We start from the raw sequence: 144,179 nt of genomic DNA on the forward strand, positions 1-144,179 counted from the left end.
CTCCTAGCATTGTGGTTGAAGATACTTGATACAATTTCAATTTTCTTATATTTACTGAGGTTGGATTTGTGGCCCAAGCTGTGGTCTATCTGGAGAATATTCCATGTGCATTTGAGAAGAAGGTCCATTGTTCTGCATTTGGAAGGAATGTCCTGAAGATATCAGTGAGATCCATCTCATCTAATATATCATTTAAAACTTGTGTTTCCTTACTAATTTTCTGTTTTGATGATCTGTCCATTGATGTGAGTGGGGTGTTAAAGTCTACTATTGTTCTGTTACTGTCAATTTCTCCTTTTATGTCTGTTAGTGTTTGTCTTATGTATTGAGGTGCTCCTATGTTGGGTGCATAGATATTTATAATTGTTATATCTTCTTCTTGGATTGATCCCTTGATCATTATGTAGTGTCCTTCCTTATCTCTTGTAATCTTTATTTTATGCTCTATTTTGTCTGACATGAGGTTAGCTACTCCAGCTTTCTTTTGCTTCCCATTTACATGAAATATATTTTTCCACCCCCTCACTTTCAGTCTATGTGTCTTGAGGTCTGAACTGGATTTCTTATAGACAGCATATATATATGGGTCTTGCTTTTGTATCCATTCAGCCAGTCTGTGTCTTTTGGTTGGAGCATTTAATCCATTTACATTTAAATATATGTTCCTATTGTCATTTTCTTAATTGTTTGGGGGTTGATTTTGTAGATCCTTTCTTCTCTTGTATTTCTTAACTATATATGTTCCTTTAACATTTGTTGTAAAGCTGGTTTGGTGGTACTGAATTCTTTTAACTTTTGCTTATCTGAAAAGCTTTTTATTTCTCCACCAATTTTGAATGAGATCCTTGCTGGGTACAATAATATTGGTTGTAGATTCTTCCCTTTCAGTACTGAATATATCCTGCCATTGTCTTCTGGCCTGCAGTTTCTGCTGAAAGATCAGCTGTTAAGCACATGGGGTTTGTCTTGTGTGTTACTTGTTGCTTCTCCCTTGCTACTTTTAATATTCTTTCTTTGTGTTTAGTTTTTGTTAGTTTGATTAGTATGTGTACTGTTGTGTTTCTCCTTGATTTTATCCTATATGGGACTCTTTGTGCCTCTTGGACTTGGACTTGATCGACTATTTCCTTTTCCATGTTGGGGAAATTTTCAACTATAATCTCTTCAAATCCCTTTCTTTTTCTCTTCTTTTTCTGGGACCCCTATAATTCAAATGGTGCGTTTGATATGGTCCCAGAGGTCTCTGAGACACTATACTCAGTTCTTTTAATTCTTTTTACTTTATTCTGCTCTTCAGAAGTTATTTCCACCATTTTATCTTCCAGCTCACTGATTCATTATTCTGCTTCAGATATTCTGCTATTGATTCTTTCTAGAGTATTTTTAATTTCAGTAATTGTGTTTTTGTATGTTTACTCTTTAATTCTTCTAGGTCTTTGTTAATTGAGTCTTGCATTTTCTCCATTTTGTTTTCGAGGGTTTTGATCATCTTTACTATCATTATTCTGAATTCTTTTTCAGGGAGTTTGCCTATTACCTCTTCATTTCTTTGGACTTCTGTGTTTCTAGTTTATTCCTTTATTTGTGTAGTATTTCTCTGTCTTTCCATTATTTTTTTTTAACTTATTGTGTTTGAGGTCTCCTTTTCCCAGGCTTCAAGGCTGAATTCTTTCTTCCTTTTGGTTTCTGCCCTCCTAAGGTTGGTCCAGTGGTTTGGGTAAGCTTTGTATAGGGTGAGATTTGTGCTGAGTTTCTGTTTGCTTGTTTTTCCTCTGATGGGCAGGGCTGAGTGAGGTGGTAATCCTGTCTGCTGATGATTGAGTTTGTATATTTGTTTTATTTGTTGTTTAGATGAGGCATCCTGCACAGGTGCTACTGGTGGTTGGGTGATGCTGAGTCTTATCTTCAAGTGGTTCCCTTTGTGTGAGTTCTGATGATTTGATACTCCCTAGGGTTAGTTTTCTGGTAGTCTAGGGTCTGGAGTCAGTGTCCCCCCTCCAAAGGCTCAGGGCTTGATCTCTGGTCAGGAATGAAGATAACACTTATTGTTATGGCATTAAGTGAGATTAAAACAAATATTCAAAAATGAAAAACCAAAGATGAACTCCAGAAAAATGGCATTTACAAAATCAGACAAATAATAATTAAAATAATGGAATATATACATATACATATACATCCATGAGCAAAATCAAAACAGTCCAACAAAAATAAAGTACCTGGAGAACAAAGGAAATTAAAAATTGTATTTACCAGTTAAGAACAAAACTAACTAAAGCACAAAATGGAAAGCAAAACTAAAGCAAGGTGCCAATAGGGGAATAAAAAAATGAAAACAAAGCTAACAAATGCTGAGAGGAAAGGAAAGAAAGAAAAGGAAGAAAGAATTGTTATGCAGAGTTAAATAGAGGTAGATGAAGAAGATTTGTACACACTAAAGATTAACTACAAGGGGAAAAGAACAGTAGGAAAGGCAAACAAAGGAACAAATGTAGAAAACAATATAATAGGTTTTAAAAATTTCCTTTCCCTCGCTGGGAGTCACAGTCCACCTCACCTCCCTATGATGCCCTCAAACACTGCTGATCTCTGGACCTGTTGTGGGGGCAGCTCAGGTTCTAATCCGGTCCTACTCTGTGTTCTTGCCTCCAGTGTCTACAGCTATCAGCACTGGTGTCTTTTCTTTTGTGGGCGCTCTCAATGACCTTTTATATATTCCATAGACACAGTCTGCCTAGTTGATCATGTGGGTTTAATCTGCAGGTTGTGCGGCTGGTGGGAAGGTTTGGGTCTTCTTTATTATTCACACTGCCCCCGGGTTTCAATTGTGGTTTTATTTCCACCTCTGGATGTGGATTGTCCACTGGGGTTTGCTCTTGAGGCTTCCCTGGAGGGCTTGGGTTTGCCCCTGTGAGGGCCAATTTGCAGCTGGCACAGCTACTTGGGTTGCAGGGGTTCTGGCAACACCAGGTACTCAGGGGAGTTGGCAGCTAGGGCAGCAGGAAATGTAATGCTATAGAAGGGTGTGACAATCAATATTGGCCAATACGCTTCAGTATTCTTTCCTGGAGAACCCCTCTCCCTGACAGAGAAGCCTGGAAGGCCACAGTCTACGGGGTCGAAAAAGTTGGACACTACCAAAGCAACCCTGTGCACATAGATGCAAGACACTTTTTGCCTATGGCAGCTCTACCCCAGTGAGAGTTGAGTGTGAAGGTGGCACAGCTGCTTGGCTTGTGGGGACTCTAGTGGCACCAAGTGTGCTGCGACATGGACTGCCTTTATCACAAGAGTTATGGCCCTATTAGAGTCTTTTTTCAAGCCTCTTGTAGCTGGCAATCAGAAGGCCTCTTTGGCCAGTCTTTCTCCATAGCTCCACCCATTAAGGCACATAGAGGGGCCACCTTGCCTGGGGTCCTTCTCTGTTGCTCAGTGCATCAGGCATTTGATGGGCCAGCCTCTCTATTGTGCAGCTGCCAGTACTGGCTTGTCAGGGGAGAGAGGCTATGGTGATGGCTCCACCCACTACATGTGACTCAGAAGTATCATCTTGCTTCCATGGCTGCCTGGCTTTCCTCATCCATAGGCATTTCCCACCACAATCTCCTCCATTCAGTTCAGTTCAATCGCTCAGTCATGTCCGACTCTTTGCGATCCCATGAATCTCAGCACAACAGGCCTCCCTGTCCATCACCAACTCCCGGAGTTCACTCAGACTCACGTCCATCCAGTCAGTGATGCCATCCAGCCATCTATCCTGGGTCATCCCCTTCTCCTCCTGCCCCCAATCCCTCCCAACATTAGAGTCTTTTCCACTGAGTCAACTCTTCACATGAAGTGGCCAAAGTACTGGAGTTTCAGCTTCAGCATCATTCCCTCCAAAGAAATCCCAGGGCTGATCTCCTTCAGAATGGACTGGTTGGATCTCCTCCCTTACATCCCCTCAATCCATCTCTCTGCAGTCAACAGCAGCCCTTACCCTGGGATTGCTCCACAATCCCTAAACTCCAGCTCCCAGCCGCTGTAACTTCCAGGGGATCTATGACCCTGTCCAGGGTTTGTATGGCTGTGGCAAGGACTGTCTGATTCTCATTCCATTTAGGCTGCTACAGATCAGCTGTTTCACTCTCAGCCTTAAATTTTTCTCCTCTGACTCAGATATTTGCCCCAATGTGGTGATTGGACCCCTGCTTCAGTTCCCCCACCTGCTCAGGGCAGGTTCAGCCCTACTAACACTCCTGTTTTTCCTCCTAGTTCCTTCATCCTACTGAGTTTTGCGTAGGTCTATATATTCTTTTCCACTGGTCATGTACTCCTGCCTGCTCTCAGCTGGTGTTCTGCATGCACTTCTGTGTCTGAAGGTGTATTCCTAATGTATCCGTGGAGAGAGATGTACTCCACGTCCACCAACTCCTCCACCATCTTGTTCTCCCTAGTGAAAGATGAATTAAATCAGAATCTGTAGAGATGAGACCTATATATGAGGTTGGTGGGGTGGTTTGCTTATTTGTTTGTTTGTTTTTTCAAGCTCTCCAGAGGACTCCAATATTCAGCCAAAATTAAGACCAATGCTCAAGCAATGTTTCAGGACCTTGAACAATTAGATACAGAATAGGCAGAAGTAAGAAAAAAATAATAATAAATTGAGACATTGTTCGCTTTTTACTAAAGACATGATCACTTTTTACTAGAGATAGAAAAGTAGAAAAAAAAACAGGAGGGAAAAAAGTACAAAGCATCAAGAGAAAATTCCATTCTTATTTAAAATAGTGTTCTCAAACCAAAATGACATACAGGGTTCAGATAGAAAATGCTAAGAAAAGAAACAGACAAGGTTTGTTATGTAATGGTGATTTAAGTTTACTCTTTTGACAAAGACCCTTTTTGCATATAGAGTACCCTCCAGTCACACATACACACAAACACACACACACGTTCTTTGATTCTTCTAGAAAAGCCATGATCTTCTAGGTTTGGATTTTACTTTTCTACTTTTTTTGTTACGTTTTGTTTCTTTATATGGAATCATAAATTGTCAGAGGAGGGGTTTTGGAATTTTATGTTTATCCTTCCTTTTTAAAAATTTTTTAAAATTAATGTATTTATTTTAATTGGAGGTTAATTACTTTATAATATTGTGGTGGTTTTTTGCCATACACTTACATGAATCAATCATGGGTGCACATGTGTCCCCCATTCTGAACCCCCCTCCCACCTCCCTCCCTATTCCCTCCCTCTGGGTTGTCCCAGTGCTCTGGCTTTGAGTGCCCTGTTTCATGCATTGAACTTGGACTGGTCATCTACTTCACATATGGTAATATATATGTTTCAGTACTGTTCTCTCAAATCATCCCACCCTTGCCTTCTCCTACAGAGTCCAAGTCTGTTCTTTATATCATCTCTTTTGCTGTCTCGCATATAGGGTCATCATTACCATCTTTCTAAATTCCATATATATGTGTTAATATACTGTATTGGTGTTTTTCTTTCTGACTTACTTCACTCTGTACTTTTAATGGGAAAATATTCTTATGACTTAATTGCATTTTCCTTTTTATTTGACTATAAGAAAAACAAGATGATGATAAATGGAAACATGGGGTGGAGGGGAACAGCATGAAGGTTAAACAGAACACTTCTGTAGGATGATTTTGGCATAGATTACATCAACTGGCAACTATATGAAATTAACAAAATAATTCAAAACATGCAAAAATTTCTGTCTCACTTCAAAACTAAGCTCAAATTAATTATCAGGCTTAAATGTGCTCTATGATTTATGAGGTATTTAAGGGGGGAGAGATCTTTTCACTGTTTATCATCAGCTTTCCTACTTCCCAGTCAAATTACATTAGCAAATTTCTGTTTTGCAAATCATCTGTTGGCCTGATCCCTATAGTTCACACAATGCAAAAAACTGTAGCAATTACATGGACAATTCATGATGAACAGGACATTGGCATAGCATTTGGGATATTCCATTATCATTTTCATTACAATGTAGGCAAATTATTTATTGGGAACCTAGATAAAGCAGTTCACATTTATCAGGCAAAACCACAGAGGCTCTATGCAAATAGCTCTATCTTTTCTGCCACTTGAGTTATTTCAGTCAGTTCATCATTGAAAGCACCTTTCATCAAGCAAAGGAGTCTGACTGTGAAGGACTAAACCAAGCAAAAGCTCTTTTTATCCAATCAATCATGGGAAAATAGATAGTAACCACATTATCTAATTTATTTATAACGGATTTGTCATTGAAAATCAAAAAAAAAAAAAGGAGAGAAATTTGCTTTCTCCATGAACAAAGTAAATCATTTTTATGTTATTTATATTTTTTAGTTTTTCTGAATGTTGATCTTTATTTTTTTTTAATTTTTATTTTTACTTTATTTTACTTTACAATACTGTATTGGTTTTGCCATACATTGACATGAATCCACCACGGGTGTACATGCGTTCCCATGTTATTTATTTAAAAGGAGGATCCTACTCATTATCTCTAGTGTCTCAAATAACTTTAGCTCTGATTTTTTAAGCGGACCATAGAGATATGAAGTTCTCAAAGTTGTATATGGATGTATGTTGTTCTAAATTAAATACTAGATGATATTATTTTCTATAAATTTAAGATATTTCTGAGAAGAATAAAATGGGTCAATGTTGAAAAAAAATAAAAGGAGGATCCTTCAAGCATCGAGTTGGATCCAATCACTCTGGATTCTCTGATTTTAACTAGCATTCATCCTTGTAGATTGAGAAGCCAGTTTTTCATTCTGTCCCATTGCACTCCTGTGAGCTCTGCGTACAACTATTTCAACAAGTGGGAAGCCCTGGACCATGCTTTCTGTGACTTTGGAGAGGAGAAGCATTAAGGCATAATGTCAGAAATATTTACAGTTGCCAACAATTCCACCTCTGAGCTAAAGTTATAAATACTTGACTAAATTCCAAAGGAATATTTATGAGATGTTTTTCTCTAGAGAAAGAATTGCAATCTCCAAAACCGCCTGTTGTAAAAAAATATGCATAACCAGTTTGAAAACTGTATATTTCTTTCTGGGTTCACAGAACTTTAGAATCTATGATACAAGAGGACTAGGGCTCGTCTCTCCAACCCTAAGTGCTGCCTGGGTGCCATAGGTAAAACTCGGAGGCTTGGGCTGCTCTGAGTGGTAGTGTAGACTGCCCTGGCTGCAGGCCTCTCTGATTAATCCTGATTCTTACAAAGTGGCTACAACCTGCCCATAAATTAAGAATTGGGATAGCATCATTATTCATATTGGAAGGCTACGCAAATCTATTTCCAAAGATTTCTGAGACTGATTAACCACGTGGGCACCCAGAGACCACCAAATGTCACTGCATGCAATTCATTCTATATCCTGAATATTCTATGCTTGCCTTCCCTGAGTATAATAAAAACCAATACAGAGGAAAATTCTAGTGATAAAAAAGACATGTGGTAGATGGCTAATTTAGAATTGACAGAAAGTTTCCCCCAAGTGGGAAATGTTGCCTTTTCCAGTTATCATGTGTGTGTCTGTTTTATTTAGGTGAAATTCATATAACATAAAACTAACCTTTAAAAAAAATTTTGTCTTTTAATTGGTGGAAAATTGCTTTACAATTTTGTGTTGGTTTCTGCAGTACAACAACATGAATCAGTTATAATTATATATATATATTATATATTATATATATTATATATATATATTCCTTCCCTCCTGAGCCTCCTTCCCCTCCTACCCCTCTAGATCATCACAGAGCACCAGGCTGGAGTCCTTGTATTTTTTAGCAGCTTCCCACTGGGTATCTATTTTACACATGGTAATATATATGTCAAGGCTACTTTCTCAATTCGTCCCACCCTCACATTCCCCCTCTGTGTCCACAAGTCCTTTCTTTACTAGGTTCATTTGTACCATTTTTCTATATTCCATATATATACATTAATATATGCTTGTTTTTCTCTTTCTGACTCACTTCACTCTGTATAAGAGCTCTAGATTCATCTACTTCACTACAACTGACTCAAATTTGTTCGTTTTTAAATGGCTGAATAGTACTCTGTTGTATAAACGTATCACAACTTCTTTACCCATTCATCTGCCAATGGATATCTAGGTTGCTTCCATGCCCTGGCTATTGTAAATATTGCTGCAGTGGGCATTGGGGTACATTTGTCTTTTAGAAGTGTGGTTTCCTTAGAGTATATGCTCAGTAACGGGATTGCTGGGTCATATGGTAGATGTCAGGAGGCCTGGAGTGCTGCGGTTCATGGGAGCGACTGAACTGAACTGATGGTAGATGTATTCCTAGTTTTTAAAGGAATTTCCATATTGTTTTCTATAATGGCTGTATCAGTTTACATTCCCCCCAATGGTGCAGGAGGGTTCCCTTTTCTCCATATCATCTCCAGCGTTTGTTGTTTGTAGATTTTTGGTGATGGCCATTCTGACAGGTGTGAGGTGATACTTCATTATAGTTCCAATTTGCATTTCTCTAATAGTGAGTGATGTTGAGCATCTTTCCATGTGTTTATTGCCCATCTGTAGGTCTTCTTTGGAGAAATGTCTGTTTAGGTCTTCTGCCTATTATTTTTTATTGGATTGTTTGTTTTTCTGATATTGAGCTGCTTATATATTTTAGAGATTAACCTTTAGTCAGTTTCTTCAATTGCAATTATTTTCTCCCATTCTGAGGGTTGTCTTTTCATTTTGTTTATAGTTTCCTTTGTTATGCAAAAGCTGTTAAGTTTTATTAGGTCCCACTTGTTTATTTTTTATTTCCATTAATCTGGGGGGTAGATCAGAGACAGTACAATTTATGTCTTGCTACAATTTATGTCGAAGAGTTTACTGCCTATATCTTCCTCTAAGGGCTTTACAGTTTCTGGTCTTACATTTAAGTCTTTAATCCATTTTGAGTTTATTTTAGTGTATGGTGTTAGGAAGTATTCTAATTTCATTCTTTTGCATGTGGCTGTCCAGTTTTCTCAGCACCATTTGTTGAAAAGGCTCTCTTTTCTCTATTATATATTCTTGCCTGCCTTATCAAAGATAAGGTATCCATAAGTGTATGGGTTTATTTGGGCTTTCATTGGTCTATATTTCTGTTATTGTACCAATACTATACTGCCTTGATGACTGTAGCTTTGTAGTATATTTTGAAGTCAGGGAGGTTGATTCTTTCAGCTCTGTTTTTCTTTTTCATGATTGCTTTGGCCATTTGGGATCTTTTCTGTTTCCATATGGAAGGGGGTGGGGTGGGGGTTCAGGATTGGGAACATGTGTACACCCATGGAGAATTCATGTTGATGTATGGCAAAACCAATACAATATTGTAAAGTAATTAGCCTCCAATTAAAATAAATAAATTTAAACTTTTTTAAAAATTTACAAAATTTTTTGTTCTAGTTCTGTGTGAAATACACTTGGTAATTTGATAGGGATTGCATTGAATCTGTAGATTGCTTTGGGTAGTATAATCATTTTGACAATATCAACTCTTCTAGTCCAAGAACATGGTATATCTCTCCAGACAAAGATATCACACACAAAAAGAGAAAATTACAGGTCAATATCACTATGAACATGGGTGCAAAAATACTCAACAAAATTCTAGCAAACAGAATCCAACAAACATTAAAAGAATCATACACCATGATCAAGTGGGTTTATCCCAAGGATACAAGGATTCTTCAATATATGCAAATCATGCATGCATTTTAGAACATGTTTTTAATACCACTGGATTTAACTTCTTCATTCCTCCCCAAGGAAGAAGTATACCATAGAGTGGACTCCTCCATACTAAAAACTGTGCCTGGGATAGTATACTGCAAAATTAGAACATGTACAAAGTTTGCTTTAGGAAACCTCCAGACCTTCTTACCAGAATTCTTCTCCTGCCTTATTTTGCTCTGATGTCCATTGAATTTCTGTATGTCCCCATAGCCAAGCCTGCCCTTACCAAGAGGACACCAAAATCCTAAAACTCCCTCATTTCTGAGCAACCTAGTGCTTAATGTCCGGTGCTTTACTGACTGCTTTTCTTCAAGATTTTTTAAATTTTTATTTATTGATTTTTTTTTTTACTGTGCTCGGTTTTCATTGCCATGCAAACTTTTGTCTAGTTGCAGTGAGAGGGGGCTACTCTTTAGCAGTGGTGCATGGACTTCCCATTGCAGTGGCTTCTCATGTTGAGGGGCACAGAATGTAGGGAACACCAGCTTCAGTAGTTGTAGCATGTGGACTCAGTAGTTTTACCTCCCAGAGCACAGGTTTAGTTGCTCCAGCATGAGGGATCTTCCTGGCTCAGGGATCAAACTCTGTCTTCTGCTTTGGCAGGGGGATTCTTTACCACTGAGCTACCAGGATTGCTTTTAATTACACAATGAACAACTCAAAACTATTAAGCTAAAGGTTAATGATGAGAGAAGACTCAAACCTCTTACAGGCTGAAGGGTAGAACGAACTTGGGACCTCAGGGTTCTTTCTGTGCTCCTGAAACCACCACTGTGGTCTGTTAGCTTGTGAAGTTGATCCTGAGAATGTGTTTACTTTAGGCTTAAGAGATTACAAGTGTTACTCTAGGGTGAAAATTTCACTCCAGATTCACCCATTCTCAAACGGAAGATGCCTGTGGATGTTTCCGCCTCCAGGGATACTGTCTCTAGCATCCAGGCATCCGTACTTCTTGAAAGCAACCGGGTAAATTTCAGCCACAGTCAAGGTTGACTCTCTCTCTGTGGAGATTCTAATCAGGTGACCAATGAGGGTCAATCTGTCTCTCAAGTTCTATGATATTCAGTGAAACTTCTCTTTCTCCACAATCATGAGAGAAAATTACATCCTACTGTCTGTTCTGTTAGCCTTTTCTAAGGCCCCCAAATTTTTAGGCATTGATTTTTAGTACCAAGCATGACATCCAGGCCTTAAATCAGATTTCATTTTTCTCCTAATGCTCACCATTGATGAATGAGAGGTTGAGGCCTGCGTGACTCTGTTCCATTGCTGAAATGAATTGAAAGGCTCAAAAAAGCATCCTCAGGCAAGCCATCAATAATGTAAAAACATGGTCCCCGCGGATTGCAAAAGTGATGTCTATTTCGATGGGAACATCCTGTGTGGCCTTTTTGTATGAGGAGGTGACTGCTTAATTAAGAAAGAGCACTGTCTCTGGCAGGACAAAGCAACTCTCCAAACTCAATCGTCGTCTTAACTAGAGCACGTCTGCCACCTAGTGTTCAGAGCTAGCATAACATTCTATCAGTCTTCAGGGAGAAGTGGCTGCTTTATTTCAGGCGTACTTCAGTTTTACGCTCTTTAGTTAAGGTCATTTCTAGAATGCTGGGGGTAACCGTGGGAGGTATTATTTCTGAGTAACACCTAAACACTAAACCTAAAAATACAAACACTTGCACTCATCACTCACTCACTCACTAAGGACTGTAGTATTTTGGTGCTGAAATTTATATTTCATAAAATACAATTCAATCAAAATGTTCTGTCCCTAGGAAATGCCTGGGGCCCACAGCTCAGCAGACTGAACAGCCCTCTTTCCCTGGATGATAGTTATAAAGACACTAAATAGAATAAACATGAACTTACAGGGAGATATTGAGGAACAGCTATTAGATGTAGAGGTAAAGGATCTTGTCAAGCAAAGACATAGATGTATCTTATGTGGTTTAGTGCCCTTTACCCAGACAGAGTAAGAGCTGTCCTACAGCTAATGTAAGTGGGGATGGATCACCAGGTAATGGATTCAGAGAGAGAAATCTATGGGGATAACTAACTCTTTTTTCCTTATGGTGCCACCTCTACAGTGCAGTCTATTCTCTTTGCACTCTTCCAGGTTCAAGATGAAAAAGGACTAACAGCTATCAGGAGAATTTATCCCGATACCACTGAAATTAGCTGGTACCACAACCAGGCCCTGTGCTTCCCTACATTATTACTCCAGTGAGACAGAATCAACTGTCAATGCCCTGTGCCAGTCACCCTGGAAGAATTAAAGGTCTTCCCTACGTACAGGGAGTTTCCATGTCCCAATTTTCCTTGGTGCCAAAAGCCAAAGGAAAGTTTGGATAAAAGTGTTTAAGGATGCCAGGACTGAATCCAGGCAATGGGCAGCCAGTTCTAGAATTTGGGCTCTTGAACACTGCACTACACTGCCTTCCTGCAGCACAATGTTATACATTCTCCCTGACAGCTTATTCTCAGCTCAGTAAAAACAAAAGAGAGATATCTCAATCTGATGTCATTTAAACTTAAATCAGGCACTGAACAACTCCACTTTTCCATAAAAACAAAGAAAAGAAAAAACTGTTATCAGTTCAGTTCAGTGGCTCTAATTCTTACCCTAATTCTGACAGCTGTTGCTGAAAGCATGGTTCAGTGCCATGATGAAGAAGGAAACCACAAAACCATTCCTGGGCCACCAACTCTGACAGCAGCAAGCCCAGGATGGCTGTCCTGGCTTTGACAATGGTGTACATCTCACAGCCTCAGTCCTTCTTTTGGTTGCACAAAATGACCATTGCATAATATTTAAAGTTCCTTTCTACTGGATTGGACAATATCAGTATAATGCACTCACATTATTTATAAACATTTGCAAATATTTACAGTTTGCCAAGCAATTTAAGACAAAAAATGTAAAGATAATCTAAATCTGTGAGCATTTTCCATGGTGTTAATTTCTTATATTGGAATTGTTTTACTCATATATGTTGGACTATTTCCTCACAGCAGAAAAAAAATGTATATCTGGCTTCTGAAATAGCTTTAGGAAGACAGAGCTCCCAGGGTTTAAGTCAATAGTTTAAGATATGGTGAATCATCAAAACTTCCTGCCCAGATTTTCAGAAATACAGGTTCCCAGTCTCCATCCTGAAGCATCTGAATCTAATTCTTCTGAGGGCCCAATATTTATCAATATAATTTTTTAAAACTCCCAGTGATTCTGATGGTTTGAGACCCTCTGCTCCAGACCACAGGAGGAGCCCTTCTCTTTCTTTCTCTTTGTTCCTACATTGGGTCATTTAATGGGAACTTTCAGAATTAATTTTACCCTAAATGTTAAGGGGAAAGTTTCTGCCAACCCTTGGTTCCTCTTTCCCTCACTTGCTTCCAACACAGAAGAGGAATGACCTGTCTTAGTTGGCAAAGTTGAAGGAAGGTCACTGCATGTGCATGGCCTGTCCTCTGGTTGCTGCTGGCTCCCAAGTAGACCAAAGCAGGAGCATCTTCTCCAATCTGCCTCTGCTTCCAGGCTCTAAGAAGCCCTACAAAGCCCCTTCTTCAAGGCTTCTCCCTCAGCCCTCTGACTCTTGGCTATTTAAACTTGAAGGGCTATGACCCTCCAATTGCCTTAATATGTATCACATCAAAGTTATTGACATTCTTAAGTTATCAGTCAAGATGACATCCTAAGCAAGACGTTATTTAATCGGATATTTGGAAATCATCCAAGTTCACATGAGACTGAGGGAAAGGAAACTCATTAACTGGCAAAGAAAATGCATTTTCACCTATAGGAATATTGATTTGGTTATATGAATGAAAGATAACTGATTTATCTTACCGGCAGAAATATATCATTTGGACCTTTGGGTGTAGATTGTACTGTAGTGTCAAACATTTGATAGGTAAATTCTTCCAACAAGTTCCAAATTTATTCAGCTCACAATAAAAATTTATTCCTGTGTGATTTTCCCACGGTAGCACACAAAAATATATATTGCTGGATGCCTTTATAAGACAGCAGGAAACATGATTACCTCTTTGATATTCTTTTAATCAAAAAATGGACTGGAAAGCATACTTCCTTATGAAAATTTCAAAAAAAAAAAGAGGAACTCTTTTAAATAACTTTTACTTTTTGTTACATCGTTCTTTCTAGAGAAAAAGACAATAGTTGAGTGATGGTGACAAGAAAACACATATTGAAACTTTATGCTTTTTCTGCAAGACTCATGTGAAAAACAATAAAAGGAAAGAATAAAATTCTCATTTTAAAACACAAGAAATACGATTACAACTATCATAGCAGTGTAATATGTGAAAGAAACTCCTTGGCATATTAAATAAAAGGAATACTGTCGGCCCACCATATTATAGGTTCCACATCCATGGATCCAACCAACCTGTGATAGTTTCCAAAACTATTTGGAAAACTTTTTTTTTTTTCTAGAAAGTGCTAAAAGGCAAGTGAATTTGCCAAACACCAACAACTATTTACATGGCTTTCACATTGTATTTACAACTATTTACATAGCATTTATTATATTAGTTATTATATATAATCTGGAGAGGATTTGACCTAAATCAAATCTCTTATGATTATATATAGTGGAAGTGACAAATAGATTCAAGGAATTAGATCTTTTTTTTTCTGTGTTTTATTTAATTTTATTTTATATAATTTTTTTTATTTTAATTGGAGGCTAATTACATTACAATATTGTATTGGTTTTGCCATACATCGACGTGAATCCACCACGGGTATACTCATGTTCCCATCCTGAACCCCCTCCCACATCCCGCCCCATACTGTCCCTCAAGGTCATCCCAGTGCACCAGCCCCGAGGATCCTGTATCATGCATCAAACCTGGACTGGCGATCCATTTCACATATTCAATTTCATTTCAATGCCATTCTCACAAATCATCCCACTCCCGCCCTCTCCCAGAGTCCAAAAGACTGTTCTATACATCTGTGTCTCTTTTGGTGTCTTGCATACAGAGTTATCATTACCATCATTCTAAATTCCATATATATGCATTACTATAATGTATTGGTGTTTTCTTTCTGGCTTACTTCACTCTGTATAATAGGCTCCAGTTTCATCCACTTCATTAGAACTGATTCGAATGTATTCTTTTTAATGACTGAGTAACATGGAACAACAGACTGGTTCCAAATAGGAAAAGGAGTACGTCAAGGCTGTATATTGTCACCCTGCTTATTTAACTTATATGCAGAGTGCATCATGAGAAACGCTGGACTGGAAGAAACACAAGGTGGAATCAAGATTGCCGGGAGAAATATCAATAACCTCAGATATGCAGATGATACCACTATTATGGCAGAAAGTGAAGAGGAACTAAAAAGCCTCTTGATGAAAGTGAAAGACGAAAGCGAAAAAGTTGGCTTAAAGCTCAACATTCAGAAAATGAAGATCATGGCATCCGATCCCATCACTTCATGGAAAATACATGGAGAAACAGTGTACACAGTGTCAGACTTTATTTTGGGGTGCTCCAAAATCACTGCAGGTGGTGATTTTAGCCAAGAAATTAAAAGACACTTACTCCTTGGAAGGAAAGCTATGACCAACATAGATAGCATATTCAAAAGCGGAGACATTACTTTGCCAACAAAGGTCTGTCTAGTCAAGGCTATGGTTTTTCCAGTAGTCATGTATGGATGTGAGAGTTGGACTGTGAAGAAGGCTAAGCGCCAAAGAAGTGATGCCTTTGAACTGTGGTGTTGGAGAAGACTCTTGAGAGTCCCTTGGACTGCAGGGAGATCCAACCAGTCCATTCTGAAGGAGATCAGCCCTGGGATTTCTTTGGAAGGAATGATGCTAAAGCTGAATCTCTAGTACTTTGGCCACTTCATGTGAAGATTTGACTCATTGGAAAAGACTTTGATGCTGGGAGGGATTGGGGGCAGGAGGAGTAGGGGACAACAGAGGATGAGATGGCTGATGGCATCAATGACTCGATGGACGTGAGTCTGAGTGAACTCCGGGAGTTGGTGATACACAGGGAGGCCTGGCGTGCTGCGATTCATGGGGTCGCAAAGAGTCGGACACGACTGAGCGACTGAACTGAACTGAACTGAACACTCCATTGTGTATATGTACCACAGCTTTCTTATCCATTCATCTGCTGATGGACATCTGGGCTGCTTCCATGTCCTGGCTATTGTAAACAGTGCTGCAATGAACATTGGGGTACACATGGCTCTTTCAATTTTGATTTCCTTGGTGTATATGCCCAGCAGTGGGATTACTGGGTCGTATGGCAGTTCTATTTCCAGATTTGTAAAGAATCTCCACACCATTCTCCATAGTGGCTGTACTAGTTTGCATTCCCACCAACAGTGTAAGAGGGTTCCCTTTCCTCCACACCCTCTCCAGCATTTATTGCTTGTAGACTTTTGGATCGCAGCCATTCTGACTGGCGTGAACTGGTACTTCATGGTGGTTTTGATTTGCATTTCTCTGATAATAGGTGATGTTGAGTATCTTTTCATGTGTTTGTTATCCATCTGTATGTCTTCTTTGGAGAAATGTCTGTTTAGTTCTTTGGCCCAGTTTTTGTTTGAGTCTTTTATTTTTCTGCAATTGAGCTGCAGGAGTTGCTTGTATATTATTGAGGTTAATTCTTTGTCAGTTGCTCCATTTGCTATTATTTTCTCCCATTCTGAAGTTTGTCCTTTCACCTTGCTTATAGTTTCCTTTGTTGTGCAGAAGATTTTAAGTTTAATTAGATCCCATTTGTTTATTTTTGCTTTTATTTACAATATTCTGAGAGGTGGGTCATAGAGGATCCTGCTCTGATTTATGTCAGAGTGTTTTGCCTATGTTCTCCTCTAGGAGTTTTATAGTTTCTGGTCTTACATTTAGATCTTTAATCCATTTTGAGTTTATTTATGTGTACGGTGTTAGAAAGTGTTCTAGTTTCATTCTTTTACAAATGATTGACCAGTTTTCCCAGCGCCACTTGTTAAAGAGATTGTCTTTTCTCCATTGTATATTCTTGCCTCCTCTGTCAAAGATAAGTTGTCCATAGGGGTGTGGATTTATCTCTGGGCTTCTATTTTGTTCCATTCATCTATATTTCTGTCTTTGTACCAGTACCATACTGCCTTGATGACTGTGGCTTTGTAGTAGAGCCTGAAGTCAGGCAGGTTGATTCCTGGAGTTCCATTCTTCTTTCTCAAGATTGCTTTGGCTATTTAAGTTTTTTTGTATTTCCATACAAATTGTGAAATTATTTGTTCTAGCTCTATGAAAAATAGTGTTGGTAGCTTGATAGGGATTGCACTGAATCTATAGATTGCTTTGGGTAGTATACTCATTTTCACTATATTGATTCTTCTGCTCCATGAACACAGTATATTTCTCATCTATTAGTGTCCTCTTTGATTTCTTTCACCAGTGTTTTATAGTTTTCTATATACAGGTCTTTTGTTTCTTTGCTGCTACTTCTAAGTCACTTCAGTCATGTCCGACTCTGTGCGACCCCATAGAGGGCAGCCCACCAGGCTCCCCTGTCCCTGGGATTCTCCAGGCAAGAACACTGGAGTGGGTTGCCATTTCCTTCTCCAATGCATGAAAGTGAAAAGTAAAAGTGAAGTTGCTCAGTCATGTCTGACCCTCAGCGACCCCATGTACTGCAGCCTACCAGACTCCTCCATCCATGGGATTTTCTAGGCAAGAGCACTGAAGTGGGGGTGCCATTGCCTTCTCTTTGTTTCTTTAGGTAGATATAGACCTAAGTATTTTATTCTTTTCGTTGCAATGGTGAATGGAATTGTTTCCTCAATTTCTCTTTCTGTTTTCTCAGTGTATAGGAATGCAAGGGATTTCTCTGTGTTGATATTATATCCTGCAACTTTACTATATTCATTGATTAGCTCTAGGTAATTTCTTAGTGGAGTCTTTAGGGTTTTCCATGTAGAGGATCATGTCATCTGCAAACAGTGAGAGTTTTACTTTTTCTTTTCCAATCTGGATTCCTTTTATTTCTTCTTCTGCTCTTATTGCTGTGGCCAAAACTTCAAAACTATGTTGAACAGTAGTGGCGAGAGTGGACACCCTTGTCTTGTTCCTGACTTTAGGGGAAATGTTTTCAATTTTTCACCATTGAGGATAATGTTTGCTGTGGGTTTGTCATATATAGCATTTATTATGTTGAAGTATGTTCCTTCTATTCGTGCTTTCTGGAGGGTTTTTATCATAAATGGATGTTGAACTTTGTCAAAGGCTTTCTCTGCATCTATTGAGATAATCATACAGCTTTTATTTTTCAATTTGTTAATGTGGTATATTACATTGATTGATTTGTGGATATTGAAGAATCGTTGCATCCCTGGGATAAAGCCCATTTGGTCATGATGTATGATCTTTTTAATATGTTGATGGATTCTGATTGATTGCTAGAATTTTGTTAAGAATTTTTGCGTCCATGTTCATCAGTGATGTTGGCCTATAGGGTTTTGTTGTTGTTGTTGTTGTTTGTTTGTTTGTTTGTGGCATCTTTGTCAGGTTTTGGTATTAGGCTGATGGTGGCCTCATAGAATGAGTTTGGAAGCTTACCTTCCTCTGCAATTTTCTGGAAGAGTTTGAGTAGGACAGGTGTTAGCTCTTCTCTAAATTTTTGGTAGAATTCAGCTGTGAAGCCATCTAGACCTGGGCTTTTGTTTGCTGGAAGATTTCTGATTACAATTTCAATTTCTGTGCTTGTGATGGGTCTGTTAAGATTTTCTATTTCTCCCTGGTTCAGTTTTGGAAAGTTGTACTTTTCTAAGAATTTGTCCATTTCTTTCAAGTTTTCCATTTTATTGGCATATAATTGCTGATAGTAGTCTCTTGTGATCCTTTGTATTTCTGTGTTTTCTGTTGTGATTTCTCCATTTTTGTTTCTAATTTTATTGATTTGATTTTTCTCCCTTTGTTTCTTGATGAGTCTGGCTAATGGTTGGTCAATTTTATTTATCCTCTCAAAGTACAAGCTTTTAGCTTTGTTGATTTTTGCTATGGTCTCTTTTGTTTCTGTTGCATTTATTTTGCCCTAATTTTTAAGATTTCTTTCCTTCTACTAATCCTGGGGTTCTTAAGGGATTAGATCTGATAGACAGAGTGCCTGAGGAACTATGGACAGAGGTTTGTGACACTGTACAGGAGACAGTGATCAAGATCCTCCCCAAGAAAAAGGCAAAATTGTTGTTTGAGGTAGCCTTAAAAATAGCTGAGAAAAGAAAAGAAAAGCTAAAGGCAAAGAAGGAAAGGAAAAATACACCTATCTGAATGCAGAGTTTCAAAGAATAGCAAGGAGACATGAGAAAGCATTCCTCAGTGATCAATGCAAAAAAATAGAGGAAAACAACAGAATGGGAAAGACTAGAGATCTCTTCAAGAAAATTAGAGATACCAAGGGAATATTTCATGCAAAGATGGACACAATAAAGGACAGAAATGTTATGGACCTAACAGAAGCAGAAGATATTAAGAAAGGATGGCAAGAATACACAGAAGAACTATACAAAAAAGACCTTAATGACCCAGATAATCATGATGGTGTGATCACTCACCTAGAGCCAGATATCCCGGAGTCTGAAGTTAAGTGGGCCTTAGGAAACATCACTATGAATAAAGCTATTGAAGAAGATGTAATTTCAGCTGAGCTATTTCAAATACTAAAAGATTATGCTGTGAAAATGCTGCTCTCAATATGTCAGCAAATTTGGAAAACTCAGCCGTGGCCACAGGAATGGAAAATGTCAGTTTTCATTCCAATCTCAAAGAAAGGCAATGCCAAAATGTTCAAACTACCATACAATTGCACTCATCTCACATGCTAACAAAGTAATGCTCAAAATTCTCCAAACCAGGCTCCAACAGTACGTGAACTGTGAAATTCCAGATGTTCAAGCTCGATTTAGAAAAGGGAGAGGAACCAGAGATCAAATTGCCAACATCCACTGGATCATCAAAAAGCAAGAGAGTTCCAGAAAAACATCTACTTCTTTACTGACTATGCCAAAGCTTTTGACTGTGTGGATCACAATAAACTGTGGAAAATTCTGAAAGAGATGGGAGTACCAGACCACCTTACCTGCCTCTTGAGAAATCTGTATGCAGGTCAAGAAGCAACAGTTAGAACTTTACATGGAACAACAGACAGGTTCCCAATTGGGAAAGGAATATGTCAAGGCTGTATATCGTCACCCAGCTTATTTAACCTATATGCAGAGTACATCATGCAAAATGCCAGGATGGATGAAGCACAGCTGGAATCAAGATTGCTGGGAGACATATCAATAACCTCAGATATGCAGATTGCACTACCCTTAGGGCAGAAATCAAACAGGAACTAAAGAGCCTCTTGATGAAAGTGAAAGAGGAGAGTGAAAATTTTGGGTTAAAACTCAACATTCAGAAAACTAATATCATGGCATTGGTCGCATCACTTCATGGCAAATAGAAGGGAAAACAATGGAAACAATGAGAGACTTTATTTTCTTGGGCTCCAAAATAACTGAAGATTGTGACTGCAGCCATGAAATTAAAGACACTTGCTACTTGGAAGAAAAGTTATGACCAACCTACACAGCATATTAAAAAGCAGAGACATTACTTTGCTGACGAAGGTCTAAAGCTATGGTTTTTCCAGTAGCCAAAGTTAAGCACCAAAAAATTGGTGCTTTTGAGCTGTGGTGTTGGAGAAGACTCTTGAGAGTCCCTTGGACTGCGAGGAGATCCAACTAGTCTATCCTAAAATAAATCAGTCCCGAATATTCATTGGAAGGGCTGATGTTGAAGCTGAAACTCCAATACTTTGGCCACCTGATGCAAAGAACTGACTCATTGGAAAAGACCCAGATCCTGGGAAAGACTGAAGGCAGGAGGAGAAGGGGATGACAGAGGATGAGATGGTTGGATGGCATCACCAATTCAATGAACAGGAGCTTGAACAAGCTCTGGGAGTTGATGATGGACAGGGATGCCTGACATCCTGCAGTCCATGGAGTCACAAATAGTCGGACATGATTGAGTGACTGAACTGAACTGGAGAGGATTTTAAAGTATATGGGAGGATATGTACAGGTTATATGCAAATACTACACCATTTTATATAAAGGACTTTAACATCCACAGATTTTTGGTATCCAAGAAAGTCACGGAACCAGTGTCCCACAGATACTGAAGGACACCTATATATCAACATCCTCATCTATTGAAAGCTGATGTTCAATAAGATAATTGATATACTATCATATCACAGCAGTATTAAAGGGACTGTGCTATTCAAATTCTTGTCTGGGAAATTCCATGGACAGAGCAGTCTGGTGGGCCACAGTCCATGGGGTCCAAAAGAGTCAGACACAACTCTCAACTAAACAGCAGTAGCAGCTGCTGCTATTCAAATTTTATTTTATTTCAGGGGTTCCAATTTAAGCTGGTGACATAGGAAGATCCTGAAGTCATCTCCCCCCAGTAGCACACTCATGTATAGCTATATACAGAATAATTTCCTCAGGGGGAAAAAAAAAAAACAAAACCTTTATAAATAGCTGGTAAGCCTGGATGAAAGGGGAGCTTGAAGGAGAATGGATACATGTATATATATGGCTGAGTCCTTTTGTTGTTCACCTGAAACTACCAAACCATTGTTAATCGTCTGTACCCCAATATAAAATGATTTTGGTGTTAAAAAATTAGAAATAAAAAATAATAATAAATTTAAAATATATATATAGCTGGCATATAAGAAAAAAAAATACATCAAAAGGATAGAAGAGGCTGGGACACAATCTCATCATAAACCATACCTCCTGTGGGGTGAACCATAATCAGAAGAAAAATAGAAACCTGGAACTTCTCCCTGAGGAAGGAAAGGTTTTATCCCACATTGGGCACCCCAACTTTTAAGGCCTGCACCTGCGAGACAATCCCCCCAAAAAATCTGGCTGTGAAAACCAATGGAGCTTGCATCCACAAGACCCACAGAGCTATGGAGAACTGAGAAACAGGTCTTCCTAGGTCCCCACACAACTTACTCACCTCAGGGCTCAGCACAAAAGCAGCCCTTTGCAAAGCACTCAGACTTCCTGTAAAAGAGGCTCATTTGCTAGTTTTCAAGCATTGGACTAAGGGGCAGAGGCCTGCTGGATACTCGGGGGACTAAGATTGGTACATGCCACCTTCCTGCTATCCCTCTGCTGATCTCCAGGGTGACAGTATCTCCTGGAGAGGAGCTTCTACACACAACTGGTGCCCTGGCTTTTGTGGCTACAGACCAAGGGACACCCTTTGATTGCTTGATTCTGGAGGCCAAGGGGGTTTGCACTGTATTTTAATATTTTCATATCTTAAAGGTGAACATTGGAGGCTATGTACCTAGTCCACCTCTTTTGTTTTATAAATGAAGTAGCCAAGGTCTGGGGAAGATAAGTCACTTGTCCAGGGTTACAAAAGTAATGCTAGAGGGAGGGTTTTCAAGCCAGTGTTCTATGTCAAATATGACTAGCTCATCCAGTTGCTTTGGGGAAAACATCAGACCAACATTTATTGAACAGTTACTATGAACCACAAGAAAACCCCGTGTGCCAGTTATCAATGTATTGCCTCTCAGCTTTACCTTAAATGCACCCCTATTGCACATGCTCTGCAATAAGTGGATTTTCTTAACGCATTTCATTTACAGTGAGTGCAGTTTTAAAACATTTTCAGTAGAGGGTGCTAAGGGAACATTTCTAAAGGAAAGATACCTGCTCTTCGCTGTGGCTGCAGAGTCAGTCCTTGGTGTTGGTGTGAGGGCAAAATGTAGTACTTGACCCCAGCCAGCTGCCAGAATGTATGGTCTTTTGACGATCTTGCAGCCTCAGCCTGACCTAGTAATCACCTTCTCAGAGCTCTCTGAATAGCGATGGCAACCCTCAATTGTGCCCTCACTCTTTCTGTACAGCCACATGCCTGTACCCGACATGTTCCTGGAGAGTTGTTTCCTGCTTGCCCAGAATATGCAGACCATGCAAATCAAAATTTTTTATCATCCAGTGGGCTGTAACTACAAATTTTCCAACAAAATCTGAACCCCAGCCTTAAGGGTGAGCCCTTCTTCCAGGTGTGTCTTTCCTGTGTACTCTCCCTCAGTCTAGGAACACTATAAAGTCTTCTTTTATCTTACAGTTACCCTTTCCTCAACATTTAATAGATCTTTATAGGATACATCCCTGTTTAAATTATTTTGTGGTTTCTCTCATCAGATTGGATACAGACTGATATATTTTGCCAGATGCTTTCAAAACGCCAGTCCTCTCCCATGACATCCTTGCATGCATGTGTGCTCAGCTGTGTCTGACTCTTTGTGACCCCATGGATTGTAGCTCTTCTATCCATGGAATTTCCCAGGCAAGAACACTGGAGTGGGTTGCCATTTGGTACTCCAGGGGATCTTCCCAACCCAGGGATCGAACCCATATCTCCTGCAGTGCAGATGGATTCTTTATCATTGAGCCACCATGATGCCCTTAATAATTATAATGAGTGTCATAGTCATCCTAACAAAAAATAGCACTTTTATTGCTTACCATCATACCTCTACACAGCAGACACTCTAGAAATTGAATCATTTAATCTCCTTGATAATTTTATGGGGTAGACGTGCTGGAGGAGGTCACTGAAAGGATGTACTGCACATTGGCCCTTGAGCTGGACCCAGACAGTGGGAGGCTCCCCATCCACTTCCTCATCCTTAGAATGAACTTGCGCTTACTGTCCCCATACTAGCAGCCAATTCAAGGATGTAGCCTTAAAAGAGGAAGGAGTTGTTGATACCCTCTGGATGGTATATGCGACTGAACCCCTGAAGACCTCTGTATAAACTTTTAAGATTCTGTTGTGCAGGTACAGAGATCTACTCATCTCGTGGTCACACAAAACAAACCTCACATGTAAATTTTCTTGCTTACTAAATAGGCCATATACCAGTGGTCAGCCTCTTTCTTCAGTTTCTCCCTACCCTCCATGTATGGGGGCCAGTTTTAACATTCACCCAGGGAACTCTAAGGTTTCAAACCAAAAAGGTATTATTATAATTCTCACTTTCAGACAGATGTGAGGCAGAGAGAGGTTCAGTAACTGGTGCAGGATCACACAGCCAGGAGATAATGGAATCCACAGTGGTTGTGTCTGTTAGCAGCTCACATCACATCTTCCTTTATCTCCCAACTACCTGCTTCCAGACCCCTCCCCTCACTATGCTCCTGGTATTGTTTCCTGCAATCCTCATCAAAACCAGAAGCAGTTTGGCCCATCCTTTCCTTTATAAAAGGCACCTCAGCAGAGCTGTCTTTTACATGCTGCAATTGCAGAAAATTTCCAGCCACTTCTTGAACAGGCAACAGACAGAGATACAGAATGTGACAGTGTTCCAGTCCACATTCACCTCTGGAAAATGATGTCATTAAGTGGTAGAGAAGAAGCAGGTAAAATAGAAGTCTCCTACCCAAAGGCTTAGACAACCTATTTAAAAACAACAGTCCCTATCTGTAGACAACAACACATGCATCCATCAAGACAACTGACTCATTGCCCCTCTTCCCATCTCTGGAGTAGGTTCAAAAGAACAGATAGAGAAAATACAATACTCTCAGAGAGTCTTGGACTTTTTGTTACCCTGGGATGTTCTGGTCACTAATTATCATCATAGATGCTCAAGATAACCATGACATATTCCTCTTCTCTGTTGAAGCTCCTGGGAGACTTTCTTTCAAATAGACAGAAAGCTAAAAGTCCTGGGTCATATATGCCCTAGATACACTCTCCAGCAGCTCATTTTCCAAAGAGAATTGAAACTGTTACCCTTTGGAGGCACAAAACAAACATAGCCACACTCTTGAATATACAAACCAACATACTGAGTCCTAGGTCACATATGCCTAAAACACACTCTATGGCAGTTCATTTTCAAGAGTATTCAACCTGTAAGTTACCCTTTGAGGGCACATTCTAGAACAAAAAAGCATATCCATTCAAAATAAATTAGTCGTGTCAGGAAAGTACACATTGGCTGGAAAAAGATAAACTGTAAACCTGATGGGTGGCCCCGGTGGCTCCACCTACACCTGCCCCCTTACTGTCCCTCTCATCACTGCCCATCCTTTTGGTGATCTGGCAAAGAGTTTGCTCAGTAGGAGTGAGCTGGCTCAACTGAAGCTCTACAAGGTAAGTAGCTCTGACCAGCTTCTAGCATGTGAACCCCCTAAACTAATGACTTCTGGGCACTGAACACTCTCTTTTTTCAGCAAAGCCACTTCTTGCCACTATAAAACTCTCATTGTACGTGATCAAACAAGTGTTTTCTGCTCCCCCTCAGTATTTTCTTAGTCCTTCCAGGCTGCTATAACAAAACAGATTATAAACAACAGAAACATGTATCTCACAGCTTTGGAGGCTGTTTGTCTGAAACCAACATGCCAGTACAGTAGGGCTCTGGTGAGGGACCACTTCCAGGTTGCAGACATAACTTCTCACTGTATCCTCACGTGGTGAAAGAGACATACTAGCCTTCTGGAGCCTCTTTAAGGGCTCTAATCCCATTCACTTGGGCTTGACACTTAGGACCTAATTGCCTCCCAAAGCCCCCACCTACTAATAGCATTGCCTTGACACTGGGTTTTCAACTTGCAAACTTTGGAGAGACACACATATTCAGACCACAGCATTCGTTTTCCAAGAAGTACAGTGGCAGAATTCTTCTCAGGAGCTGCTTTCCAAGGTACATCCTGCTAAGCCTAAACTACACATGATGGGCTGACCTTCTTTAAATCTCCAAATAAGGAAAGGAGTACATCAAGGCTGTATATTGTCACCCTGCTTATTTAACTTATATGCAGAGTACATCATGAGAAACGCTGGACTGAAAGAAACACAAGCTGGAATCAAGATTGCCAGGAGAAATATCAATAACCTCAGATATGTAAATGACACCACCCTTATGGCAGAAAGTGAAGAGGAACTAAAAAGCCTCTTGATGAAAGTGAAAGTGGAGAGTGAAAAAGTTGGCTTAAAGCTCAACATTCAGAAAACGAAGATCATGGCATCCGGTCCCATCACTTCATGGGAAATAGATGGGGAAACAGTGGAAACAGTGTCAGCCTTTATTTTGGGGGGCTCCAAAATCACTGCAGGTGGTGATTGCAGCCATGAAATTAAAAGACACTACTCCTTGGAAGGAAAGTTATGACCAACCTAGATAGCATGTTGAAAAGCAGAGAGATTACTTTGTCGTCTAAGGTCCATCTAGTCAAGGCTATGGTTTTTCCAGTAGTCATGTATGGATGTGAGAGTTGGACTGTGAAGAAAGCTGAGTGCCGAAGAATTGATGCTTTTGAACTGTGGTGTTAGAGAAGACTCTTGAGAGTCCCTTGGACTGCAGGGAGATCCAACCAGTCCATCCTAAAGGAGATCAGTCCTGGATGTCCTTTGGAAGGACTGATGCTAAAGCTGAAACTCCAGTACTTTGGCCACCTCATGCGAAGAGGTGATTCATTGGAAAAGACTCTGATGCTGGGAGGGATTGGGGGTAGGAGAAGAAGGGGATGACAGAGGATGAGATGGCTGGATGGCATCACCGACTCGATAGACATGAATTTAGGTGAACTTTGAGAGTTGGTGATGGACAGGGAGGCCTGGCGTGCTGCGACTCATGGGGCCGCAAAGAGTCAGACACGACTGAGTGACTGAACTGAACTGAACTGAATTAGAGGCCAGGGATATTTAGCTTCAAGGATGGCTAGAACAAAGCGCTCAAATGATGTTACAATCTTTTGGTGTCTGTGTGTGTGTGTGTGTGTGTGTGTGTGTGTGTGTGTGTGCGTGTGTGTTAACTCCACGCCAATATTATTCCTGTGTTGGCCTCTCTTTCAGACAAGCACTCAGATTCAAGTCCTCATAGATAATCAACCGTGGTGGAAAAAGACCTTCTCCTTCCTATTAGTTCCAATAAAAGTCCCAGATTGTACCTCATTAGTCTGGGATGGATCCCGTGACTATCTGTGAACCAATCACTGAGGCCCACTAGATGGAATGCTATGATTGGTGAGGCAAGGGTCATATGCCCTTCCTTGAAACTGGGGGACTAGTCTCAGCCTCATCTAATCACATGTATAAAAATAGGAAAATTGAGATAGTATATCCTGAAGAATGGAAAGTGTATGTTTGATATGCAAAAACATTGTAGAGTCTGTTAGCTAAGATTATATTAGAATGTGAGTGCCAAAATAGCTAAAAATCATAGTGATTTAAACAAAAATGGAAGTTTATTTCTCTCTCATATTCAAGAAGCCAAATGGTAGTCATATCAGAACTGTTTAAGCACTTGTAGTATAAGACATAAAACTTAATTATCTTGTTATTGTTCTCTATAGGATTTCTAGTCTAAAGGTCACCTCATTGTCCAAGATAAATGCTGTAGCTCCAGCTATTACATCTTTATCTCCCCAACAAATATAAGAAAGTATAAGAGAAGACAGATTTCCCTCCCCCCTCAACTTTATACATTACCTCCAGATACATTCCATTGACTGGAACATAATCATTTGGCCATATCTAGCTACAAAAGTCAGAGAAGGCAATGGCAACCCACTCCAGTACTCTTGCCTGGGAAATCCCATGAATGGAGGAGCCTGGTAGGCTGCAGTCCAAGGGATCACTAAGAGTCAGACATGACTGAGCGACTTCACTTTCACTTTTTACTTTCACGCATTGGAGAAGGAAATGGCAACCCACTCCAGTGTTCTTCCCTAGAGAATTCCAAGGACGGGGGAGTCTGGTGGGCTGCCATCTATAGGGTCGCACAGAGTCGGACATGACTGAAGTGACTTAGCAGCAGCAGCAGCTATAAAAGAGGCTGGGAAATCTGTTCTTTTTTTCTGAGGAACCAAACACTGAACCAAAAATTGGAGTTTAAAAATTGGGGAGAGAACAATGAATACTGGGGGAAAACTATAAGTTTTTAATACAATGAGCTAAATAATTATAGTGCAATACAAGCTAGTAAGTGATAATAAAACAAAATAAAGGGATGACACGTTTGGCTTTATATTTCTGGAACTCTAAGCAGCTATAATTCAAACTGGTCTCCTGGTAACACTGTCAAATTAGGGAATCATTGATCCAGAAGAATACTAAATCATGATAAAAGTCAAACTGTGTCAGCCAGAGACTTTAGGTACATCACTTATATAGCTGTAGACATTCACTGGTGACATTTTTTTGAAAGTAATAATGAAATAATTTTTCAGACATTGGGAGTTTATCATTTCAGATCTTCAAATAATGTCACAAACAGTCACAAGTAGTTTACATGACAACGTTGAGGATAATAGTAAGTAAATGTTTTCCCTGTTCTATTATTAAGAAACCAGAAGCAAAGCCAAACCAACAGAGTATTTCAGAACTGTATAAAGTCTGCAGAATAAAATGAAGAGCTTCATTTCAAAGATTTTTGCTAACATGGATTCAACATACACTTCCACACTCCCCTCCCAGAGATACACGACCCTGCCAGTACTAAGCATAACCATTCATTCAGCACAGTCCCCACATTTTCAGCTAAATCTTTTTGTAATGTTGTCATTCTGGGTAAAACTCTCTGAAAATATCCATTCTTGTTGAAATTTCACACTTCTTTTTACAGTTTTGAAACCACTAAAGAAGAGTGGATGAGCAGAGTAGGAGAGAAAGAAATAATAACTAAAATAAAATTTCCCTCTCAAGAATACCCTCCAAATGCCAAAATCATTGAAAAGATCTAATCAAGCCAAGAAATAAACACAATCAACTTCTATAATTGTTTGCAAACACCAGAAGAAGCATAAGATGATCATCAAAATAATTGCAAAAAGCATTATTCTAAAAAGAACAACCATAATTCTAAAACTATGTTATATATTTACAGCATAGTCCTCTCGGAAAGTAATATTAGAAACAGACAAGAATAAGTGATGATATCAAAGATATGAACAATTAATACTGTACTGGATTTATCAAATATATTAAATGTTGGAATACACACACACAGAGCCATTAAGAATATATATTTTTTGGATGCACATACAACATTTATAAAAGTAAACAATTTTAGGCCTTTGAAATAATCTTAATAAATCCCAAAACATCAATATACAACTCAGATTACTTCAACTATAGTGCAATAAAATTTTAAATTAATGCTAAAAATATATAGTTATTAAGAGCTTTCAAATGCTTGAAAATTAAATAACATAAGACCAGGTAACTCATGGAGTGAAACAAACAAACAAACAAACAGAGAAAATAAGGATCTGCTTAGAACTGAACATGAACAAAACACCACTCATGTAAAAAATTGCTTGACATAGCTAAGCCAACACTTAGAAGGAAATTGATTGTTCTACAAGCACTCATTAAGAATTAAGGTTAAAAATAGAAATCTTTATTACTTCTTCTTACCTCTTTGGATGTGCTTTGTTACCCTCCTCAATTCTCTGAGTTAGATGCTGTGCTTAAATGACTAATAAGTATATGAAAATATGCTCAGCCTCATTAATATTCAGAGATAAGCAAATGAAAACAATGAGATACAAGGCTGGTTTGTTACACACATCTGCATAGTCCACATTTGCATTCCACACATCAGGAAAAAGAAGGAAATAGAGAGGAATGGGAAATCCCTTCCTTTAAAAAGTACATGGCCTAAAAAATACACACATGACCACAGCTCAAAACCAACAGACCAGAACTTGGTCATATGACTATACATGACACCTCAGAGCTTTCTTAAGGTCTGGGATATGTATATTTTATAGTATGGCTTTCATATACCAAGATGATAACTGGCGTTTTACATTACTGTTGAAGGAGCAGAGAATGGATACTGAGCAGAGAGCTGGCATGCTCTGTCACAGTCGACTTATTCTATGAAGGTTCCAGCTCCCTTCTGATGTTCTCATTTAGTTGTAAAAATGTCTTTGCTGCTCAGATTTGGGTTTCAAGAACATGCCAAAATTAGCTTTGGAAAGAAAAAATATTTAATTTATAAGCATGTACCTTTTATGGAGTTTTCAAATTAACGCTATCTGTGGTCTTATAAAGTGGAACTGATTAGGAAGTTCAGACCCTGAGGACTGATGGCAGTCAACTATGTATACTTAAAATCAGACTATTTTGCATTTCTGTTCATGATATTCCATGATTTGCTAATGTTTTTATCTTTTCAGTTCTTCACCCTAAGAAAAATGTATAAACCTCCTTGCATGCTATAACAAGAATTTTAACACCTCTTTTATATCTCTATTAAATGAATGGGTATTTGACAAATATATTGTTTAACTGAATACAGAGCAGAATATTTTCTTTGGAATAACTGACTCCTCTCAATTAATATGAAAAGCCATAATTTCCTCTCAGACCCTTTCCACACTTATTTCCCAGGAAACAAGATAGCCCAGGCTTATCAGTTTATAAAAGTCTGATTTCTTTATACAGAAACATTCTAGTCTTCAACCTTCAAGGCAAAATCTTAAGATTCTGTCACACACAGAAAGAATCAAGAGACCTATTGTCACGTATGACTGACTCATGATAGAAGCAAGCAGGAAAATGAGAATAAATGGGTAGAAAAGCAAAAACCAAGAGGTGGAGGGTTGTGATACAAAGCAAGGTGCTAGCACTAGAGTTCAAGGTCATTGCACTTACATTAAGGGCCAGCAGATCTTTGATCAAGGGTCCAAGATCCTCACCCCATTGACTGAACAGGGATGAAATATCACTTTTTATTCTGCCTCTTCTCTGCTGTCCCCCATAGCACTCAAAGAAATGTAGATACACAAGCAAAATCCATCTAACATTTGCATTTGTTCCCCAAAAGTGCATAAGAGAGAGAATAATGTAGGAAGTGACACTATCTCTTTCCTGGGGTGCCACTGACTGCCTATCAGAGTCAGTGCTGGTACCAGGTATGTGTCTGTGCAGAGGCATTACCCTTCGCTGGTCCCCAAGCCTACTTCTGAAGTCTTGGGAGAGGTTTAGCAGGGAAGGGTAGGTACAAGATAGGCAAAAATGGAAAATGATTAAGAGGAGCTATAAACACCAAAGTTGATAAAAGATGGTGTCTGAGCTGAACTGTGTCCATAACATATTTTTACCTCAGTTTCCCCATTTGTGAAATTACAATAATAATTTTTTTACCCCTTAAGAGTTTTTGTAATCACTAAAATGAGTCAACATATATAAGAGCTTAGAATAGCTAGCCCATAATAACAGCTCTGCAAGTCTTACCTGTGACTGTATGCTACGTTAAACTACCTTTAGAAAGCAGTCCACATAGGCTCCAGCCAACAACTGTTCCACTGAAAGCAGGACCTTTTCTGGTGCTCAAGCTCCATCTTGATGCGTTTCACATCTCTGTCTCACTGCCTCTCTCAGCAGAGCCAGTCTGAACATCTTCCGTGCTGAGCTGGTGCATGTAGCTAAGGAAACAAAGACAATGACAAAGCTGTATATGCTGCTACCCGGTTCATAATATGTTACCTGTAACATGGAAAAGAACTACATAGTGAAACTGAAACGCTGAGACCCAGATTACAGTTTTCCCTTTGTATATAACTGCCATTTCTTGAGGGCCTTCAGTGTGACCGGCACTGTGTACTTCCCACTTTCCATGTTGCCATGAACTGAATGTTTTCATCCACCCCCCCAAAAAAATCCATGTCTAGGCCTTAAAACCCAGTGTGATGTTGTTTGGAGGTTGGGCCTTTGGGAAGTAATTAGGGTTAGATGAGGTCATAAGGTTAGAGTCCCAGCGATAGGATTTGTATCCTTATAAGAACCACCACCAAAGGACTCTCTCTCTCTCATTCTCTCTTTCTACCATATCAGGACACAGCAAGTGTGTCAACCATGCTGACACCAAGATTTCACATTTCTAGCCTCCAGAGTTGTGAGGAAAGAAATTATTTTTATTTAAGCCACTTGATTTATGGTATTTTGTTAAGGCAGCTTGAGCTGACTAAGAAAGAGGCATTATTCTTTGTTCTCATCAGGGTGCACAAAACCCAGTCTCTGCCCTCAGAGGACTTACAGCTTAGTGATTAAATACTAATCTCAAAGCAATTACTTAGTATGACAAGAAAATACAACAATGATAGTTCAAGGAAGAAATATGTAAACTACCCCCTATATATATGCCCATAGCTTTCTGCCAAAAGCAAGGTATTTATTTCTGTCTTCATGATAGCAAGAAGTGAAATTTGAAAATACGAAGCACCATTTGTTTTCCCATTCATCATCCTGGCAAATTCTCCAGAGCTATGCTTCTCTCATTCTCTTCCTCACACTTTCCCCGCTCCTGTGTGTGTGTGTGTGTGTGTGTGTACACATTTCCCGTCACTTAGAAATCACCAATATCCTAAGGTTTCACAACAATCTTGCCCTCCTGAGTGACGGTGGTTTCAGAACCAAGGACAGCACCTGAGCCCTCCCATTCCCATACTTTTAATTTTGTATTTACACCTGTGAAAGTGGTGTGACAAGATTTATTCTACAGTCACAGGTTAAGCCATCCCTCATACACCACTCTAAGAAAATAATACTAATAGTAAAACAATAGCAATGATATCTAACATTCATTGTGTTCTTACTATATGGTATACATGCATTATTATCTCCAGCATTTAAATTGAGAGATATTCAGCAAATGGAGGTCAAGTGACTTGCCCAAGATCACACAAATAGAGTTAAGGCAGAATTGGAACCTACATTAGGTAATTATATTATTATTCAATTTGACATTTTTAATTATATAACTGAAATTATTGTTTCTCTGAAACATATTTCTAGAATAAGGTATTGTTGTTTAGGAAGGTTATGTGCATTCCACCAGACAAATATTACACTGTTGATCACAATTTAATTAAATTTGGGTCACTGAGCTCCAATGAACTCAGGTAACATGTGGGGTCTCCAGCAAAAAAGTCAAGCTGTGAGGCTGAGTCAGGGGCTCCTTGTGTTAGCTACTGCCTTCAGTCCTAGCCTGTGAGTGATGTATTTACTGCCACCAATAGGGAAGAATCCAGAACGGGGAAGTAATGGAAAATTACTGTCTTTCACAGACTTTGCTGGATATTTTTGCAACATTTTAAAATTTTGATATTCACCTTTAAAAATAAAAGTGTTCAACTATGAATACACACTCGAGACAGAAATAAGACCAAGAGGAAGAATTTATTCATTTCGTAGTACCCAATCACTCTTTTATTTTTTGTGTATTCCTCCAGTCCTGTATTTATAAAATTAGTTTCATCAAGTAGGGGAACAACCAGTCCCCATCCCTGCTTCAGTTGTGAAGCACTTATCAGCTAAACATATTGAGACTTCAAGTAAACTTTCATTTGAAGAATGCCAATAATTTTTAATTAAGCATTTAAAATTTATCTAGTAATGGTTTTAGATAATTTTGTAGATACTTTCAAGTTGAATTTCGTTCATAAACTGTAAATATTTGGAGCTGATTTAGTGACCCCACGGAAGAAAACAAGGAAACATGAATCTCAGGATTTCAGGAATTCAGATATCAACTTGCTGTCTACTCAAAAACCACTAGGTGGTACTAGGTAATTTTTCTTTTCCCTTAAAGTGAGACGTGTGTGTGTGTGTGTGCGCGCGCGCGCGCGCCCGTGTCTCCTCTCTCGGTCCTGTTAAGAACGGTGAAAAAAGTGCAGTATGCTTAAAGGAAATCTGGGGGTTAATGAAAAAGTTCCCAAATTGGACTGTGGTGATGGCTCACAAATTTAAATCATAAATTTTTGCTAAACCAGCTTGAATTGTACTTCAATAAAATAGTTCAAAGAGGAAAAAAGCTAAAATAAACATTTCCATACATGGCACATCTTGAAATTTACGTATACTTTGTCTATATATTCATAAAAAACTCTCTGGTTAGCTACAAGTTAAAAATTTTAATTCATGTATATAATCTGAATCAATGTAATTAAGCATATATTTAAACTCTTTTCCTGTGTTTAGGCAGTACTCTCATATAGAAATAATCCAGTATTTAGTTTTGGCCTTTTCAACATCCTCTTTACCATGCAGAGTACCTCCATGTTGTTCATAGTGGACCTTGAAGGCATTACACTGGCTGGAAAAACAAAAAACAAACAAACAAAAAAACAGAGAAAACAAACATCACCTGATCCTACTTATGTTACTGTGCTAAGTCACTTCAGTCATGATCCTTCAGTAGGATCTTTGGAACCTACTTATATGTGGATTAAAAAAAAAAAAAAAAAGAACTCATAGACACAAAGAACAGATTGGTGATTACCAGAGGTGGAGGGTGAGGGGTACAAAATGGGTTGTTGTTCAGTCACTAAGTCGTCTCTGACTCTTTCGACCCCATGAACTGCAGAATACCAGGCTTCCCTGTCCTTCACTGTCTCCTGGAGTTTGCTCAAACTCATGTCCATTGAGTCAGTGATGCCATCCAACCATCTCAGCCTCTGTCACTTCCTTCTCCTTTTGCCTTCAATCATTCCCAGCATCAGGTGGCCAAAGGATAGGACCTTCAGCTTTTGCATCAGTCCTTCTAATCATATTCAGGGTTGATTTCCTTTAGGATTGACAGATTTGATCTTGCTGTCCAAGGGACTCTCAAGAGTCTTCTCCAGCACCACAATTTGAAAGAATCAATTTTTCAGCACTCAGCCTTCTTTATGATCCAACTCTCATACCCGTACATGACTACTAGAAACACCATATCTTTGACCAGATGGACCTTCGTTGGCAAAGTGATCTGCTTTTTTACTAACACTGTCTAGGTTTGTCAGCTCTCCTTCCAAGGAGCAAGCATCTTTTAATTTCATGGCTGCAGTCACCAGCCACAGTGATTTTGGAGCCCAAGAAAACTGTTACTGTTTCCACATTTTCCCCATCATTTGCCATGAAGTGATGGAACTGGATGCCATGATCTTCGTTTCTTGAATGTTGAGTTTTAAGTCAGCTTTTATATGGGGAGAAATACTTTTATATGGGGAGAAGTTATATATTACAGAAATACTTTCTGTATTTCAGAAAGTACCAACTTCCAGCCATAAAGTCAGTCATTCATGGGGATATATTGTACACAGCATGGTGACTATAATATTAATATATCCATTGGATATTTGATGCATTTCATAATTAAAACTTGCTGAGCAGCACCACAGCAGGAGCAGTGGCTAGGAGGCACTGGAACGACTTTGAGACAGCCCACATCCAGCGGCAAAGGAGAAGCCCCAGCAAGATGGTAGGAGGGGCAAAATCAGTCTAGAATCAAACCCCATACCACCAGAGACACTCAGAGGGCTCAAACAAACTTAGTGCACACCAGGACCCAGAGACCCCACAAAGACTGAGTCAGAACTGTGTTTGAGTATCTCCTGAGGAGTGGACTGCTGCAGAGGCAGGGGCTCTGGGTGCAGTAGACCTGGGTATGGCATAAACCCTCTGCGAGGAGGTCGCCATTAATCTACCATAGGGCCATGAGAACTTACACAGGACTGGAAAACAGATTCTTAGAGGGCACAAATAAAACCTGTGTACACCAGGACCCAGGAGAAAGGAGCAGTCACACCACAAGAGACTGACACAGACTTGCCTGTGAGTGTCCAGTAGTCTCTGGCAGAGGCATAGGTCAGCTGAGGCCTGCTGCAAGGTACAGGACACTGAGAGCAATGGTGCCTGCATGGGACCTTCACCTCCACCATAGTTTGGCCTAAGGTCAAATAATAGGGAGGGAACAAAGCCCCACCCATCAACAGAAAATTGGATTAAAGATTTGCTGAGCATAGCCCCACCCATCAGAACAACACCCAGTTTCCCCCTCAATCAGTCTCTCCCATCAGGAAGCTTCCATAAGCCTCTTATCCTTCTCCATCAGAGGGCAGACACACTGAAAACCATGCATGGAAAACTAACCAGTCTGATCACATGGACCACAGCCTTGTCTAACTCAATGAAACTATGAGCCATGCTGTGTAGGGCCACCCAATATGGACGGTCATGGTATAGAGTTCTGACAAAACGTGGTCCACTGGAGAAAGGAATGGCAAGCCATTTCAGTACTCTTGCCTTGAGAACCCCATGAACAGTGTGAAAAGGCAAAAAGATAAGTCACAGAAAGATGAATTCCCCAGGTCAGTTCAGTTCAGTTCAGTCGCTCAGTCGTGTCCGACTCTTTGTGACCCCATGAATCACAGCACGCCAGGCCTCCCTGTTCATCACCATCTCCCGTAATTCACTCAGACTCACATCCATTAAGTCCGTGATGCCATCCAGCCATCTCATCCTCAGTCGTCACCTTCTCCTCCTGCCCCCAATCCCTCCCAGCATCAGAGTTTTTTCCAATGAGTCAACTCCTCTCATGAGGTGGGCAAAGTACTGGAGTTTTAGCTTTAGCATCGTTCCTTCCAAAGAAATCCCAGGGTTGATCTCCTTCAGAATGGACTGGTTAGAACTCCTTGCAGTCCAAGGGACTCTCAAGAGTCTTCTCCAACAGCACAGTTCAAAAGCATCAATTCTTCGGCGCTCAGTCTTCTTCACAGTCCAACTCTCACATCCATACATGACCACAGGAAAAACCATAGCCTTGACTAGACGGACCTTAGTCAGCAAAGTAATGTCTCTGCTTTTGAATATGCTATCTAGGTTGCTCATAACTTTTCTTCCAAGGAGTAAGCGTCTTTTAATTTCATGGCTGCAGTCACCATCTGCAGTGATTCTGGAGCCCAAAAAAATAAAGTCTGACATCGTATCCACTGTTTCCCCATCTATTTCCCATGAAGTGATGGGACCGGATGCCATGATCTTCATTTTCTGAATGTTGAGCTTAAGGCCAACTTTTTCGCTCTCCTCTTTCACTTTCATCAAGAGGCTTTTTAGCTTTTCACTTTCTGCCATAAGCGTGGTGTCATCTGCATATCTGAGGTTATTGATATTTCTCCCGGCAATCTTGATTCCAGCTTGTGTTTCTTCCAGTCCAGCGTTTCTCATGATGTACTGTGCATAGAAGTTAAATAAGCAGGGTGACAATATACAGCCTTGATGTACTCCTTTTCCTATTGGGAACCAGTTTGTTGTTCCATGTCCAGTTCTAACTGTTGCTTCCTGACCTGCATACAGATTTCTCAAGAGGCAGGTCAGGTGGTCTGGTATAGATACCAAGGGAACATTTCATGCAAAGATGGGCTCGATAAAGGACAGAAATGGTATGGACCTAACAGAAGTAGAAGATATTAAGAAGAGGTAGCAAGAATACACGGAAGAACTGTACAAAAAAGATCTTCACGACCCAGATAGTCATGATGATGTGATCACTAATCTCCAACCAGACATCTTGGAATGTGAAGTCAAGTGAGCCTTAGAAAGCATCACTACGAACAAAGCTAGTGGAGGTGATGGAATTCCAATTGAGCTGTTTCAAATTCTGAACGATGATGCTGTGAAAGTGCTGCACTCAATGTGCCAGCAAATTTGGAAAACTCAGCAGTGGCCACAGGACTGGAAAAGGTCAGTTTTCATTTCAATTCCAAAGAAAGGCAATGCCAAAGAATGCTCAAACTACCGCACAAATGCACTCATCTCACATGCTAGTAAAGTAATGCTCAAAATTCTCCAAGCCAGGCGGCGCCTGATATGCTACTGGAGATCAGTGGAGAAATAACTCCAGAAAGAATGAAGAGATGGAAACAAAGCAAAAATAGCACCCAGTTGTGGATGTGACTGGTGATGGATGTAAAGTTCGATGCTATAAATGCAATATTGCATAGGAACCTGAAATGCTAGGTCCATGAATCAAGGCAAATTGGAAGTGGTCAAACAAGAGATGACAAGAGTGAACATCGACATTTCAGGAATTAGCAAACTAAAATGGACTGGAATGGGTGAATTTAACTCAAATGACCATTATATCTATCCTGTGGGCAAAAATCCCATAGAAGAAATGGAGTAGGTATCATAGTCAACAAGAGAGTCCAAAATGCAGTACTTGGATGCAATCTCAAAAATGACAGATTTCTGTACGTTTCCAAGGCAAACCATTCAATATCACAGTAATCCAAGTCTATGCCCCTACCAGTAATGCTGAAGAAGCTGAAGTTGAACAGTTCTTTGAAGACCTACAAGACCTTCTAGAACTAAAACCCAAAAAAGATGTCCTTTTCATTAAGGGGACTGGAATGCAAAAGTAGGAAGTCAAGAAACATCTGGAGTTACAGTCAAATTTGGCCTTGGAGTACAGAATAAAGCAGGGCAAAGGCTAATAGAGTTTTGCCAGAGAATGAACTGGTCATAGCAAACACCCCCTTCCAACAACACAAGAGAAGACTCTACACATGGACATCACCAGATGGTCAATACAGAAATCAGACTGATTCTATTCTTTGCAGCCAAAGATGGAGAAGCTTTATACAGTCAGCAAAAACAAGACTGGGAGCTGACCATGGCTCAGATCATGAACTCCTTATTGCCAAATTCAGACGTAAATTGAAGAAAGTAGGGAAAACCACTAGACCATTCAGGTATGACTTAAATCCATTACAATTATACAGTGGAAGTGATAGATTCAAGGGATTAGATCTGATAGACAAGAGTGCCTGAAGAATTATGGATGGAGGTTCGTGATATTGTACAGGAGGTGGTGATCAAGACCATCCCCAAGAAAAAGAAAGGCAAAAAGGTTGTCTGTGGAGGCCTTACAAATAGCTGTGAAAAAAAGACAAGCAAAAGGAAAAGGAGAAAAGGAAAGATATACCCATCTGAATGCAGAGTTACAAAGAATAGCAAGGAGAGATAAGAAAGCCTTCTTCAGTTATCAATGCAAATAAATAAGAGGAAAACAATAGAATAGGAAAGACTAGAGATCTCTTCAAGGAAATTAGAGATTCCATGGGAACATTTCATGCAAAGATGGGCACAATAAAGGACAGAAATGGTATGGACCTAACAGAAGCAGAAGATATTAAGAAAGGATGGCAAGAATAACTGCACAAAAAAGATCTTCATGATCCAGATAACCACAATGGGGTGATCACTCACCGAGAGCCAGAGATCCTGGAATGCAAAGCCAAGTGGGCCTTAGGAAGCGTCACTACGAATAAAGCTAGTGGAGATGATGGAATCCAGTTGAGCTATTTCAAATCCTGAAAGATGATGCTGTGATAGTGCTGCACTCAATATGTCAGCAAATTTGGAAAACTCACCAGTGGCCACAAGACTGGAAAATGTCAGTTTTCATTCCAATCTCAAAGAAAAGGCAATGCCAAAGAATGCTCAAACTACCATACAATTGCGCTCATCTCACAAGCTAGTAAAGTAACGCTCAAAATTCTCCAAGCCAGGCTTCAACAGTATGTGAACTGTGAACTTCCAGATGTTCAAGCTGAATTTAGAAAAGGCAAAGGAACGAGATCAAATTGCCAAGATCCACTGGATCATCGAAAAACCAAAAGAGTTCCAGAAAAACATCTACTTCTGCTTTACTGACTATGCCAAAGACTTTGACTGTGTGAATTGCAACAAACTGTGGAAAATTCTTAAAAGAGATGGGAATACCAGACCACCTGACCTGCCTCTTGAGAAATCTGTATGCAGGTCAAGAAGTAACAGAACCAGACATGGAACAACACACTGGTTCCAAATAGGGAAAGGAGTATGTCAAGGCTGTATATTGTCACCCTGCTTATTTAACCAATATGCAGAGTACATCATGAAAAACACTAGGCTCAATGAAGCACGAGGTGGAATCAAGATTGCCAGGAAAAATATCAATAACCTCAGATATGCAGATAATACCACCCTTATGGCAGAAAACGAAGAAAGAGCCTCTTGATGAAAGTGAAAGAGAAGAGTGAAGAAGTTGGCTTGTAACTCAACATTCAGAAAATTAAGATCATGGCATCCAGTCCCGTCACTTCATGGCAAATAGATGGGGTAACAGTGGAAACAGTGACAGACTTTATTTTGGGGGCTTCAAAATCACTGCAGATTGTGACTGCAGCCATGAAATTAAAAAATGCTTGTTCTTTGGAAGAAAAGTTATGACCAACTTAGACAGCATATTAAAAATCACAGATATTACTTTGCCAAAAAAAAGTCCATCTTGTCAAAGCTATGTTTTTTCCAGTAGTCATGTATGGATGTGAGAGCTGGACTATAAAGAAAGCTGAGTGCTGAATTGCTGCTTTGAACTGTGGTGTTGGAGAAGACTCTTGAGAGTCCCTTGGACTGCAAGAAGATCAAACCAGTCCATCCTAAAGGAAATCAGGCCTGAATATTCATTGGAAGGACTGATACTGAAACTCCAATACTTTGGCCACCTGATGTGAAGAACTGACTCATTGGAAAAGACCCTGATGCTGGCAAAGATTGAAGGCAGGAGAAGGGGACGAGAGAGGATGAAATGGTTGGATGGCATCACTGACTCAACGGACATGAGTAAATTCTGGGAGTTGGTGACAGACAGGGAGGCCTGACGTGCTGTAGTTCAAGGGGGTTGCAAAGAGTCAGAGACAACTGAACGACTGAACTGAACTGAACTGAACCTGATCTAATACTTCTTCCTGATAAAAAACCATGGACCATTAATGACATGATATGACTTGATTTTCTGGGGCCCCATGTGAGCTCGTCTGAGATTAGAGCATGCTGTTGATTGCCCTATGGCCTCCTGGCATGTCTTTCTGTAGAGTCCTCCCTCACTGACTCAGGATTTAGCAATCATCTCTTGGACCCGAAACTACTATTAAGAGAAAATGCCTGGACTTGCCTGACTGGACTAGCTCACCACCCATCCTCACTAGGCCCCACTCAGCCAACCTGCCAGCTGACTATAGGTGCCCAAGTCCAGCCAAGATTAGCAGAACCACTCAATTAACTTGCAGATCCATACAAATAATAAAAGATGGTTAGTGTTTATGCCACTTACATTTTGAGGTGTTTGCAGCAATAATTGCTGATAAGGTAGCCGGGCTACTGCAGCTTAGACTGTCTTCTCTGCCTCTGGCATAACCTAGATGGGTTCAGTTCAGTTCAGTTCAGTTCAGTCGCTCAGTCAGCCTCTGTCTGACTCTTTGTGTCTGACTCTTTGCAACCCCTTGGACTGCAGCACACCACGCTTCTCTGTCCATCACCAACTCCCAAAGCTTGCTCAAACTACAATGGGTTAGAGTCAACCATACTAGAGTGAAAAACAGAAGTTAAGATGGATGAGAACTTAAAGTTGTATTACAGCTTCTAAACAAATTTACAACAACCAAAATACTCTTTGAACTGGATCCAAGCTCTATAATCTGTAAGTTAAGCCTATATATTTAACTTAAATTCATATTCTTCAAAATGTGTGAGGTGATACTCTTTCATTCTCCCATAGACTAACATGTCCACATGGTTCTTCCACCATTCATCACTTTTTTCTGCCCACCCCAAGGCAGTTTGTCAAATTATATTAACTTAAACAACAATTTTAACTAACTTCTCTTAGAAACACACAGATCTGACTATTTCAGAGTATCTAAGCCAATGATACCATGTCATTTATGCCTAAAACACTTCTAGAATGTTGTTAGATGGCAAGTACAACATAATTATCAAGCATATATAGGATGTTTTCTTCATTTGGCAAATTAGTCAACATTCACACGCAAATAACAGAAAATGAATGTCTATGATTTGATTACAGAATTCTTAAGATCTGTTGCAAAAGGAAGGTTTAATGGCCTGACAGAATGGCCATTACCCTTGTTGATTCTATTTTCTCACACTGTAAACCATTTTCTTTCCCAGAACTCTCCTAGCTTTCAAACGGCTCTATTTCTTGGATAAAGTTCCACTATACACTCTACCTTACACAAAAACATTTTGAAAACCTTGCTATTCAGTGTGGTCCATGAATCAGGAATATCACAAACCCCATCCAAACATGCTGAATCAGAATCTGCATTTTAAAAAAAATCTCCAAGTAATTACTTTTTACTCTTAATTATACTACTATTATTTTCATTTATTATTTCATTTCAGGCTCTATTTAGTTCTTATACTTAGTCATAACTTGGAGACCATGGCAGTGGATTTCCCTATTGTTTTCAGTGGTTAGGCAGGCAGTCTTTTTTTTTTTCCTTCTTCCTTAAAGAGCCTGTCTTAAAAAGGCTGTAGGTTCCAATTGTGTGTGTCCACTTACATACGGTTTGCAGGCCCTCTATATCTATGGATTTGAAACCCATGAATATGGACTGCTGACTGTACTAGCCAATTTATATGAGGGGCTTGACCTGTGGATTTGGTATCTGTGGGGGCTTCTGAAACCAATCCCAAAGACACTGAAGGAGTGTACTTCACACAGCACTGCCTCTCCCTACAGTGCACAGCAGCAGGCATGAGTAATACCACACAACCTTTGAGAGCTTTGACTCACAATTGCTGTGAAGTGTTCACCCTCTTACATGCCATCAGAACTGATTCCCCTTCTCCATCTTTGCTGGATATTGATAAATATGCATCATAGCCCCAATAACATTTTCCCCACATTTACATGTTTTTCTTCTATCAGACAGTGTATATCTTGAGGCCAAGTACTAGATCCCTTATTCAGCTTTTTAGAATCTCCAAGGCCAAATACAGTGCATGATACAGGGTAGATAGATGTCAGATTGTGCTCTCTTTAATTAATGAATGAAAGACTAAGTGACTCATGAAGTTTCAAATACATGCAAAAATATCTTACCTATATCTGAAGTTTTAAATTATAGTATATATTTTCACAGTTAAGTCAGTATTTTTCTCTTATAGTCTATTCCTCCTACTAGGCTGATTCCAAAGATAGAAAAAAATATTAATACAAAATAGTCTACATACTTTTTCATTTCCAATGTATATGCTTCTAGTAATATTTTGTCTTAACCATCTTTGACTCCCCAATGATTCCTATAGTTTTTGGTATATAACATGTACTCAAATATCTGTTGAATAAGTAAGTTATTTTCAAATTACCAGGAGTCTGTGAGCATATCACAATTACTGAAAAAAGCTCCAATGCAAAACATTTTAATAAATGGTCAAATATACAGTTATTAGAATTACCTAAATATCACTTATATAAAAACTGGTATATCACATTAGATGACACTATAAAAACACAAATCACACATTGACAACAACCCCTGCAGTCCAAGAATACCCCCCTCATCAATAGTACAAATTACACTTTTTAAAAAAGACATTGTTTAGACATTTAAACCAAAGTAACTTTGACTAGACTAAATACATTCATTCATCAAGTACAATAAATTTAGCATAGTCACTAACAACACAATTTTAGGTGCAATTTCACATGCTTTCATAAATCTTCCAGTTCAGTTCCCACAGTAAAGTGTCTTTGTGCACGCCATTTTCATTTATATATAGGTGTATCATACATCATATTTAAGACTATTTTACTTCATAATTAAATGTGTTAATGTATATTGTAAGTGAATACCAGGCCAAAATTTAACCCCAGTGATGACAAATTTCAACAATTAAAAAAAAAACAATTCTTTACAGTATATTCTAATTTGTTTAATTGCATGGGTACTATTCCCTCTTACTAAATACTATCAAAATAAGTAATAAGAATTTAAATATTAAATCCAAAAACATGGAGATTCCAACCTTCCTAAAATATTAATAAGCATTTTAGTAATATGACCATTTAAGTAAAAAAGTAATTTCATATTCATTGCCAAATTAAAATACCTACGATTTGAAGACAGAGGTCTAAAATACTTGCAGTAAATTGAAAAGTACAATTTTTTAAACGTGCAGTAATTTGCTTGTGAATTTGTAATGGAATGTTTTTCACAGTAATACTATGTTAAAATACTACTCTAAATGATCAGTCTAAGTACACGTACCTTTACCAGCAAGAAAAATTAAGGCCTTTTAATGCTATCAATAATTACAGCTGAACTCAAATGTCAAACAGAGGGTACAATGCGGCAAACTATTATTTTTAACCTCTAACATATTGTTAGTTGCTTCATCTCAACTCAATTACTTATCTTCCCATGAAGTTGAATGTTAGTTAACTATTACCTTTAAATAAGCATTTCTCCATATCTCTATTTTCATTTAGCCCTGAACCCAGTCAATCTAGACAGAATGTTGGAAATATTAGGGCTTTGTCTGATTGGATCACAACTTTATATTCAGGGGTTAAAAATGTTTGTCCCATTTATATTTCTGAATGAACCAAGATGCCTGGCCTCCATAGACAACATTACATATTTTCCCAAAGCACTGGCAGATAATTGCTACTTCTTCACTTGACCAAAGTGACTTTTTTTTTAAATTTAAGTGTAGGCTATGAAGATATTACAGGATGTAAGGAAGGATAACCAAGGCTACAAATATATCAAATCAAGGTTAAAGGCACTGGATAAGGAAGATTATTACAAAGCACTGTAAACAATTTTTAAAGCAAATCAAATTTTACAGTATCAAATGCCAAACTACTAAGAGCAGATGGTACTAAAATGATGACAATGCTTTAAAATAGTGGACAAAATTTCTGTAATTTCACAAATAAAATTCTTTCATTGTTCTACCATTTTTTTCATCCTACATGCTCTTTAATGTTCCAAATCCTAGAAACAAAAGTGTTTTCAGTTGCATGAAATGAGAAAACTGCAACTGAAATACCTCTGAAAATTAATTTTATCTTAAGTTACATTATAAATTTGATATATAATACATATATATATGGTACAGAGATATGAAGATCATCTTGGAAATCATAAAACAGTAAATTATACTCAAAATTTTAAAAAAATCTTATTCAGTTGAACACAATCTAAAGCCCCACAATAGCAAATTGTAGTGTAAAGAGGCACAGAAAGTACAATTTCCAGACACATTAAACAAATAATGAATACAGAGTTGAAAATACCACATGCTCCAGTTTAGAGTCATTTAATACACACATTTTCACAACTGTTTCTTGAAAAACTATTTAGATAAAATATTTAGCATTTATCATCAATTTTAAATTTATCTGAATCTATGCAACTTTTATCCATATTAAAATACTGATTACTGTAAATACTTTATTATAAAACTATTATACAATTTAATTTTTTATTAGAGAAATGTATTATTCACTATCCATAATTAAAGTCTTTTCCATGATTGCATTTCATAAGAAATACACAAAAATCATTATTTATGATTTCTAGGGAGAAGAAACTATGGTAATCCTATTAACCCAAACTATATCCTTATTATTATTTCTTAAACATTTAAATGTTTAAATATGCTTGGTGACTAGTGATCTTTCATCCCCACAGTGGTAAATTTCAGCATAATGTTATGACTGGACTAGACAATAAAATAGTCACATGTAGATAAACAAAAACCAATACTTGTTCTCTTACATGTAAGCTTACTCATACAATAACACCAAATGAATAACAGTGATTAAAAAAAAATGTAAACAGAATAAAAGGTGAATCCCTTCCCTGAAGAACAAAAGATAAAAGTATTTCTCATTTTATAAAAACAAAACATTATCTATCAAAAAGGTAAGACACTGATTTTATAAATCTATCATTTCTAAATATGGATAAAGAAAATCTGGAACAACAGATTCACATTTTACTGAACTAAAATGCACAAAAAATATGATAATACTTAAATTTATTAATTCATTGTAATAGGTTGATACTATCCCATACTAAAAAGTATCTTGTTAAGATTCAAAATAGTGTTTAATTATCTGAGCTTAAGATTTACTGAATCACTATCCAAGTAACAACAACAACAAAAGTCCACATTGTAGGACGAAAAAAGCAAAACAAAATTTCTATTCACTATGACTTGAATTTCATCCCCACAAAAAAAGCTACAGCAATACCCATTTAGGCAATAGGCAAACATATGAAGTCCTTATGGAAAATACCTACACTGACCCTAAATAAAAAATGTAAAATAATCAAATTTTGCTATAATAAATCCATGTAAATTTTAAAGGTATACAAGCTTAATAAATTTACTAAGCATAGAATTAATTTCATACTTCTCTTTGTGCTCAGATGATTACAAAAGTACATTCAGAGAGAGGGTTGGGAAGGTGAGATAAAACTGTGATACTTTCCTTCACACTAAAAAAGGGTATTTTAATTCTGAGGGGGAAAGAAAGGGAAGAGTCTAACAGTCCACAACTCTAAAACAACTTCCAAGAATATGACAAGACTGTTAATTACTTAAGACATTTTGCTGGTAAATCAAAGTTCAATGAAAACAAACATTTAACATTTTTGCAAATTTAATTTCAAAATTTTAAATGTTTCTGAAAATAACTAGTTTTTTTTTTTTTAAGGTGGTGAATGTGAAACAGAGATAATACTTACAGATCTACTTTTTCCAAGAAAATCAGCACTGCCCCTTTCATGAAATTAAATTATAATCTCTCTCTTGAATATGATATAAAACTGTTTTGAGTAAGAATGAAACAGAAGCATGAATTTAGATATGCACCAAGCTCTGTATGATGTACTAATTTACACACGGTATTTTTGACAACTGAATGTTGTCCTTCACTGCTTATTAGAATTTTGAAAAATGCTTTTTAGCAACATACAGTCATACCACTGCTTAACTAAAAGGGCACATATAAATACATGAATTATAAAAGAAAAACCTCAAAATGAGTTATTTAAAGGGGAAACAAAAAGAGCTTCAATCATCCATCTTTTTGAAGCTACAGAGTAAAAGGCAAGGTACTTTATGGTTTATAAATACTTGTCACAATGTAGTAAATACATATTCCAATTTTCTCATAAATTAAACATTAAAAAAAAAATATTTTGTTCCTGGCAAATATCTTCTCTTTTCCCTAACCCTGGCAAGACTAATAAGTGCCCTTAATTTTAAGACTTTTGTTGTTGTTGTTTTTATCCATTTCAATGATCTTTTTCATGAAGTATGTATATAAGTGAAAATGAAAGGAAAAAATCTGCTTTTGAAATGCAATAATTCTAAATCATTTTACTAAGAAGCACCTTTTGATACGCTGGTTTGAACTTTTAATACAAAACCTAAAGAATAACTTTTTTCTGTAGAATTCTCTCCAGTTTTAATAACTTCATACATAGCAATACTAAGGATATCAGCCTATGCTTTCTACATTTTTTAAAGTGTTTTAATAATGTAATGAGTTATAGATATGGCTCACCATGGCCAGGTAGACAGAGGTTTCATGATAAATGGCTACAGAAAACAAACTAGACTCATTATGATTGAATAATAGTTTGCATTTTGCTTGAGCCAACAGACATTTAAGCCACGTACCACCACATTCCCTGCATAACATTCCTAAGTTTCTTTACTCTTTATAGTTTTTTAATGAACAAATAATTAGTTTTCCTGAGTAAGATTATAAAAAAGTTAACTCTTCTACCAAAAGTATAAAGACAAAATGTAGACTCACAATACAAATTTTTTACACAGCATTACAAGTGCAGAGTTATTAACTGCTGCTCTTTGTTATGATTGCCCCACCCCTTTAAAAGACTGCAGCAAAAGATTCAATTGTCTAATATGCTCTGCAGTACAGTAATTAAATGCTTCAGCCCATAAACATATCCCTCATCTACTGTGTTGCTAGGGAACACATGAGCAAAGTCTATCATTCTCACTTCTACTTCTGCAGTCTCTTGACAACCAGTGGGAAGATGGTAGAAAACTTTTTCCAGTTGGGAAAGTACATTTCCGTTTAAACGCTCCTGTGACATGCTTTTCCACCCATTGTCTTGCTCTATATTTTCAACTTTCAATGAAGTCTGACTGTGATGCTTTTTTGAATACATTTTTCTGTGACAAGCATACATTTTGGACAAGCTTTTACCCACTGAAGCTTCTATTTTTCCATTCGCTGTATAATTTAACACATGAAAGTTATTATTGTACTCCAGTACATCTGTGTCTGAGAGCTGACCTTTGGACAAAAACTTTTCTGCCAAAGTCCTGTCATTCAATTTTGTAGTAGTTGGCTGAGATGAACCTTCATAAACAAACAGTAATGAACTTGCATAAAAGTTAAGCTGCTTCTGGCTTTCAAACCAGTGGAGAATTTTCTCAATCTTCTGAATACTGGCAGCAATAGCATCTCTTCTTAAGCAGAATCCATTATGAAAAAAATGGGAGACTCCTATAAGAAGGAAAATACTAGGATTATAATGAAATTATGTAATAACCATCACTTGGGAAGTAATTTCATCTTAGATACAATTATTAAACTTTCTCCCATCAGCCCCTGCAATTAAGCAAACAGATAAGAATTCCAGTTAAACACAGAATCTTGGAGCTCAACTTAATTTCTGGTGAAGATGTTCTTCTTAGAAAACATACAAATGACACTTAAGTAAAGCAAAATACATTATTTAGACAAGAAATTTACTACAGGTAGACTACTAGTTTAGTGCTGTCTATATATATTCTCTTAAGGAACAGGATTCCAAGATTTGCTTCATTTGCTATTATGAAGAATTTTATAGTAAGACTATATGTTTGTTAGAATCATGAACTAATCTAGAACCCAGAGTCAAAGCATAATCATTTTCAATTACGTCAACAGCCCATTACCAAAATACCAAATCATAACTGTACTTAATTTTTTATGCTCTCAACAATACTAATTAAACCAGCCTTTTCACAAAAGGTGAGCTCACTTTGGAGACTAGTAGTAGTCCAAGTTAAGTATGTTATTCAATATTGAGACTTAATGTTTTAACCTATCATATTAGGCCTCTTAAAATTACTTATGCATATTTTATCATATTTGGGAATCCATGGAATTTGATTTTTGCTGTTCCCCTACTTTGGTATAAAAACTGCTAAAAATATATATTCATATTGGCCTGAGAAATATTTTAATATAGAGCCAATCTGAATGTTATCTTGCTATTGGTTAAGTTTACGAAGGCAAATATCAACTGTTAAGAGCACATCGTAGATGAGTATTTTGTAAGCATAAACATTTTTTCAACTATTTATACTACTCAACTTCTTCCTCATCCTGGGTACAGTTAATAATAAACTTTAACAGAACATTATATATGGAAGTCTTTTATCATTGCTTTTATAATATCTTGGCCATACACATTTTAGAAGTATATATGTTACGACAGTATTGAGAATTGAATCACTACACCAAAGAAGAATTAAAACTGAAATCACTTTAGAATTATTCTGATTAATTCTATAGTAATAAAAAGCACTGAAGTATGGTTTTTCAATCCTTACCATCCTTTAGAGTTTCTTTTGTTAAGCTTCTTCCATAGTGCTGGTTTTTTGTCTCATAGCTATCAGAATGAACATGATAAACCTGTCAGAAAAAAATACTGAATATTAAAAATGAATACTCCTTAACCCTGGGGGTTTTATCCCAGCAATGAAAGGATGGCTAAAGATGAGAAGATCTACTCATATAATTCATTCTAATGGATTTAAGATGAAAAAAGAGAGTCATTGTGTCATATCAATGATGCTGAAAAGGCATTTAGCATATTTATATCCACTACTGATGAAAACTCTCTAAAAAGATAGTTACGTATTTCCAATATGAAAAAATTATCCATTTCAATCCATCAAAAGTTAGTCTCAAGTTTAAAAATGAAATAAGGAAGTATCTGTCTTAAAATAGAAGAAACTTCCACAAAAACTACTCTACTACAATACCTTTTATCATTATTACTACCTAATATTGTTCCAGAGCTTCTAGCAAATCCAAATAGATTACAAAGAAATAAGAGGCATAATTTGAAAAGGAGGAAAAAAATATTACCCTTTGTACATAATGGTTATATAATTGGAAAAATCAATTTAAAAAGTTAACACAAACAATAAAAACCTGAAATGGTGATAGTACAAATTAGTAAATAGAAAATAACCTTTCATATATACAAACAACTGACTAGAAAATGTAAGACTCCATTTATAAATCAAGTTAAGAAATAAAACAAAGGAATAAACAGAAGGCATGAACCTTATGTGCAAAGTACTTATAAGATACAATGTAAAAGAGGTTATATGGAAAAGTGAAAGTGTTAATCGGTCATTTATGTCTCACTCTTTGAGACCCCCATGGACTGTGGCCTACCAGGCTCCTTTGTCCATGGGATTTCCCAGGCAAGGATACTGGAGTGGGCTGGACAGGGAGGCCTGGTGTGCCGCAGTCCATAGGGTCTCAAAGAGTCGGACACAACTAAGCCAACTGAATTAAAACTAAACATAGTAGATTGATTACTAAGATCAAGAAAATAAACACATGCACCACTTCATACAGTTAACTAATTTTTAGTGTGTATATAAGATCTACTCTCAGCCAATTTCAAGAATATTGTATTATTAACTGGTGACACTGCTGGTAAAGAACCCACCTGCAAATGCAAGAGACATAAGAGACACAGCTACAATCCCTGGGTCAGAAAGATCCCCTGGAGGAGGAGATGGCAACCTACTCCAATATTTTTGCCTGGAGAATCCCATGGACAGAGGAGCCTGGCAGGCTACAGTCCACAGGGTCGCAAAGAGTTGGACAAAACTGAAGCGACTTAGCACACTTGTAGCCACTATGCTATACATTAACTTATAAGAATTTATCTTATAACTGAAAGTTTGTATCTTCTGATCTCATTTCTCCCTTCCCCAAGTCCCTAGAAAGCCCAATTCCATTTTCTGTTTTTATGAAATCAGCTTTGTCTTTTGAGTTTCTGTTTTTGACTACATATGTAAGTGCCACCACACAGTATCTGTCTTTCTTTGGTTTATTGCATTATTGCATGGTTTCATCCACGTTGTTACAAATGGCAGGACTTCCTTCTTTATAATGCATGAATAATATTACACTGTGTAAAGAACCACACCTTCTATGTCCATAAATCTGTAGATGAACACTTAGGTTGCTCCCAGATAGGTTGTTTCCACATCTTGGCTATTGTGTATAATGCTGCAATGAACACAGGAGTAGAGATATCTCTTCAGGATAATAATTCTAATAAAACATATTATAGAATCAAAAACACATGAGAAGCCTATATGTGATAATGGTATTTTAAACCAGTAGAAAAAGATGAATGATTATTAAATGGTGTTAGTATCATTCATTCAGTGGGGATCTGGAAAAAAATAAGTTGTATTTATAACTTATACTAAAATATTAATATTAATCCAAATACATCAAAGATCAAACTGAACAAAATAAAATGCCTTCCCACCTAAAGATGGCAGAATCCTTAAATAACTGGTAACCAGGGAAGGCATTTCCAACTAAAACTCAATCTACCACATACAATATGCTTTTTAAAATGTTGATAGTGTTTTTGCCATTCAAATATCAAAAGACAAACAAAAAAAAAAAGGTATTTGAAATGTATCTGATGAACAAAGAGCATGTTTACTCATGGGAAAATGAACAATGGAATCTGAAGAGTTCACTAAAATCAGGTCTCAAACATACCAGGAAAACTGACTATCCCAAAACTGTGGCAAACAAAAGTATCTCAAGTTCAGTTCAGTTCAGTCTCAAGTTCAGTTCAGTTCAGTCGCTCAGTCGTGTCCGACTCTTTGAGACCCCATGGATCCCAGCACGCCAGAACTCCCTTTCTATCACCAACTCCCGGAGTTCACTCAGATTCACGTTCATCGAGGCAGTGATGCCATCCAGCCATCTCATTCTCTGTCGTCCCCTTCTCCTCCTGCCCCTAATCTCCCTCAGCATCAAAGTCTTTTCCAATCAGTCAACTCTTCACATGGGGTGGCCAAAGTATTGGAGTTTCAGCTTTAGAATCATTCCTTCCAAAGAAATCCCACGGCTGATCATCTTCAGGATAGACTGGTTGGATCTCCTTGCAGTCCAAGGGACTCTCAAGAGTCTTCTCCAACACCACAGTTCAAAAGCAGCAATTCTTCAGCACTCAGCTTTCTTCACAGTCCAACTCTCATATGCATACATGACTACTGGAAAAACCATAGCCTTGACTAGTCAGACCTTAGTCGGGAAAGTAATGTCTCTGCTTTTCAATATGCTATCTAGGTTGCTCATAACTTTTCTTCCAAGGAGTAAGTGTCTTTTAATTTCATGGCTGCAGTCACCACCTGCAGTGATTCTGGAGCCCCAAAAACTAAAGTCTGACACTGTTTCCACTGTTTCCCCATCTATTTCCCATGAAGTGATGGGACCGGATGCCATGATCTTCGTTTTCTGAATGTTGAGCTTTAGGCCAACTTTTTCACTCTCCACTTTCACTTTCATCAAGAGGCTTTTTAGCTCCTCTTCACTTTCTGCCATAAGGGTGGTGTCATCTGCATATCTGAGGTTATTGATATTTCTCCCGGCAATCTTGATTCCAGCTTCTGTTTCTTCCAGCCTAGCGTTTCTCATGATGCACTCTGCATATAAGTTAAATAAGCAGGGTGACAATATACAGTCTTAACGTACTCCTTTTCCTACTTGGAACCAGTCTGTTGTTCCATGTCCAGTTCTAACTGTTGCTTCCTGCCCTGGATACAGGTTTCTCAAGAGGCAGGTCAGGTGGGCTGGTATTCCCATCTCTTTCAGAATTTTCCACAGTTTATTGTGATCCACACAGTCAAAGGTTTTGGCATAGTCAATAAAGCAGAAGTACATGTTTTTCTGGAACTCTCTTGCTTTTTCCATGATCCACCGGATGTTGGCAATTTGATCTCTGGTTCCTCTGCCTTTTCTAAAACCAGCTTCAACATCAGGAAGTTCACGGTTCAAGTATTGCTGAAGCCTGGCTTGGAGAATTTTGAGCATTACTTTACTAACATGTGAGATGAGTGCAATTGTGTGGTAGCTTGAGCATTCTTTGGCATTGCCTTTGTTTGTGATTGGAATAAAAACTGACCTTTTCCAGTCTTGTGGCCACTGCTGAGTTTTCCAAATTTGCTGGCACATTGAGTGCAGCACTTTCACAGCATCATCTTTCAGGACTTAAAATAGCTCACTGGAATTCCATCATCTCCACTAGCTTTGTTCGTAGTGATGCTTCCTAAGGCCCACTTGACTTCACATTCCAGGATGTCTGGCTCTAGATGAGTGATCACACCATCGTCATTATCTGGGTCATGAAGATCTTTTTTGTACAGTTCTTCTGTGTATTCTTAACACCTCTTCTTAATATCTTCTGCTTCTGTTAGGTCCATACCATTTCTGTCCTTTATCGAGCCCATCTTTGCATGAAATGTTCCCTTGGTATCTCTAATTTTCTTGAAGAGATCACTAATCTTTCCCATTCTGTTCTTTTCCTCTATTTCTTTGCACTGATCGCTGAAGAAGGCTTTCTCACCTCTTCTTGCTATTCTTTGGAACTCTGCATTCAGATGCTTATATCTTTCCTTTTCTCCTTTGCTTTTTGCTTCTCTTCTTTTCACAGCTATTTGTAAGCCCTCCCCAGACAGCCATTTTGCTTTTTTGCATTTCTTTTCCATGGGGATGGTTTTGATCTCTGTCTCCTGTACAGTGTCACACCTCATTCCATAGTTCATCAGGCACTCTATCTATCAGATCTAGGCCCTTAAATCTATTTCTCACTTCCACTGTATAATCATAAGGTATTTGATTTAGGTCATACCTGAATGTTCTAGTGGTTTTCCCTACTTTCTTCAATTTAAGTCTCAATTTGGCAGACACACTGAAACCATACTCACAGAAAACTAGTCAGTCCAATCACACTAGGACCACAGCCTTGTCTAACTCAAAAGAAACTAAGCCATGCCCGTGGGGCAATCCAGGGTGGGCGGGTCATGGTGGAGAGGTCTGACAGAATGTGGTCCACTGGAGAAGGGAATGGCAAACCACTTCAGTATTCTTGCCATAAGAACCCCATGAACAGTATGAAAGGTAAAATGATAGGATACTGAAAGAGGAAATCCCCAGGTCATTAGGTGTCCAATATGCTAAGGAGATCAGTGGAGAAATAACTCCAGAAAGAATGAAGGGATGGAGCCAGAGCAAAAACAATACCCAGCTGTGGATGTAACTGGTGATAGAAGCAAGGTCCGATGCTCTAAAGAGCAATATTGCATAGGAACCTGGAATGTCAGGTCCATGAATCAAGGCAAATTGGAAGTGGTCAAACAAGAGATGGCAAGTGTGAATGTCGACATTCTAGGAATCAGCGAACTAAAATGGACTGGAATGGGTGAATTTAACTCAGATGACCATTATATTTACTACTGCGGGCAGGAATCCCTCAGAAGAAATGGAGTAGCCATCACAGTCAACAAAAGAGTCCAAAATGCAGTACTTGGATGCAATCTCAAAAACGACAGAATGATCTCTGTTAGTCTCCAAGGCAAACCATTCAATATCATGGTATTCCAAGTCTATGCCCCAACCAATAATGCTGAAGAAGCTGAAGTTGAATGGTTCTTTGAAGACCTACAAGACCTTTTAGAACTAACTCCTTTAAAAGATGTCCTTTTCATTATAGGGGACTGGAATGCAAAAGTAGGAAGTCAAGAAACACCTGGAGTAACAGGCAAATTTGGCCTTGGAATGTGGAATGAAGTAGGGCAAAGTAATAGAGTTTTGCCAAGAAAATGCACTGGTCATAGCAAACATCCTTTTCCAACAACACGAGAGAAGACTCTACACATGGACATCACCAGATGGTCAAAACCGAAATCAGATTGATTATATTCTCTGCAGCCAAAGATGGAGAAGCTCTATACGGTCAACGAAAACAAGACCAGGAACTGACTGTGGCTCAGATCATGAACTCCTTATTACGAATTTCAGATTTAAATTGAAGAAAGTAGGGAAAACCGCTAGACCATTCAGGTATGACCTAAATCAAATCCCTTATGATTACACAGTGGAAGTGAGAAATAATTTTAAGGGCCTAGATCTGATAGACAGAGTGCCTGATGAACTACGGAATGAGGTTTGTGACATTGTACAGGAGACAGGGATCAAAACAATCCCCATGGAAAAGTATCTCCAGACACTGCCAAATGACTCCCTGGGAAATTAAACTGCCCCTGGTTCAAACCATCTACTTCTGCTTTATTCACTATGCCAAAGCTTTTGACTGTGTGAATCATAACAAACTGTGGAAAATTCTTAAAGAGATGGGAATACCAGACTACCTGACCTGCCTCCTGAGAAATCTGTATGCAGGTTAAGAAGCAACAGTCAGAATGCTGCAATAGTCCCATGCTACAGTTCATGGGACTGCAAAGAGTTGGACACGACTGAGCGACTGAACTGACCTGGTTCAAAAGCACTGCTTTGTATCAAGCAGATTGCCAGTATCTACCACAATTATAAATGCATACAAGCTCAATTCCCCTCTAGGCACTTATTCCATAAATACACTAGCACACTGGTGAAATGAGGAAGGTCTCTAGTCATTCATTTCAAATGTTATTCGTAATAGCAAAAGACTGGAAACAAGTCAAAAGATCCATTACAGACAGCTGGTAATGCCACTATGGAAAAATCTCCATGATATGTTAAACAGAAAAAAAGCAAGATACAGAACAGTGTTCAAAGTAGATGGTTTTGCAATATAGGAACAAATATCTCTGGAAGGATACATTGGTGAGGAAAAAAAAAAAATCACTATTAATATAATATCCTGTGTGGGGAGGCTGACTTCTTGCAGTATATGTTTCTATACTTTTTGGCATCTGAACCATACAGTGATGTATTTCATTAATTTTTAATTAAATATTTTTAAGAAGCATTAAGAATACATTGCTTTAGAAAATGGTATTTTATAACTTTCAGTATGATATGGCTAATTACTCTCTATCTCAAATGCTTCACTTTATTCAAAAAAATCCAAATAGTACAGTGTTCTTTTTACATACACTTAGCAGCCTATTTAAAGAAAAACAATTTATCTTGAACAAAGTGTTACTATGAACAGAAGAAAAACACTTTATATATATACCAAAATTACATTTGACTATAAGAAAAATTATTTTCATAAGGACAGTTAATTATATCCAGAAAGTGATTTTTTAAAAAGTACTCATGTTCTCTATGCCCAGAAATACATGTAAAAGAGGATTTTCAAAGGGACAGAGGTATTGGCTAATACTATACGGCAATAAGATGGCAATATATAAATTTATCAAATCAACATGCTGTACAGCTCAAACATACACAATGTCATGTGTCACTTATCTTGAAATAAAAAGATGAAATTGAGAAAATAAATAATGTGATAAAATTAAATACAAAAATAAACGAGAAGAATTTTCAAATACCCAGTCATATAATGGCAACCCACTCCAGTGTTTTTGCCTGGAGAATCCCGGGGACGGGGGAGCCTGGTGGGCTTGTCTATGGGGTCGCACAGAGTCAGACATGACTGAAGCGACTTAGCAGCAGCAGCAGTCATGTAAACTACCAACTGCTTAGCTCCTGCTAAGTAGCTTCAGTCGTGTCCGACTCTTCACAACCCCATGGACTGCAGCCTATCAGGCTCCTCCACCCATGGGATTTTCCAGGCAAGAGTACTGGAGTGGGTTTCCATTGCCTTCTCCAAAACTACCAACTAGGAAATGTCTATAGAATCCAAAAAAAAGGATTCTCAAAACTTCACCATTCTACTATCCAGGGATGTATTTTCTGAGCTAAATTAAATTTCACATATGAAAAATCTAGATTTCACCTACAGATTAAAGCTAACTAGTTTCAATGAGACGCCTTTATTTATATTCTCTACTTACTTAATTTTATTTATTCATTTATTTTTTATTGAAGTATAGTTGATTTACAATGCTGTATTCATTTCAGGCATGTCTGTTTACTTCTATTTTACTAGTTAAAGCTAGAATGTAAAGAGATCTGAGAAAGTCTCCAATCTCAACCCACTACCCAGTCTTGATCAGTTACAAAGACGATTGTAAATCAAGAGTTAATAGGGCCACTTTGAAAATATCTAAACAGGTAACAAAAAAGATACTTAATTTTTTTTAAAGGAAAGGTAACCTGGAAGACATGAGGAGGGGGAGAAAATGACAAGTATAAATCAACTAAAATCTTGAATTACATGTTTTAAAGAAATTTCAGGTGAATTTCTACAAATTGTATTTCAATTATTTGCAGTTAATATTTTAAGTGTTAGTCTTTCAGTCATGTCTGACTCTTTGCGACCCCAAGGACTGTAGCCCAACAGGTTTCTCTGTCCACAGAATTCTCCAGGTAAGAATTCTGGAGTGGTTAGCCATTCTCTTCTTCAGGGGATATTCCCCACCCAGAAATTGAACCCAAATCTCCTGCATTGCAGGCAGATTCTTTACTGCCTGAGCCAACAGGGAAGTCCAATAAATATAATAATCCCCACAGTTATACAGCACATGTTTAAAAAGTCAATATAAAACTGGAAAATTAAACAACCATTCATTCACTTAATAGTTGACCACTAAGAATGCTACTTGAACAAGGCAGAAAGTCCCAAAGCAAGCTGCTGATATATTTACTTGTCTCAAGTCTGATACTTTAAGCTAAAATACACTCCACCTGCCTATATATATGCTCCTTACATAAACTTACAGTCACCTTTCATCAACTAGTTCAAAAAATGCTCTGCTTCTTGGTTTTCTACCTATTTTCCCTGTTGCCAATTCAAAATACTCTCTTTTCCAAAGTCACTTTATACTCCTCCTCTCTTGACTGATTTGCTCTTATAGCTCCTATTTTGTTTCTTTTTTGTTACAAATTATCTTAAATCTTTTGTTATTAAATCAAAGTGAGTCTTATCATCTATACCATCTTGGGATCAAGGAAATAACACTATAATTGTTGACAGTCATTTAAAAACAAGGAATTCCTGGGACTTCCCTGGCAGTCCAGTGCTTAACATTCTGTGCTGCCAATGCAGAGGGCATGGGTTTGATTCCTGGTCAAGGAACTAAGATCCCACATGCTCACAGTGCAACCAAAAGATTTAATTAATTAATGTCAGGAATTTATATAAGGAAATTATGTATTTATATGCAATAAATTCCTTAATGTAATAAGTTCCTATAAATATATTTATATGAATAAACTCCTTATATTTATATAAAAAATAATTATATAAATTCAGTTCTGTTCAGTCATTCAGTCATGTCTGACTGTTTCCGACCCCATGGACTACAGCACACCAGGACTCCCTGTTCATCACCAACTCCCGGAGTTCACCCAAACTCATGTCCATCGAGTTGGTGATGCAATCCAGCCATCTCATCCTCTGTCGTCCCCTTTCCCTCCTACCCACAATCCCTCCAAGCATCAAGGTCTTTTCCAGTGAGTCAGTTCTTCACATCATGTGGCCAAAGTATTGGAGCTTCAGCATCAGACCTTCCTTCCAATAAACATGCAGAACTGATTTTTCCTTTAAGATGGACTGGTTTGATTTCCTTGCAGTCCAAGAGACTCTCAAGAGTCTTCTCCAACACCACTGTTCAAAGGCATCAATTTTTCAGCACTCAGTTTTCTTTATAGTCCAACTCTCACATCCATACACAACTACTGGAAAAACCACAGCTTTGACTATACAGACCTTTGCTGGAATATATTTAATTAATTATAAGGAAACCGTAAATTGGCATTTTCTTTTGCCCACCAAACCTCTTCCTACTTACTGGTTAAACATAATAGAAAAACAATTTAAAACTGATATATTTGGTAAACTTCAGTATATTCAGTGAGGGTTGGTTTTGGATTTTGTTTTGTTTTGTTTTTTAATTTAAATTGGGCATGATTGTCTTGGAGGAAAATTTTTTAAATTTGGAACACTTATTCTAAAATTATCCAACTCTATCTTTAGTAGTAATCTATAAACCCACTGTGATTGAACAGTTTAATAAATTTACCAAACACTAAGGAAATAACTATCTGAAAAAAAAAATCCTAATAGAACTCCTATTAAAACTCAAGTTATATATCCCAATTTTAATATTCTAGAATTATATAATTTAGTCTATATTTATATTCTCATTCTTATTCATTATTTCACACTGCAATCATATCCTTTCTCAGATAAGCAAACTATATGTAATTATAAACTGCTAACTACTATACAAAGGAAAGCCATGAGAATAAAATTAGGAAAACTCAAATTAATCTACAGATCAACATAATTTCTACCAAAATCCCAGGTGAACACTTGCTTGCAGAAACTGACAGACTGATCCTAAAATTCACGAGGAAGTCGAAGGGACCCTAGGTAGTCCAAACAATCTTGGAAAAGAACAAAGTTGGAAGTCTAACAATTCCCAGTTTCAAAAGTTATTCCAAAGCTACATTAATCAAAACAGTGTGGTTATTGGGAATACCCTGGTGGTCCAGTGGTTAGCACTCAGTGCTTTCACTGACATGGGCCAGAGTTCAATCCCTGATCAGGGAACTAAGATCTAGCAAGCCATGTGGTACAGCCCCCCTGCTCCAAAAACAAGACAGTGTGATTCTGAGAAAATACCTGCTACAAATCAATGTATCTGGTAAAGGGTTAATATTCAAAACATATAAAGAAGTCAGACAATTTGATAGGAAAACTAACAAGTGCTGTTGAGAATATGAAGGAAAGGCAAACCTTGAGTACTACTAGTAGGAATGTAAACTGGTACATCCACTATAAAAAACAGTATGAAAGTTCCTCAAAAACTTAAAAAAAGAACTACCATTATACACCCAAGAAAAAGAAAACACAATGAACAAGTCTATCAGAGCCATTTTTCCAACAGCATTTGCCTCAGTTCATGTCTCTGTGTCCCATCTGGTAATTCTTGCAATATTTCAAACTTTTTCATTATTACTGTATTGTTATGTTAGCTGTGATCAGTGATCTTTGAGGTTAGGCAATGGTTTCTTAGCCATGAAGCCAAGAGTACAAACAACAAAAGGCAAAATTAAATTAGACTTCAAAAAAAATATTTGTACTCCAAAGGTATTATCAAAAAAGTAAAAAAACAACCCACAGAAAAAAATAACCCAAATTAAAAGTGGGTAAAGGACCAGAATAGACATTTCTCCAAAGATGAGATGCACATGGATAAATAAGCACATGAAAAGAGGCTCAATTCCATGAGCCATTAGGGAAATGTAAATAAAAACCAGAATGAGATACCACTTCACACCCACTAGAATAAGTTATAAAAAAAGAAGAGAGGCAGAATAACAAGGTTTGGGCTTTGGGTAACAATGCAGAGAAACTGAAACTCCTATACATCATTGGTAGAAATATAAAATGGTGTAAGAACTTTGGAAAACACTTTGGCAGTTTCTTTAAAATTTAAATTTAATCATGGCATTCACTAATCTCAAATTCAGGAACTACATACCTTAAAAAACATATGTACGTAACAACTTGTACCATGAATGTTCATAACAGCATTATTAATAACAGCCCCAAAGTGAAAACAACCCAAAGTTGATCAATGGATAAACAAAATGTGGTATATCCATACAAAAACAAAAAAGAATAAAATACAGATTTGTGCTAACTACATGGACGAACTCTGAAAACATTATGAAAGAAGCCAGTCACAAAAGACTACCTATTGTATTACATGATTCCCTTTATATGAAATGTCCAGAAGAGGCAAAGCTATACAGTCAGAAAGCAGATTAGAGCTGTCTATGGCTACTGAGTTGGAAGGAAATAAGTGACTGCTGATATGTATAGCTTTTCTTTTTAGGTGATGAAAAAAATGTTCTACTGTTGAACACTTTGATGGCTGCTCAACTTTATAAGTATACTAAACCAATGAACTGCTACTTTAAATGAGTGAATTGAATGGTGGGTAAATCATATCTCAATAAAAACGTTATTAAAAAATACAAACAGAGGAACCTCTATTTGTCCGGGGAAATAACACACAGAGAGCAAAATCAGGCAGTGCCTTATTTATTTCTACTGTGTGTCTACACACACACACACACACACACACACACACACACATATATAAAGGCAATGGAAACCAACTGAAGAATTTTTAAGCTGGGGAATGTCAAAATTAGATATACATTTTAAAACGTTTGGAGAACAGACCAGAAGAGAACAAAACTGAAATTGAGAGGTAAGATACTTGTCTAGAGAGGAGTAATTTTGAAAATGGGACTCAGGTGCTTGAAAATTAAGATCAACAAAATTGATGGATGGCTTTGAGAGATGATGGTACTAAAAGGTTTCTCCTTCATAAAACTGGATGTATGATAATGTCATTCACTGACACGAAGAATAAGAGATTTGCTGTTAATGCTTTGGTTGTTATTTTGCAAAAGGGATGTAAGTCAGTTTTTTACAGTTAGTCCTAGATGTCTTTAAGTTATCCAAGTAAAATGTTGAATAGGCTGTTAGCTATATAGATTAGGAGATCACAGAAAAACCAGAGGCTAGATATGTATGTTCAGGAGTTATCAGTGTAAGTGAAACTGAATCAATGAGAATAAAGGACACTACTTGAGAAGAAACAGAAGGCAGTAAATGGAACTAAATGGAATACCTCAATATTTAAAGAACAAAGAAATGAGCTGGCAAAAAAAAAAGACTGCAAAGTGCTCTTAGGGAAAAAACAGGAGAGACTGCAGTGTTATGGATACAAAAGGAATGTTTCAAGGAGGACATGGTCATATTGAAGACTGCTTTTAAAAGTGAAGTAAGATGAATAATGAAAAATGCCATTTGAATTTAGTGACACAGAGATGTCATTAGGGACCTTCATGAGGCACCAGTCTGGTGGCAGGATGAAGCTAAAGCCAGATTAAAATGGGTTAAAGAATACAGCACGGCAAGTAAGGAAACAGTAACAAATATAACAAGCTTGGGTACAAAAAGAAAGCAATTTAAATGCACTGCTGCAGAACAGAGCAGAATAAAAGTGGGTTTTGATTTTTTTTTTCAATTGAGAGTGATTTGAACATTATTTGAAACAAAAAGGAAAAACAACTAAAAAGCGACCAAAGTTGAAGATAAAAAATAAAATAAAACAACAAGACAGAATCAACAATATTAGGTTGAGAAGAGGCAGAAGAGAAAGACAATCCAGAGGGCAAAGGGAAGGGCTGCCTCTGACAGCAGGATGGAAAATTCTTCAATGTAGAGAGGAATAATGAGGAAATGAAAGCATATGCAGGTTAGATGTGTATGTCTCTTAGCTGGAAATTAAAGGAAACCCTGTATAATGGTTTATTTTTTCTGAAGCAGAAGCCAAAATTATCTCCTAAGACGAGGAAAGTGGAAGGGTGAATGATTTGAAAACAGTGAAGGTTTAAATAGGCATCACTTGTTTATAGAATTTCATTCCACATTACCTAACTGTGGCATACTGTTTGCAAAGAGGGCCTCAACATCCTTATGCACACTGCCATTCATATTGTGACTTCTCTTTTTCCACAACCAGAAGTAGAGTCTTCTCCTTCCTATGAATATGGATTGCCCTGTGACATACTTTGACCCATATAATTTCATAAAAGTGACAGAAGGTGACTTCTTAACCTAGATTTCAACAGACCTCGTAGCTTTCATTCTTGCCTTCCTAAAATGTACATAGTACATGTAGAAGCTCCAGTCAGCCTTCTGGAAGGAAGCTGATGGGAAAAAGCCCAGCCAACAGTTAATATCAACTTGTAAGACAAATAGGAAAAGGAGTACATCAAGGCTGTATATTGTCACCCTGCTTATTTAACTTATATGCAGAGTATATCATGAGAAATGCTGGACTGGAAGAAGCACAAGCTGGAATCAAGATTGCTGGGAGAAATATTAATAACCTCAGATATGCAGATGACACCACCCTTATGGCAGAAAGTGAAGAGGAACTAAAAAGCCTCTTGATGATAGTGAAAGAGGGGAGTGAAAAGGTTGGCTTAAAGCTCAACATTCAGAAAACTAAGATCATGGCTTCTGGTCCCATCACTTCATGGGAAATAGATGGGGAAACAGTGGAAACAGTGTCAGACCTTATTTTGGGGGGCTCCAAAATCACTGCAGATGGTGACTGCAGCCATGAAATTAAAAGACGCTTACTCCTTGGAAGGAAAGTTATGACCAACCTAGATAACATATTGAAAAGCAGAGATATTACTTTGCCAACAAAGGTCCGTCTAGTCGAGGCTATGGTTTTTCCAGTAATCATGTATGGATGTGAGAGTTGGACTGTGAAGAAAGCTGAGCACCGAAGAATTGATGCTTTTCAACTGTGGTGTTGGAGAAGACTCTTGAGAGTTCCTTGGACTGCAAGGAGATCCAACCAATCCATTCTAAAGATCAGCCCTGGGTGTTCTCTGGAAGGAATGATGCTAAAGCTGAAACTCCAGTACTCTGGCCGCCTCATGCGAAGAGTTGACTCAGTGGAAAAAGACTCTCATGCTGGGAGGGATTGAGGGCAGGAGGAGAAGGGGACGACAGAGGGTGAGATGGCTGGATGGCATCACCAACTCGATGGACGTGAGTCTGAGTGAACTCCGCGAGTTGGTGATGGACAGGGAGGCCTGGCATGCTGCAGTTCATGGGGTCGCAAAGAGTCAGACACGGCTGAGCGACTGAACTGAACTGAACTGAAAGACATAAGAGTGAGGTCACTTGGATCAACTAGACCCAGAGGAGCCATCAGATGAGTATAGTCACAAGAGGGACTCTGGATGAGATCAGAACTGACCACCTGAGCCCATTGTAAATTGCCAGTCCAGGGAAAAATAAGCAAAGAAAACAATGGCTTTAAATCACATTCTTAAACCAGTAACCTAATTTATTTCCCTTTTTTGTTTTAAATATACAGAAAAAATTACTGGCACTTTTCTCATGGGAAAAAAAAATCACAAATAATATCACATTCATTTATCATATTATTTCTTTTGCACTAAACTTAAAACTTCTTTAAAATAAAATTACTAGAGTCAGAGCTTTGAGGTTCAGCCACTCATTCACTTATTAACCATGTACTGCATCCCAGAATAAATCCAGACACTGCCCATATACCAGTGAACAAGAGATAAAAATCTCTGCCTGCACTGAGGAGTTATGGATAACCTAATTCTAAAATATATGTGACATCTATAACCTTCAAGAAAACATGTAATGAGAAATGTATGTATTACACTAAAAATCACTCTTACCCTCATGCCAAGCACCAAGAACCCAATGTCTTCCATTAATGGGTACTTGCTGACCTGTTGCTGAATCTTCTCAGATGAAGCAAAAGGATCATAGCTTTTCCGCCCTATCTTTACATCCATTATACAGGGCTTATTAAATTTATGGGTCACATCTTCCAGTTTTAGGTATAAATCTGTTATTAAAGAAAAACCCTAATTAGTAATAGGAAAACATATTAGTACTTAAGAGAAAACAAAAATGAGAAAATCTTAAAACTGAGAAAAAAGTTAAAACTAATCCAGAGTCAACAATTATTATTACTTCACCTGGAGGGAAAAAAAAAAGACTGACTAATAAATTTTATAACAGGTACAAATATCACAGAGAAACTCTTGCAAGAGGTGGAATAAATATTCAACCATAAATAAAAGGTCTGAATTAGATATAAGGCTTCCAAGAGCATTAAAAAGGGAATGAGATAATTTTTAAAAATTGTCCTTGAATACATTCTCTTTTTGAACATGATTTACATCCTATGTACCTCAGCAGGCATCTTATTATTCTAACAATTTTTTAAATTCTTCATTTAAGAATAGTAAAAGGAATAAATCCTTTCCACAGAGGATACAACAGGTATAGGCTGAGAAAGGTAAATTAATCCAAATGATGTTGATGCCAAATATACATTCTAGACTTACTAGTCCTAAAGGAAAAAGAAACACCCTGCTTTTTAGAACACAAAAAGTCCTCAAAAGTTCATTTGTAAATAACTTTGGCATCCTGTTTACACCTTCCCTCAGAAAACTATTATAATGGGAGATTCAAGTAAAAAAACTACAAACATCTCAGTTACCATACACTGTAGCCGACCTTATAGTTTTAGGTTGAAAATACAGGTCTGGGTGTACTGAGGGAAACAAGTAAGGAAAGAAAGTCTTTCCCCCTTCCTAGGTGAATAAATCTTCCCAAACAAAATTCTGAATGAGATCACAAATTTCAGTCATGTCATAAGAAGCACTTATTGTAAAAACCTTTCCTTACAAACAGAAAATATTTTACTTTTTAATCAAAGTAACAAGGTTTGATTTTTTGAAATAAATGAATTTATGTTTTAAAATCTTTTCCCTTAGTCAAAGGAAAATGGAGAGAGGGAGGATTGTGTAGAACCAGGTGAAGTTAAGAGACAAAAAATGAACTGTAGCCTAAGAGACTAGCACTCACAGAAACTAAAAGAAGTATGCCACATTTAAAAGAAAGGTTCTAACAAAGGGACATTTTCAACAACATAAAAGGTCTGGACACAGACATGAACCTGTTGATGGTGAGACATAATGAAACAAGTAGGAATATCCTACTCAAGAAACTGGAACCCACCCCATTTCTGTACTTTAAAAAGGTAACCACAGGAAAGTATGATAAGATGGGGAAGGAGGAAGCACAGCAGTCCCCTTCACACTCTTCCCATTTTCAGCTACCTTGAGGAAAGAGAAACAAAGGGATCCATCGTCTCCCTAGAGTTGTATAAAAATTTCAGTAACAAGGCTTATGTTTCAAATATCAGAAGAGACTAATTAGATCCCAATACAGTAAATCATTAGCATTCACAAGTTTATCATCATTAATTTCCATAACTCAAGAAACCTTGAAGGCCTTAGTGAGGTAAGGCTATACATGGGAAGATACATAGTGTGCAAATCTAGCTAAACATCACAGCATCTACAGTTCAGTGTAGGGCTATTATTTTCTACCTGCCAATTTGGTAGTGATTAAAAACAAAAACTGTTTTTTGAACAAACAACAGAAACAAGAGAAGCTAAAGACTTTTTTCAAATCCCTATTTCATCCTCTCTTGGGAAAGGGAAAAATACAAATACAAACTCTCCTTACAGTAGGAATATAATAAATGTCTGCTTGAGTGACTCAATGTTTGCCCTTCTCATTTTCTTTCTGCCCAAAGGGACTTTGGGTTTGGCCTTCTTCATCCTGTAATAAGTTGAGCCATTCCTTCAGTAAACAAGTATCATCAATTTTATCTGACATTTATTTTGACTAGGCAAGGGTTTTCCTGGTGGCTCAGATGATAAACAATCTGCCTGCAATGGAGGAGACCAGGGTTCAGTCTCTGGGTGGGGAAGACCGCCAGGAGAAGGAAACAGCAACCCACTCCAACATTCTTGCCTGGAGAATTCAATGGACAGAGGAATCTGGCAGGCTACAGTCCACGGGGTCGCGAAGAGCTGGACATGACTGAGTGGCTAATACTTGACTAGGCAAATGTGTTTTTATCTTACTTTCAGATTCTTGATATGCTTTATTTGATTTGAATTACCAAATCATATAAAACATATATATATATACACACACATACATATAAATGGCTACATTATTGATTATTAGCCTTAAGTTCATAATCCTTAAATGAAGGCCTACTGAGAGTTGGTTTACTGTATTCTTTTGGTTCTCTAAGTAAAAAGTTGAAATTTTGAGATTCTTATTTCTCTTTCCCTCTAAGTTACTAAAAAAAAAAAAATCAACATCAAAACCTGCTTTAGAGATGCATAGTTAAAAAAAAAAAGGTTATATATCTAGCAGTTTGCCACAGTTCCTTCTGAATAAAATAGGGAAATGAGACATGATGTGGGAACTGAGATTTAAATTGATTTTTTTTTTCAGATTATCATCACTAGAAATAAATTTGAATACTGATTCTCTCTGAAAAAAATGCAAAAGAGCTTAATTCAAAGTAAGTCAATCTCAAGACAGTAACTTAAATGATCAAAGGCATTTTAACTACAGGAGAGCCTCATTTATAAGGCAATGCTACAGATAACAAAGGACACTCAGCCAAAGCCCCTCTGGGTATAGAATGGTACAATAGTTCTCAATTTTTAGGTATATAGAAAATATGTCCCAAAAATCGGATGGACTAAGAATAAGATAGTGTTCTATCTGGAATAGTTTAGGTTCATTTTGACCAAAGTCAAGGAAATAAATTAAACTATATTGATATGATGTTTGGAAAATAATTATGACTGCTATGAGGTAACTTGTAAGGAAAGTAAAAGTTAAAAAACATTTAATATTTTTAAATATTAAAAAATAAAGAAAAGTTGATTTTTTCATATATACATATGAATTAATGCATGTATAAATCATATAGATGATCAAAAATAACAATATTTACTTTTTTTAATTCTTAAAAGCTCTATTTAGTACAACAGATTCTGATGAAGCCAGTCAGTCCGTCAGAGGTCTAAAGACTGACATTTGTGAACTTCAAATCTAAGAGATAATCCATTAAGCTTAGTCTTAATATTTATGTAATAAATAACAGGACATCTACTTTTCATAAATATATGGATCTCATTATAAGAAGTCACACTGACTAGAAGTATAGTTTTCTATGGTTGTAAGAGAGAAATCTGTTACCTATTAATTTATGGAAAATGTATATAGAATTTCTATAGTTCTTTAAATTTTTGAGGTAAAAATCATAAAAAATATCTACCAGGTAGTCCAAAATATACCATTTCATGCTTTTATAAGCAGTCTATTAAGTTAAGACTTATCAGTGGCTGTACCAACAATAAGGTTAATATGCTCAAAATATTTATATATTTCATGCTACTGACGATAGTATGTTTAAGATTACACAAGGTTACTATGAATGAAAAAGCTTTTCTATTTTAAATATATTTTCTATTCAAATATATACAATTAAATATAATTATCATATATAAATTAAATACTTACATTGTTTTCTAATACATTACACATAAAAAAATTCTGCTGCTGGAATACAGTCCTGATACTAAGAAAAAAAAAAAGGCAGAAAATTCCCCAGTAACAAAGGAGAAAAAATAAAAACATTTGAAATATTATGGAAAACTGAAAGATCTGCAAATAACTATAAACAGTAAAGACGAGATAACTATTCCTTTAAAGGAAAGACAAAGGTGAGGACATTTAGAGAGCTGAAGATTTATTCAGATCCTCTTAATGAATATAGATGATATAGATCATTACAACATAGGTTCCAAGTTTCATCACATTCGTTCCCACCCTATCTAGGCATTGGCTACCATCTTCATTTCTGAACCTCCAAAAATGTAAAAAAGGCCGGGTGGTGAAACCCTGCCCATTTATGAAGCCAAATGGAAAAACAGGACGCCTTTCTTCTGCCTTTTACATCAATCATCAGCTATTTCTGAGAGCAACAGAAGCTTGAACTATAAGGAATTATAAATAGAAGAGCCCTTGAGTCTCCAAATGTAGAGTGAAGGGGGAGAAAGGGAACAGCTTATTTTAATCCATGCTTCTTAAAACCTGACTAGCAGTGAGATCCATAAATCTATCAATCAATGAGACTACAGATTACATTTGAGAACTCTCAATTTGCTCAAACCTACTTGAAGATATACTTTTCTATTCCTCCAAATAAATTTTGATGGTACATGTAATTAGGTATCTACGTGCTTATACACAAGTAAAATGAGATTTAACATATATAACTAGCTTCAAATCTTCAAATATAATTGTAACAAATGCTTTACCTTAAAAAAAAACACTAGTCATATTCTAAGGTTTGCTAATGTGATCTTTGTATAACTCTATGACTGTAATTTAAAAACTACTATACTATACACTTTATTTTTTTTACTTTTTTTTTTATACTATACACTTTAAATGGGTGAGATTTATGGTACATAAATTAAAGGTCAATAAAACTGCCATAAAAAATGTAAAAGGTAAAAAACTGTTGGTCAGGACATCCTTACGCTTCCTTTAAGTGACAATAACTTGCTGTGCAAACAGGCAAAACTTTCTATATTTCTATGTTTTACAACTTTGGATTCTAAGAATTATACAAAGTTGTATAACACTTTACCTTGAGATTTCCCTGGTGGAGCAGTGGATAGGAAATCTTCCTGCCAAGGCAGGGGACACGGGTTTGATCCCTGATCTGGGAAGATTCCACATGCTTTCTGAGCAAGTAAGCACGCATGCAGCAACTACTGAAGCCCCAAGCTTTTGCTCCAAAACAAGAGAAGCCACTGCAATGAAAAGCTCATTTACCGCAACTAAAAGTGGCCCCTGCTCACCACAATTACAGAGAAAGCCCACATGCAGTAATCGAAGACCTAGCACAGCCATAAATAAATAAATAAAGATGCTCAAGTAGAAAGACGGGAAAAAGAGTTGAGAAATAAATTATATCAATTTAATACTATGTAAAGTATAGTAATGCAAATCACAGTGTTCTATTAAAATTTAAGAAAATATTTATTTTCATGATCCTGTAGACTAAAGATGTCAAAAAGTTTCCCATCTTATACTTGTTTCATTTACAATCAAAATGATAAAATCAGAAAGATCAAAGCTTAACAATCTCTGTGGTGCAGTTCTACTTCCAGAGCTAAAAACTAGAAAGGAAGGGGGTTCCCTGACTGTCCCGTGGTTAGGATTCAGTGCTTTCACTGCTGTGGCCCAAGTTCAATTCCTGATCAAAGGAACTCCCAGGAAGTTGCAGTGTGGCCAAAAAGAAAAAATATGTTTTTAATTTTAAAAAATAAAATATTTTTCGAAAGATTACAAAGGAATAGGAAATTTCCTAAGCCAATTGTTGGTATTACAGGACCACATCTATTTACATGTATACTTCTTTTTATATTTTCTCCTCTTTTTTCTCATTTTCGTCACCTCATCTTTTCAAGTTAGTAGTACCAACATCTCCATTTATACTCAAATAAGAGTTTCAGAGTTTACAAACCATTTTCACATAAATTACATGCATTTTCACAACTCCACGTGATATTATTTTCAATGTATAGAAGAAAAAGTGGAGCTCCAAAAGGTTAATGAGTTAGAGTAGTTTACAAAATTTAGAAATATCCAACGAAGAAGCCAAGCCTTCTGATTTTAAAGTTACTGATCTTTCTACATTAGCATAGATATCCCTCAGGATTATTTGGTATTGAAAACCAAAAAGGTGTTGATTGCTAGCAAGTCTTTGATTTTTAAATTATTTTAAATTATATAATTCTAGACTATAAAATGTTTCAATTAAAACATTTCTTCTCTTACCCAGATTCTTCTTGTATACTCTCTTTTCAAAATAATGATGCTGTTGGCTCAATTATTTGACCCACTTTTTTTTTTTTTTTTTTTTTTGGTTGTGCCTTGTGACATGCAGCATCTTAGTTCCCTGACCAGGGCTTGAACCTGTGCCCCTTACAGTGGAAGCGTGGAGTCCTAACCACTGACTACCAGAGAATTCTCTCTACCCCTTCTAAATAATTTTTTAAACTTAACATTTAACTAGATACAGATTAGATAAGGAAAAAGGAGGGAAGGGAAGAGGGAAGAAAGGCAAGGAAAGAAAAAAGGAGGGAGAAAAGAAAAAGGGAAAGGGAAGAAGAGGAAAGTGAGAAGAGAAGGGGGAGGAGAGAAGGAGGCAAAGAAAGGAAAAGCAGAGCAGAGCAAAGCTCAAGTCCCTTGCCTCCTCAAATGAAGCACAGAAGAATCCTACAAATCCTGGGGAACCATTGATTTACTATTATCTGAGGATACTCACAAGAGATACTATGATTCCTTAATAATGAAACCTAGCACAAGTAATGACAAAGAACTGAAGGAAAGAACAAGCTCAAACTTGAGTTCCCATCTCCTGTTCTCAAAATGTGGTTCAAGCTCTGTATCCACTAGGAAAAGAACAACAACAAACACACCTTCATTTAATAAGCGTATCATGAACTCCAACACAGATAGGCATTATCAAAATGTCTGGGAGTTGAGCCTATTAATTTGCATTTTAGCAAGACTATGGGTTTTTCTTAAACTCAGTCAAGTCTGAAATTCTTCCCTCATTTATGAATCTTCTTCAATGGTTAGCAGTCATGTTACCAGTTTAACTGACTTTTGTCTGTTCTGTCAAAGGCCTTAATGTGGCAAATACTGCTTCAAGTATTAACTAATATTAAGAGAGAAATTCTGTGCCCTTACATAAAAAATTTTGTCCTCTATAAGAAAATTACCAGTATTTTTTAAAGCATGCAAGTAGGGAATGAAGGAACAAAACAGAAGATATGAAGGAAGTTATATAAAGAAAATTCTTGATTTTTATTTTTTCAAAATGGGAAAAGAAATTGCTCAAAATGTTTGGAAAAAAGAACATCTGATAATTAAGAGTATTAAGTACTAGTGTGTGTATATATATATATACACACATATATATATGTTCATTCAATTGTTTAAGAAATTGGTCATTAATTTGTATATGCTATTTAAGAAACTGGTTATGAAAAGCAAAATATTAATTAGTTTTCTTAATGAATAAGAGAAAGAGTAGTAAGAAAAACACATATATTCTGTTTTTATAATACGAGGCTTAATCTTACTTAAATCTTTTAAAAAGCAATTCTCATGAATTAAGACTAAAAGATGGATTTTAAAGAAAAGATTACCATTTGGTGCAGTAGGAGGTGACCAGATGCCATAATATTTTGGCAAATATTTTTGTAGCTCTAAAAGAATATCATCAGTACAATCAGCAGCAAAAACCTGAAACAAAGAGAAATGGAACATTTCCAAGTTAGTTCCTTGTAATGCTTTCTAACTGCTCCACACATTTCTCAAATAACATAATACAATGAATCATAATTTATCTAGTATGAGTTTTAACTGGAATTTAATAAGTTTAAGTCTGGAATAAGCTAAAAGAAAAAAAAAAGAAAAAAAGAAATCTCTATGTGTCTCCAATGAGAAACTCTGTATTATTTAGAGCATATTCTTGGTTATCTAATTCTAGCCTTTCACTGTCCTTGAACTATTTTACAACCAAGTAAGTTGTAGATAACTCTTAGCAAATGCGAAAGAATTCTTGTCCATAGACAAAGAATAAATTCTGGCCAGAGGAGGATCTGCGCCTCCCTGGAGTCTCAGTGTTAGTAAAGAATCCATCTGTAATGCAGGAGACTTGCAGGACACATGGGTTCAATTTCTGGGTCAGGGAGATCCTATGGAGAAGGAAACGGCAACCCACTCCAATACTTATGCCTGGGAAATTTCGTAGACATAGGAGCCTGGCGGGTTGCAGCCCATGGGGTCACAAAGAGTGAGACACAACTGACCACTTAACAGCAACAGAGGAGGATTACTGACTTCCCTCCAACCTCCCTGGAAAGGGAGAGTTTACAGTGTTCTTATGTACACTCATTTCACCTTCCCTTTATGCCATATAAATTTGTGATTCTTTGACTTTTCTTTTGAACTAGTTTTAATGTCTGCTTAGTTCTTTCTGATACTAAGTAGGGCCCTGTGAGGCTCCTGAGCACAAAGCCTTTCCGTATCCCCTATTTCTTTGATTTTAAGAAAGAGGCTTCATTCAGCCTCCATGACCTTCCCTGAGTTCCAATGGGCAGATGCAAGCAGTTACTAAATAGGAAAGAGAGGTGAAGTGACACCAGGGAGAAACAGTCAAGAGCAGCCTTGCGGGGAGTTCCTGTTTCCCCATCAAGGGATACACACAACATGATCTTTGAGCTGTTTTGACCCCAGACAAGTTTGAACCTGAAAGCCGATGACACTGACTCCTACTTACCTCACCACTAACCCATCAGAAGAATTCAAGCCAGTCACTGCTTTGATCCTTATCTCCTACCCCCACCTCATGTCTGTTAAGACCTTTCCCTATTGCCCAGAGATGGGGGCACAGTTCTTGAGGGGATAGCCTGCTGGGTTCCCTTTTTGCCTGGCAAAGAAATAAAGTCACTTTTTCTCTCTCTTCCATAACTATTTCCATATTTCTGTTTGGCATTGGCACACAAAGTCAATATTTTCGCATCACTTACCTCATTAAATGAGTTTAAACAAAATCTTTAACATGTGTTTATTTTATATCTGTAAGGAAATTGTGATTTTACCTTAAAAAATGTATCATTTAACTCAGTGTAAGTCTAAGTACTGTTCATTTAATTATTTGATTTATAATCAGTAATAATTCTAGAAAACAATATGCAGATATCCTGGAACTAGATTTTTAATTTTTCTTCTAGAAAAGCAGAAAGAAAATATTTTTTGTTTCAGACTCAGAGACTGAGGGAGAGAACTTGTGGTTGTCCAGGAAAGGGTGAGTGAAAAGAATAGTTAGGGAGTTTGGGCTAACAGGTACACACCGTTATATCTACAATGGAAAATCAACAAGGACCTACTGTATAGCACAGCGAAGTCTGCTCAATGTTATGTGGCAGCCTGGATAGGAGGGTAGTTTGGGGAGAATGCATACATGTATATATATGATGAGTCCCTTTGCCGTCCACCTGAAACTATCATAACACTGTTAATCAGCTATACTCCAATACAAAATAAAAGGTTTAATAATAACTTGCAAGACATCTTACTCATTAACTCTTGCCAAATAGGTCTACTAATAATAATGACTAGCAAGACATCTTACCCATTAACTCTTGCCAAATATGGTCTACCTAAGTACTCAAAACCATTTAAGTTTACTCATGTAAAATGCTTATGAAATCTCAGTATCAGAATTCTAATTATATATGTCAAACCACATTCACATCAAGTAGTTATATATGACATAATTCTATTTAATAAACTCAAGTATGGCAGAAACTCACCAAACGTGATATACTGTTATTTTCCAGCTTCCCCTACTGAAATGTGAGCAGAAATGATATCAGTCACTTCCTGGTCAAGGTAATTAAAAGCAGGGTGTACCTTATCAAATCCCTTTGTTCCTGGCACAAAGACATTGAAGACACAGTATTCATGATGACCTAACAAGATGGAGGAGCCAAATACATCTCTATGTGCTTACCTGAAGAAGTCCACGATATAAGTGAAAAGATAAAAGAACTAGAAGAGTAGAAACATAAACTTTCTCTTATGTTAAATATTTTTTTTTAAGTAGTAAGACTGATCTTTACTACAACATGCCAAACAAGATAACCTAAACAACTCTGTACCTAGAAATGTAGGATAAAATATAATATTTTCTTAAATGCATAGCTGAGCTCCCATGATTAAAAAAAGGAAATTCACAGAGATCTAAAATAAAGAGGAAACCCAAAGTACTAAGCTGAGCAGTGATATTTGGGCTCAGAGGTCCACTCTGAAGACCTGAACTAAAGGATCTCTGAACTCAGGATCAGTCCTAGATGAGGACAGAGATACTGAAAGAGGGAGAGTAAAGAATGCTCTGGGTCAAGCTAATACAGAAAAGAACAGCGAATAAACAATATCAGGAATAAAAAGGGAGTCATAATTAAACTAGCATAGCATTTTAAAAAATACTATGAAGAACTTTATCAGGTGGATAATTACATAAAACTATAATCTATATTTTAATACCACATTAACAAAGAAAATCAAAACATTTAAGAAATTGAATCATTAGTTAAAAAATATATCCTTTCCCAGGAACAAATGAAAAGAAAGATGGAAAGGACTTATGGAAGAAAAAGAGACAAGTCAACAGGTTGCTCTGATGAATTTATAGGTAAGTTTTATCAAGTCTAAGGAATAAAATACTTATCTGATACAAATTCTTCCACAGAAAAGAAAAAGGAATGTCCCTCAAAACTCATTTTATGAAGCTAAAGGAAACTTAGTATCAAAACAAAACAAGCACAATATGTGAAGAAAATAATAATCTCATTCATAAGCATAGCTGGAAAAAATCTTATATATGTAACACTAGCAAACAAAACCCAGTAATGCATATTATTAAAAAACAAAAATGACATGTCCAAGTAGGTTTTATTTCAAAAATCAAAGGTAATGTAATATTAGAAATCTGTTATGGCATTTACCAGTGGCTTCCCCAGTAGGTCAGATGGTAAGGAATCTGCCTACAATGCAGGAGACCTGGGTTCAATCCCTGGGTTGGGAAGATCCCCTGGAGAAGGGAATGGCTACCCATTCCTGTGTTCTTGTCTGGAGAATTCCATAGAGGAGAGTATAAAAGCTGGCTTAAAACTCAACTTTCAAAAACTAAAACTGCGGCATTTGGTTCCATCACTATAGGGCAAATAGATGGTGAAAAAGTGGATAAGTGGAAACAGTGGCAGATTTTATTTTCCTGGGTTCAAAAATCACTGTGGACAGTGACTGCAGCCACAAAATTAAAAGACGTTTGCTCCTTGGAAGAAAAGCTATGATAAAGCTAGACAGCATATTAAAAAACAGTTATCACTTTGCCAACAAAGGTCCATCTCAGTCAAAGCTATGGTTTTTCCAGTAGTCATGTGTAAATGTCAGAGGTGGACCATAAAGAAGGCTAAGTGCCAAAGAACTGATGCTTTCGAAATGCAGTGCTGGAGAAGACCCTTGAGAGTCCCCTTGGACAGCAAGGAAGTCAAATCAGTCAATCCTACAGGAAATCAACCCTGAATATTCATTGGAAAGATTGATGCTGAAGCTAAAGCTCCAATCCTCTGGCCACCTGATATGACTCACTGGAAAAGACCCTGATGCTGGGAAAGACTGAGGGCAGGAGGAGAAGGGGGCAACAAAGGATGAGATGGTTGGATGGCATCACTGACTCAACGGACATGAGTCTGAGCAAACTCTGGGAGATAGTGAAGGACAGCAAAGCCTGGTGTGCTATATAGTTCATGGGGTCAAAAGAGTTGGACACAACATAGCAAATGAACAAGGGTATTTACCACATTAACAGGTTAAAAGAGGAAACTCATGATCATTTCAACAGATACAGAAAATCTTTGCCCTCCTGCATTGTCTCTTCCTGGTACAAGAGACTAGGGGGTTGGTGAACAGCTGAGGTCACTTATTTACTTCTCTAGTTTCCTCCTTATTTAAAAACAAAAACAAAACTAACAAGCGTTGATGAGGATATAGAGAAACTGGAATCCTCATATATTAGTGGTGAAAATATAAAATAGGGCAGGCACTTTGGGAAAAACTTTTGACAGTTTCTCAAATAATTAAATGTAGAATTACTATATGACCCAGTTATTCCACTCCATATCCAATTCTAATATCTAAAAGAATTAGAAACAGGTATTCAAACAAATACTGATACATAAATGTTCGTAACAGCCTTATCTAAAAGAGCCAAAAGATAGAAACAATCCAAATGTCCTTCAATGAGTGAATGAATAAACAAAATGTGGTATGTAAATTTAATGAAGTATTACTCAGCCACAAAAAGGAACAAAGTACTAATGCCTACCACAAACTTTAAAAACATGCTTAACAAAAGAAGCTAGCCACAAGAATAACTAAATCCATAGAAAGCAGGTTGGTGGGTGGAAGACATTGGGCTGAGGGAGGAATAGGACACCGTGGCTTAATTGGGTACAGGGTTTTTTGCGTGTGCTGAAAATGTTCTGTTAACTAGATAGAGGCGATGGTTGCAAAACATTGTGAATCTTCTAAAAGTTATTCCTAATAATAAGGTTAATTAAATGTTAACTGTCCACCAACCCTTCCCCGCTACTCTCCTTTGGAGTTTCATAGTACACACTAGCTCACGTTCAAGGCTCTAAGAAATTCTATAGTAAAAAAAAAGTACTTATTTAAACTCAGCATTTCTGAAAAATACAGTCTATCATCTAAGTATTTTTCAAAAATGTAGGTCAAAACCCATCAATCAAAATTAATTCAGTATATCAAAATAAGAATCACTCAAAAATGAAATAGAATAGAAAATATAGAATATGTTAGTAAAGATAAACATTGTATTTTTTTTGAGCTGTTGTTTCAGTCACATACACAGTGTACTAAGAAGACATGTTATCAAACGTATTTCTTACTGAGTCAGCAGCATAAAATTATGAAAAGCACTTTGAATATAACAAAATAAATCTTACCTCACTTACCATATTATAAAATTCCAGCTCTCTTGGACCCCTTGGAGGCGGCTGCAATTGTTTCAAAACTGTGCCATCTGGATGTTGCAGTATACCTACAAAACAAAAATAAGATATTCTAAAATGCTTTAATAGCCAATTTCATAAATTTAACAGTTTCCTTTTACTTATTTCAGAAACTGAAACATTCAAACAACATATTTCAGTGCCTGTTATAGGCAAAGCACCAGGAACACAAATTCTAAATAGCTTCCTTTTGTTGTCTCCAACTGTTATGCCCCTTATAGCCCCCTCAGACTTTGTAATAAATAGAACATATTTAAATTTTTATAGAAATTCTTCAGCAATAGACTTTCCAGGAGATGTTAATTTATAGTTAAATAAGCAAATTGGGCCTCCCTGATAGGTCAGTTGGGTAAAGAATCCACCTGCAATGCAGGAGACCCTGGTTCAATTCCTGAGTCGGGAAGATCCACTGGAAAAGGGATAGGCTACCCACTCCAGTATTCTTGGGCTTCCCTTGTGACTCAGCTGGTAAAGAATCCACCTGCAATGCCCAGGGAGACCTGGGTTTGACCCCTGGGTTGGGAAGATACCCTGGAGAAGGGAAAGGCTACCCACCCCAAATTCTGGACTGGAGAATTCTATGGACTGTATAGTCCATGGGATCGCAAAGAGTCGGACACGGCTGAGTGACCTTCACTTTCAAGAAGCAAATTAAAAGCAGCAGCATAAACTGATCTCACTTTTATAAGCAAACAAAAAAATGTTAACGGTGGTTCTATATGAATTTCCCATTTTTTCATTTTTTTAAGTTTATCTCATCTGTTATAAGAAAGCAACTAAAGTTTTTGCCTGAGTCAGATGCACTGTGTAAAGCTGTACTGATAGCATGAGGGCAACAAGCCAATGTGAAATGTAGGAGCTGAAATCAGGCGCCAAGCCTGGACAAGAAGAGGCACCATTTTACGACATGCCCACTCAGAGGGGAGGCTGGTTTTCATTTATATGTGAAAATTTTAAATTTTCATATATTGACATTTCATAAAATCATGCCAGTTAGAACACAACAGAACTCAAATAAATCTACTTCCAATTTTGATAAAATACACTACTTAAGTTTCTATTTCTTTGGCAAGTGTCATTTTAAGAACAAAAATGCAGAATTTAATCTACAAACTATCAACCTAAAAGATACAGTAACTGAGTTTGTTTAAGTGCTACTTACAGAGTATAAGGAAGGTAAACATTAATTCATATGGGTAAGATTGGTTGGTAAGTAATGAAAAGATTTTGGGACTTCAAAGAACAGTCAACATAGCTGTTCCCAAAGTCTGGGAGAGCCTTCACACCCACGGTAACAAATATTTTCAATGGGCTAATGAATAAAGGCAGATGTAAAAAAGCCCTGGAGCTTCCTGATGGCTCAGTGGTAAACAATCAGCCTGCCAACATAAGAAACACAGGTTCGATCCCTGATCCAGGAAGATCCCACATGCCGCAGGGCAACTAAGCCCCTGCACCATAACTACTGAGCCTCTGTTCTAGAGCCCAGGAGCTGATACTGAGCCTTTATGCCACAAACTATTGAAGCCCACGAGCCCTAGAGCCTGTGCTCCACAAGAGAAGCCATCATAATGAGAAGTGTATGTGCCAAAACTATAGATTAGCCCCCTCTCCGCAACTAGACAAAAGCGTGTGCAGCAACAACAAAAATGCAGAATTTAATCAACAGCCAAAAATAAATATATAAATAAACCTTAAAAATACTTTATTTCAAAAAAAAAATAAAAAAAGGATTGATGAGCTAAATTGGGAGGGAGCAGGGAGCATTCATCAGTGAACAGAGAACTATGAAGCTTCCCCACCTTGAGGCAGATACCTCATCTAGATACAGGTGAGTCTGCCATTAGACAAACATCTTAGCAGGCAAGCAGAAATCAGACTGTAGACAACAGTGTGGAGTAGCAGGATGGATTAGAAACAATAGTCCTCATACAAAAACAGATTGCTTGATCCAGAAATTCTCCCACACTATTCACTCTGAAAAATACCACTCCAGGTTTTCAGAGAAAGAAGCCATGGAGAAGGAGACAGTAATACCAGGCATTCTCCCAGTGAATGAATTATAGGATCTAAAAGTAAACCACTAGTATCTTACACTGCAGCCAAATCCCTCACAGCTGAAAAACAGTCAGGATAAGAAAAGAAACATCTTGGAAGGCTGGGCCAACACCACATGAACTGAATCTAAGAATGCAGCCCAGCACCAGTTCAACTAAATTCTAGAGGGAATATGATTTATCATTCCTCACGCTAAACAGAGGGGAAGGGTTTATACTCTATGTGGAACAAAACAAAACAAAAAATAATATATTCACTTCCCAGGGTTCTTTTCTTTCTTCTCACTGTTATTTTAAATAAGATATCCAAACTTCAATTTAAAAATTGAGACATAACAAAAGAAGGAAGTGTGATGTAAAACCAAAAGAAAACACAGTCAACAGATGATGATACATAGATGAACAAGTACTTATAACTACCAAACAAGGATGTTAAAATAATTATAAGTATGATGCAATAGAAACTATAGGAAAAAATGGATATAAACATTAAATAGATACTTCGGGAGAAATGCAAAGTCTAAAAAAGAACCAAAAGAAATTCTAGAAGTAAAAAGACAGTATCTGAAATACAATTATCAGCAGATGATTAAGAATAGGCAATCGAAAAGACTGATAATAAACTTTAAGGAAGGTCTATAGGAAATATCTAAATTAGTGCAGTGAGAGAAAAAGTATCTAAAAAGAAAAACGGAATAAAGCCCTAGCAGCCTGTAGGATAATATCAAGTATTCTAACAAATACACAGTTGGAGTATCATAAGGAGAAATGAGAATGGGTCAGAAAAATAATTTTGGACTTCCACTTCTACGTAGTATACAAAAAGCTGAAAGAACACCACTCCCATCTTAAAATAAGGAAAAGTTAGATAATCTACAAAATTATAACTTTTCTTGAAACCATTAGCGCACTGAAACTGTAAACTACAAACATATAATCTAACCACTATGATATGCCCAATGGGAGCATTCCCTTGCTTATGGTAGCACACGGCAAGAAGATGGGACTGCCTTACAAGGCAGTAAGAATAATTTAGCTAATATTTTTAACAAACAGTTAACAATAACAAAATACAGGTTAGGGAGAGAATACTGACTTCAAAAAGTTACAAAACACTTGCAACATCTTTTCCAGAAACCCCTCTCCTCTGTCCAAGAAAAAGACTGGAATAAAAGAAAAAAAAAAAAAAAACTGAATAAAAAGATAAAAAGCAACCCTCAAAGGTACAGTCCTTGAGGAAGTAGCCACCATTCCTGTAAGCAGATAGGGCAGGGAGTCCCTGGAGAAAAAGAACCAGGCACAGCTTTCTTGACATAAGAGAAATCATTTTAGGTCTAAGTTGTTTGGGGATCTAAGCCTGGCCACAATGCTTGCCCTTGAACAGGACTCAGTAATTAACAATCTTAAAGGAAGTTGGATGGCATCATCAGTTTAATGGACAAGAGTTTGAGTAAATTCTGGGAGACAGTGAAGGACAGGGAAGCCTGGCATGTTGCAGTTCAGGGTGTCACAAAGTGTCACGACTTAGCAACTGAACAATGAAGTGAAGGATTGCAGGAACAAAGGAAAAGCAGTCAAGAAACAATGTGCGGTGCTCTGCTTAGTCGCTCGCTAGTGTTCCACTCTTTGCGACCCTATGGACGGTAGCCTGCCAGGCTCCTCTGTCCATGGGGATTCTCCAGCCAAGAATACTGGAGTGGGTTGCCATTTCCTCCTCCAGGCGTTCTTCCCAATCCAGGGATCAAACCCAGATCTTCCGCACTGCAGGTGGATTCTTTACCTTCTCAACTGCCAGGGAAGCCCCAAGAAACAATAGTTCAGTGATAAAGTCCTAGTTCCTCCTCAAGTTATATATTATAACAATCTGATACAGATCATAGCTGTTCAGGAACTACACCCCTACTCAAGTGAAGGATGGAATGATGAGGTTTCCTTTTCGAACCTTCTGTGATTTCAATCAACTAAAACTTGGACTCTGTCGATCTCTGCACCAATTCTATACTGAATTCTCTCCTCAAGCCCCTTCATGAATATTCCTTAACTTAAAGTTTCCCCAATTTTACCATTTGGGGAGACACTGCTTTGGGAAAGAGCTCCTTACTTGCTATAGGTAATAAATCCTTCTTCTCCCGATCTTTGACTTGGTTATGTCTTTTGGCTCAACACCCACCAAGAGAAACCCAATTTTTCAGGTAACACGACTACAGGAAAAAACAGTTCCTACCAGAACCTTTTCCCCTGTGAACAAAATTCTAAAACTTCTGGGGTAAGGGCAGTAAATCATGTTGCCCCCAAGGCACAAAGATGGGGAGAATAGTAAGAGGAAAAAAATCCTTAATCCTGGAGGCAAAGAGGGACCAGAAAAGCATGATAAATCCTGACTCCAGAGGTTGTCTATTGCTGGGGGAAGAGAAAGAAACTCACTTGCTAAAGAGTTTGTCTCCCACAAAAAATAAAAAGGAGCATGAGACAGGAGGGAAAAGGGTAGGACACACATGCTAGATAAATGAAGGGGTGCAACCCTTGGGATACAGACTGGCAGGAACCAGCTAAAACTAAGGTGGCTCTGAGAACAGCCCAATCATTGACCTTTAGTTCATTATACCTTCATTGTAATAGGTGGTACAGTTGGTAATGAACCTGTCTGTCAATTCAGGAGACATAAGAGACATGGGTTTGTTCGATCCCTGGGTCGGGAATATCCCCTAGAGAAAGGAATGACAATGCATTCCAATAGTCTTGCCTGGAAAATTCCACAGACAGAGGAGCCTGGTGTGCTACAGGCCATGGGGTCAAAAAAGTCGGACACAACTGAACACATACAACCACAACCAGTACTAAAAGTCACCCCCACTTAAGCTGAGACAGTTAGATCATAAAAGGTCAGAAGGTGGGCAGTGGCCCAAACCCTGGGAAATCCCCACCCTTCCCAGACCTAACAAGAATACTCACCACCCTCATTAGCACATGAAATTACCGAGCCCTTAAAATCCAAGACCCCCCATGCCCTGGGCCAGCTCTCACTTTCTGACATGGTCTGTCACCAATAAGCAACAGCAGTCTACAGATGGAGGAGGGGCATGAATATAGAGAAAAAAAAAAACTTCTGAAGCATGGGTGCAAAGAAGACCTAAAGCAGAGGGCTGGAAAGGAATACTGAGAAAAATCCTCCAGCAAATCACTCTCACTCTAAACATAAGATTACAACAGAGAAATTTCAAGCCCAAGATACACTAGAGGTATATTAGTCTGCTTGTACTTCTGAAACACCAAAGATTGGATGCTTAAACAACACAAATCTATTTTCTCACAGTTATAGAGCTAGAAGGCCCAGATCAAGGTGCCAGGTTCCTTGGAAAGAGCCGTCATTCAGGCCTGTGGACAGCTCCTACCTTCTCACTGTGTCCTCACATGGTGGGGAAACAAGAGTATACGCTCTCATGTCTATTTTTATAAGGACAGTAATCCTATCAGATCAGGCCCCACCTTATGATCTTGTTTAGTTATAATAAGAAAAAGGAATGGCTAAAAGACAAACGGAAAAGCCCTCAAAAATAGAACAAAAGAAAATCGCAGTACCAATACCTCAGGTGAAACAAACACACCCCCTTCCTAGCTATCCCTAATTTGCATAGGGGAGGCGGAGGGTGGGGGAGGAGACAAAACTTATAAAAGAGAGAGACAAGACAGGTTGAAACTCCAATACTCTGGCCACCTGATGCAAAGAACTGACTCACTGGAAAAGATCCTGATGCTAGGAAAGATTGAAGGCAGGAGCAGACGGCAGAGAGGATGAGATGATTGGATGGCATCACTGGCTCAAGGGACATGAGTTTGAGCAAGCTCTGGGAGCTGGTGATAGACAGGGAAGCCATAGGGTCGCAAAGGGTTGGACACGACTGAGCGACTAAACTAACTGAAGATGGGTTGAGGCCTTTCCTCATTAATCTTAAAGGCCTTGTCTCCAAATACAATCATATTGGGAGTTAGTGTTTCAATATATTAATTTTGGAGGGCACAACAGTCAATCTACAACAGAAGGTAACTACAACATAATTCACACTTGGCTCTACTCCTGACTAGACTGGTTCAATCACCAACATTAACAGCCTAGCAGAAGAGGTATATTCATTTCAGGCATAAATACTGTTTGCCTCAGTTACTTCAGTCCTACATATGATATCCAGACTTTAATTAAAAAATCACAAGTCATATAAAAAACTAAGGGAAAAAACACTGCCAAGAGATAATGCAACATACAGAACAGTTTCAGAGATTACACTGATGTTAAAATTATCAAGCTTAAAAAAACCATAATTAATCTATCAAAAACTATAACAGGAAAGGTAAGACATGCATGAAAAGATGAGGAATTTCAGCACAGATAAATTTTGAGTTAAATGGAATATAAGAAATAAAAAACATGGTAAGAGAGATTAAAAACTGCTTTCTATTGGTTTACCAGTAGACATAAAACAAGAGAGGAAGAAATCAGTAAATGTGGGGACAAGGAATCCATAGGGACAGAGGAGCCTGGCAGGCCACAGTCCATAGAGTCACAAAGAGTCAGACATGACTGAAGTGACTTAGCACACACACGCATGCAATTTCTGCATACAACAGAAATTATCCAAATTGAAACACAAAAAGAGAAAAAAAAAACTGCGTGTTTTTTCTATCTGCAGATAGAATAGTCTAGGTAATTTTTAAATTTTTTTTTTTTGGTAACTTTTCCCAGAAATTTCTATAATAAACATATTTTGTTTTCATTAATAGAAAACATACTTGACACAGGAAAACATATACACTAAATAATTACATACTCTGTATAATCTCAATTATGTAACCAAGTTATTAAAAAGACTTTTTTTTAATGACCAAAATGACAATGTCTAAAATGTTCTAAAACTAATAAAAACAAACTGTAGAGCCAGGAAGCCCAGAGAATCATAAATACTATGGGAAAAAAAAAAAAAAACAAACTCCTAGACATTTTAATACAAAACTTAAATATAAAAACAAAAATGGTTAAAAGGATGGATTAAAAAAAGATATACTACTCATAAGAAAGTTGATATGTTAATATTCTTATATATCAAACTACGCTAATGTCATATAGACTTCAAGAAAAGAAATATTGAATGTAAAGGACATACCATAATGGTAAGAAGGTTTCATTAAGACACAATGGTAGCAAAGTTTCAAAATATATGAAACAAAAACTGAAAAGATAAACTCACAATTACTATCTCAACAATTCATAAAAACAAGTATTCAGAACATTAGTAATGATATATAAAACTTTAACAACAGTATCAAACAACTTGACTACACTGACACTAATAGAATACTACGTCCAACAGAATATATATATTTTTTCAGGTATAAATGGAACTTTTACCAAAACTGACCATCTGCTGGACTACAGAAAAAAAAAAATCACACAGAGAATATTCTGACCACAATGGAAGTAATGATAAGACATCTGGGAAAATACCAAATAGACAGAATATAAACACACTTCTAACTAATCCATGGATCAAAATTCACAAGGGAAATTAGGAAACATTTTAACTAGGTAATAATGAAACCAATATATCAAAATTGTGGAATGCAACTAAAAGTACCACATAGTGCTTACAGAAAAATGCATAGTTTTAAATGCTTATATTGCAAAAGAAAGAAGGTTCCAACTTAAGATGCAGGGGGGAAAAGATATTAAAGAAAGACAGGAGCAAAAAAAAAAAAAATCAATGTAATAAAAATGGACAACAGAAAAAAATCAGTGAAATTAAAAGGTTCTCTGAGATCAATAAAACTGATAAACCTCTAGCTAGACAGATCAAGGAAAACAAATAATCATTATTAGAAATAAATGAAAGATGAGATGTCACTACAAATGCTACAAACATTAAAAGCATAAATGAATCATGAACTTCACACCAATAAATTCAACAACTTAGATAGGCGTTTCCCCAGTGGCTCAGTGATAAAGAATTCACCTGTCAATGCAGGAGACAAAGTTCGATCCCTGGTCCAGGAAGATCCCATATGCCACAGAGCAACCTAGCCTGTGTGCCACAACTACTGAGCTTGTACTCTAGAGCCCAGGAATTGCAACTACTGGGCCCATGTGCGGCAGCCACTAAAGCCCATGCACCTAGAGCCCATCCTTTGCGACAAAAGAAGCCACCACAGTAAGAAGCCCACACACCACAACAAAGAGTAGTCTCAGCTCACTGCAACTAGAGAAAAGCCTATGCAGCAATGAAGACCCAGCACAGCCAAAAATAAATAAAAATTATTAAAAAAAAAAAATTTTAAGTATACAAACACCTTTAGACAGAGAATAAAAATTTTAAGTTAATTTATGTATACCAATACTGTGGTCACCTAATGCAAGGAACTGACTCATTTGAAAAGACCCTGATGCTGGGAAAGATTGAAGGTGGGAAGAGAAATGGACGACAGAGGCTGAGATGGTTGGATGGCATCACTGACTCAATGGACATGAGTTTGAGTAAACTCCTGAGTTGGTGATGGACAGGGAGGCCTGGTGTGCTGCAGTCCACGGGGTCTCAAAGAGTCGGACACAACTGAGTGACTGAACTGAACTGAACTGAACTGATGTATACCAAGGGCTTCCTGCATAGCTCAGTTGGTAAGGCATCTGCCTGCAATGCAGGAGACCTGGGTTCAATTCCTGGGTCAGGAAGTTCCCCTGGAGAGGGAAAAGGCAACCCCTTCCAGTATTCTTGCCTGGAGAATCCCATGGACAGAGGAGCCTGTCGGACTACGGCTCATGGGATCGCAAGAGTCAGACACGACTTAGCACTAACGTTTTATGTATACCAAAAACATTGATTTCATATTTGTAAATATACTAAGACAAATGAAGCCAAAATGTGCTCATTAGTAAATTCTATCCAACATTTACAGAAAAAGATACCAGTTTTACCAAGAAAAGTAGGGAACATTTTCCTGCTCACTTTATGAAGCCAGCATATTCATTTTTAAAAACCTCAACAAAGACTTAAAATTGTAGGCAATTATCTCAAATGAATACAGTCACAGAAATCTTTAATAAAAACACTAAGAAAACAAATCCAAACATGCCAACAAATTTGGAAAACTCAGCAGTGGCCACTGGACTCGAAAAGGTCAGTTTTCATTCCAATCCCAAAGAAGGGCAATGCCAAAGAATATTGAAATTACCCCACAATTGCACACATATCACATGCTAGCAAGGTTATTATACTCAAAATCCTCCAAGATAGTCTTCAACAGTAAATGAACCAAGAACTTGCAGATGCACAAGCTGGATTTAGAAAAAGCAGAGGAACCAGAGATCAAATTGCCAACATCCGCTGGATCACAGAAAGAGAAAGAGAATTCCAGAAAAAAAAACATCTAATTCTGCTTCATTGATTATGCTAAAGTCTTTGACTGTGTGGATCACAACAAACTGCAGACAATTCTTAAAGAGATGGGAGTATCAGACCACCTTACCTGCCTCTTAAGAAATCTGTATGAAGGTCAAGAAGCAACAGTTAGAACCCACCATGAACAACACACTGGTTTAAAACTGGGAAAGGAGTGTGTCAGGCTGTATATTGTCACCCTATTTATTTAACTTGTATGCAGAGTACATCATGTGAAATGTCAGGCTGGATAAATCACAAGCTGGAATCAAGATTGCTGGGAGAAATATCAATAACCTCAGATATGCAGATAATACTATTTTAATGGCAGAAAACAAAGAGGAACTACAGAGCCTCCTCATGTAGGTGAAAGAGGAGTGAAAAAGCTGGCTTGAAACTTAACATTCAAAAAACTAAGATCATGGCATCTGCTCTCATCATTTCATGGCATATAGATGGGAAAACAATGGAAACAGTGACAGACTTTATTTTCTTGGGCTCCAAAATCACTGTGGACGGTGACTGCAGCCATGAAATTAAAAGATGCTTGCTCCTAGGAAGAAAAACTATGACAAACCTAGAGAGCATATTAAAAAACAGAGACATTACTTTGTCGACAAAGGTCCCTATAGTCAAAGATATGGTTTTTCCAGTAGTCACGTACATACGTCAGAGTTGGACCATAAAAGAGGGTTGAGTGCTGAAGAATTGATGCTTTTGAACTGTGGTGTTGGAGAAGACTCTGAGAGTCCCTTGGACTGCAAGGAGATCAAATCAGTCAATCCTAAAGGAAATCAATCCTAAATATTCTTTGGAAGGACTGATGCTAAAAGTGAAGCTCCAATACTTTGGCCACCTGATGCTTCCAAAGAGCTGACTCATTGGAAAAGACCCTCATGCTGGGAAAGACAGAAGGCAGAAGAAGGGCATGAGGACAAGATCCTTGGATGGCATCACCAACTCAATGGACATGAGTTTGAGCAAGCTCTGGGAGACAGTGAAGGACAGGGAAGCCTGGAATGTTACAGTCCAAGGGGTTGCAAAGAGTCAGACATGACTGAGCAACTGAACAACAATTTATCACAAACATATAGACCTTAATCCAGGAACGCACAGTTGATTTAAATATTCCAAGATGAATAAATGTATTGATGTTTGGGAAGACAGTTTTCTGAGAAAAAAGGGAGATATGAATATAGAACAGGGAGAAGAACCCTGTGATATTAGATTTTAATTATAGATATGAATATTAATTTTAATTTTTACCAGTAAGAAATTATTTAATTCATTCTGCTGAAAGGACCAATAGTAATAACAATCAAGAAGCAATGAGTATACCTGTTGCCCAGATGTTGATTTTTAGATACGATTTATCCCCAAAGGATGTACCTTTACCTCTCTTCCTTGCTTTTTGCTTCTCTTCATTCTTCCGCTATTCATAAAACCTCCTTAGATAAGCACTTTACCTTCTTGCTTTTCTTTTTCTTTGGGATGGTTTTGTTTGCCACCTTCTACACAATATGACAGACCTCTGTCCATAGTTCTTCAGGCACACTGCTATCTAGATCTAGTCCCTTGAATCTATTCATTACCTCTGTGAATTTATATGGGATTTGATTTAAATTATACTTGGCTGGCCTAGTGTTTTTCCTGGTTTTCTTTAGTTTAAGCCTGACTTTTGCTATGAGAAGCTTATCATCTTAGCCACAGTCAGCTCTAGGTCTTGCTTTTGCTGACCGTATATACAGTTTCTCCATCTTCGGCTACAGAGAATGTAATCAACTTGATTTTGGTATTGACCATTTGGTGATGTCCATGTGTAAAGTATTCTTTTCTGTTCGTGAAAAAGAGTAGAGAGCTGGCTTAAGACTAAATATTAAAACAACTAAGATCATGGAATGGCCCCATTATTGCATGGGAAATAGAAGGGGGAAAGGTGGAAGTATTGACATATTTCCTCTTTTTGGACTCCAAAATCACTGTTGACAGTGACTACAGGCCATGAAATCAGAGGACAATTGCTTCCTGGAAGGAAAGCGATGACAAACCAAAACAGTGTGTTGAAAAACAGAGACATTACTCTTTTGTGATGCTGAAGCTCCAATATTTTGGTCACCTGATGCGAACTGATGACTCATTGAAAAAGTCCCTGATACTGGAAAAGATCGAGGGCAAAAGGAGAAGAGGGCATCAGAGGATGAGATGCCTGGACAGCATTATTGATGCAATAAACATGAATCCAACTGGACAAACTCCAGAAGATGGTGAGGGACAGGGAGGCCTGGCATACTGCAGTCCATGGAGTTGCAGAGTCAGACATGACTGGGCAACTGAACAACAAGCACCCCTAAATGAACTAGGTTCTTGAGAAAATAGTGTCTTATTCTAAGGCTGGGACCCAAAAGGTATAAGATGAACGTGGGACATCTTTTCATGCCACAAAGTGAGAAAATGCTTCAAAATATGGGAACATTAAAAAGACACAGGAGCCAGCTTGAAGAAGCTCCCACTGCCAAAATCTGGGACAACTGAGCATCAAAATTAAGCAGCGACAATAAAGGCTAAGATCCATAGAAGTTTGGAAAACCCAGCCATCCATCCTACGAATTAGAAAGAGAAGGAAAATCTGTATTCCTTAAAGAAGAATGCCAACTAACAAATTTAACAGGAATAAGAGATTAGAACATCATTTTCCAGCTAACACGGTAATAAGTTGAGTTGGTCAAATATCATTAACGAGTGCTTGTAACATTTGGTGAAAATGCCAATGATATGCAGGATGTTTAACAGTCTCAAAATATTCCTCTCAAATTATTTACCTGCAATAGGAAACATTAAACTTAACAGTGGAAAAATCTGGCAGACATCATTTAATCAGCTGATCAAAGTTATATCACCAGTAATGCAACTGACATCCTGTGCTGTATGATATGATGCTTCAAGAAAACAACATAATTCATTTGGTATTCTTAGAAAAATGCATTCATCTGATTCTAATCATAAGGAAATAATTAGAGAATCTTGAAGAACATTCTAAAAGTCATATGCCTATAGTCTTCAAATATTTCACAGTTATAAAAAGATAAAGGAAAAATTTTAAGAACTGCTCCATATGACAGGCAACTAGAGGGTGATAATAACTAAGTGCAATGTATATAACCTTAGATGGGGGAAAACTGCTATAAAGAAATATTATAGGAATAGTGGCAAAAGCAAAGTGATAAATATTCTGAATTCGATAATTTTACCATGGTTAGGTAAGAAAATATTCTTATTTTTAGTAGATAGACAAGAGGTCATGACGCCTACAACTTGGTTTTAAATGGTTCCACAAAACCATTATCATACACGATAAAGCAATTGTGGCAGAATATTAATAGCCAAATACAGATGAATGGTAATATGCATTAGTTTGTTATTCTATATTTGCAACTTTTAAGTTTGAAGTTTCCCAACACAGAAATGTTTTAAATTCCTTAAAAAGGAAGCATGATATACAGTAGCATCAATTACTTAGGTAAAATCTAGTGTAAGACTTTTACACTGAATGTAAATGGCCAGAAATAGTCAAGACAATCAGAAGTGAGATGTTTATTCTACCATACATCAGGATTTATTATACAGCAGTTTAAATTAAGACAGTGAGGTATTACTGCTAGGATAAACGAATCAGTAAAACAAGTCCAATATGAAACTGAAAGAACTGAGGTATATATGCACAATGGAGTACTAATAAGTTGTAAAAAGGCAATAAGGAAGCACTCTATGAACTGCTAATACCGATTTCTAGGAAATACTGCCAGCTTTAAAAAACAAAGTACAAAGAGTATATACAAAAAAAAAAAGAGTATATACAGCATACTACTTTTTGTCGGAAGAAAGGAAAAGAAGCAAATAGAGATCTGCTTAATTCTAGAACAAGAAATTCAGAAAAGATAAATCAAAAACAATGAAACTGGTTAACCTACAAGGGATGCTGAGAAATGGGATGGAGTGATACTGAAGAGAGTGACACTTCTGATACACCTTTTTTGAAAAGTTTTGCTTTTGGAAGCATATTAATTTTATAAGCATTCAAAAACTGATCACTGAAGGAAGCAAAATTAATTTGAACAGAAACAAACATATTTCAAATGAATATTACCATGGAGAAGAGGGAAGTAAAAATAACCACACACACACACACAAATCCTAATCTAAATAGCTTTTGAAAAGTGTCCAACCACATACCCTCAATGAAAGGAATCTAATCTTGAATTCTTCATTCTAGGTTTGTTTTCTACAGTAGTACAAGCACAGAAATTCTGAAGATCATAGGATTAAAAAAAATTTAATATTGTGGGAGCCAGGTTCTCACTGAGGTAAATGGAAAATACAAATATAGAATCAGGAAAAGGAAAAGAACTCCATGGAGTTGGAATGAAACTAGAAGTATCAGTATGCAATTATGATTTCTAAAATATTTATACACACTTTTTAGTAATGTCCATTGAAAAGACCTGGAAGCAGTGACATCCCAGTGGTAACAAGCAAACCTGCACCCAGATCTTGGTTTCTAACAACCATTTCCCACTAAAAATGAACCAGGGCTCCTTGGAGAAATGGCAGGTTCCAGAGCTGTGTGGACTTCCCTGGCTAAAGGAAGGAAGTGCTCCAAACTGGTCAAATCTGGGACAATTTGAACAGCAAAATAAACAAGTTCTATAATAGATTATGACACTATAAAATAAAAATCTATGACTGCAAATTAATCATAAAAAAGAACACACATCCATAGGAATAACAGAGAGCTATTTCTTTTTTTTTTTCTTTTCTTACAAAGTCAACTATGCTTCAATAAGTAAAATATCAACTATATTCCCTATGTTAATCATCATTGTAACTAATTTTATATCTCAGTTTGTATCTTTTAATCCCCTTCACCTATTTCACTGCTCCCCAATGTGCATCCCCTCTAATAATCATTAGTTTGCTCTCTAAATCTGTGAGTGGAAGGGCTCCCCCCAACCCCTGCACTCTCCTGGAGCTATTTCTTAGAATTAGTGCTCAGTCACTCAGTAGTGTCTGACTCTTTGCAACCTCACTGACTATAGAATGTTGACTATTAAAATAGAGTGGTAGAATGAAAAAAAGAAAATCACAATTTTTCAACTATCAGAGTAAAGGCTGCTTCAGGCAGAATTATCATTAGATGTCTAATCTAGGCGCAAAGTATGAGGATCCCAATATTTGCATGAACTTATAAGTATCTCTCCACAGACAGCTTAGTAACACAGGGAGAAAATATTAATTATATACTAGAGAAGCCAAACCACACTTGGACCAGGTGATCAAGTTAACATCACTAATAACAGGCAGATACGCAGTGTGGACCTCTAGATGTGATACCCTAAAAAGGATATCTTATATATCACTTGTATAACATTCCAGCCAGAAAAGTATAACCTGAATCTCATCGTAAGAACCCATCATATACCTAAATTAAATAATACTTTATTAAGTAACTAGCCTGTACTCTTCAAAATCTTATCATTTTTAAAAAGGCTGAGAAACTGTTACAAATTATAGAATTCCAAGAGACAAGAGAACTAAATGCAACAAATGATTCTAGACTAGACCCTATCCTGAAAAAAACAAATATAAGACATTACTGGAACAGTGGACAAAATCAGAATATGGACTATAGATGAAGTACTGTATTATTACCGAAACACAAGTTACTGTGCCCAAAACACAGTGAGGTCAAACGATACCAAAACAAATTTGAACAGAGAAAGGTTTACTGCAGGGACATGCAAGGAAATCAGTGGTTCATGCCTTAAAAATCCCAAACTTCCCAAGAGCTATCAGCAAAGCAGTGTTAAAGGAAAGGTGAGCGAGGGGTGTGGTTAGTTGTTGCAGGGTCAGATCCTTTGTTCTTGAGGTCAGGTCATGATCAGGTAATGATGTTCCCATAAATCTCCACCAAACAAATTATGTGTTAATGTGTTATTTTCTGTTCTGATAAGAAAGAACCAGGTCCCAAGGCACAACTTTCACCCTTTGAGATCCAGGTCCTGGTTAAGCAAGAGGAGGCAGATCTCAGCTGGTGGCTCCCTCAGGGCCAGGTCCCCAGACCCTGCCCAACTGTCATCAGTGAGGGAGCCTAGTGCCCTGGACCCACCTGGCCCTCAGGCTCCTCAGGCCACCCAAATGGCAGGGGCCAACGCCCACAGACTGGCCCCATGCAGACCACCACTGCCATTAGTTGGCACAGGCAGGGGTAGAGGAGAGGTTCACTATGGTCCCCAGGCCTGGGCCAGGCCAGTGGGTGACCCTGGCCAGGGCTCTGGAATACAGCGCCCAGTCTGTTCCCTGGGCCCCCAGATCATCCAGCGGCCCAAGATTGGGTGAGCTGGAGGGGCCCCCTAGGCAAAGGCTGGGGTCTGCCTCTTACCTCACTCTCCACCTGGCGACCATCACTCCCCCAACTGTTGGCTGAATCCCCCACTAATGGTAGTTCACAGTTGGTTGCTCGTAGGAGGGGACCACTACAGCACTGGCCAATGGCAGAGCAGGACCACTACCGGTTGCTCACTGACAGGTGCTTGTGGGAGAGGCCCACTGTGGTGTCAACCAATGGCAGAACAGGACCGCTACCTGTTTGGGGGTGCGGGTGTCTGGTGTGAGATGGTAATGGAGCTCAGAGACAGTCAGGTGCTAAGGGCTGTGCTCCACGGCTCTGTCACCGTATCAAACTGTTAAATTTTCCATATTTGTTAAATGTGCTATGGTTACAGAAATACACACTAAAGCACATTCTTAAGATTTACACACTGAGGTATTACTGTGTAAAGAAAGGCACATGATAGTAGTGCCTCTCAAATAGTAAAGAAAAAATGTTGTCGTTCAGTCGCTAAGTCATATCTGACTCTTTCATGACCCCATGGACTGTAGCCCACCAGGCTCCTCTGTCCATGGGATTTCAGAGACATAATTCTGCCGTATGTTGTCATTTCCTTCTCCAAGGGATCTTCCCAACCCAGGGATCAAATCCACGTCTCCTGAACTGGCAGGTGGATTCTTTACCACAGAGCCACCAGGGAAGCCCAAGAAAAAAATAAATATGTATATACAGAGAGATAAATTCAGAAAAATGTTAAATTCCCTATATTATTCTTATAACTCTTCTGGAAGTCTGAAATTATTTTAAGTCAATTAGTTTCAGAGGGTATCTTAAAAAAAATAGACCAGTAGTAAGCCAAAACAGTTGTGGGTTTTTCCCCCAGAACAATATCAGTTTAAATCCTTCTTTTCCCTATAGACCATTTCATTTCTATATCCTAAATTGGATTAAGATATAAATACCTGATTTCAACTTGTTTAAAACCTCAAGGACATTTGAAGGAAATTAATAGTACATGTTAAATATCAAAACAAAAAAGGATTTTACATTTTGGCAAGCTTTTGGATTTCAAATTGGTAGCAATTACATTTTTGTGAAACATATCTATATAAAAAGTTGTATAAAACAAGACCCAGGAGTTCCCTGGTGGTAAAGAATTCCAGGCCTTCACTGCTGAAGCCCTGGTTCAATCCCTGGTCAAGGGAACTGAGATCCTACAAGGCCTGCAGCATAGCCAAAAAAAGGTTGTATAATGTGCAAGGTATACTATGATGTACAAGACTGTTTAATACATTATTTTTAACACATACACACAAAATAGTGAAAATCTAAAATTTCATCACCAGAGGACTAATTATGACATATCCATACTACACTATCCACTATCCATACAAGTTTTTTAGATGAAGTATAAGCATGAAAATATGACATACTATATAACACAATACAAAATGAAAGCCAGAAGTTGCAGATATATTTGCATGAAAAATTGGAAGTGTGTTATTGTGTTTACATATGTGACCAGAAACAAAGGCCTGAAAGGATACACCAGAAAGTTACCAGTGTTTGTGACTGCCCTGGGAGAGGGAAAATAGGGGGAAAGGCACTGATATATATTTGAACTTTTTACCTTGAAAGATCATGTACAATTTACAACTTGAAAATGCAAATATTTTGTATTCTTAAAAACAAGACATTAATATACTTTGATGAAATAATTTCACTGAAGAACAAAAAATATAGCTCGTGATATCAGAACTATAACATAACCTTCTTAAGCAGTTATAACGATATAAGATCTATTTTTCTATTCAAGTACTTGGTGCCATATATGTTTTTAAATTTTAATTTAATAAAGCCAACAAATCCCTCTTGGAAATAGGTAAGACATTAACCCTAAATTGAAGAACCCTGCTTACTAAATGAATAGTAATAATTTCTTTTTAAAAATCCACAATGTCTTTGGCAAAGTTTATTCTGAGAATTTCAGTTGATAGCCAAAGTACGTCTTGAACTACAATATGTACTTTACAACTCTAAGTGATTTATGATAGTACAGAGACATAATAAACTCGAACTTTGAATTACTGACCATCTGGTTATCCATGCTATGAATAAAGTAGATTATCATCATCAGGCGTCCTTTCACTAATAACATTTTAAGTTAAATGTAATAATAAATAAAGCTAAGGATTCCAGCTTCTAGAATCTATACTACTCCTTTGATTAGTTCATTTGGATGACAAACTCTTTCAGTCACTGTTTACAATGTAGCTTTAAGGTACATTAGTCATTAGTCAGAGATAACTCTGAACAGGTTCACTATTACATACTTTGATAAGCAGTGGTTACACTAATGTGTTTGTGGTTTAGTTTCAGATATTTTGTTCATTCTCCTTTGTACATAAGTCCATCTTAGGGGCCCTCAGGGAAACAATTATTTTTTTCATGCCTCTAGAATATTATTAGGAATATCATCTTTATAATTCATTAATATAAATCAATAGGTATGTAGTATAAATCTATTAAAAAGTATTCCATAATTACTCTCAAACTTCCATTAACAAAGGGGACATATAGGAGAATGCTATCAAGGTGCTATTCTAAGCACCTTGATAATGTTTCCTTACTTCTAAGCTAAGCACTTGAGAACAATTATTTGTTTCCTAACCTAGGTGTATCAAAAGAACTGATAATTTTCACTCTTTCAACATTTCAGGAGTTTAACTGAGCCTCAGGAGGCTACTGCAATAAAAAGATTCAGTCTCTTAGGAAGTAACAATTTAAAGGGAAGAAAGGAATACAATTGACTCATCATTAACTTCTAACTTTGAAAAAGAGAAAAGTAGATAAAAGTATTGGAAAATGTTGTTCTCTGACAACATACATACATTGTCCCATCCATTTTCAAAAATCCTTGTTTGAGTGGTTTTCTGCAAGCAAAATGTGTGTGTGTTCACTCAGTCTTGTTCAACTCTTTGGGACCCCATGGTTTGTGGCCAGCCTCCCAGGCTCCTCTGTCCATGGAATTTCCCAAGCAATACTGGAGTGAGTTGTCATTTCCTCCTCAAGGGGAATCTTCCCCACCCAGGGACGGAACTCATCTCCACAGTCTCCTGCAGTGGCAGGCTGATCCTTTACCACTGGGCCACCTGAGAACATGGTGGGAAAAAAGTGCTAGGAGGCAGGGCCCTTGGTTTCCATCTCCACACAGTACCTGTATGACCTTAGGTTTGTCACTTAACCACCAGTCTTGGCCTATTATCTCAGCTTAAAATGTCAGTATTATCTTACTAGCCTAAGCCAGAATCATCTTACCAGCACAAACCAAATCGTCGTCAGTGGTTTCCAGGTCAAAGATCCGCATTACTCACATACTCATCTGATTTCCCCAAGTAATCATGGCCTAGGAACCAGTGTGAGTAAGCTAGGTGAATTCCAGTTCCTAAACTGAACTTTTACATTACCAAGAGAATAAAAAGGCCCTGGATTGTGCTTTAAACGCTGTGACTCAAAAAATGCATTACACAGGCTAAAGATACAGTCTTAAAAAGATGATCAAGAATGACTGTCTTAACAGTGTACCATCCTGGTACAACAGCAGGGTGTATTTTCGACCATGAATCCGAGTTTCAGCATTACTGAAACCACGCCTCCCATAGAAATCCAAGAGCCATCAGAAAAACCTCTCCAAAGGGCGGGGGAGAGAGATAAACGAGACAAGCTTTCCCAAAACAAAACAGAACCCAAACAAACAAACATTAAAAAACAAAACTGTTTTTTCTTCCCCTCCAGCTATGCAGCTGCACGGAAAAGAGAAGCACTTAGATTAGCATCATCTGCATTTCATTCCTTTTCTTTTGCAATACTAGCTACCCGCCTATAATAAACAGACCTTGTGCTCAGGGGAGAATTTACTTCCCCATCCAGTAAAAACGAAGTTCCTTATTTTCACTAACAATAAACGCCGTCTCCAATCAATATCCACCCTCCCCGGGGAGACCAGACACTCCTCTCTCGCCATCTCCCACTGCAGGCCTGACACCCCACATCCCAGAAATCGCCCCACTTTTCAAGCCCCTGCTGCACCGGTCGCGAGGCTCTGGGGGGAAGTGAAAGAGATCCAGGGTGCGGCGCGCACACCCGCACAGGCGTCCAGCCCGGTCAGTGAGCCGCCCGGTGCCTCCGCCGGCCGGGGTCTCGCGAAGGCGGAAGGGGAGCGGCGAGCCCCGCGCCACCCCCACTTACCCACTTTGTCTTTCCCGTACATGTGCCCGGCCACCTGATGCGAGAGGGGCACGCAGCCGTTGAGGAAGCGGAGCCTGCCGCCCGCCGGCTTCGGAGTGCCCTCGGGGGCGGTCTCGCTCGCCGGTGGGGTCCGCATTTCTGGGGGGCCAGGCGCCTCAAGCCGGAGAGGGGATGGCGGCTCCGTTGCCATAACGGAGAGCTGAGGCGGCAGCAGCCGCGATAGCAGGGGAAAAAATAGGGCGGAGGGAGAGGGCTCCGTAGGACCCGAGGGTCGCTCAGGCTCGGCCGCGAGGAGGCCCGGGGGTTCCTGCGGCTGGTGCCCGCTGTGGCCCGGGGAGGGGGCCCATGACGCCGCGGAGGCGCAGGCGCTCCCCTGCCCAATTTTCCGCTCGGGGCGGCTCTAGGTTCCCGCTTCTCTGCCGCCGCGGCTGCCGATCCCGGCGCAGCCCTGGAGACAGATCCAAGCACAAGAGCAGCGGCGGCGGCGGCGGCGGCGGCGCCTCGCGCTCCCCGGGGCCTTGACGGCGACGACAGCCCCACCTCCCGCGCCCCCGCCCCCTCCCGCCGTCCTCCAGTCCCCTTAGCTGCCGCGCGCGCGTCAGCGCCGCTTGCACGGCCGCCTCCGCCGCTAGCTTCCTACTGCGCGACTCGCCGCTACTGAGCATGCCCAGAGGCCGCCCGACGGGACCCCCCGAGGCGGGGCGCGCGCTTGGCGCTGCCCGGGCGAGCGGAAGGACCTGGAAGGGGCGAGCACGAACGGAGCTTTTCTCATCGCCACCCGATGGGCCTTTTGGTGCAGCCCTGGCTGTTACTTCATTCATTCAGTACGCGCTTCAGCGCGTCCCAGGGTTAAAGACGTCTGGTTCTTGCAGTTGTAAGAGGCAGTCAATCACTCGTTAAGAGTTGGGAGGCAGAAGCGTTGCCCTGGGTAGGTTGGGAGACTCTCTTTTACCGCAATCACCTTCCTCCAACTCCCCGCTCCGGAAAGAATTGAACCAGGCAGCCTTCGAAACACCCTTTAAGTAATCCTATCCTCCTCACCAAATTGGTGCCTCTAAACAACTTATAACAAGTTATAAACAACTTATTCAAAAAAATTTGAAACCGACAGTAATTTCAGACTGTAGAAGATAGGAAATAATCTTAATTTTTTTTAAGTGAGTACTTTTTTTAAAAGAAATGAGCAGGCTTTTTTTTTTTTTCCTCTCTCTCTCTCTCTCTCTCCCACTGGACCCTTAACGCAAGTTCCAAGATGCTCCATAGATGGAGAATTGTGTCGAAATCAGGGGGGAAAAATGGGGCGGGGGGGCAATGCACACCGGGAGCGAGGGGGAGATTCTGGGATGGAACACCACAGTTGGTTCCTGTGTTTGGCATTTCAAATGAAAACTGGACCTGGCCTTACAGGTACCAGACTAAGCAAGAAACTTGGGAGTGAAATCTTAGATATCCGAATATGGCAAGTGTTATATCAGCACATACAATCTGCCCTCATAAATCCGCGAACCTGGGAGAGACATAAAACCTGGCCCGGACTCTATTCCAAAGGTGGGTCCGCTGGGCTCCAGGACCAAGCCCCTCAGGATTGCGCAAACTCAGTTGCTACCTCTCTCGGTCTCTCCCTCCTCCCTCCTCTTGCGGCTGTCAAAATCCGTACTCAACACTTCCTAAAGGTCCGGGACTCAGCTCCGCTCATGCTCAGTATCAGCCCGGGTGCTTAATACACACGTGCTGACGGCCAGTCGCGGCGCCTGCGCGGTAGCTGCCTGGAGTCAGTGCCCTTAGGACGTACGCCTGTCGCACCTTGACTCCTGCTGTCCGCGAGAGCCGGTTTGTGCTCAGTGTCCTGTGCACACCCTTGCAAGCGTCGGCGCCATGAGTATGACTTCCAGCGTACGAGGTGAAGTGGGGCATGGGAGTGGGTGCGGCTGTCGGCCTGCGCACTGGTTGCAGTTGCTTGGACTGATACTGCTGCCGTGCGTTCCCGCCAGTCCTGTAACCTTGAAATACAGAAGGGCAAAAGCTCCGCGGGCCTGCAGGCTCCCCGGGCCGCAAGGGGCAAGGGGGTGAGATCAGGCTACGATCGCGGGGCATAAGTGCCATGGGGGCCGTGCAGGTATCTCCCCAGGTGTAGACCTCGTTTCCCCTAGCTAGCTAAACCCTAAATCCTAATGAGCCAGCTACGCTGCTAGCTTTTCTTGTTCTCCCCTGAAACTCCTCTCTGTTAAGTCACAAGACTTGGGGAAAAAGGAAAGGTGAAAACAAAAGCAAAGGAAAAAAACAAACAAAAAAACCCTTCCCCCGTCTCAAGGTTTAAATCACCGTAGAGCGAAAACGTGGATTTCCTGCAGCTCTCAAGCGAGGCATGACTAATCACATTTTAGTTTTGCACATTTTTTTTTAAAGGAAGAAACCCAATCCGAGGTCTTCAGTTTTACCAGTTCCCCCCCCCTTTTTTTTTTTTCAATTATGCCTCTAGCATCTGGCGCTCGGTGGCGGTAGTCCTGGAGCGAGGATTGAAAACGCCTCGTTTCACGTTTCTCAGCCTTGCTTCCCTACTGCTGGTACCCAGCTTTCTAAAATGTTACTTCAGAGAAGGTCCGATTAAAATTAAGGGACTTTCTAGAAGTCAATTAATATGGAGCTTCACTTTATCGCAACTCTTAGTAGTGGTATAATTGTTAAGTAGTAGTATAATTGTTAATATAATAATGTATACCCGCTGCGTGATAGAAGTGATCTTTGCCCCGATATAAAACACCACACCTCAAGGTTTGGTTCCCTGTAAAAGTAGTTAAGTAAAAAGATTGTCCAGAAGTTAATTTAAAATAGCCTTATTAATTCATGTAGTGCCAGATTCTATAACAGATCCCTGGTAACTTGTGCCCTAATTTTGTAATAGATTCTCTAAATTGGAAAAATCACTTGTAGCCAAAAGTTACCTAACTGAATGAGAGTGATAACGCATGACCTTTTTAAGTTACTAATGCAGTATATAAGAGCTGGTTATTTGCACAACTTATTTTCAAGTTCTGAAAGTTTTTATTTCACCTAAAAGCATAAAGATTGTTGTGAGGACTATGAGGAGGGGCCCAAAGCCTTTGTAAATCACCTCTACGGGTGCCTTCTTCCACAAATACTGTGGTGTGGCAAGGGACAGATCCATTTAGATCTCAAATTCTTCTACTCTGTTTTTAAACCAAACCTGTTCATTGCTGTAGATTGAAAATCAGCTTAAATCTTTTGATTTGGGGGAGGATGATCATGTCTTTTCTCAGTTAAGTAAGTGAATTATATATATATGTTTTATAGTTTGTGTATATATTATATTGTTATAAAGGGAATAGGATGGTGTTTGGCACTGGACGGAGGAGCCTTGTGGGCTACAGTCCATGGGGTCACAAAAGAGTCAGACACTACTTAGCAACTAAACCCACCGTAACAACAAAGCACGATATAAATAAATGTTAAATAAAAAATTAAAGGATGTGTATATGCATGCAGAATTCTTATTTATATTCAGGTAAAAACATAATGGGTGGGAGACTTCCTTGAGGGTCTGGTGTTTAGGACTCGGGACAGATGGAGTAGCAAATCTCTTAGAGAAAAGCTTCATCTAAATTATTTCATCTGATTGATGATTGTCATTTACAGCTTTATTGCTACTTCTGTTTCAGGTATTCCTTTGGAAAAGGTGTGTGAATTCATTACGTATTCTAATGTATTGTCTATAGGTATAAGATAAAGTCAAGCATTTATCTGCTGATACTTTTTAAGTTGACCTATCTTTATACTTAGAAGTGTCTCTTATAATAGTAAGCTTCTGGGGTGGCTCAGATGGTAAAGAATCCGCCTGCAATGTAGGAGACCTGTGTTTGATCCCAGGGTGGGGAAGATCCCCTAGAAAAGAAAATGGCAACCCACTCCAGTATTCTTGCCTGGAGAATTCCACGGACAAAAGAGCCTGGCAGGCTACAGTCCATGGGGTTGCAAAGTGTCAGACACGACTGAGCAACTGTCACTCACTCACTTCCAATGCAGGGGTCCTGGGATCCGTCCTTGGTCCGGGAACTAAGATCCTGTATGCCACTCGCCTCACCCAAAAATTAAATAAATAAATTACAATAGGAATAATAAAATAAATTTTAAAAAAAATAATGGTTGCACTAGAAATAAAATAAATGCAGATCAGGTCAGGACATGAATCTGGTAGAGGCAATGAGGATGAATAATTGGAATTGTAATCCAACAATCCCAGTCAGAGAGATGGCTTTTGGTACCCACTTTTTTTTCCTTACTGATGTATAATTGACATTCTTATACCAAACTTACTTTCTATGTGATGTTTGTGAGTGTGTGTTTGTATGTGTGCTCAGTCATGTCCAATTCTTTGGGACCCCATGGACTATAGCTTCATAGAACTTCTCTGTCCATGAAATTTTCCAGACAAGAATATGGGGGTGGGTTGCCATTTCCTACTCCAGGAGATCTTCCAGACCCAGGGACTGAACCCAAGACTCTTGCATCTCCTGCATTAGCAGGCAGATTCTTTATCACTAGTGCCACCTGAAAAGCCCCTTTTTATAGGACACCAAATATTTATTGCAGTTTTAGAAACTATAAGAAACATTAAGCAGCTTTCACTGCTACAGAGTCCCCATTCTCGAATGACTCTTCCTCATACCCAATTGATGACTTCTAGGAAGTTTACTAAACTTCTTGCTCCTCTGTTATCTCTAAAACTCACTGAATCCGCTCTCATCTTTAATTTAATCCCTTTCCTTCTACTTTACTCTCAAGGTATAAAATAGGTGTTAGGCTATCTGCCTTGTGCTTTGTTATGTAACCCAAACCCTGAGCACTACAATGGAGGTGGTGGTTTAGTTACCAAGTGGTATCTGACTTTTTGGGACCCCATGGACTGTAGCCCTCCAGACTCCTCTGTCCATGGGATTTTCTAGGCAAGAATACTGGAGTGGTTGCCATTTCCTTCTCCAAGGAATCTTTCCAACCTTGGTCTCCTATGTTGCAAGGGGATTTTTTACCCGTTGAACCATCAGGGAAGCCACCACCACTACGATGCGTGTAACCAAAACTAATCCTCTGTTATATCGTTGTCTCTTTTATTGAAACTAACTATAAATTTCCATTCCATTTAATCTCATATAAAAATACTGCTTGGGTTCAATAAATTTATCGAGTCATTTAAAGGATTTGTTTTTTATCTGAGAAGGAATGTGCAGATCATACTGCAAATAAAGGAGATAGCTCCTATAGGTTATAAGCAATAAATAATGAAGCTCCTATAGGTTATAAGCAAGAAATAATGAAGGGACTTGGGAGCTATCGATGAAACGAAATTGACAGAGAATTGATATTTGTTGGAGCTGAGTGAGGGTAAGTGGGAGTTCATTACACTATTTTCTGTGTTGATCTGAAGCGTTCCATAATGAAGTTTTATTTTTAATCTCAGGAAGTATTTGAATTCCACACTTTGATACTGAAGGATAAGATAAGGCCAAAGAGAAGTCATTTTTGTGAGAGCAATGTGATAGTAGTATAGACAGAGGCAGTAGCAAATTCGAATTAGGAATCTGTTATATCTTTTTATTGAACTAACATTGGACACTGCCTGTACACTTGTCCTGGAAAGAAAAACATTACCAGGCATAGCCTACAGATCTGAGGTAGACCCAAGAAAGGCAGAGATTTAAGCACAGCTCCCCTCCCCCTCTCCTGAGGTGGAGGGTACATTCTGATTCCATGGCAGTTGACACTGGATAAGAGAGGACAGTTTGGGGCCGAAAAGAGGCTGAAGGAAAAGAAGCAGGGTGAGATTTGTCTTGGGTTAAAGCAAATGATTCCCACAGTAAGGAAAAGTTAAGAAATGAGTTATAAATGAGGGTGTGGGATTTGGGAACAAGTTGATGTTTTCTCTATCTGTAATTAATACTAAGAAAACCAAAGAATATATACAAAGAATGTAAGCCAAGGGAAAAGTAAGAAAGGGAAGGATTATTTAGAAATGTATTTTTTTTGTATTTTCTATATTGGCATATGTGATAATTGTATAGATAGAAAGCACGGTTAAGCAAAGGAAGCATTTGATCTAACTATAGGACTACTGTGCATTGAGAGAGGCATACAAAAAAGGGAAGTAAGGATAACTAGAAGAGGCAGAAATAAAGCTCAGGATATTTCTGGACCCCAATTTTGAAAGAATGTCTGAAAGGTGCCAACTGAAATCTCTTTAGAAATTAGGTCTTGATAAAATCCCTTGTTTACCCTGAGATTGTGTCTGTTCTTCATAGATGTATACACTGTCAAGAACTAAATGTTAGGGTTTTGCTTATTGCTTTTATCTGTTTACTGTCTTGGGTTTTCAATTCTTTGTCCATTGTAATTGTTGACTTTGGAATCCATCATTATTCTCGTCTATCTCCATATAGTTTCCTTTTCTCTCTTTTCCCTAGAGTTGCCAGTGGCATCCATAGCTTTTTGCCAGAAAGACTGATTCAGGCTGCAGTAATGAAATGATAAAAGAGCAACATTTTTCTTATTCTGGGAACTTTTATATTTGTCTCTAATGAGGTTAGAGAATTAGAATTTGGGAAGGAGGGAGGGATGGAAGTTGTTTTCTTAAGACCTTATCTGACTCTGATTCTATCAAACTCATTGGAGCAAATGCAAAGCCATTTCCCTAGCACACATATGGTGCCGTGAAATTTATGTACTGTCATAAGTGACCCCCCTTGGGTTAGGGTAACAGAGTACATGTTTTTGTTTTTGTTTTTGTTTTTGTTTTTTAATTTTAAAATCTTTAATTCTTACATGCGTTCCCAAACATGAACAATGGAGTATTACTCAGCCGTTAAAAAGAATTCATTTGAATCAGTTCTGATGAGATGGATGAAACTGGAGCCAATTATACAGAGTGAAGTAAGCCAGAAAGAAAAACACCAATACAGTATACTAACACATATATATGGAATTTAGGAAGATGGCAATGACGACCCTGTATGCAAGACAGGAAAAAAGACACAGATGTGTATAACGGACTTTTGGACTCAGAGGGAGAGGGACAGAGTACATGTTTTGAGACAAATTAATCCTAGCCAGTTGTAGATGTTTTCAATCTCAGACATTTATATAATATGTAAGCACCATTAAAACATATATGTTAGCAATACGTCAAATTTCACCTCCAAAGTAAGTAGTAACTAAGATCAACAGCATTTAGGGAATTATTTTATTTCAGTCTTTTGGCTGTTTCCCGCTTTTAAGTCTGCCTTAAGGATTCAGCATTCAGAAGACATAATTGAATATATACCTGTGAAGCTCTATGTTAGCCCAGTTTGTGATGGGTAATTAGCTATTCAAAGTGGCTTTCCCTTAGCTAAGAAGTGGATTCCCATACCTCCTGACATTTTGTCTAGGGAATTCCATGATTGAAAAAATGCATCGGAAACGAAGATCTTGAATCAAACTAGAAAGCAGAGCTAGTGTCAGCCCTGCTTGGAATTGCCACAGAATGATACTATGAAGCAGGTAAAATTCAAGGCAGGGAATTCCCCAGCAATCCAGAGGTTAGGACTCCATGCCTTTATTGCCATGGGCCTGGGTTCAATCCCTGGTCAGGAAACTAAGATCCCATAAGATGCACAGTGGCACCAAAAACAAAAAATCTATATCCTTTATCACTGAGGAAAAAAATAACATTTGTAATAAAGAAATAAATTTTTTAAATATGTTTGATTAATGAAACATAGCATTCAAGACAAATCTATACAAGGCGTGTAGCTGAAAATATCTTTCAATGAGGCCAAAGGTTTGAAGCTATCAAATGACTTATTAACTTTTTGCAGTCATGCAGCACATGGGAAGGGTATAAAGTTAATGTTTGTTCTAGGGGATTATAGCAGAGAGGAATAGAAGGGTTACATTGCCAGAAAAACAAACTAAATTTTTTCGCAGAGAAAAATACTGCGGTTGAAAACAGGAGCCAAGGAACATGCTAATTAGAAACACTTGATAAAAACTAAATTATTAAACAAGCTAGAAGAGAAGACTAAGATAAAAGGAACTAAGTGTGAGAATGGTTATTTCCTTCCATTAGAGTTTTGTAAGGTACAATTAGATTCAGTGATTCAATGATTACTCACATTAGTACAATAAGAAATTTGACTCAGTAGTGCAAGTAAGCCATACAGTTAATTATTCATTTTATGTTTTTATTTGGCTTTGGAATGTGTTTTTTGTACTTATCTCTCTAGGGCTTTATTTGATAGTCTGGGAACTTATTTCAAACACTGAGAAGATCTGACTCAGGAAATGCTGGGACGCAGTCCAGTGTGTTTATCCTGACCCCTGTTCAACTTCTTCCTGCAGTCCACTCCATGCTGGGACTAGACAACTCTCCTCTGAGGCTGAGGCTAACCAGACTATGCAGCACCCTCTTCTCTCCACAATTCTCTGGAACTGGGGTAGTTGTTAAGTGCTTGGATTTCCAAAGGATCCTTGAAAAGCTACTTTAAAAAAAGAATAAATAGATGGCCTATTAGTCAAGCAAATAATTGGGCAGGAAAATGTCGGGGTTTTTTAGTTAATTTTTTTTTTTTTAATATATAACACCGAACCATTTTGTATTGGGGTTTAAAATGTTGTGATAGTTTCAGGTGAATAGTGAAAGGACTCAGCCATACAAACAGTCATTAAATTTAAAATGAATTTGTGGAGAAGTCGCATCATTCACTAGTGGATCATGTAAATTTAGAATTTATTAAAGGAGAATCTAACTGTAATTATATTATGTTTTCTATGAAATTAGTATATTCTTGTTCTTATTTTAATGAGACGCTTTGAAATTAAAAAACAAAAAAAAATTTGCGTGACTTGAAGACCAGAATACTGCTGGATATATTCCTTTGAATGTTTAATATTAAGGCTTGGTTTAATTTTGTCCTTTCTTGCTTTTTCTTTGGATAGCATTTCTCTTTGAGGTTATTCCTTTTTAAATGACTATAGGACCTACTATTTAAATGAATCACTTTGCTAACATAATCATCTCCTGATAGTAAGAGGGATAAGAGGTTCTTGTTTGTAATCTGAATTTTTATGGCCTTATTGGTAATCTGGATTTCATTATGTATGAGGTTTTTTTGTCTTTTTTTTAAGCAATAGATATGTGCAGGCTCACTAATTTAACTAACATCACTCAGTAGAAAATATACAATTGCCTCAGTAAAGGCTGGGGAAAGTTTTAACAAGGGACTACTACACCAGTGTGTTCTGATCATTTTGTTAACGTTAAAAACCTTTGACTGTTGGGATACTTAATACTCAAAACTTGCATTTCCTGAACGTTCTTGTTAGATTATAAGTATGCGTTTTGGTTTTGATAATTATTCCTGTTTTCCTTCTCTACTCTAGTTGAATGGATCGCAGCTGTTACCATTGCTGCTGGAACAGCTGCAGTTGGTTATCTAGCTTACAAAAGATTTTATGTTAAAGATCATCGCAACAAATCTATGGTAAACCCTCACATCCAGAAAGACAACCCCAAGGTAGTACATGCTTTTGACATGGAGGATTTGGGAGATAAAGCCGTGTACTGCCGTTGTTGGAGGTCCAAAAAGGTAAGAGAAACAAGTCCTTTATGTCAATGTCATTTTTAATGTAACATTCCTTTTTAAACTATCTTGTCAAGCTGGCATCATCATGAATTGTTAAGATATCTGTTCTTTGGGCTTCCCTGGTGTCTCAGTCGGTAAAGAATCCACCTGCCATGTAGGAGACCTGGAGTCCTTGGATCGGGATGATCCCTTGGAGAACGAAATGGCAACCCATTCCAGTATTCTTGCCTGGAAAGTCCCATGGACGGAGGAGTCTGGTGGGCTGCAGTCCATAGGGTCTCAAGAATCAGACACAACTTAGCAACTACACCACCACCACCACCATCCTTTCTTCTCTTCTTTCTCTTTTTAATGGAATCTCTGTTTTCTCTATTTTCTGTGTACTCTTCAGGAATATATTTACTGAAATGTATAACCACCACGCAATAAAGTTACATCACAGCCTTGTTGAGTTAGGTGAATGTAACCATATTTTTGCCAAAGAAGAGGGAAAAATTCCTTTGCTTATGTTTAGAATTTCCTCCCCAAGTGTGTCTTAGTGTCCCCTATCCCAGGAAAAGGAGTATGCAGCCTAAATAGAGAAACAAAAAATTAAAATAATAAATAAATACACAGAGAAATAGGTCTTTTTTTTTTTTTTTTTTTTTCCTCCTCTTGGGATTTCAAGCTCCTGGATTCTAGGATAAGTTTTGGAGATATCTAGAAATTCACCTGAAACTATCACAACATTGTTTGTTAATCAGCTAGTAGCTCTGTTGGTAAAGAATCCTCCTGCAATGCAAGAGACCTGGATTCGATTCCTGGGTCAGAAAGATCCGCTGGAGAAGGGATAGGCTACCCATTCCAGTATTCTTTCGCTTCTCTTGTGGCTCAGCTGGTAAAGAATCTACCTACAATGCAGAAGACCTGGGTTCAATCCTTGGGTTGGGAAGATCCCCTGGAGAAGGAGGGAAAAGCTACTACCCACTCCAATGTTCTGGCCTGGAGAATTCCATGGACTGTATAGTCCATGGGGTTGCAAAGAGTCAGACATGACTGAGTCTTTATTTTATACCTCAATAGAAAATAAAAGTTTTTTTTTTAATAAATAAAAATTAAATGCTAGTTTAAAAAAAGAAATATCAAGAGAAACTATTAGAACATTGCCCCTGAAGATTTCTTACCTAGTACATATGTACTGACCCTGTATCCTAAGCTTTCTTTAAGCTGCAACTCCTATGTTTAAATATCTAACACAAGATTTTTTTGTATCTTTTTTTCTTTTGTGAGAATTGCATTTTATCAAGTTCCATTTGGAAGTATGCCTGTGATACCTGCAGCTTCTAGATAGTGATGACAGCTAGTGATCTAAAGATGGTAGAATGTTCTTCTAAGGTCATCTTGAAAAGCTTCATACATTGAATGACTTTAGAATTTCTGGTATATTTAGAGAAATACGATGACATACTGTGTGTACTGCCACTATTTAGCATTTAAATAAAATAGATTTGATACTATGAGGCCTAAGAACATAGACAATAAAAATGATGTATCTATTTCTGAAAGCATGTTGTATTAGGGACCTCATCCCACAGTGGAAATCCATTATCACAAATTACATGTTACAGATAAGAAAGAAGTCACATACCAGGTACTGGAAAGCAATCCTACTTACCCCCTTCTCTGGCTGCAGTTGATGTTGTATAATCCAGTGGTGACAGACCACTTAGATTATATCATTCTGTTTGAAAACTGCTTGATGAACACACGGAATATGAACCAAAAATTGATAGTCCCATTACAACAAATTGTTCCTTCAGAAGGGCACTGTTCATTTGGAGTGTGGGATTGTTTATATGTACTATTGAGGTTGCTAGAAAATAATCCTCAAATATTCTATAGTCTAGATCTGGGTTCTTTTTTTAATTAATACCTATAATAGGTTTCATTCTCTAGTTGCTCACCAAGATATAAAAAGTAATATCTTTAGAAATTAATAAATTTAGATATTACTAAATTAAGAATTTAGTAATATCTTTAGAAATTTCTTTTTTTTAATTTTTATTTTTACTTTATTTTACTTTACAATACTGTATTAGTTTTGCCATACATTGACATGAATCCTAAGTCCAGAGTTGTATTGGTCCTTTAGTCAATGATCTAAAATAGTTCATTTAGTTTCTATTACTAGATACATGCATGAGAACACTTAAAATAGTGAAACAGCAGGTGTCATAGATGTGTATAGTTGGTGCACTATGAGTGCTTTAAATAAAAGAAAGAGCTTGTTACACTGTGGGCTCAAATTTTCTGGAAAGGCATAGTGATATCCATAGGAGTTCAATTGCCCCCTGGGAAGATGAATCAGTGAAGACTCTACTCTGATCCTTGTACCTCCTTCCTCAAAAGAATAAGTCCGAATCAAAAATCTTAAGTACCAAGGAAACAGTTCACCTCAAACTGGGACTTGAACCCATGTGCAGGGTCTCGAACACAGCCAGAACCCTGCTTGGGACTGTAGCCCATGTGGTGGGGACTGGAACCCAGCTTTCTGTTGATCTTATATGGAGGCTTAAGTTCTAGTGGAAGTCGACTTGTTTGCCATCTTGGACCTTTTTGGTTCTAATCAGTTTATGTCATGTCCTTGAGCTACATCATTCTTTTAAAGATTGTGCCCTGCGCCCTTCCCTCCTGTTTCATCTTCGAAAGGAGTTTGCCTCCCGACATGGGGGAGCACCCTGTCAGGGAGTTCAGACATAAAGTTATACTTAAACCAGAGTGCTCACTGTGGGAATGAAGAAAAATGAACAGATATATGAAACATTTTGAAGGAAGGATTAGCCAGTGAAGGAAGGATTAACTGAATGATTTGTGTGGAAGATTGGGGGAGGAAAACTGAAGCTCACTGAAGTGTCTTGCTTAAGATAGGATTGTAGGGTTAGATGAGATGGTGCCATCAATGGAAATAAGAAATTCGGAGTGAATGGCTGATTTTTCAGGACACCAATGAAAATTGCAATATCAAAGAGTGACATTGAGGTGACATTTGAATAAAAACATACAGCAGTCTGAAGTGTGGGACTAAAGTTGAGACATCAGGGTTGGAGATAGCAATCAGCAGAACTGTGAGTCAAGAATAGGAATGCAGCAGATCCTTGGTACAGATAAAAATCAAGGAAGGGCTAAGTAAGAAATCCTTGGAGAATTTTCTGTGTCTTCTAAAAAGGAAAAAGAGTCAAAAAAGGAGATGAAATGGACACCAGAGTTAAATGAAAACTAAGAATATCGTGGCTTCAGAGTGAAAAAGGGAAAAGTTTCAAAGATTTTGTTATGAACATCAGTGTGTGCAAAAGACAAGGAGGTGAATAGACTATTAAACTAAGACTGTGGGGTAAAGCAATTAGGCAGTTGACCTTTTGGCATCATTTGAACAGAATAATTAGAATAGGAGCTGTGTCCAAGTTGGTTACAGTATGAATGTGTAAATATGACACTGCATGGAAGAAAAAAAGAAATACGATGACTGCTTGAGTGAAGCCAAGAGTGTTTGCTTTGGTTGGGTGTTTGGACTGCAAGGAGATCAAACCAGTTGATCCTAAAGGAAATCAACCCTCAAGATTCATTTGAAAGATGGATGCTGAAACTGAAGCTGCAATGCTTTGGCCACCTTATGCAAAGATGCAGCTCATTGGAATTAACCCTGATACTGGGAAAGGCTGAAGGCAAAAGGAGAGAGGTGTGGCATAGGATGAGATGGTTAGATAGTATCACCAACTCAATGGACATGAACTTGAGCAAACTCCAGGAGATGGTGAAGGACAGGAGCCTGGCATGCTGCAGTCCATGGGGTCACAAAGAGCCTGACATGACTAAGCAACTGAACTACAGCAACAAAGGGTCAATAAAGCAAATATGGGCTTTTACAAACTAAGATCTCAAGTATTTCAGGAAAAATCACAAATGGACACAAGCTAATGGTTTAAATGTTTCCATTTTCTCAATGTCTTCTTTCTTTTTAGGCTTGTCTTTTATGTCATTATTAATCCTCTTTGCATCTATGATTTGTCAGTTCTGAATTTTCACTGAAGCTTGGGCACTTTTTATTCTCACATGAGTGCATTTAGAGATCACTTCGAATGCTTTTCAAATTAGTGGATGTGCTTGTTCTCCAGAAATTTTTGAAAACTCCACACATTCCTGAGGTTCTTTAAGGTTGTCACACAGGTGCCAAGTCATATATTTACATGTCTATGCACAGAAGGCCTATAACTGGTAACTTTGATTAGATGCCTATATTGAGTTTATATTCAGTAGTTTTTCTTCATATAAACCAGTTGTTTTTATAATATTAATAATATAACAAAATTTAAGCTCCTATCCAAAAAAAAAGTTTCATGTGATGTAAACTAATTCAATTTTAATTCATTCTTTTTTTATCGAAGTATAGTCAATTTACAATATTGTTTAAGTTTCATTGTATATGTTTGGCTGTATCCCTTTGCTGTTCACCTGAAACTGCCATAACATTGCTTGTTAATTAGCTATACCCCAATACAAAATAAAAAGTTAAAAAAAAATATTGTGTAAGTTTCAGGTGTAGAGTGGAGTGATTCAGTTTGGGTTTTTTTTTTGCGGATTATATTCCATTATAGGTTATTGCAAGATATTGGATATTATTATATCCAATAATAATAATCCATATTGCTTATCGATTTTTTACATGTGGTAGTTTGTATCTGTTAAATCCTATACTCTTAATTTGTCCATCTCCCCTCTAATTCATTCTTAAGATACAGTAACTAGTAGCCTGTTGTGTGTTTCTAACATTTTGAGTAGTTTTCTCAGACCTAATGAATCAGATCTCTTAGTCATGTTCGGAGAAGGCAATGGCACCCCACTCCAGTACTCTTGCCTAGAAATTCCCATGGATGGAGGAGCCTGGAAGGCTGCAGTCCATGGGGTCGCTAAGAGTCGGACACAACTGATCGATTTCACTTTCACTTTGCACTTTCATGCATTGGAGAAGGAAATGGCAACCCACTCCAGTGTTCTTGCCTGGAGAATCCCAGAGACAGGGGAGCCTGGTGGGCTGCCGTCTATGGGGTCGCACAGAGTCGAACACGACCTAAGTGACTTAGCAGCAGCAACATGGTTCATTCCTCCTCTCTTCCCACCCACACCCCGCCCCCCTAGCGTGGCCTCTGCTCTTCAGAAACTAGCTTGTTTGATAGTATTTCACAAAAGGGCTATCCCTAAGTAAAGTGAGAGAAAAAGGAGCCAATACAAAGGAAATGATTAAAACAACTACAGGGAGAAATCCCATCTGAGACCATGGTTGGTTGAGAGACTGGAAGGAATCAAAAGGACAAGCAATGATTTGACATTCGCCCTTAACAAGAAATAGTCTTTTGAAACAGGATGAGGGAATCTTGATATCAAAGGGAACAGTTTTCAGCAGTCTTACTAGATTCCCATCCCCTACACACCTCAAATAGGTTACATCATTTACTGAGTTATGTGGTGGCCATTGGGTAGGCAGGAGAAAGTTTGAACAAGGACCGAAGGAGAAAGCAGACTAAGAAATAAGGGGAAAGATGAGCCAGTTCATGTCAGTAGCTCAACTGAAATTGAAATGTAACTGGAGAATCATTTTCTTTCCTTTACAACTTCAGAATTTGAGTTGGGGTTTTTTGTTAGTGGTGAGTTTGTTTTTGTTTTGAGGAGCTGGGCTGTGATTATGGAAAGTCTCCATCCCATTAATGGTTAGAGGTGTGTTGCACTGACTCCCTTTCTTCACAGACACAATATTCTAAATATTGGTTACATTGCTTGCCTAATCCATATGAAGACAGTCTTTTAAGTCTTAATTTTTTCTTATGTATTTTCCTATTATATCTACTATCTTATGCTTAACATTGCTAAAGTTAAGTACATAAGAATGATAGAAAATGTCATAGTCTCTCTTGTAGTCTCATAGATCTCATTGCTTTTATGTTCTTTCTCAACCAAAGCAAGTTCATTCCTCAGAACAATTTATGGTAATGAGCCAAATGGACCCAGGCAGCCTCCTTAGAAATTATAATCCAAACTCTAATTAAAAATACAAAGTTTAGAGAAAGAAGATTCAATTTTTTTTTAATTTTTGCAAGTAGAATGATAATTCAAGGAGTATTTATTTACCTCTATGTTGAATCTCCCTAAAAACAGAAACAGCTTAATTTGGGATGTGAGAACCAACCATTAAGAAGAAACACATTTTGTGTTTTCTTATGAACATCCTACCAAGTCTGCTAACTTTCCAAGAGGAGAACAAGGATCTCCAGGGTTTTTTCCCCTAAACATTTATTCCCATCTCTTCTCCACACCCTGTCTTCTCTACTTGTAAAGCTGTTTGGGATTTGTAATTTTCTAATTGGGTTAACAAATGATAGGATATTTTCTGGACATACAGAGAAGGCAGCCAATTTAATTCTCAAAATTTTCCCCAGGATTTGTTAATAAATAAACAGTAACATCTTAGAACAAATTTAGAATCATCTGTGAGCTAAATGTTTTCTCCTCATCAATTTTCTGATTCTTTTAAGTATTGATACTACATGAACTGAATTAAATATACCTTTATTTTTAAATTTCAGCTCTTTGCTTGACATTTTTAACACATCTAAAATTTTAAATGAAAGAGGGCTAATAAAATTCATGTTTTCATTATATTATTATTTAATATAAAAACTGCTGTACTTCCTAGATTATGCTCAAAAGTATATATCCACCACATGTTTTCTTTCTCCTGCACAGAAAGGTAAAAAATGAAATAAGACACTTTCTGAAAAACACAAATATTGTCAGATAATTTGCCACTTGGTTTTTTGTACCAATAATTACCATTCATTAGTTTATAATGTATTTAGAAGTATGAGTTAATTTTAATAAATATATTTCATTAATACATATAGCACATTTTTATGAAATTGCTAATCCTTTCTTGAAATAACTCATTTTGGCTCTTTGTTGTTTGTTGGGAAAAAAAAGTTTAATCTTTTCATCATCTTAAAATAAGAAATCTCTAATGGATAAATATGACCAACCTAGATACCATATTGAAAAGCAAAGACATTACTTTGCCAACAAAGGTCTGTCTAGTCAAGGCTATGGTTTTTCCAGTGGTCATGTATGGATGTGAGAGTTGGACTGTAAAGAAAGCTGAGTGCCGAAGAACTGATGCTTTTGAACTGTGGTGTTGGAGAAGACTCTTGAGAGTCCCTTGGACTGCAAGGAGATCCAACCAGTCCATTCTGAAGGAGATCAGCCCTGGGATTTCTTTGGAAGGAATGATGCTAAAGCTGAAATTCCAGTACTTTGGCCACCTCATACAAAGAGTTGACTCATTGGAAAAGACTCTGATGCTGGGAGGGATTGAGGGCAGGAAGAGAAGGGGACGACAGAGGATGAGATGGCTGGATGGCATCACGGACTAGATGGACGTGAGTCTGAGTGAACTCCGGGAGTTGGTGATGAACAGGGAGGCCTGGTATCCTGCGATTCATGGGGTCGCAAAGAGTCAGACATGACTGAGCAACTGAACTGAACTAATGGATAAATACAGAATGCCTAATCTTCACATGAAGTTTGGGAAATTATTCTGACTAATATTAGGTAATATAGGAAGTACTATTAAAAGATGTATTGGCCTCTGAACAGAATGATTTTGAATCCTGAGTTTACATTTTAAAGGCATGCAGAGGTTTATATACTTAATTAACGTTTATGCTTTTTTTTTTCTTTTTAAGAAATAGCCAGGGTCTACTTAGTCACTCCTTTTTTCTGGAGGAGAAACAAAAGTGAAAGTCACTCAGTCGTGTCTGACTCTGTGACCCCATGGACTGTACAGTCCATGGAATTCTCCAGGCCAGAATACTGCGGTGAGTAGCTATTCCCTTCTCCAGGGAATCTTCCCAACTTAGGGATCAAACCCAGGTCTCCTGCATTGCAGGAGGATTCTTTACCAGCTGAACCACAAGGGAAGCCCTTTGGAGGAGGGGAGGAGTATAATTGATTTACAATGTTGTCTTAGTTTCAGGTGTACAGCAAAGTGAATCAGTTATACATATATGTATATCCACTCTAGTTTCTTTTCCTATATACATTAACCGAATAGTTAACCTATTTTATATACAGTAGTGTGTATATGTCAATCCCTATTTAAAAAATGGAGTGTTTGTTTTTTTTTTTTAACAATGCAAACCTTTTTTCTCACTGTAAAATCACCTGTGTTTGTATATTAAATATATGTCACTTTGAAATGCTGTTCTTTGCTTTGGAATACAGTTCCATTTGATTTTTATATGGCCTGTTTTGTCATCCATGCAAGAAAACCCTGAAAGCTTGAGTTCATCTTTTTGCTACAAGGACTTGTTTGTAATATGAATATACTGTGCCACATCTTATTGACAGAAACAATTTAAATTTCATATATATCACATTTGTATTGCTACCCCAGGATAGATTTTACATCTAGAAATTTATAATATGATGATAGCTTGAGTTTTTTTCAAGGTAGTTTTTAACTAATTTACTGCCTCTCAGAATTATATACAGATAGTAAAATTAAGATTGAACTTCTTTAACATCAACTGAATGTCATTTTAGTCTTTGACACATTTCATCAAGGTTAAAGATTATATACCATCATTGTCTAGTTTCAGGTACTGAAAATTATACTTCCTTGATAGAGTAATAAGGTGATCTTACTCTTCAGACCAAGACTCCTAGCACTTTACTCTTCTAAATAGGCTCCTTCAGTGGAAGACTATACCTTATTCTAGAGTGAAGTTACATTCCAGACAAAAAGAATAAAACAAAGATTCTAGGTATCATCATTTGACATGAAATAAAAATAAAAGGTAAAATATAGAAGGAAAGAAAATAATTTACTGATAATTATAAAATCCTGAGAAACACCTAAAAACATTGTTGAATTCTTATTTTCATCATTTAACAATAAAGAGGATATACTTGCAAAAAACAAGTGATATGCAGGCACACACACACAAATATATATTTATATATATGTGATATCTATCAAGAATAGTCAGATATGAAAATATATACTTAATGCCTGTAAAACATATAAAGCAGAAATGTTCATATCAGAAAAATGCATGAGACCTGAGAATGAAGAACAGAAGAGAAATAAAATAGGACTTGGCCAAAAAACTCTCAAGTTTGTTTGGAAGAATAAATAGGTAAAGGATAAATTGGAAAGTTTTAACAAAGAAGAAATGTGAAGGAAAACCAGCCCTACCTAATACTGAAGCAATTTTAAACAGTCATTATCTCATAATAGGCTGATGAATAAGATAATGTGGAACTTATAAATAAGCACTTTATATGTAGACTTAGTTTTGATAAAATTTTGAATGAATGTATAACAGTTTGGGAAGCAACCACTTCTAATAATACTGAAGCCACAGATTCTTAAGTGCGGTTCTTAGCACAGCATTTTGCAAGTTGCACTCCACAGAACATGATGATAATGGACATCAAAGAAGTGTTTGTAAATCCAGTCAGCCTGGGAAATTTGAGGTTAAAATTGTATGTGTATCTGTGTGTGTTTTTATTGGAGAATAATTGCTTTACAATATTGTGTTGGTTCTGCCATACGTCAACATAAATCAGCCACAGGTATACATATGTCCTTTCCCTCCTGAATCACCCCTCCCACTCCCACCCCGTGTGTGTGTGTTTTTAATAGTAGTTCCTCTTTAAAATAATAATATATGTTGTTAACCAAGAGAACTGTATATGTTTTTTGTATACGAAATGAAACCAAATCAGAATATTTTGCAGGACTTCTTATTTTGCAGTGAGCTCCAGGGAAGCACTGTGTTAAATATTTAGTTTTGTCCCTTTTCCCCAATGTGAGATCTTGAAAACAAATGGAAATTTATCACATCTCCAGGAGAAAGAAGTGTCCATGATGGATATTAACAAGGGAAATACTGGCTTATTTGTATGAAAGTAGAGAAATTAAGGATATGAACAAATAAGCAAAATAAAAAGGGTTTGGGTGAAAAATTGCTATAAAGTTGATTAGCAAAAGAATAATGAACAGATTGATTTTGAACAAATTATGAACTTAAACTCTTTCCAGTAGATAGGTCAGGGATACAATTCACTAGAAAGGAAATATGACTAGTACATAAACATAAAAAAGGTTGTTCACATCCATAAGTAGATATCACAAATGGAAATGCAGTTAATGATCTGTGTTTTATCCACAAGTCAATTTCTTTCTCCTCCTTAGTGTGTACACTTTACATATGCTCATTCAGAAAACCATCTCTAAGGTAGCCAAGAAAAATCTACTGAGTTACCGTGTTATATATGTGAATTAAGTGACACCCTACTCTGCCAAACATAATACTGATTTTGCAGTTAGACATTTCACATTCTTTCTCTTCCTAGTTCCCACTCTGTGATGGATCTCACACAAAACACAATGAAGAAACTGGAGACAACGTGGGACCTCTGATCATTAAGAAAAAAGACACTTAAATGGACACTTTTGATGCTGCAAACCAACTTGTCATGATGTTTCCTGATTGTTTAATTAGAATGACTACCACTTCCATCTAATTCACCTCCCCTGGGTTCTAGATGTGTGGTAAACTGTAGCTTTCATATTCACGGCATTTGCCTTACATGTGGAACCATTGTGGTGCACATCTGTTGAAACAAAAAAGGAAAAACAAAAAACCAATCTCATGGCCTGTGGGTTATTTTGGTCTTGTAAGGATCTGTTTCTTTACATTTAAAACTGACATTAGAATATAGTTGTATGCCAAAGTTAACGTATTAAATTATTCTCAAAATCATGTATGTGCAGATTGTACTTGTAAGTTTCAAAGAAGAATTAATCACCATTTAATATTACTTAGCCTAAAAAGTAAAATGGGTGTGAATAAAGCTACATTAATCTCCTAATAACAATCTAGGAAAAGCCTATTATGACCTTGGTTTTTTCCTTGATCGTAGTACTGATACTAAGAAAATACAGTTTCTGGGTTTTCAATCAAAATGAATGTTAATTCTGCTTAATTATAAGTGGGCCAGGTCAGTAATAAAGGGACAGTAACTTCTTTGCATTCATCTTCCTGGATATTTCATCAATCCATTAAGGAAACCAATAGTCGAAATTTAGATCAAAGTAATAAGAGATTTTAAGTTGTCATGAAGGATGTCTTAAAATGTTAGGTTCCAGAATTCTCACCAAGGAGTGGCAAGCACTTGAACTGGGGACACTGAAGGAATTGGAGCACATAATGCCAAGTCTCTTGAACACTAAACACACATCCTTGGCAGAAATGGTGATAATGAGGGTAGATCAAAGGCATGGGAAGATTTTTATTTCCTCATTCTCAAATACCAGGCATATGGTTACAAAAGAAGCTATTTTGGAGAGAAACATAAGAATTACATCGTCTTTTAAGTTATATAATCTTAAAAGCAAAAGTTTGAAGACAAGTTTTTCTTTTATGTAATATTCTTCAAAGACAGACCAATAACTTTGCATTTCATTGCTGATTTAGAAAAGAATATGAAAACGGAAGATAATTAGGAGCAATAAAATAATGAAGACAGGAATAGTATATAGGCAGACATATTTGGAAACTGACAAAGTTAATAGGTAAACTCATTTCTTTGCAGATGCTTGAATTCTCAGTAGTAATCGGTCATGTAGAATCCAGAATTACCTTGGAAGTAACAGAAGTCAGTGAAACCAAACATCAGTGTTATTATATTAAATATGCTCATTGGCATTTTTTTAACATATTGCTTTGTATATTACGGTAGATAGAGTTGATCCCAAAATTGTGTGTACCAGTTTTTAAGTAGTGCACATGTCTTAGTTAAACTTGTCTTCAAGACACATCTTCACAAAATCTAAAGTTACTGAAACTGAGTGGAACCCTGTGGGGCTTTCTACCAGGTCTTTCTGTCCCCCATTTCTTGTAGGCAAGACTCCAGCCATTGTGATCTTCCACGTATTCCAAAGGGTAGATTTGAACAGTTGCAAATCAAGAGAAGAGCAGCCAAGAAATCACCTGAGGCAAGATTAAAAGGAGCAAAAAAACTCATCAAGATTCAGTTTCGATTGCTCAGTCGTGTCCGGCTCTGTGACCCCATGGACTGCAGCACACCAGGCCTCCCTGTCTGTCACCAACTCCCAGAGTTTACTAAACTCATGTCCATCGAGTCGATGATTCCATCCAGCCGTCTCATCCTCTGTTGTCCCCTTCTCCTCCTGTCTTCAATCTTTCCCAGCATCAGGGTCTTTTCAAATGAGTCAGCTCTTCGCATCAGGTGGCCAAAGTATTGGAATTCAGCTTCAGCATCGGTTCTTCCAATAAACATGCATGACTGATTTCCTTTAGGATGGACTGGTTGGATCTCCTTGGAGTCCAAGGGGCTCTCAAGAGTCTTCTCCAACACCACAGTTCAAAAGCATCAATTCTTTGGCACTCAGCTTTCTTTATAGTCCAACTCTCACATCCATACATGACTACTGGAAAAACCATAGCCTTGACTAAATGGACCTTTGTAGGCAAAGTAATGTCTCTACTTTTTAATATGCTGTCTAGGTTGATCATAACTTTTCTTCCAAGGAGTAAGCGTCTTTTTATTTCATGGCTGCAGTCACCATCTGCAGTAACTTTGGAGCCACCAAAAATAAAGTCTGCCACTGTTTACACGTTTCCCCATCTATTTCCCATCAAGTGATGGGACCAGATGCTGTGATCTTTGTTTTCTGAATGCTTAGCTTTAAGCCAAATTTTTCACTCTCCTCTTTCACTTTCATCAGGAGGCTCTTTAGTTCTTCACTTTCTACCATAAGGGTGGTGTCATCTTTATATCTGAGGTTATTGATATTTTTCCTGGCAATCTTGATTCCAGCTTGTGCTTCTTCCAGCCCAGCATTTCTCATGATGTACTCTGCATATAAGTTAAATAAGCAGGGTGACAATATACAGCCTTGACGTGCTCCTTTTCCTATTGGGAACCAGCCTGTTGTTCCATGTGCAGTTCTAACTGTTGCTTCCTGACCTGCATACAGATTTCTCAAGAGGCAGGTCAGGTGGTCTGGTATACCCATATCTTTCAGAATTTTCCACAGTTTATTGTGATCCACACAGTCAAAGGCTTTGGCATAGTCATCAAGATTAGGAGTTCCTTATCTTCTCAGAGCCCACTTTTGATCCACTGTTAGAGAAACTCTCATCAAGGTCTCCAGTTGAGACAGTGTTTCAAGGGTGAAGCCAGGTTTGTCTCCCTCTGCCTGGTAAAGCAATAAAAGCCATCCTTTCTACTACATCCAAAACCATCTCTGGGGTTTGACTGGCACCAGTGTACAGAGAGGCAGAGCTTTTGGTAATGGTATACAAACTGATTCTACCTGAAAAATTCTTAGGGTGAATCTTTTCATGCCTCTTCCCCCCTTTTAACAATAAGTATGACTAGGTCAGCAATAGCGTCATGCTTTTAAAGGTGAATTGCTTTAAAGAAAAATACATCTATGAACTCCCAGATTTACTGATGAAAGGACATCCTTTAATCAGACTAAGCTGTATTTTTTTTTTTTTCTGGCCATGGCATGTGGGCCCTGATAAAGGATTGAGCCCGTGCCCCCTGTTGTGGAAGTTGTGATCCTAACCACTGGACCACCAGTGAATTCTTCTGTAGTCTTAATTTTGAATTTAAAACGATAAATTATGAGTCATGCATTTTGATAGCTAGCAGAAGAAAAAGAACTAGTGCCAGTTCTCCAAACTTTATCAGTGGTATAGGTGGGTGAGTATGTTTATGGTAAAATTGGAAATGACCACCTTACTGTGAAAGGCAGATCTACTATAGCATTTAATTAGATAAAGTGTAGTTCCAGGGTCATGTAAAATTCTATTACATGCTTTTGAACTAGAATTCCTTTAGGATTTTAAAACCTTTTCATGTTACTAACCTAAAAGTTAAGTAGGTGTTGTGTACAGTTACTGTTCTCACTTAAACACCTTAAAACTTCTAATTGCTTTTTCCTTTGATTAGAGATCAAGCAAGTGGGACTCCCCCATACCACCACTATCTTTTTTCTTTATATCATTTATGTTTTATGGATCTCTGCAGTAAGAATCTGCCAGGTTGGGAAGTTTCTAATGTTATGAAGAAATTGTTTTGCAGCTATTTAGAGTGATATACACCTATTCATGCAAATATTTATTAAGCATTTATTATAGACTGTGTAATTGAGAACAAAACACTTTATAGAATTAAAAGCTCACAGTTTGGATTATATCATCTATGACATAGTTTATATTATTATGATAATTTATGATTTGGGTTATTTTCCTTGACATTATAACAGGTGCAGTCAGTACACCAATTCTTTCTACCAGGTTGGTGGATTTATTTGATTTTATATTAATTATCAGAGATTTTAAGATGAACATTGGTAGGACTTTCCTGGTGGTCCAATGGCTAAGACTCCACACTTCCAGTGCAGGGGGCCTGGGTTCAATCCCTGGCCAAGGAACTAGATCCGACATGCTTCACCTAAGGATTCACACACAGCAGCTATTAGTAAAAGATCCCACATGCCACAATTAAAGAACCTGCACACTGCAACTAGGACCTGGCTCAGCCAAATAAATACATAACTTTTTTAATTGGTTAAGGTTCCTCCTAATTAGCAACATGTTTAATGCTTGAGTCTCTCAGGGTATTTTACTCTACTAGCTGTCAGGAGCTGTGCTTTTCCTCCCCAATTTTAACACCAACTGATGTCAGGCAAAGCCACCTCTTAGCCTTTTAATTAGAACATTTGGACAAAATGGCATGTTAGGCATTTGTTCCCCAATTCTAGGCCACAACTAAAATTTCAGCATCCCTAAAGGGGTGAAAAAAAGGGTTGATAGACGATCAACTTGAACTCCATTTTTATTACATGATTAATCCCTACTTTTGTGGTATTGAACTATTGTTTGATGAAATACTATTGTTAGTAGTATTAGTTGGTTTCAATATTCTTGGCAAAATAAAGTGTTGACAGCCTCATATTAGCTCCCACTTGAACTGCTCCATGAAATCTAAAAGTCTGGGAACCACTAAACCAAGAGATTTTCTAAAGTTCTGGGACTTAGTTATTATTTTATAAAGATGTTAAAACAATAGGTTCATTGATCTTGATATTTAGTTTGCAAATTTGAAAATTTTCATATATGACTTAAGACAATGAGTGAAACTTCATGCAAAGTTATTAATGTAGGAAAAGTGGATTTTACTTACACTCAACTTGCTATCATGATCAAGATTAAAAATAATGTCAATCTGGGCTTCCCTACTGGCTCAGTGGTAAAGAATCCACCTGCCAATGCAGGGGAAATACTTTTCTCAGAAAATGCAGATGTGCAGTTAACAGTATTTTTGATGGACTTAAACAGTATTTCACAAACAAAAGAATTGCATGTTGAGCTGAAGTTACCAGTAATCATGCTCAAGGGGAAAGACTAGAAATCAAATTTTAATCAGTAAATGGGTAAATATCATTCAGATTTTAAATTAAGGGTACTGGTATGATGTTTATCCTAAGATCTCTGAACAACATTAAAGGCAGTTCAACCTCAAATATGGAACTGAACAGTGCCAGGCTGAGAATGTTGTCAGCTCGGCCATGTAGAAACTAGATGTTCTTCACTTGCAGTAATACCTGTGTCTTTGAGGATAGTCTATGTCTTCCTTGTTCTTCCAGCTTGACCCTTACAGATGAACAGAAGCCAATTTCTGTCAAGACTTGGTTCTTCAAGTGCTATTTCAAAAGTTTTTTTCATTTGTAAGCATATACAGTTTTATAGATTCTCAGCTTTATTTCCAATTTGAAATAACTATGAACATTGCCCACTGCCTCTATATGCTCATTACTATAGGATAAATTGGTTTTCTGCTGATAATACTGACTGACAACTTTCATTATTGGGTTAGGCAGCAGCTCATCTCACTCCATGTATAAACTAGACATGAAAGATGGTGTCTCTTATGTCTGTATCAACCATTAAACTTAGCTAACTAAATGTGTTAAATTTATTTTGAAATCTCCCAACTATGAAAAGTGGAGTTTCACTTATGTATTCCATCTCTGCACAGCACTCTTTTACCATAAACTTTCTCTCCTCATTCTAGACAATAAGATATTATATGTTCCCTTTAATATCATTATGATTTTATATTTTTAGAATTGGTCAGCCTTTATCTTTCCAACTTGCAGTCTGCCTGGCAGTCATCACATGAACCTTTATCTCTTCACCTCTGCAGTTCTTTGGGAGAAGAGCATTTTGATCATCATATAAAGCAACCTCATCCCTTTCTCATTTAATACTATTTCTCAGGACCCATTGGGAAGCTGCTTCTAGCACAGAAGCTAAAACAACATTGACTTTTCATTGTTGGTTACTGTTTTTATCCTGACCCTGAAAACCACCAGCTGTTGACTCTCTTGTAATGGGAATATTATACCATGAATTACATGTCTTAATTTAACAGTGCCATCCAGCATATGCACTTGAGGTGAGTCCCTGATCCTGAAGAACCTTTCAGTTCAGTCGCTCAATCGTGTCCAACTCTTTGTGACCCCATGGACTGCAGCATGCCAGGCTTTCCTTGTCCATCACCAACTCCCGGAGTTTACTCAAACTCATGTCCATCAATTCGGTGATGCCATCCAAGCATCTCATCCTCTGTCGTCCCCTTCTCCTCCTGCCTTCAATCTTTCCCAGCATCACAGTCTTTTCCAATGAGTCAGTTCTTCATATCAGGTGGCCAAAGTATTGGAGTTTCAGCTTTAACATCAGCCCTTCCAATGAATATTCAGGACTGATTTCCTTTAGGGTTGACTGGTTGGATCTCCTTGCAGTCCAAGGGACTGTCAAGAGTCTTCTCCAACACCACAGTTTAAAAGCATCAATTCTTCAGCGCTCAGCTTTCTATATGGTCCAAGTATCACATTCATACATGGCTACTGGAAAAACCATACCTTTGACTAGATGTACCTTTGTCAGCAAAGTAGTGTCTCTGCTTTTTAATATGCTGTCTAGATTAGTCATAGCTTTTCTTCCAAGGAGCAAGTGTCTTTTAACTTCATGGCTGAAGTCACCATCTATAGTGATTTTGGAGCCCAAGAAAATAAAGTCTGTCACTGTTTCCATTGTTTCCCTATTTATTTTCCATGAAGTGATGGGACCAGAGGCCTTGATCTTAGCTTCCTGAATATTGAGTTGTTTTGTTTTGTTTTTTTCAGAATCACTTTTTAAAATTAAGTTTTTTGGAGGCTAATTACTTTACAATATTGTATTGGTTTTGCCATACACTGACATCAACCTGCCACAGTGTACATGTGTTCCCCATCCTGAACCCCCCTCCCACCTCTTTCCCCATCCTATCCCTCTGGGTCATCCCAGTGCACCAGCCCTGAACACTGTGTATCAGGCATCAAACCTGGACTGACGATCCATTTCACATATGATAATATACATATTTCAATGCCATTCTCCCAATGAATGTTGAGTTTTAAGCCAGCTTTTTCACTCTCCTCTTTCTCATCAAGAGACTCTAGTTCTTCTTCACTTTCTGTCATAAGGGTGGTATCATCTGCATATCTGAGGTTATTGATATTTTTCCCAGCAATCTTGATTCTAGCTTATACTTCATCCAGCCCAGCATTTTGCATGATGTACTCTGCAAGTTAAATAAGCAGGGTGACAATATACAGCTTTGATGTACTCCTTTCCCTATTTGGAACCAGTCTGTTGTTCTATGTCCAGTTCTAACTGTTGCTTCCTGACCTGCATACAGATTTCTCAGAAGGCAGGTCAGGTGGTCTGGTATTCCCATCTCTTTCAGAATTTTCTACAGTTTGTTGTGATCCACACAGTCAAAGGCTTTGGCGTAGTCAATAAAACAGAAGTAGAAGTTTTTCTGGAACTCTCTTTTTCTATGATCCAGTGGATGTTGGCAATTTTATGTCTGGTTCCTCTGCCTTTTCTAAATCCAGGTTGAACATCTGGAAGTTCACAGTTCACATACTGTTTAAGCCTGGTTTGGAGAATTTTGAGCATTACTTTATTAGCGTGTGAGATGAGTGCAATTGTGCAGTAGTTTGAACATTCTTCGGCATTGCCTTTCTTTGGGATTGGAGTGAAAACTGACCTTTTTCAGTCCTGTGGCCACTGCTGAGTTTTCCAAATTTGCTGGCATATTGAGTGCAGCACTTTCACAGCATCATATTTTGGAACTTGAAATAGCTCAACTGGAATTCCATCACCTCCACTAACTTTGTAGTGATGCTTCTTAAGGCCCACTTGACTTTGGACTCCAGGATGTCTGGCTCTAGGTGAGTGATCACACCATCATGGTTATCTGGGTCATGAAGATCTTTCTTCTTAATATCTTCTGCTTCTGTTAGGTCCATACCATTTCTGTCCTTTATTGTGCCCATCTTTTCACTAAGTGTTCCCTTGGTATATCTAATTTTCTTGAAGAGATCTCTAGTCTTTCCCATTCTGTTATTTTCCTCTATTTCTTTGCACTGATCACTGAGGAAGGCTTTCTTATCTCTCCTTGCTATTCTTTGGAACTCTGCATCCAAATGGGTATATCTTTCATTTTCTCCTTTGCATTTAGTTTCTCTTCTCAGCTGTTTGTAAGAACCTTAATAACCCCAGAATTCTAGTGACTTACAAGTTCAGTTTATAGTTCTGTGATTCTCTTGTGCTTTTGGTGTTTGATTTGCAAAGACATTGGTAATGCTGCACGACTCACTTTTTTTCAGCCCTGGGAAAGAAAATGTTTCAAATTTTAATCATTGCATAAATCTCCCCAGTACCCCCAAACAACTGGGGTACTGGAGTGTACTGAAATTACTATGCAACAAAGTAATTTTGAAGAAGGTTAAGTGGGTATTTATACTAAAATCATCCTAGTTGCTCACTGCCCATCCATGAGCATGCTAGAGGGTCCCTAACAAAGCAAAAAGATAGTGAAGTGAAAGGACTTTCCATGTGGCATTAAAGGTGGTAAAGAACCCACCTGCCATTGCAGGTAGATGTAAGAGACATGGGTTGGATCCCTGGGTCAGGAAGATCCCCTGGAGAAGGGCATAGCAATCCAGTCCAGTATTCGTGCCGGAAGAATCCCTTGGACAGAGGAGCCTGATGGGCTACAGTCCATAGGGTCACAAAGACTCAGACACAACTGAAGTGACTAAGAGCTAGGGACTCTGTTTTCCACTGTGTGAACTTGATCAGATCACTTAACCTGGTTGAGCCCTGTAAAGCAGCAATGATAGGGCTATCTCACAGAGCTGTCATGAAGGTGAAATGCATGCGAAGCACGTCACACTGTGCTCAGCCCCAGGTAGGTGTACTCAGTTATCATTGTCCTTTATTGAATTTTAGCTGTTTAACAGTGTATCAAAATGCTGTAGGAATCACTACTATTGCATCTGTCCTGACCATTTCAATTCAAAGAAACCTTTTCTTAATCAAAAACTATCATTTGGTTAGAACTATAGCCAACCAACCATATTTAGATTTGAGTGTAAGGAGGCTTGGATTGTTACTTGCTTTATTTTATCAGCATCCTGAACAAGAAGCTGGAAAAAACTGAAGCAATAAGCACACCACACAAAGGTAATGAGATTGGAAATTTAAGCTGAGAAAAGTAACCCAAACATTGTTACATTATTCTCCTTGCGCTTTTGTCCTTTGGTGGTTTAGTACTGGACTCTTGCAGCTCCTTGGACTGTAGCCCACCAGGCTCCTCCTACTAATGGGATTTCCCAGGCAAAGATACTGGAGTGTGTTACCATTTCCTTCTCCAGGGTATCTTCCTGACCCAGGGATAGAAACCTTGTCTCCTACATTGGCAGGCAGATTCTTTACTGACTGAGCCAACAGGGAAGTCTTTTGTCCTCTGTGGACTGTAGCTTACTGGGCTCCTCCCTCCATGGGATTCTCCAGGCAAGAGTACTGGAGTGGGTTGCCATTTCCTTCTTCAAGGGATCTTCCTGACCCAGGGGTCGAACCCGGGTCTCCCGCATTCCAGGCAGACGCTTTAACCTCTCAGCCACCAGGGAAGCCCCTTTTGTCCTTTAGCCTTTTCTATTAAGGATAAATCAATGGCAACGCACCCCAGTACTCTTGCCTGGAAAATCCCATGGACGGAGGAGCCTAGTACGCTGCAGTTCATGGGGTCACTGAGAGTCCGACGCCACTGAGCGACTTCACTTTCACTTTTCACTTTCATGCATTGGAGAAGGAAATGGCAACCCACTCCAGCGTTCTTGCCTAGAGAATTCCAGGGACGGGGGAGCCTAATAGGCTGCCGTCTGAGGGGTTGCACAGAGCCGTATAAGACTAAAGCGACTTAACAGCAGCAGCAGCAGCAGCAGCAGCAGCAGCAGCAGCAGCAGCAGCAGCAGCAGCAGCAGCAGCAGCAGCAGCAGCAGCAGCAGCAGCTTTTCTATTAATGTCTACTCCAAAGAATGAAAAATCCTAGTGAGAAATGCAAAGTTCTGAAGACTCTCATGTACTTTTTACCATGACCACCAGGGGGAGACCTGGCCACAGATTTCTATGGCAAGGTACTAGGTAGAGTGGAGCTTTCTCATTTTGCAAGTTTATTAACATTTAATCTGAAAAGTTATGACCAACCTAGATAGAATATTCAAAAGCAGAGACATTACTTTGCCGACTAAAGTCCGTCTAGTCAAGGCTATGGTTTTTCCTGTGGTCATGTATGGGTGTGAGAGTTGGACTGTGAAGAAGGCTGAGCGCCAAAGAATTGACGCTTTTGAACTGTGGTGTTGGAGAAGACTCTTGAGAGTCCCTTGGACTGCAAGGAGATCCAACCAGTCCATTCTGAAGGAGATCAGCCCTGGGATTTCTTTGGAAGGAATAATGCTAAAGCTGAAACTCCAGTACTTTGGCCACCTCATGCGAAGAGTTGACTCACTGGAAAAGACTCTGATGCTGGGAGGGATTGAGGGCAGGATAAGAAGGGGACGACAGAGGATGAGATGGCTGGATAGCATCACTGACTCGATGGACCTGAGTCTGAGTGAACTCCGGGAGTTGGTGATGGACAGGGAGGTCTGGTGTGCTGTGATTCATGGGGTCGCAGAGTCGGACACGACTGAGCAACTGAACTGAACTGAACTGAGATTAGAACAACTACGAAGAACTAACGAGCCTCTTGATGAAAGTGAAAGAGGAGAGTGAAAAAGTTGGCTTAAAACTCAACATTCAGAAAACTGAGATTACGTCATCTGGTCCCATCACTTCATGGCAAATAGATGGGGAAACAGTAGAAATAGTGACAGACTTCATTTTGGGGAACTTCGGAAATCACTGCAGATGGTGACTGCAGCCATGAAATTAAAAGACGCTTGCTCCTTGGAAGTAAAGTTATGACCAACCTAGAAAGAAAGCGAAAGTGAAGTCGCTTAGTCATGTCCAACTCTTTACCCCATGGACTATAGCCTACCAGGCTTCTCCGTCCATGGGATTTTCCAGGCAAGAATACAGGAGTGGGTTGCAATTTCCTTCTCCAGGAGATCTTCCAAACACAGGGATTGAAACCGTGTCTCCCACACTGTAGGCAGACGCTTTACATCTGAGCCACCAGGGAAGTCTGACCAACCTAGACAGCTTATTAAAACAGAGACATTACTTTGCAAACAAAGGTCCGTCTAGTCAAAGCTATGTTTTTTCCAGTAGTCATGCATGGATGTGAGAGTTGGACTATGAAGAAAGCTGACCACCAAAGAATTGATACTTCTGAACTGTGGTGTTGGAGAAAACTCTTCAAAGTCCCTTGGACAGCAAGGAGATCCAACCAGTCCATCCTAAAGGAAATCAGTCCTGAATATTCACTGGAAGGACTGATGCTGAGGCTGAAACTCCAATACTTTGGCCACCTGAGGTGAAAAACTAACTCATTGGAAAAGACCCTGATGCTGGGAAAGATTGAAGGCAGGAGGAAAAGGGGACAACAGAAGATGAGATGGTTAGATGGCATCACTGACTCAGTGAACATGAGTTTGAGTAAACTTCGGGAGTTGGTGATGAACAGTGAAGCCTGTGCTGCAGTCCATGGGGTCACAAAGAGTCGGATATGACTGAGTGACTGAACTGAACAGTACTGTTGACTAACAAGATTTCAAAGAAACTGTTTCATCCAGTTCAGTTTTATTAGTGTCCTATGAAGAAGAGAATGTAAACCCTAAGGGCAGAATCAAACTCTAAATAATAAGCAGATGAAAGCAAGTGGATTTGAGATTGTTCTTTATCAGTAAGCACAGAAAAAAATGCACACGTGCAGGAGAAGAGCTTCATAACAGTCCATGTGTAATATCAAATATTTCTAATCTCCTATTGCCTTCAAACACATCTTAAATGATAGGAAACTTTTTAAACACTTCCCAAGTGAAGTACATTTCTCTAGGCTTAATCTCCTAATTTCCAAAGAGAAATAAGATTTATTTTTCCATCTTAGTCGCTCAGTCATGTTTGACTCTTTCTGACACTGTGGACTGTATGTAGTTTGCCAGGCTCCTCTGTCCATGGAATTCTCTAGGCAAGAATACCGGAGTGGGTAGCTATTCCCTTCTCCAGGGGATCTTCCTGACCCAGGGATCAAACCTGGGTGTCCTGCATTGCAGGAAGATTCTTTACTGTCTGAACCACCAGGAAAGCCCTTTTCTTCTTAGTAAGAAGGATCAATACACTCATAATTATCTGGGAAGGTGAAATGAACAGTCAGTTCTTTCTCTCTGTGTATTTATATATGTGGTAAATATTTACATATTTTTTGTTTTGTTTTTCATTTTTTTATTTTTCCTTGTCTTCTCTTTCTCATAAATATTTATATTTCGCATGTATCAGCTCCAAGTCAAAAAGTCACTTTACAAATACAAATCAAAATAAAAAGTATATAATTGCAAAAGAAATAATCCTGCCTTTGCAGAAGATGTACCAGCAGAACCTCTGTCCATAGCTCTTCAGGCACTCTATCAGATCTAATACCTTGAATCTATTTGTCACTTCTACTGTATAATTGTAATGGGTTTGATTTAGGTCATACCTGAATGGTCTAGTATGAAAAACGTCAGTTTTCATTCCAATCCCAAAGAAAGGCAATGCCAGAGAATGTTCAAACTACCACACAATTGCACTCATCTCACACGCTAGTGAAGTAACCCTCAAAATTCTCCAAGCAGTACATGAACTATGAACTTCCAGATGTTCAAGCTGGTTTTAGAAAGCAGAGGAACCAGAGATCAAATTGCCAACATCTGCTGAATCATTGAAAAAGCAAGAGAGTTCCAGAAAAACTTCTGCTTTATTGACTATGCCAAAGACTTTGACTGTGTGAATCACAACAAACTGGAAAATTCTGAAAGAGATGGGAATACCAGACCACCTGACCTGCCTCCCGAGAAATCTGTATGCAGGTCAAAAAGCAACAGTTAGAACTGCATATGGAACAACAGACTGGTTCCAAATAGAAAAAGGAGTACGTCAAAACTGTATATTGTCATCCTGCTTATATAACTTATATGCAGAGTACATCATGCAACATGCTGGGCTGGATGAAGTACAAGCTGGAATCAAGATTGCTGGGAGAAATATCAATAACCTCAGATATGCAGATGACACCACCCTTATGGCAGAAAGTGAAGAGGAGTTAAAGAGTCTCTTGATGAAAGTGAAAGAGGAGAGTGAAAAAGTTGGCTTAAAGCTCAAAATTCAGAAAACTAAGATCATGGCATCTGGTCCCATCACTTCATGGAAAATGGATGGGGAAACAATGGAAACAGTGACAGACTTTATTTTCTTGCACTCCAAAATCATTACAGATGGTTTTTACAGCCATGAAGTTAAAAAAACACTTGCTCCTTGGAAGAAAAGCTATGACTAACCTAGACAGCATATTAAAAAGCAGAGACATTACTTTGCCAACAAAGGTCCATCTAGTCAAAGGTATGGTTTTTCCACTAGCCATGTATGGATGGGAGAGTTGGACCATAAAGAAAGCAGAGCACCAAAGAATTGATGCTTTTTAACTGTGGTATTGGAGAAGACTCTTGAGAGTCCCCTGGACTGCAAGGAGATCCAACCAGTCAACCCTAAAGGAAATCAATCCTGAATATTCATTGAAGGACTTATGCTGAAGCTGAAACTCCAATACTTTGGCCACCTGAGGCAAAGAACTGACTTATTGGAAGAGACCCTGATGCTAGGAAAAAATGATGGCAGGAGGAAAAGGGGACAACAGAGGATGAGATGGTTGGATGGCATCACCGACTAGATGGACATGAGTCTGAGCAAGTTCCAGAAGTTAGTGAAGGACAGGGAAGCCTGGCGTGCTGCAAGAGTCAGACATGACTCAGTGACTGAACTGAACCAAGCCAGCAGAAAGTCCAGAGAAATTCAGAAAGGATACAGGAGACCTGAGGTTTCAATAGTTGGAAAAGACTTCACAGGAGAGCCAAAAACAAACTTAAAATACATTTAGTAAGGGATAAAATATGGGTTTCCCTGGTGGCTCCGTGGTAAGGATCCACCTGCCAATGTAGGAGACAAGGGTTTGATCCTTTGTTTAGAAAGATCCATGGAGAAGGAAATGGCAACTCTCTCCACTATTCTTGCCTGGTACATCCTATGGATGGAGGAGATTGGGGGGTTACCATCCATAGGGTCACAAAAGAGTTGGGCATAACTTAGTGATTAAACAACAACACAGGACTAGAAGACCTGTCATAGTACTCTGTTCAACTGCACTAGCCCATGCACACACAAGAACAAATAGCTCCACCACCTCGAAAATGTTTGAATAAGGATAAAGTAATAGAAGAAGAGCTCAGTGTGAAATGGAATTTTATTACAATCTTCCTCCTATGCAAATATTATCAAATTTTCTTTATCCCCACTAATCACTTGGACAATCATTTTAATCCAAATGATTTAATAAGAAATCATATTTTGGGGCTTCCCTGGTGGTTCAGTAACTAAGAATCCACCTGCCAATGCAGGGGACATAGGTTCTAACCCTCTAGGAAGATTCCACATGCCGAGGGGTAGCTAAGGCCATGCATCACAACTACTGAGCCCCTGCTCTGAAGCCTGTGAGCCACAACTACTGAAGCCCAAGCACCCTAGAGCCCCACACTCCACAGCAAGAGGAGCCACTTGAAACAGAAGCCTGAGCACTGCAACTAGAGAGAGCGTGCTCACAGCAACAAAGAGCCAGCACAGCCAAAATACATGATAAAAAATAAATAAATTTTATTATTTAAAAAGGCACATCTTCATGTGTGCCATTCCATTTGCGTATATGCCCTCCTTCACTCTTTTTTTGTGTCTGTCACTTCTGTTCAACATCCGCAAATGCTATTTCCTCTGAGAAGTTAATGACAATCTCCCATTCCTTTTGCACTTCCAAGACACTAATATGGAGATAGTCATTTGAGGAACAAATATGAAATATCTTAACAGATGTTTTGGAGACAAAGATGTACTAAAAAGCAGCCATTGACCTCAAAACATTTCCAGCCTAGTTTGAGAATTAATAATAATAACTATAATGGCTCAGACAGTAAAGAATCTGCCTGCAATGCGGGAGACCCCGGTTCAAATCCTAGATTGGGAAGATCCCCTGGAGAAGGAAATGGCAATCCACTCCAGTATTTTTGCCTGGAGAATTTCATGGACAGAGAAGCCTGGTAGGCTACAGTCCATAGGGTCACAGAGTCAGACATGACTGAGTGACTAACACTTTCACTTTCACATAAACAAAATATTTACAGCTAAAATAAAAGTATGTGCAAAGTGGTTCAATCAATTCAAATTCCATTATTAGGGACATGACTGAGCAACTGAACAACAACAACAATAAAAGGAGTTACAGAGAGGTTGAGATCATTTTTCAAAAAAACTGGCATTTGAACTGGTACATGAAGGATAAATGAAATGTTCCCAGTCAGAAAATAACAAGCAATTTATAGAATGCAGGGGAAAAAACCCATTGAGAAAAAAGTGAATAGTCATCAAGTTATGCAGAGTGCTAGTTGTCGTATGAAGTTACAGATTCAACACAGTTGTTTGTGACCAAGGCTGACTATCCTCCAGCACTGTCATTATCATTCCCAACACGTGCTCTAGGAATCAGCAATCCCAGCCTAATTTAAATCTCATACCACCCTGCCTTCTCTTCTTGGAATGCCTCCCCACACATTTTTTTTTTAATAACAATCAATCAATTCAGAGAGTTAATGCCTCCTCTGGGAACCATCCCTACTCTCTCTGTTAGGATTAGGTGTCCCTTCTTTGCAGCCCACAGAACTCTGCTTATTTTCTGAATCCTAATTATACTTATAAGCCTTTTCAATTAAGCTATGAAATATTTTTCCTGCTACCTAACATTTGTTGAACAAAAAAATGAATGAATGGACCCCTGGTAAGTACCAGAAACTCTGGGAGGGGAAGGGAGGCAGAGAGGGATGCAATTAGGACATAATCCTTGCTCTTAAGGTGTTTACAGTTCAGATAAGGAGTTTATAGTCACAGATGGTGTTATCAGTGGCTGAGGATGAAAGGAGAAGAGGGAGAGGGAGATTTCCTTTTGTGTGTCCCCAGCACCTACAGAACACAAAGAACTGGTAGATGCAAGGCCCAAAGCACCACAGGCAAGTGTTGTTTGCCCTTTTAAGCTAATATTAAAAGAAAATCAGAAGATTTTATAGAATAAGGTAGATTTTTGGCTGTATTTGAAGAATTTAGTAACATAGAACTACATTCTCAAACCTGAGGAATAGCTTCCTTTCTTAGATATGACATTCACCTTTACCAGTTTTTATATTACATAAACTTATTTCACTTAAAGAATATGTCACTTCAAAGAAAAGCATAAGGTAAATAACTGTACAGGCAGTATCTGGATACATCCTAAAAAGTGAACATGGTACTCAAATGATGATTCAACGATGAAATAATTAGATAGCATGACTAACTCAATGAACATGAGTTTGAGCAAACTCTAGGAGGTAGTGAAGGACAGGGAAGTCTGGGGTGCTGTAGTCCACCGGGTCGCAGAGTCGGACAGACTTAGTGACTGAAAAACAGGCCATAGACAGCAATGCAGGGGCCTCCAGATTCTCTGTCACTGCTACCACACCCCCATCCTCACCTGTAATTTCCAACCATTTTGGTCAAATTGTACATATGAGTCGGGCATAACTGTCTGTAAGAACTTCATTGTATATTAGACAGTTTATGAAGTGTCATCTTTGTGATTGTTTTCCAGAATTTAATTAAATATGATATTAATATCCTAAACTCTACTTCCTTTTGGGCTTCCCTGATAGCTCAGTTGGTAAAGAATATGCCTGCAATGCAGGAGACCCCAGTTTGATTCCTGGGTTGGGAAGATCCACTGGAGAAGGGATGCACTACCCACTCTAGGACTCTTGGGCTTCCCTTGTGGCTCAACTGGTAAAGAATCCACCTGCAATGTGGGAGACCTGGGTCTGGTCCCTGGGTTGGGAAAAACCCCTGGAAAAGGGAAAGGGCAAGGGAAAGGGAAATGTTACCCATTCTAGTATTCTGGCCTGGAGAATTCTATGGACTATACAGTCCATGGGGTCACAAAGAGTCAGATACGACTGAGCAATTTTCACTTTTACTTCCTTTTATTTGTATTTTCCTAGGATATTTTTGTTCATCCTTTTCTTTACAAAGTTTCTGAATAATTTTAGTACTTTATGTACAGAATATACATAGAGAAGTGCATAAAGGTCTTTGTTTTATAATTCATTAGGAGTCTTTGGACATGGAACAACAGACTGGTTCCAAAGAGGAAAAGGAGTATGTCAAGGCTGTATATTGTTACCCTGCTTATTTAACTTATATGCAGAGTACATCATGAGAAATGCTGGGCTGGAAGAAGCACAAGCCGGAATCAAGATTGCCAGGAGAAATATCAATAACCTCAGATATGCAGATGACACCACCCTTATGGCAGAAAGTGAAGAGGAACTAAAAAGCCTCTTGATGAAAGTGAAAGAGGAGAGTGAAAAAGTTGGCTTAAAGCTCAACATTCAGAAAACAAAGATCATGGCATCTGGTCCCATCACTTCATTGGAAATAGATGGGGAAACTGTGGAAACAGTGTCAGATTTTATTTTGGGGGGCTCCAAAATCACTGCAGATGGTGACTACAGCCATGAAATTAAAAGACACTTACTCCTTGGAAGGAAAGTTATGACCAACCTAGATAGCATATTGAAAAGCAGAGACATAACTTTGCCAACAAAGGTCTGTCTAGTCAAGGCTATGGTATTTCTGGTGGTCATGTATGGATGTGAGAGTTGGACTGTGAAGAAAGCTGAGCGCCGAAGAATTGATGTTTTTGAACTGTGGTGTTGGAGAAGACTCTTGAGAGTCCCTTGGACTGCAAGGAGATCCAACCAGTCCATTCAAGGAGATCCAACCAATCCATTCTGAAGGAGATCAGCCCTGGGATTTCTTTGGAAGGAATGATGCTAAAGCTGAAGCTCCAGTACTTTGGCCACCTCATATGAAGAGTTGACTCATTGGAAAAGGCTCTGATGCTGGGAGGGATTGGGCGCAGGAGGAGAAGGGAACGACAGAGGATGAGATGGCTGGATGGCATCACTGACTCGATGGACGTGAGTCTGAGTGAACTCCGGGAGTTGGTGATGGACAGGGAGGCCTTGGCGTGCTGCGATTCATGGGGTCTCAAAGAGTCGGACACGACTGAGTGACTGAACTGAACTAAGGAGTCTTTTATTTAATGGGTAGTTCTTAACATTATTTCCTCCTATGGATACGATAGTTAGATGAGTCTCAGTTCCATAGTTTTTGTAAGGATTTCCTTCCTATTTTTAGTTTTTTCACAATAGGTTTTCACTATATACACTATGCTTGTTCTATAATGGTACGTGTTTTTCATCTGACAGTTTGGGGAAGTTCATATTTTTATTTTAGTTGTTACCTTTATTATGAAACAGACTTTCTCCTCTATTTCGTTAGGTAGAGTCTTACTACTATCTATTCAAAAATTATGACATGAGCATACTTGCACTTCTTTCTCCCTTTCTTTCCTCTTTGCTGCCTACTGAAATAGGCATCTGAGGAAAATAAGTTATGGATAGCAGATCAGCAGTTTTTAAGACCTGGAGTAAATTATGCTAAGTGTTTTTTGTTTATGTGTTTCAAGAATAGCAAGGAGGCCCCTGGGGCTGCAGCTGAGTGAAGGAAGGAGTGGGAGGTGATGAGGTTAGAGCTTTGTATTTGTCTTTACTCTGAGTAAGATCAAATGCTACTGGAGGTTTTGAGCAGGAGGCTAACATCTGAGTTACATACAACACAGGCTTCTGTATGAAGATAACTGTAGGGACACCAAGCACAGAAATGTGGACACCGTTCCAGAGTCTGCTCCAATAACTCAATTGAGAGAAATAATGGCAGTTTCATCTGGGATGGAATAGTAGTACATTGGTCAGATGCAGAATATAGTTTGAAACTAGAATAGCTTGGGTTTTACTGATAGACTGAATGTAGCCTGTTAGAAAAAGAGAAAGGATTACTGCAAGGCTTTTGACCTGAGCATTTACAGAGCATTCTCCAGATTGCTGTAGGAGGAAAGCAAAACCTATTATTAAACCCCAAATTAGCAACCTCAGATAGTTAAACCTGTTATTAAGCTACAATAATAATTGAAATGGTATGATAATGGAGCATGAATTTACATACACCCCCCAAAAAAAATCTATGAAAAGAATAGAAACCTCCTAGAAAGGACATTAAGTCAATTAAAGACTTAAAGGAAAAGTGGTATTTCTAATCATCATCTAAAGAATAAGCAATTCACAAGACTGTGCTGAAACAATTAAATAGCCAGCTGGGAAGAAAGAATTGTGTGGGATACCTGCTGCTACCTGAGATCTTAAAATAACTGCTAATCCTCTCTCAAAATTAAAGACAATGAGAGATTATAAAGTTCTGGAAGAAAAGACAGAACTGTTGTTGTGTGTATGTGTGTGTGTGCCGTCTTATCTGACCCTTTGAGACCCCATTGATGGAAGCCCGCTTGGCTCCTCTATCCATGGAATTTTTCAGACAAGAATACTGGAGCGGGTGTCTATATATTCCTCAAGGGGATCGTCCCAACCCAAGGATAAAACCTGCATCTCTGTGTCTCCTGCATTAGCAGGCGGATTCTTTACCATTGTGCCGCATGGGAAGTCCCTACATGTATATCTGTATGGCTGCTGTATGGCTGTGCTGTGCGGCTTGTAGGATTTTAGTTCCCCCACTGGCTCTCAGCAATAAGAGGCAGAGTCCTAACCACTGGATGGCCAGGGAATTCCAATGAGAGTATTTCTTAACTCCTGAAGTGGGAAGGAATTTTCTAACACAAACACAGAAGCTATCATTTTTTATTTCATTTTTAAAAACAAACAAAAAATTTTTGGCATGACAAATACCCAATAAATAAAATTTAAAAACAAACAAGAAACTGGGAGTTGGGGGGGAGGATATTGGAACAGACGTATATTATGTTATTTGTCAACTTTTTGTAGTAACAAAAAAAAATTTTTTTTTTAATCTCATAGTAAAAATGTTGATAAGAAAATAGAATTCTACAGAGATTCAGGAACTGGAGTAACTGTGACCATCGGGGAAGGGGTACGGCACTAAAAACAAGAGAATATATTCAACATCTGACTAGGAAGCTGTATACACTCCTCATCAAATTTCCTGTGAGGCTCCTGTGGGCAGGTCTGTCCCTCCCATGCCTCCATTCTCTGAAAGATGACTTGAAACTTATTCTGAGGAAAGATTGTCATGAGTGGACACTGGATTCCAGGGCCTAAACTTAGCAGGAAACTGGGTTGAAAACAGAAGGGTTAAGTTAATATCTGTTATTAAATGTGAAAACCTGCAGCTCCTTTTCCTGATGAGTTACTTATAACTCCTTTACACTTCTCCTTCAACTTTTATTCAGTTCGGGATGCTGTAACATGAATATGCAGAGAACATCATGAGAAATGCTGGACTGGAAGAAACACAAGCTGGAATCAAGATTGCCAGAAGAAATATCAATAACCTCAGATACGCAGACGACACCACCCTTATGGCAGAAAATGAAGAGGAACTAAAAAGCCTCTTGATGAAAGTGAAAGAGGAGAGTGAAAAAGTTGGCTTAAACCTCAACATTCAGAAAATGAAGATCATGGCATCTGGTCCCATCACTTCATGGGAAATAGATGGGGAAACTGTGGAAACAGTGTCAGACTTTATTTATTTATTTATTTATTTTTGGCTCCCAAATCACTGCAGATGGTGACTGCAGCCATGAAATTAAAAGACGCTTACTCCTTGGAAGAAAAGTTATGATCAACCTAGATAACATATTGAAAAGCAGAGACATTACTTTGCCGACTAAGGTCTGTCTAGTCAAGGCTATGGTTTTCCCAGTAGTCATGTACGGATGTGAGTTGGACTGTGAAGAAGGCTGAGCACTGAAGAATTGACACTTTTGAACTGTGGTGTTGGAGAAGACTCTTGAGAGTCCCTTGGACTGCAAGGAGATCCTACCAGTCCATCCTGAAGGAGATCAGCCCTGCGATTTCTTTGGAAGGAATAATGCTAAAGCTGAAGCTCCAGTACTTTGGCCACCTCATGCAAAGAGTTGACTCACTGGAAAAGACTCTGATGCTGGGAGGGATTGGGGGCAGGAGGAGAAGGGGACGGCAGAGGATGAGATGGCTGGATGGCATCACTGACTTGATGGATGTGAGCCTGAGTGAACTCCGGGAGTTGGTGATGGACAGGGAGGCCTGGCGTGCTGCGATTCATGGGGTCTCAAAGAGTCGGACACGACTGAGCGACTGAACTGAACTGAACTAAACTGAACATGAATAATCATAGACTGGGTGGCTTACAGAGCAGTCATTTATTTTCCGCAGTTCTGGAGGCTAAGATCAAGATCAAGGTGCTCAGAAGATCTGGTGACTGACTGGTGAGAACCCACTTCCTGGTTTACAGATGAACGTGTCCTTGTTGTATCTACACATGGTAGAGAGCTGAGAGAGGACTAATCCTCTCGCTCTTCTTACAAGGACACTAATCCCATTATAGGGTCTCCATATCCATGAAAGTATTACCTGCCAAAGACCTACCTCCAAATACATTAGGGTTTCAACATATGAACTTAAAGGTGGGGTGGACACAAACATCTGGTTCATAGCATCACCCCAACTCAGAATAGTTGAGAGAAAACACTGACAATTGTAATTTAAATAGATAACCTTAAAGTAATACCTATGCGTCAGCAAACCCTGTTGACCCACTCAGAGGCTGAAGCCAGACTTTCAGTGCCTTCTTTTAAATATGAACCAATAGCCAATGATCACCAGGCCAAACCAATAACAGATAAGTCATTTTGGAGTTAGTAGATGCCTGATAAATTCTAGAACAAATAAATATGATACAGGATGAGAAAAATATATGTGTGTGGCTCTGCTGTGAATAATATTTATCTGGTTATAATGATTAAGTCATTAACCAACATGGCTAATATTTTAACATCTATATACATATGTATATATATATGTGCTGGAAGAAGCACAAGCTGGAATCAAGATTGCCGGGAGAAATATCAATAACCTCAGATATGCAGATGACACCACCCTTATGGCAGAAAATGAAGAGGAACTAAAAAGCCTCTTGATGAAAGTGAAAGTGGAGAGTGAAAAAGTTGGCTTAAAGCTCAACATTCAGAAAACTAAGATCATGGTTTCTGGTCCCATCACTTCATGGGAAATAGATGGGGAAACAGCGGAAACAGTGTCAGACTTTATTTATTTATTTATTTTTTTGGCTCCAAAATCACTGCAGATGGTGACTGCAGCCATGAAATTAAAAGATGCTTACTCCTTGTAAGGAAAGTTATGACCAACCTAGATAGAATATTGAAAAGCAGAGACATTACTTTGCCAACAAAGGTCCGTCTAGTCAAGGCTATGGTTTTTCCTGTGGTCATGTATGGATGTGAGAGTTGGACTGTGAAGAAAGCTGAGCGCCGAAGAATTGATACTTTTGAACTGTGGTGTTGGAGAAGACTCTTGAGAGTCCCTTGGACTGCAAGGAGATCCAACCAATCCATTCTGAAGGAGATCAGCCCTGGGATTTCTTTGGAAGGAATGATGCTAAAGCTGAAACTGCAGTACTTTGGCCACCTCATGCAAAGAGTTGACTCATTGGAAAAGACTCTGATGTTGGGAGGGATTGGGGGCAGGAGGAGAAGGGGATGGCAGAGGATGAGATGGCTGGATGGCATCACTGACTTGATGGACGTGAGTCTGAGTGAACTCCAGGAGTTGGTGATGGACAGGGAGGCCTGGCGTGCTGCGATTCATGGGGTCTCAAAGAGTCGGACATGACTGAGTGACTGAACTGAACTGAACTGATACAGATGTATTGTATATATAACATTATATAACCAATATTATACATAGCTGTGTGTTCAGAAATGTGATAAAATTATAAAAGCATACATCAAGATCACCAAAACTTCAAAAGAGGAGTTACCTCTCCAGAAAGAACTAGGGGGATGAAATGTCTTTATCTGTAATATTAAACATCACAGAACATAAAGATTCAGTATATCTGAGTAGTAGGAATTGAACTGGGGTCTTTTAGATAACTTGGCATTTCTGTATGCTTAAAATATGTTATAATTTAAAGAGAGAAGGAGACAAGCTTTTAATCTAGTACCAAAGCCTTAGTCATCACTGGGAAGCTGGGATTTTAAGTAACACATGACGTTTCTACTCACTTTTTTCATTGATCCAAGTCTATACTCTCCCCATGGGCTTATGCCCAGGGTTTGCTGGGGAAAACTGGCAGAGAGGAGAGGAGGAGAGAGAGAGGGAGTGAGGTTCTATAAATAAAAACTGAAAATAGTTTCTTTAAATTCTAGGAGACACAGTGGTGTAAGGCATGGATGGGCAAGGTTTTTTTCCTCACATTTCTTTTATGACTCGTGATATGTACTAAGCCTGTGAAAACAGACAGGAGCCTTGGTAATGCAACTCAAGGCCAAGAAGGAGACAAACATCCTTTCAGCCTATTGGAGCTGTGTTGACAGGAGGCTAATTCTAACAGCATGAAAGGCTGGCTTTCTTAGGTACTCCATCAGTTGTCCAGAGCACACAAAGTGCCTCTTCCTTGTTGCTTGCCTTAGCTTTGTGTGCTCAGTCTCTTCAGTCATGTCTGACTCTTCGGAAGCCCATGCACTATAGCCTGCCTGGCCCTGCTGTCCATGGAATTCTCCAGGCAAGAATACTGGAGTGGGTTGCCATGCCCTCCTCTAGGAGATCTTCCTGACCCAGGGATCAAACCCATGTCTCTTATGTCTCCTGCATTGGCTGCAGGTTCTTTACTACTAGCACCACCTGTCCTCTCTTTAGAATCTGAAAATCCCTGGCCCCATCTGATAACCCAAGCAATAAGAACAACTTAAACCCCAGGAATGAGGGAGCAGCAAAGGGATTTAAAAGATCCAAACCAAGAAAGAGAAGGAAGAAGGTAGAGTATGCCAAGGGAGAGAGGGTTTTGGACAATAAGAGGAGATTGGTCTTGCAGAGTGTTCCTAGAGCTGGGAGCTGAGACCATATCTGAGCACTCTGGACAAGACAGGCAGGGATATGTCATGCTCTCCAGGGGCCGCACACAGAACACTGAGAGCTGCACGGAACACGATGACACTAAAGGGCTGTAAGATCTGGGATGTGGATGGTTCCTTTTGGGAGGTCTGGAGAAAGCAGAGGAAGCAGGGCTCATTGCATGTGACAAGTCCCCATTGGATGTAGCTCTTCTCTGGGCACTAATGGTAACAGCAGGATAGCACCAAATCCAGTGACAATACTGGAATCAGGACATGCAAATTATACATAGTGATGTGTGTGTTAGTCACTCAGTTGTGTCCGACTTTTTGCGACCAACCCTATGAACTGTAGCCCACCAGGTTCCTCTGTCCACAGAATTCTCCAGGCCAGAATACTGGAGTAGGGAGCCATTCCTTTCTCCAGGGGATCTTCCTGACCCAGGAATTGAACCCAAGTCTCCTGCATTGCAGGAAGTTTCTTTACTATCTGAGCCACCAGGGAAGCCCATATGTATTGACACAGGGTTTCAAATGGAGGACTGGGGGAACCTTTGGTAGGTGGTGGAGGAATTCTATTACATGGAGTTGGATGAGTTCTATGCTGTGTCTGTACACCAATGAAACACTACTTTTTATTTTTTTTAATTCGATACTTTTAAAAATATATATTTAGTTGGCTAAGCTGGGTCTTAGTTGCAGGATGAGGGATCTTTTAGTTGCTGTGGGTGAGATCTAGATCCCTGACCAGGTATGGAATCTGAGCTTCCTGCAATTGGAAGCACGATATCTTAGTCCGTAATCACCAGGGAAACCCCTTTCTTTCTTATATATGGTATATCTTTGCTTCTGGAGTTTGTAACTTTGGGAAGATCCTTGTGAAATGTTTATATGGGATAAGCACACTGTGGATGAATATTTATCATAGAGTGAACTTCCTTTAAAACCTGTGTGGTGGTGGTATTGTTGTTTGGAAGGAAAAGCAATGATACTTCAGTACTTCATTCCAGGGCGCTGAAAACTAGAAAAGAAAATGGAATAGGGGCATTTGGCCCAATGGCTGAGCTATTAGCCTCACTGATTTCAGAAAAATATAGTTAAGAACCTGAGGGGCTCCTGGGCAGGGACCCTGGCAGGGCTGATGCTCAGGCCAGGAAGCACCAGGATGGGCATTCAAGATGTGAAATTACTGAAGTTCCTCTGAACCAGATGGCAAATGGCTACTGCCCAGAGATAACCCCCAAGTGATGCCCCAGCTTTTATGTATCTTCTCCCAGACTCCTCTTCTACCTATTTCCCTGTAACCCAACAACAAAAGGGCCTCCACAGTCCTGTTCCAACATTACAGTCCAAAGGGGTGAACGACCCGAAGAAAGTTTCTACTATCTCTACCTTAGCTTTTGCATCCTTTCTCAAACACTGTTATAGCCTCTCCTATAGGATAAACTTTTTTCCTTTCCCTTTTTTACTTCCCACATAGAAGTAGCTAGCACTTAATGTTTCTCCCTACACTTACTTCCACCTAGCCTGTCTTCTCAAGATAATGTTGATGAGACTAAGACCCTGGTGAGACTAAGACTTCTGTTTGAGAAATGCCCAGCATGTGAGCTTCATCTTGTTTCTTGAAGGCCTTGGATTTTTTCTGTAGCCCTTGAGAGTGATTGAGTTAAAAAAGGAGGGTGAAGTTTCTCAAAAAAAAAAATGTGCTCCTCCCAGTTCTTTTCCTTCCTGTCCTCTCATTTCTGCCTTATTTTCTTCCTTTTATTCCTCAGTTTCTCTCCACTAGGCAGAAGCTCTAAATACAGAGACTGCCAAGCCCTGTGGTAGAGACCAGGACATTCTGGACACCTGGTTTTTAAAGTGTCCTTTCATCTCCTGTGTCTGTTGGGAGTAGGAATACAGCCACCTCTCTTCTGTCTTCTCGTCTCTTTCTAAACAATATAAGGAATGTTTTTTTTTCCCTAATTTACTTGACTACTTTCCTCTATAAAATATTTTCTCACTTCTAGGATAGGTGAATTTTGTAAAATGCATTTTGCCCAAAATAGACACTAGGAATACTCTTTAAGTGAATGGTGTGTATTCCATCAGAGCCTGCTAAAATGGGGTCATCTCTGTTTAAATCATTATAAAGGCAAAATAAAAGCAAAATTGAAATCTCCCATTATTTCAATAGGTTAAAATAAATATGCAAATTATTTCCTCTCCCCAGATGAATAAGTACATTTTCTTAGAAGAACTAACCAGGACTTAAAATTTAATATCTAATGGTATTTTCCCCAGATGTTATAAGAGTGAAGGACTCCTGTACAATCAGGGCGTGTTTTATATTTAACACTAGTTAATACTTGGAGAAGGCAATAGCACCCCACTCCAGTACTCTTGCCTGGAAAATCCTATGGACAAAGGAGTCTGGTAGGCTGCAGTCCATGGGGTCACTAAGAGTCAGACATGACTGAGCGACAGTGACTTCACTTTCACTTTTCACTTTCATGCATTGGAGAAGGAAATGACAACCCCCTCCAGTGTTCTTGCCTGGAGAATCCCAGGGACGGGGGAGCCTGGTGGGCTGCCATCTATGGGGTCGCACAGAGTTGGACACGACTGAAGCGACTTAGCAGCAGCAGCAGCAGCAGCAGCAGCAGTTAATGCTGCTTGGTGTTGCTGGAGAGAACTGTTAGCTGCTAGTGCTTCTGCTGCTCAGAGTGCATAGTATTTAGAGATGCCCATAGAAGAAGCAGCTTGACTACAAGGAAATTCCTAAAATTTAAATCGTCCACCCTGGTTCAATAATTTTATGCCCATTTTACTTTAAGTGAAGCACAGGGAGGTTG

At 38.4% G+C, this 144,179-nt stretch overlaps 2 protein-coding genes across 5 annotated transcripts; one reads left to right on the plus strand and one right to left on the minus strand.

The window, feature by feature from the left end:
- On the minus strand, positions 42,850–97,464 carry IPMK (inositol polyphosphate multikinase). Of its 2 annotated transcripts, none has more exons than XM_018041615.1 (6): positions 96,944–97,464; positions 76,776–76,861; positions 71,379–71,475; positions 63,936–64,108; positions 49,100–49,181; positions 42,850–48,005 (listed from the first exon to the last, which is right to left on the minus strand). In XM_018041615.1, the coding sequence occupies exons 1-6, from the start codon at positions 97,131–97,133 to the stop codon at positions 47,383–47,385; spliced, it is 1,251 nt and encodes a 416-aa protein (XP_017897104.1). In that variant the 5' UTR covers positions 97,134–97,464; the 3' UTR covers positions 42,850–47,382. The 2 variants fall into 2 exon arrangements, with proteins under 2 accessions (XP_017897104.1, XP_017897103.1); XM_018041614.1 differs by having other exon boundaries at positions 76,767–76,861; positions 96,944–97,158.
- Positions 98,673–117,537, plus strand: CISD1 (CDGSH iron sulfur domain 1). 3 transcript variants are annotated; one of them, XM_018041566.1, is made up of 5 exons: positions 98,674–98,843; positions 100,621–100,637; positions 105,332–105,426; positions 106,373–106,578; positions 117,019–117,537. In XM_018041566.1, the coding sequence occupies exons 3-5, from the start codon at positions 105,387–105,389 to the stop codon at positions 117,106–117,108; spliced, it is 336 nt and encodes a 111-aa protein (XP_017897055.1). In that variant the 5' UTR covers positions 98,674–98,843; positions 100,621–100,637; positions 105,332–105,386; the 3' UTR covers positions 117,109–117,537. The 3 variants fall into 3 exon arrangements, with proteins under 3 accessions (XP_005698204.1, XP_017897055.1, XP_013830496.1); XM_005698147.3 differs by lacking the exons at positions 100,621–100,637; positions 105,332–105,426 and having other exon boundaries at positions 98,673–98,843; positions 117,019–117,428; XM_013975042.2 differs by lacking the exons at positions 98,674–98,843; positions 100,621–100,637 and having other exon boundaries at positions 104,514–105,426.

This window comes from Capra hircus, chromosome 26, assembly GCF_001704415.2.
Source record: "Capra hircus breed San Clemente chromosome 26, ASM170441v1, whole genome shotgun sequence".
Taxonomy (NCBI): domain Eukaryota; kingdom Metazoa; phylum Chordata; class Mammalia; order Artiodactyla; family Bovidae; genus Capra; species Capra hircus.

Bases quoted from the DNA above. Each gene is read 5' to 3' on its own strand.
- CISD1 (XM_018041566.1), top strand. From the start codon at position 105,387: ATGCAGCACCCTCTTCTCTCCACAATTCTCTGGAACTGGG. The intron at 105,427-106,372 runs GTAGTTGTTAAG...TCTCTACTCTAG, and splicing joins CACAATTCTCTGGAACTGGG to TTGAATGGATCGCAGCTGTT. The intron at 106,579-117,018 runs GTAAGAGAAACA...TTCTCTTCCTAG, and splicing joins GTTGTTGGAGGTCCAAAAAG to TTCCCACTCTGTGATGGATC.
- IPMK (XM_018041614.1), bottom strand. From the start codon at position 97,133: ATGGCAACGGAGCCGCCATCCCCTCTCCGGCTTGAGGCGCCTGGCCCC. The intron at 76,862-96,943 runs GTAAGTGGGGGT...TTTGTTTTGTAG, and splicing joins GTACGGGAAAGACAAAGTGG to GTATACTGCAACATCCAGAT. The intron at 49,182-63,935 runs GTAAGAGTGATT...TTTTTCTGACAG, and splicing joins TCTTGGTGCTTGGCATGAGG to GTTTATCATGTTCATTCTGA.